Source organism: Rhinoderma darwinii, chromosome 1 (assembly GCF_050947455.1).
Source record: "Rhinoderma darwinii isolate aRhiDar2 chromosome 1, aRhiDar2.hap1, whole genome shotgun sequence".
In the NCBI taxonomy this organism is placed as follows: domain Eukaryota; kingdom Metazoa; phylum Chordata; class Amphibia; order Anura; family Rhinodermatidae; genus Rhinoderma; species Rhinoderma darwinii.
Genome location: NC_134687.1, coordinates 324314157 through 324458335, shown reverse-complemented (window position 1 = coordinate 324458335; position 144179 = coordinate 324314157). Strand labels below are relative to the sequence as shown.

Genomic DNA, 144179 nt, shown 5'->3' with positions numbered 1-144179 from the left:
TCCACCAGGCAAATGCCCTTCCTTCCCCCAAATTCAACCGCTTATAGACAGGGTGACAGATCTTTTCCTTAGCCACATGACATCTTTCAGGCAGGCAGGCAATGTCAGTCCTGGGGCTTCTGACGTCATGTATTCCAACTGTGATGTGGGCGCAATTCAAATTCAGGGCTCTCCAGTTAGATATAGGAAGTGGGACAAGAACAACTTTTCTATAGATCATACCCTTTATCTCTCATCCACAGCCAGGCTATCACTCAGGAGGTGGTTAGTCAGCAAAAATCTAGAAAAGGGAGTCTCATGGACAACATCACCTAAAGTCAACATTACCATTGTGAAGGATGGTTTATTTGCTTATATTCTCTGTATGAAATTACATTGTGAATTATCAAGCAGGAGGCCGAATTACTAAGATCTGTATTATGTGAAAGTGATGATAATGTGTAAATGATTTAGTTTCGTGCAGCAGCCATCTTGTCTGGAGTTCCCATCTTGGTTTTATTGTAGTGAATAGAAAAGTCATTGTTCCTTTAATACAAGTAATGTTGATTTCGTATGTTTTATCTTTGACCTTGGTTCCCATGCGAAGATGGACAGGGAGTGAGATGGGAGTGAGATGGGGGGATGGCAAGTATGCTTGAGGGAAGGTCTCCCCCCATCTCCACGAGGACATTCTGTCCAAAAGAGAGATAAGAAACCTGTAAACATAATGTGTGAAGAATTATAATGATGTATTTTATTGTATGCTTTTTACTGAATAACAAATATTGTTACATTGTCTCTGATTGGTTTACCTCAAGCCGACACCCCTTCTGAATTTCAGTTTAACAGTTTGAGTTTGGTAATAAATCCTTCAGATGAGAATTTTGAACATTTCAGCGTGTCTGTGTGTTTTCTTCTCGTCTCTCGATATATATCGGTGAAATATCCTAATTAGGATTCTGACTAATGGAGTCTGGCCTTGAGAGTCTGTTGGGACTCGTATAAATTTCAGTCTAATATATTTTGAGCGATGGATTTCCACGACAGTAATGGTGCCGATAAAACCCAGGAAGATTGCACGTCTGATAAGCTGTCACTGGAGAGGTCTGGCTTTGCATCTGTGAATTACAAAAAAACCGCGGTAGGTAAGGAGCTTATTCTTACACCATTCACACATGTATTGCGTAAGCCTTGGAATCCAGCTGTCAGAACGTCACTTCTATGGACGAGACTCCTTAGTCAGTGGGTTGAAAGATGGATCCAAAAAGGTATGTTGAAGCTTTTTGTGTGATGAAGGATTACAGGTGTGTACGTGATCTTAAACTGTTGATATGAAAGACATGAGAGAATTTTTGCCAGCAAATACATAGTTAACCAGGAAAAATTGTGAGAAGCCTTTGGAATGCAGTGACGTAGCGCATGGCAGAGAGAAGTCGTAACTCACATGTGAAGTATTTGAAATGCAAAGAGTTGTTTTGGACTGTGAGGAAAAAACAAAACTTCTGCTTGCTGCTTTGTTGTAGCGTTATTTGTTATTTAGTTGTGTAAAATTGTTGAGGATTAATAGTTGTTCTGTTACCCGTTTGTCTGGGATTATAGTTGGGAGGTACTGACTGTTTGTAGGTGAGATAGTTGTGAGTAATATCCTGTAGTACCACAGGGGCTTCAATGGTTAAGTCCTGATAATGTAGAATCCAGTGCAAGGAGAAGCAATTGTGTCTATATTGAATTTGCACTAAATACCATTACCCAGTGCAACAGGGAAAACTTTGAATACTGTATTAGAAAATCATTTATATTTTCCTGGCTCATTGCCAAACAGTGATATTGTGTGTAAGGGTCCATAAACCAGTTGTATGCATTGCCAGACTGGCATAAGGTGGGAATCAGTACAGACTGATTTCTAGCACATGATAATCCGGCATATACACTTTGATGTAAAATAACATCCAAGTAATTAAGTCTGTAGTAGTATAACATCAGACCGCTGGATTGAATACCGTTGTAATATAACATCCTGTATTCATTGAATGACCCTGACACTTATCCCAGGTGCCACCTGTGTTGTAGTAGTAATTACAGTGAAGAACATTGGTATTGGCTCAGACCCATAGCCCGTAAAGAAATTATCACCAACATAGATGACAACCCCCTAAACTACAACCCACAGAGTGAACGGCTGAGCGGGGAGGATAATATATATATGTTACCAAATATAATTTGCATGTGAAACCATTGCAAAGCCCCAGAGGAAAGAGTTTGGGATATATGTTACATCATGGGCTCTATGAACTGAAAGACACCCCCCCCCCGGCAGCAAGTGTTCTGCATAAGTGAAGTGTTACCAACTCCTGCTTGAATCAATGGAGTTTCATGAATGTCGATTGTGTTGAAGAATTTGCTCTTGTAATTGTTGATTGGCAGCATTTTGTCTGTTCTTGATGTTCAATCCAGTGAGGGATCAGAGGATCCTACTGCTAGAATGTCTGGAGGAACGACTTGTGATATCGTATTGGTAAGACAGTCTAGGAGATAGACTGGTCTGAGATATCTGTCGGCAAACGTGGCCTGTTTGCCTGGAGGTGGGGGATTTACCGGAAATCACCCTACTGCTCTCCGACCATGGGGTCAGGAGGAAGTTGGACAAAGATGCTTTGGGGCACTGGTCCCGGCCAACATTAGAATGAGCAAAAGGAGCTGGGGCTTTAATTATAAAGTATGTGAAGGCAAAATAACACACTGAAAAAAATTGTTGAAAAGGCTGGCAGCCGTAAGAAGGATGTTTGCATGTGAGAAAGAACAATTTAAATACAGGTGTAAATTTTCATTGGAAGAGTGAAGAAAACGGAGCAGCCAGGTACATTGCAGTGACTAACGTGGGTCAGAACGGGGGGAGTGTAATGTGTAATGTGATGAGACATCTGTGTGATGTGTGCAATGTAACATGTGTGATGTGATGAGACATCTGTGTGATGTGTGTAATGTAACATGTCTGAAGTTTGAAACTAATGGCCACAATAAAAGCAGAACTATATTGTATGTTTCCTATTTTTAACAGCAGTAATGTCTAAAAATTTTAGTGTTTTGTGTATGGGGTTAAAATCAGTTCTACTTTTTTTTTCATTTTTTTATGGAACGTGTTTTATTTTCGCGCAGCGCAGTAGTCTGTAACTACACCAAGCGAGAAAAATATTACAGCCGGCTGGATCTGTTTGTAGAAAGATAAAAGCTACACTGCAGATTAATGTGTTATAATGTGATAAGATTTATTGTTGGAATGTTTTGATGTTTATTCAAATGTATTAAACTACAGATATTGTGAGACACGGGGTCTTGAACATGTATGTGCCCCCTCTGTTCCCTATTCTTATGTACAGCTTATTGGTTTGCAGTAATTAATATTACCAGATATATTATTTTCTGTGTTATTGAATAACTAATTACAATTGTTTTGTTTTTGTTTTCACACATGAGGCACATGCTATAGTGCTGCCTAAATGTTATTTTTTTAAAAATGTGAGATGTTTTACAGGTAAATGGTTGCAGGTCATTTTAAAGATAAAATTTATTTTTGTCAGGAGAAAGTCATCTTTTTTTGTTCCAGGCTGTTGTGTATTACAGGGGGTTAAACTAGTGCTCCCCCGATAGAGTGCCTAATCTCATTATGTTAATATGTAGTTTTTGTTTTTTGTTCTCCTTTTTACAGGCAATTTTATGACCCCTTCACAGCCAGAGGGAGCTATGCCAAGCACTGCCCTATCCCAGTGGCTGAGAAAGGGTTGAAGATTTCCCAATGGTGAAGGGACTGATCAGGTAGTTTTGTTTTGTGTTTTATTTTGTTTTGAATTAATGAATTTGGTTCTAGGAGATCTACAAAATGTGTATGAGTTTCAAGGAGTAACCCAGATTAAATGTGTATGACAGTAACTTATATTTTGAGGTTTTTCTGTGTAGATGGTTCCAGATCCCCCTCCAGCCAATTTACACAGGAGGTGAGGTGACGTCACTCACAGATGAGTCTTTACAGATTTAGATGGGGAGAAGGCAAAACAAAAAAAAAATTGTTTGAATATTGTTTATTTTATGCCAGATTTCAGTAACATATTTTGTTTGTTTTTGTATTAATCAGGTATTTACAGGACCTGGTGGGTGGGATTTACAAGTGTTCTGGATCATCAGATAAATGTGGAACAATAAAACTCCACCCTTTTGAAATGTTCTATCTATATGTGACATGGGTTTCCAATGTAAATTTGTAATGTAGACATACTTTATCATATACAGCATGTGTAGAACAGGATACGAGGCACCAGGTAAATTACCCAGAAACCACTCTCACCTTCTTGTTCATCTCAAGGAGCGGAGTTGGAGGTGCTCGCTGAGGCTGTAACCTGGCAGAAGGTAAGACGGCCGACATTTACACTGACTCTAGGTACGCTTTTGGCATCGCCCACAATTATGGGCCCATTGGTAGTAGGAACTTTATTGGATCATTGGGTAAGCCAATTGAGAGAGCAAGAGAAAACAGAACTGACAACAAGGGTATATGCAGCCAGGTGTCAGTAAATTGGCTTGTCCCTGGATACAATAATGCCACCACTAGGTTTGTAGCAGCCGGCGTGATGTGCGCATTTCATGACATAGGTAAAACAGCAAAGGTACCTGTGAAAAGTGCAGCCCGGCCAGATTAACAGTCCCAGCGACTGCAGAACATACAACTACCCGAGGTAGAAGTGTATGACGCGGTGCTCGTGTGTGTAGACCTGTTCTCAGGGGGGGCTGAAGCCCAGCCTGTATTTTCCCCACTGCAGACGTTGTGTGTAAGTGACAGGGGAATAGTGTTATCCCAAGTATTGACCTGATGTTTGTACAATACGATATCAGCAGTTCTCCAGATGTTATTCCAAAGTTAGTTTGTTTAATAATTGTATTTAAGAAGTGTTGTGGGAATATTAAATACTGAAGTTAAGTTTTATGTAAAGTTCTGGATCAGCCTTAGCATTGGACTATTAGAGTCATGCGTCAGATAAAAGGTACAGAAGTGGAATATTCCCATTTGAAAATATTTTTAGTTATTTGTTTTTTGTCGTTGTTATTGTGAAAGGAAAATTCTGTGCAGTGTTTGTGTGTGTGTGTGTATATATATATATATAAAGAAGAAAAATGAGTTTGCATGTATCATTTCTAGTTATTGCTCAATGTGAACGTTTGATGTAAAGATGTTATTTGTTAATGTTTTTCTTCAAATTAATTATTTGATTAAGATCAATTAATGTTTATACAATGAAAAAGTTTGTTCTCCACAGGAAGAGTCCAACTGGGAGCGGAAGGCGTGAGAACCAGATTCTAACAGAATGTGGACGGATAAGGGAACGTGAATCGGTAAGACCCAAGGCACTCTTGATGGCTTTTGCATTGATGGTGTATGACCTCACATAGGCCCCAAGACTGCAAGGATCGATTTGGTGAGATCTAATTGGTATGTCCCAGGCTTTACAGCTGTTGCTGCTAAATTCTGTTAGAGCTGTTTGATTTGCCTACAGAACAGTCCTGGCAGACCGGTGCCAACCTTATCATACCCGCCTCCCACAAAGAGAACAGACCTTGAGAGGCCTCCCCATGCAATACAAATTAGAGTAAGGAAAATTGGTTTGCGACATTTGTCAGATAAACATGTTGAATCTGTGTATATTTTTGTGAGCTGGAAATGTTCCAGGCAATCAGATCAGATCAAGGTACAAATCCTGCTGGAAAGCGTGACACCAAGTGCAAATGAAATGTACCCAATAATTACACATCTTCTAGGTGCCCTGTCCATTGGAACAGAGACGTTTTTCTTATATAAAAGGTGTTTGTTTGATTTAGTTTAAGGGCCTGACATTGTTACGTAGATGTTATCACCAGATTAGTAACAATTGACAAGGGTTGGGGTCCCCGAGCAAGTGGCAGTAAACATGAACTAAAAGATTTTTAATACGATGAACTCCATTACTGAGGTGCGGCAGGAGCAGCCGGAGCCAGTACAACGCGTTTGTCATGAACTGACGGCAGTGTCACAATTCCAAGCAGCCGCCCAGACAAGTAAGAAGACAGATGAGCGGAGGGTTTGTGGGGTCACAATAACACCCCACTAATCCGCCTACGTGGGATCTCACACCAGGCTCACAGCATGAGGTGTTGTGTATAGCCCGGTGACGTAAACTAAAAGAGACGGTGTCTGACAGATGAAAAGGACCAAATCAAGTCGTGATGACATCAGCAAAATTCCAAGTAAAGACCAAAGACCTGAGTGAATCCGTCAGCAGTATCAAGTGTTCTAATCAGAAGACAGGAGAAGAAGAGGACGATGATGTACATGACTTGTCGATACACTGGTGGGACCCCATACCCTAACCGGACATTGGTGATGGCATCATATTAGTTGTGGCCCTATTGATATATTGTTTGAGTTTCATAATCATAATATATAATTTCTGTAATTTAATATGAGAAAAAGGGAGGTTTGTGAAGGATGGTTTATTTGCTTATATTCTCTGTATGAAATTACATTGTGAATTATCAAGCAGGAGGCCGAATTACTAAGATCTGTATTATGTGAAAGTGATGATAATGTGTAAATGATTTAGTTTCGTGCAGCAGCCATCTTGTCTGGAGTTCCCATCTTGGTTTTATTGTAGTGAATAGAAAAGTCATTGTTCCTTTAATACAAGTAATGTTGATTTCGTATGTTTTATCTTTGACCTTGGTTCCCATGCGAAGATGGACAGGGAGTGAGATGGGAGTGAGATGGGGGGATGGCAAGTATGCTTGAGGGAAGGTCTCCCCCCATCTCCACGAGGACATTCTGTCCAAAAGAGAGATAAGAAACCTGTAAACATAATGTGTGAAGAATTATAATGATGTATTTTATTGTATGCTTTTTACTGAATAACAAATATTGTTACATTGTCTCTGATTGGTTTACCTCAAGCCGACACCCCTTCTGAATTTCAGTTTAACAGTTTGAGTTTGGTAATAAATCCTTCAGATGAGAATTTTGAACATTTCAGCGTGTCTGTGTGTTTTCTTCTCGTCTCTCGATATATATCGGTGAAATATCCTAATTAGGATTCTGACTAATGGAGTCTGGCCTTGAGAGTCTGTTGGGACTCGTATAAATTTCAGTCTAATATATTTTGAGCGATGGATTTCCACGACACCATGGATGCAAGACCCTGGGGTTGGGAATCCCTCTTCAATTCCTACTTTCTACAAGGAACATGGGATTATCAGAGATCTATGATGTCTTCAAATTTCAAGGAACTATCAGTGAACTTCCAAGCTCTCAAAAATGCAGTGCCACTTTTCTCAGGCCAAAATAACCAGACAATACAACAGCAGTGGCATATTTAAACCATCAGGGAGGCATAAGGTCGGATTCACTGATGACACTGTCAACCAAGATATTTTCCCTAGCGGAACACCATCTGTTGTGCCTTTCAGCAGTTCACCTCAGGGGCAAGGACAATGAAATTGAAGATTTCCTAAGCAGAACCCAGTTAAGTCAGTCAGTGTGGGCCTTAAGTCCAGCCATCATTTAAATTATAGTACTCAGATGGGGAACTCACTCTACAGATCTGTTTGCTACCAGGGAAAATAGAAAGTCAGAAGATTCTTTTCTCTAGACCTCACCCTCCATTATCCTCATCGCCCCTTTCTGGCCCTGGTTCACATAGTTGAGAAAGATGTCATCAGATCAGCCATGGATTTTTCCCAGACAGGCCAGATCTCCTGTTCTAGGGTCCAGTACTTCACCCCCAGATATCCAAACTACATCTAACAGCCCGGAAACTGAGAGGGTGATCTTAAAAAGAGCAGGTTCTCTGAATCTGTTATTTCTACCCTTTTCTAGACTGTAGGAGGCAGGTTACTTCACATACGTATTGGAGGGTTTGGAAGGCTTTCATTAATTTTGCAGTGGGCTAGAACAGGACCCTTTAGCCAAACTAGATGTTTCCTTGATTCTGAACTCTCTCCAAGAAGGGCTGGATAAGAATCTTATACCCAACATATTGAAAGTCCAGATCCACCAATATCGATCACATCTCCTTTGATGAACTTTGATATATCGATATTAGGTGGATCCTGTGTATCAAAGAAACACAGGACCTGCTCTCAGCTAAACTGTCAGTTCAGCTGAACTGATGGATTTGGCTGAGAGGGAATGGTACAGCTTCTATGTTTAGAGGATACAAAGAAGCTGTATCGTAAAAAGTAAAACATTCTTTAACCCCTTCCCGACATTTGTTGAAAGTATACGACATGGAAAGCCAGTGCTTCCCGTAAAATGTGGAATACTTACGACAAATGCATGAGTCAGTGCCATCATCCCCGGATGTCAGCTGTATCTGACAACTGACATCCTGCTGTAACGGCGGGGACCGAAGTTAGCTTCAATCCCCGCCATTAACCCCTTAAATGCAGCCGTCAAAAGCGATCGCTGCTTTTAAGGTGTTTGCAGCTTATCGACACCCCAGCAATGAAATGCCGGGGTGTCAGTGGCTGCAATGGCAAGCGGAGGCCTAATACTGGCCTCCCGGTGTGCCTAGCATGGAAAATTTCCAGGCTTCCATAGCCGCCAGCAAGATGGGGCCAGCTCAGGAGATGAGACGGCGTCATCAGCGGTGGATATCAGCTGTATGTTACAGCTGACATCCAACTGTAATGGCAGGAACCGGAGCTAGCTCCGATCCCTGACATTAACCCCTCAGATGCAGCGATTGGATGCGATCACTGCATCTTTGTGGTTGCTAGCAGATCGCCTGCTGTGCCCTGCAATTGCACGACTGCCGACTGCTATTATGACACCAGGAGACCTAATAATCACCTTCTGTTTGCCATTACGAAAGCCGATTAGCCCCCGCTCGGAGGCGAAGCCTAATCAGCTTGCTGTCAGTGAATGACTGACAGATCTAATACATTGCACTACGTAGGTAGTGCAATGTATTAGAAAAAAAATCTGACAGTTGGACCTTCAAGTCCCCTAGTGGGACTAAAGAAAAGTGTAAAACAAAAGTGGAAAAAAAGTTGTCAAATATATAATAAAAGTTTTAAGTAATAAAAGAAAACACAATCGCCCTTTTTCCCTTATAAAGTCCTTTATTATTGAAAAAAATAAATAAACCATACATATTTGGTATCGCCGTGACCGTAACGGCCCAAACGATAAAAATATTATGTTATTTATTTCACGCGGTGAAGGGTGTAAAAAAAAAACGTAAAAAATAATGCCAGAATTTCTGGTTTTTGGCCACTTTGCCCTACAAAAATGTAAATAAAAAGTGATCAAAAAGTCGCATGTATCCAAAAATGGTGCCTATAAAAACTACAGCTCGTCTCGCAAAAAACAAACCCTCATACAGCTCCGTCAACAAAAAAATTAAAACGTTATGGTTCTCACAACATGGCGACAGAAAAAATACATTATTTTTACAAAAGTAATTTTATTGTGCAAAATGTTGTAAAACATAAAAAAGTGCTATAAATTTGGTATCGCCAGAATTGTACTGACCCGCAGAATAAAGGTAACATGTAATTTATAACGCATGGTGAACGCTGTATAAAAAAAAACTAAAAAAGCTATGCCAGAATTGCTGTTTTTTGGTCACCTTGCCTCCCAAAAAATAGGATAAAAAGTGATCAAAAAGTCGCATATACCCCAAAATGGGACCAATAATAGCTACAGCTCGTCCCGCAAAAAAACAGCCCTCATACCACTACGTCTATGAAAAAATAAAATTAGTTAAGGCTTCTATAAGTCAGGAAATAAAAAATATGCAGTTGTGCAGATCAGAGGGGAACATTTCGTCTGTTTCAAGAGGCTATTTATTGGGGCCCTAAAATTAGGGAACCAGGAAGGGGAGGGCCCAAACACATCTGCTAGAAGCGAGGGTGCCAGTATTATACCAGGACAACGCTTCCGAGCTCAATTCCCCAAACTGCAAAGGTGCGGAGTGTGGACCAAAAATGGGGATAAGTAAAGACATTTATCAGTGCGACACCGGCCTGTGCAGAAAGGATTGCTTCACAGCGTAACACACATCTATGGATTATTTTATTGTTTACCCCATTATTATACCACTTGATATACTCTGCCCAGCTTACATATGCCCCCACATTATAAACGGAAACACCAGCAATACTCAAACAAAACTACTACCAAGCAAAATCTACGCTTCAAAAGCCAAATGGCGCTCCCACCCATCTGAGCCCTACATTGTGCCCAAACAGCAGTTTACTTCCACATATAAGGCACCGCCATACCCTGGAGAACCCTTTTAACAATTTTTGGTGTGTGTGTCTACAGTGGCATAAGCTGGGCACGACATACTTGCCACTGAATTGGCATATCTGGGGAAAAATTGTAATTTTTACTTTGCACCATACACAGCGCATTTATTTATGCAAAAGACCTGTGGGGTGAAAATGCTCACGACACCCCTTAATAAATGCCTTGAGGGGTGTAGTTTCTAAAATGGGGTCACTTCTGGGGGGTTTATTTTATTATTTCCCATCTGAGCCTCTGCAATTGTGAACCAATTCTGTGTAAATCGCCAAATTAGGCCTCAATTTCGCATGGTATTCTCTCACTTCTGAGCCCCGTCAAATGTCCAGGCAAAAGATTAGGGCCCCATGTAGGGTGATTCTAAAACCGGGAAACACAGCATAATAATTAGAGAGCTGTCTTGTTATGGTGGCACAAGCTGGGCACCACATATTGGCATATCTATTGAAAAATCCCATTTTCACTCTGCAACATCGAGTGCTCACTAATTTATGCAAAACACCTGCGGGGTTAACATGCTCACTACACCCCTAGGTGAATATCTTGAGGGGTGTAGTTTCCAAAATGGGGGTCACTTTTGGGGGGTTTCCATTGTTTTGGTCCCACAGGGGTTTTGCAAATGCTACATAGCGACCAGAAACCAATCCAGCAAAATCTGTACTCCGAAAGCCAAATGGCTCTCCTTCCCTTCTGAGCCCTGCCGTGTGCCCAAAAATCAGTTTATAACCACATATGGGGTAATGCCATACTCGGGAGAAATTGCTTAACAAATGTTGGTGTTCTTTTTCTGCTTTATTTTTTAAGAAAATGAAAAATTTTGCGCTAAAGCTACGTCTTATTGGAAAAAAATTTTTTTTTTATTTTCACTGCCCAATGCAAATAAAATCTATGAAACAGCTGTGGGGTCAAAATACTCACTATACCACTAGATTCATTCCTCAAGGGGTTTAGTATCACAAATGGAGTCCCTTTTGGGTAGTTTCCACTGTACTGGTACCTTAGGAGCTTTGCAAAAGTGACATGGTGGCAAGAAACCAATCCGGCAAAATCTGTGCTCCAAAAGCCAAATGCCACTCCTTCTCTTCTGTTCCTTGCCATGTGCCCAAACAGCACTTTATGACCACATATGGGGTATTGCCGTACTCCAGAGGTTGATTTACAAATGCTGGGGTTCTTTTTTTCCTTTATTTGTTGAGAAAATGAAAAATTTTGAGCTCAAGCTACGTCTCATTGAAGAAAAAGGATTGTTTTTATTATCACTGCCCAATTCTAATAAATTCTACGAAACACCTGTGGGGTCAAAATAATCACTACACCCCTAGATGAATTCCTCAAGGGGTGTAGTTTCCTAAATGCAGTAACTTTTTGGGCGTTTTCATTGTTTTGTCCCCTCAGGGGCTCTGCAAATGTGACATGGCCTCCGCAAACCATTCATGCTAAATGTGATCTCCAAAAGCCAAATAGCGCTCTTTCCCTTCTAAGCCCTGCTGTTGGTCCAAACAGCCATTTATTACCACATATGGGGTACTGTTTTACTTGGGAGAAATTGCTTTACAAATTTTGTGGTGCTTTTTCTCCTTTAGTCTTTGTGGAAATTAGAAAAAAAATAGCTAAACCTATATTGTCTTTGAAAGAATGTAGATTTTCATTTTCACTGCCTACTTCCAATAATTTCTGCAAAAAAACTGCGGAGTCAAAATGCTAACTATAACCCTAGATAATCTCCTCAAGGGGTGATTTCCAAAATGGGGCCTGTTGTGGGGGTTTCCACTGTTTCGGTCCCTCAGGGGCTTTGCAAATGTGACATGGCTTCTGAAAACCATTCCTGCTAAATGTGATCTCCAAAAGCCAAATAACTCTCTTTCCCTTCTAAGCCCTGCTGTGGGTCCAAACAGCCAATTGTTACCACATATGGGGTATTGTTTTACTCAGGAGAAATTGCTTCACAAATTTTTGCGGTGCTTTTTCTCCTTTAATCCTTGTGGAAATTAGAAAAAATTAGCTAAACCTACATTTTCTTTGAAAGAATGTACACTACCGTTCAAAAGTTTAGGGTCACTTAGAAATTTCCTTATTTTTGAAAGAAAAGCACAGTTTTTTTCAATGACGATAACATTAAATTAATCAGAAATATACTCTATACATTGTTAATGTGCTAAATGACTATTCTAGCTGCAAACGTCTGGTTTTTAATGCAATATCTACATAGGTGTATAGATGCCCATTTCCAGCAACCATCACTCCGGTGTTCTAAAGGTACATTGTGTTTGCTAACTGTGTTAGAAGGCTAATGGATGATTAGAAAACACTTGAAAACCCTTGTGCAATTATATTAGCACCGCTGTAAACAGTTTTGCTGTTTAGAGGAGCTATAAAACTGACCTTCCTTTGAGCTAGTTGAGAATCTGGAGCATTACATTTGTGGGTTCGATTAAACTCTCAAAATGGCTAGAAAAAGAGAGCTTTCATGTGAAACTCGACAGTCTATTCTTGTTCTTAGAAATGAAGGCTATTCCATGCGAGAAATTGCCAAGAAACTGAAGATTTCCTACAACTTTGTGTACTACTCCTGTAATGATGGGGTAGGGAGACAGACAGGTGAGCCCTAATCTACCCGCCACTCAGTCCCTGCCTACTTGCAACGACCCGCCCTAGGCGACGGGGTACAACTGGGCGACGGTCCGTACACTCAATAGGTGCACGACAGACAAACAGACAAGGGTACAAAGAAGCCGGGGAAATGGGGAAGTTGCCCACGGGAACACCGTGAGCAACAAGCGAGGTGAACGAGCCAGTCAAACCAGGAGATGAGCGAGGTACAAAACGCAGAGCAGAAGAGTGGTCAGTAAAGCCAAGGTCAAACAAGTAGTTCAAGAAGCTGCAGCAGGGCCAGGAAACCAGCAGAGAAGAATCACAAGCAAAGGAGGAACAGGAAAAGCAGGTATAAATAGACAGAGGGCGGGAGCTAGCTCCGTCTGGCCAGGCTGTTATAGGCTCTCCCACTCCTAAGCCTGCCATCCTGAGTGGTGGAAGATGGAGTCAGTCTCACAGACATAGAAGCAGGTGCAGACTGATTACCTATGAGCGTTGACACAGAAGCTGTGTCTGGCAGATCCTTTACAACTCCCTTCAGAGGACAGCACAAACAGGCTCTAACCAGAGTAGAAAGAGAAGTGGGAGGCCCTGCTGCACAACTGAGCAACAAGACAAGTACATTAGAGTCTCTAGTTTGAGAAATAGACGCCTCACAGGTCCTCAACTGGCAGCTTCATTAAATAGTACCCGCAAAACGCCAGTGTCAACGTCTACAGTGAAGAGGCGACTCCGGGATGCTGGCCTTCAGGGCAGAGTGGCAAAGAAAAAGCCATATCTGAGACTGGCTAATAAAAGGAAAAGATTAATATGGGCAAAAGCACACAGACATTGGACAGAGGAAGATTGGAAAAAAGTGTTATGGACAGACGAATCGAAGTTTGATGCATTTGGATCACGCAGAAGAACATTTGTGAGATGCAGAACAACTGAAAAGATGCTGGAAGAGTGCCTGACGCCATCTGTCAAGCATGGTGGAGGTAATGTGATGGTCTGGGGTTGCTTTGGTGCTGGTAAAGTGGGAGATTTGTACAAGGTAAAAGGGATTTTGAATAAGCAAGGCTATCACTCCATTTTGCAACGCCATGCCATACCCTGTGGACAGCGCTTGATTGGAGCCAATTTCATCCTACAACAGGACAATGACCCAAAGCACACCTCTAAATTATGCAAGAACTATTTAGGGAAGAAGCAGGCAGCTGGTATTCTATCTGTAATGGAGTGGCCAGCGCAGTCACCAGATCTCAACCCCATAGAGCTGTTGTGGGAGCAGCTTGACCGAATGGTACGCAAGAAGTGCCCATCAAGCCAAGCATGGGGTGAAATTTCTCCCCTTAACTCAGCAAATTAACAGCTAGAATGCCAAAGGTCTGCAATGCTGTAATTGCTGCAAATGGAGCATTCTTTGACGAAAGCCAAGTTTGAAGGAAAAATTATTATTTCAAATAAAAATCATTATTTCTAACCTTGTCAATGTCTTGACTATATTTTCTAGTCATTTTGCAACTCATTTGATAAATATAAGTGTGAGTTTTCATGGAAAACACAAAATTGTCTGGGTGACCCCAAACTTTTGACAGGTAGTGTAGATTTCCATTTTCACGGCCTACTTCCAATAATTTTTGCAATAAACCTGTAGGGTCAAAATGCTCACTATACCACTAGATAATTTCCTTAAGGGGTGTAGTTTCCCAAATGGTGTAACTTTTGGGGGATTTCCACTGTTTTGGCAGCGCAAGACCCCTTCAAACCCGACATGGTGCCTAAAATATATTGTAATAAAAAGGAGGCCCAAAATCCTCTAGGTACTCCTTTGCTTCTGAGGCCGGTGTTTCAGTCTATAAACACACTAGGGCCACATGTGGGATATTTCCTAAAACTGCAGATCCTGGGCAATAATATTGTGTTGTATTTCTCTGGTAAAACTTTGTGTTACAAAAAAAATGGATTAAAAATTAATTTCTGCAACAATAAAAAATTAAATTTGTAAATTTCACTTCTACTTTGGTTTAATGCCTGTGAAACGTCTAAACGGTTAAGAAACTTTCTAAATGCTGTCTTGAATACTTTGAGGGGTGAAGTTTTTAAAATGGGGAGAGTTTTTGGAGGTTTCTAATATATAAGGCCCTAAAAGCCACTTCACAACTGAACTGGACCCTGTAAAAATAGCCTTTTGAAATTTTCTTGAAAATGTGAGAAATTGCTGCTAAAGTTCTAAGCCTTGTAACGTCCTAGAAAAATAAAAGGATGTTCAAAAAACAATGTCAATCTAATGTAGACATATGGAGGATGTTAATTAGTGACTATTTTGTGTGGTATAACTGCCTGTCTTACAAGCAGATACATTTCAATTTCGAAAAATGCAAATTTTTGCAATTTTTCGCTAAATTTGGGTGTTTTTCACATTTAAATACTGAATGTATCGACCAAATTTTGCCAGTAAAATAAAGTCCAATGTGTCACGAGAAAACAATCTCAGAATCGCTTGGATAGGTGAAAGCATTCCGAAGTTATTACCACATAAAGTGAAACATGTCAGATTTGAAAAATGAGGCTCTGTCAGGAAGGTCAAAAGTGGCTAAAGAGGGAAGGGCTTAATAAAAGTCAATTTTAAAAAGTGCTTAAGATCACAAAAAACATTGATTTAATAAAAAATAATAAAAAAGAAAACAAAGGTAAATATAGCCTTTAAATAAGCATAAGGGTATGTTCACATGGCCTATTTTCAGACATAATTCGGGCGTTTTATGCCTCGAATTACGCCTGAAAAGACGGCTCCATTACGCCTGCAAATATCTGCCCATTGCTTGCAATGGGTTTTACGATGTTCTGTTCAGACGAGGTGTAATTTTACGCGTCGCTGTCAAAAGACGGCACGTAAAAAGACGCCCACGTCAAAGAAGTGCATGTAACTTCTTGGGACGTTTTTGGAGCCGTTTTTCATTGACTCCATTGAAAAACAGCTCCAATTACGTCCGTAAAAGACGCCGCGAAAAACTAGAGTACTTGCAAAAACGTCTGAAATTCAGGAGCTGTTTTTGCCTGAAAACAGCTCTGTAATTTCAGACGTAATTTGCTAAAGCGTGTGAACATACCCTTACCGTTTACATCTCCATGTAGTCTCTGACCTAGCATTTAGTAGGAAGGTCCCGCAGGGTGTGGTCCCACCTTAAAAAACTATTGCACATCTCCAGGGCTGCTGTCATGGTTGAAGGGGTAAAAGATTGATTGCACTTACTGGTAATAGTTTTTTGTTGAACCAATGACAGCACCCCCTAGCTTTTCCCCTTCTCCAATTATGTATTTCTTGTAGAATTATTCTATATCAATGGGAGTAACCTGATCAAGGTATATTTTTTGTAGATACTGTAAAATATTGAAGATGTGGGATATTTTCACTAAGATGGCGCATTAAAAAAAGAAATATAACATTTATTGGAGTACAAGTATGAATCTATATAGCTTAAACTATTTCTCATCCTGAGTTCTTACTTAAAGGGTAACTAAACTTTCAACAAACTTCTGACATGTCATAGTGACATGTCAGAAGATTTGATCGGTGGGGGTCCGAGCACTGAGACCCCCACCCACGATCGCTAAAACGAAGCAGCAGAAGCGCTCGGGTGAGCACTGAGCTGCTTGGTTTCTGATCGGCTTTTCTCTGAAAGCCGATATAATGGTGTATGGACTCAATAGAAAGTCTATGGGCCCGTACACCAACTGCTTGGCTTTAAAAAAAAAGGCGATCATAAACGAAGCGGCTAAGCGCTCACCCGAGCGCTTCTGCCGATTCGTTTTAGCGATCGGTGGGGGTCTCAGTGTTTGGAGTCCCACCGATCAAAACTATGACATGTCAGAAGTTTGTTGAAAGTTTAGTTAGGCCAGGTTCCCACGGGACGGATACGCTGAGTAAAAACCATGCAGCATGTCAGACCTGGAACCCGCAGGACAGTGTGGTGCGATTTTTCGGACTGAAATTCTGCTGCGTAATTAAGCGCACAAACTTACCCCCTCCCTCCTCTGACGTCTGCTCTGGCCTCCCTGGATAACGTGATTGGCTGCAGCGGTCACATGGGCAGCAACGTCATCCCAGGAGCCCGGACTGCACGAAAGAAGGGCGTTCTGGGTAAGTATGATTTTTTTATTTCCTCCGGCGTAGCGTTTTTTGCAATGTAACCGCTGCAATTACGCCGCAAAAGTCGCAATGTTTGGCTTTCTGTTGCGGGTTTTGCATTACCATTAAATTCAATGGGGAAAACCCACAACGTTAAATCAACAAAATCGCAGCATAAATTGACATGCTGCGGAATTAAATTCCGCACCGCAGGTCAAGTGATTAATGTTTATGCTGCGTTTTTTTTCCACAGCGTGGGCATGAGATTTACTAAATCTTACCCACTTTGCGGCTACTGTAAACGCTGCGGAAATTCCGCACACAATTTCATTGTTAAAATTCCGCAGCGTTTACGCTACATGGGAACCCGGCCTTACCCTTTAAGACTGGGTGTTTGGAGAGATGTGTCCTTCTTTATCTCATCAGGCTTCCTGTCCAACGAATAGGATTGGTGTAAGGGTATGTTCGCACGCAGAGTCAAAAACGTCTCAAAATACGGAGCTGTTTTCAGGTGAAAATAGCTGCTGAGTTTCAGACGTTTTTTGTGCCACTTGCGATTTTCGTGGCGTTTTTTACGGCCGTTTTTGGAGCTTTTTTCAATAGAGTCTACACCGCGTTCCAAATTATTATGCAAATATTATTTTTCGCTGATTTTCCTAAATAGTCGATGCAAATGACAGTCAGTATAATCTTCAAGCCATCAACCGTTGGAGTATAATGCGAATTTTATTGAACAATTCTCCTAATGATAACAGATTTTTTTTTAAAAGTAAAAACCTCAAAATGCACGGTTTCAAATTATTATGCACAACAGAGATCAAAACATTTTAAAGGTTGTAAAGAGAACTAAAATAGTAATTTGTTGAATTTGCAGCATCAGGAGGTCATATTTACAGAAATCAAAAGCTCTTTCAATCAAAAAAAACTTAACAGGCCAAGTTACATGTTAACATAGGACCCCTTCTTTGATATCACCTTCACAATTCTTGCATCCATTGAATTTGTGAGTATTTGGACAGTTTCTGCTTGAATATCTTTGCAGGATGTCAGAATAGCCTCCCAGAGCTTCTGTTTTGATGTGAACTGCCTCCCACCCTCATAGATATTTTGCTTGAGGATGCTCAAAAGGTTCTCAATAGGGTTGAGGTCAGGGGAACATGGGGGCCACACCATGAGTTTCTCTCCTTTTATGCCCATAGCAGCCAATGACACAGAGGTATTCTTTGCAGCATGAGATGGTGCATTGTCATACATGAAGATAATTTTGCTATGGAAGGCACGTTTCTTCTTTTTGTACCACGGAAGAAAGTGGTCAGTCATAAACTCGACGTACTTTGCAGAGGTCATTTTCAAACCGTCAGGGACCCTAAAGGGGCCTACCAGCTCTCTCCCCATGATTCCAGCCCAAAACATGACTCCGCCACCTCCTTGTTGACGTCGCAGCCTTGTTGGGACATGGTGGCCATTCACCAACCATCCACTACTCCATCCATCTGGACCATCCAGGGTTGCACGGCACTCATCAGTAAACAACACGGTTTGAAAATGAGTCTTCATGTATTTCTGAGCCCACTGCAACCGTTTCTGCTTGTGAGCATTGTTTAGGGGTGGCCGAATAATAGCTTTATGCACACTTGCAAACCTCTGGAGGATCCTACAACTTGAGGTTCACGGGACTTCCCCAGACAAATTAATAATCCTCTTAATTTGTCTGGCAGAAACCTTCCTTATTATGCCTTTATCTGAACGAACCCGTCTGTGCTCTGAATCAGCCACAAATCTTTTCACAGTATGATGATCACGCCTAAGTTTTCTTGAAATATCCAATGTTTTCATACCTTGTCCAAGGTATTGCACTATTTCACGCTTTTCGGCAGCAGAGAGATCCTTTTTCTTTCCCATATTGCTTGAAACCTGTGGCCTGCTTAATAATGTGGAACGTCCTTCTTAAGTAGTTTTCCTTTGATTGGGCACACCTGGCAAACTAATTATCACAGGTGTCTGAGATTGATTACAATGATCCAAAGAGCCCTCAGGGTATGTGCACACACACTAATTACGTCCGTAATTGACGGACGTATTTCGGCCGCAAGTACCGGACCGAACACAGTGCAGGGAGCCGGGCTCCTAGCATCATACTTATGTACGATGCTAGGAGTCCATGCCTCGCTGCAGGACAACAGTCTCGTACTGAAAACATGATTACAGTACGGGACAGTAGTTCCACGGAAAGGCAGGGACTCCTAGCATCGCACATAAGTATGATGCTAGGAGCCCGGCTCCCTGCACTGTGTTCGGTCCGGTTTCGGTCCGAAATACGTCCGTCAATTACGGACGTAATTAGTGTGTGTGCACATACCCTAAGACACAATACCATCCATGAGTTTAATTGAAAAATGAATAATTAAATGTTTATGACACTTAAATTCAATGTGCATAATAATTTGGAACACGGTGTATGAAAAACAGCTCCAAAAACGTCCCAAGAAGTCTCCTGCACTTCTTTTTCACAGCAGTTTTGTTAAGTGTCCATTTTTCAAAACGGCCGTGTAAAAAGACTGCCCATCGGAACAGAACGCCGTTTTTCCCATTGAAATCAATGGGCAGATGTTTTGAGGCGTTCTGCTTCCGAAACGGCCAAAAATAGGCCGTGTGAACATACCCTAATGGGTTCAGGAAAAATCGATTACTGTCAAGTCAATCAATCTTTTTTTTGTTATTTTATTGAGACATTTGAGAGCACAAGATATTGGCCTACATGTACAACACCTATGTGGTAATGTAAGTATGGTAAGTATGGATGTTTAGCATATTGTGAAAAATTTTGTAGAGTCCATTGTTTTAATAACCTTGTGCCAGCCAAAACTGAATATCTTGTTTGCCCTTTGTAAGTTGTCCAAACAACGCTGTTGATAAATGTGCCACAGTGTCTCCTGCAGATTACTAAGTCACCAGATCTAAATTCTTGCCAGGTGGAGGGTCTGTCTCTATATTGTATAAAATGCTTCTAGTCTGTTTTAAAGAAGATTTTTTTTTAATTAAAATTGAATATATGTATATCATACAATTGGTTCATTAGTAGCTCTTCCTCTAAAGCTTCAAGGATAACTTAGCTTTCACAAAACTTCTGACGTCAGAAGTTTTCATCAGTGAGGGTCCGAGCACTGAGACCCCCCACCGATCACTAAAACTAAGCGTCAGAAGCGCTCGGGTGAGCGCTGAGCAGATTAGTTTTCTCGGAAAGCCACAGACTTTCTATTGAGTCCGTACACCGTTACATTAGTTTTACAAGGAAAGTCGATCAGAAACCAAGCGGCTGAGCGCTCACTCGAGGGGGATTCTGCCGCTTCGTTTTAGTGATCAGTGGGGGTCTCACTGTTCCGACCCCCACAGTTCAAAACTTCTGACATGTCACTATAACATGTATTTTCTTATGTGATCCAAGACACAATAGAACATGGTTCAATACTCAATATACGTACACAAATTCAACCTTGACAGAGTAATATAACCAAGAAAGACAATTATGTGGATATAAAATGTATTTTTTATTAATTATCTATTAAAAAGAAGGCACAACGAAAAATATCTAAAAATAGAAACAACATGAAGCTGGTAAGCATACAATGGTAATGGACTCTACACACAGGGTATATAGCAATGTAAAAGTATCCAGTGTTGAGACCAATATTTTATGTGAATCTAAGTAATGTAGGTAACATACCAAATAGTCAATGGATATATAAATTCTACCAAATAATTTCCTTTGTTAACACAAAGTGATATAGTGACACATTTAGAAAAAGGAAAGTTAATGTGAACAAAGCAGGTGGTGAAAACTATTTATAACAGAGTTACAGGGGCATACCTGGCTGTGAGTCTTAATAACAGTATACCAGCCGCCTCGACGCGCGTTTCTCTAAGTATTCCTCAGGAGGCTTGAAGACAAGGAGAAGGCAGGGAGCTGAATGAATGGAGAAGCAGCCAATAAAAATGTTTACAAAAAACATGTGATAGCCCTCATTACCAGCAACTATCCACACCTGATAGCATCACATGGGGTGTAACCAGGACAACCTGGACAGCGTCCTGAACATAAAAGCTGTGTGACACAGTAAGGCTGGGTTCACACGACCTATTTTCAGGGGTAAACGAGGCGTATTATGCCTCGATTTACGCCTGAAAATACGTCTCCAATACGTCGGCAAACATCTGCCCATTCATTTGAATGGGTTTGCCGACGTACTGTGCCGACGACCTGTATTTTACGCGTCGTCGTTTGACAACTGTCAAATGACGACGCGTAAAATGACTGCCTCGTCAAAGAAGTGCAGGACACTTCTTTGGACGTAATTTGAGCCATTTTTCATTGAATTCAATGAAGAACAGCTCAAAATTACGGTCGTTAAAGACGCCTCGCAAAATGCGAGGACGAGCAATTACGTCTGAAATTACGGAGCTGTTTTCTCCTGAAAACAGCCCCGTAATTTCAGACGTAAATGCAGTTTACGTGTGCACATACCCTAAGGCTGGGTTCACACGACCATGTTACGTCCGTAATGTACGGAACGTATTTCGGCCGGAAGACCCGGACCGAACACACTGCAGGGGGCCGGGCTCCTAGCATCATAGTGATGTACGATGCTAGGAGTCCCTGCCTCGCTGCAGGAAAACTGTCCCGTACTGTAATCATACTGTAACTCACCTAAGACGTTCCCACGAAGAGCTGAACGGTCCCGTCACTTTTCTTCTTACTGCTCCCATTCACAATAACATAGCGGTGGGCGCAGATGACGTAATCACGTGGGCCTTATATGATTACGTCATCTGTGCCACAACGCACTGTTACAATGAATGCGAGCGGCGCCAAGAAGAAGGAAGATGGCAAGTGACGGGACCGTTCAGAGCGCCGTTAGAACGTCTTAGGTGAGTTTATTTTTTTTATATATTTTTAGTTGTTCGCCGGGTGCTGATGCAGCACCGGTGCGGCGGATACACAAATTACATGTAGTGACGGGGGGGGGGGGGGGGGAAGAGAAGTTGTTTGCCGAAACGGGGTGAATGTAGTGTAGTGTAGTGTAGTGTAGGGTTGATGACATTCACGGTAAGTTCGTCTCAATCGCTTGAGACGTACATTCTCCCGATGTTGCTAGAACTACAGCATCTAGCAACATCGGGAGCGCGCACACTGCAGAGCAGAGCGGCTTGATTGACATCGAGCCGCTCACGCCCCTTTTTAGAAAAGATAACCAGCACTTGCTGAGTTATCACGTGTAAAAAAAAGGCACTTAGGAAATGAATTTTTAACAGCAAATGTTTTAAAATTCATTTCCTGCTTAGAATGTCCAAAAAAAAAAATTTGAGTCAACTTGGGACAACCCCTTTAACTATAAAACCAAGTGGATACCCCCTATGGAGTTTTCCAGTCCCTAAAAATTGATGGCCATCAATAACTGATGGGTGGGGTTTCGACTCCCGGGACCCCCGCCGATCATCTGCTTTAAAGAGGGTGCAGTGGTCGTACGAGCGCTGATTCCCCTTAATTTCTTCTTGCTTACTGTCAATGGGTGACACGGATGTAGCTGCGATTTACTGGTATTGCAGACGTCTCCCATTCTCTTCAATCGAAGAAGTCTGCAATACTGTGATTCACAGTATTGCAGACTTCTCCGATTGAAGAGAATGGGAGAAGTCTGCAATACCAGTAAATCGCAGCTACATCCGTGTCGACCATTCACGGTGAGCTAGAAGAAATTAAAGGGAAGCAGCGCTCGTACGATTCGAAACAGCTGATTGGCGGGGGTCCTGGAAGTCGGACCCTGACCCATCAGTTATTGATGGCAAAAAACTACGGCAAAATACGCTTTTTCTGTCTCCCATTAATGTCAATGGGAGGTCAGAGACGTAAACGCCCGAAGATAGGGCATGTCGCTTCCTTTTCCCACGAGACGGTTTTTCCGCTCGCGGTAAAAAAACACCTCCGCTTCCCATTGAAATCAATGGGAGGCATTTTTGGCCGTTTTTTTGGTGCGGTTTCCGCGTCAGAAAATTCAGTGTGAACTGGCCCTTAAGGCCCTGTTCACACACAGTTTAACATGTTTTTTGACGCGGAAAATGCGCCAAAAACGCCTCCTATTGATTTCAATCGGAGGTGAAGGCGTTTTTTTCCCGTGAGCGGTAAAACCGGCTCGCGGGAAAAAGAAGTGACATGCCCTATCTTCGGGTGTTTACATCTCTGACCTCCCATTGACATCAATGGGAGGTAGAGAAAGCGTATTTTGCGGCGTTTTTTCCCCAACAAGAACTGACCTGTTTATTAAACAAAAAAAATGCCCTGCAAAGGTTTATATAGCCTTTAACCCCTTAAGGATGCAGCCTAGTTTGGGCCTTAAGGCTCAGAGCCTATTTTTCAAATCTGACATATTTCACTTTATGTGGTAATAACTTTGAAATGCTTAAACCTATCCAAGCGATTCTGAGATTGTTTTCTCGTGACACATTGAGCGTTATGTTAGTGGTAACATTTGGTCGATTTATTAAGTGTTTATTTGTAAAAAATAGCAAAATTTAGAAAAAATTTGAAAAAGTTGGAATTTTTCTGAATTTAAATGCATCTGCTTGTAAAACAGATCGTAATTCTACACAAAATAGTTACTAGTTCACATTTCCCATATGTCTACTATATGTTGGCATCATTTAATGAACATTATTTTTTTCTAGGACGTTACATGGCTTAGAACATAAGCAGCAATTTCTCATATTTTGAATAAAATTTCAAAAGCCTTTTTTTTTAGGTACCAGTTTAGTTCTGAAGTGGCTTTGAGGGGCTTATATATTAGAAACCCCCATAAAACACCCCATTTTAGAAACTAGACTCCTCAAAGTATTCAAAACAGCATTTAGAAAGTTTATTAACCCTTTAGGTGTTTCAAAGGAATTTACAGAAAAGTAGAGGTGAAATTTACAGAAAATCCTTTTTATTCCATTTTTTTCTGTAAAACAGAAGGATTCACCAGTGAAACGCAACTCAATATGTACTGCCCAGATTCTGCAGTTTTTAGAAATATCCCACATGCGGCCCTAGTGCGGTAATGGACTGAAGCACCGGCCTCCGAATCAAAGGAGCACCTAGAGGATTTTGAGGCCTCCTTTTTATTACGCGCAATGTCTGGTTTGAAGAGGTCTTGTGGTGCCAAAACAGTGGAAACCCCCCAAAAGTGACCCCATTTGGCAAACTAAACCCCTCAAGTAACTTATCAAGTGAGCATTTAGATCGCATAGGTTTTTTGCTGCAATTTGTGGAATTAAGAATCAAATTTTTCCAATAAAAGGTACAAATTTTTAATTTTGACAAGGATTAAAGGAGAAAAAGCGCCCCAACATTTGTAAAGCAATTTCTCCCGATTACGATGATACCCCACATGTGGTCATACAGTGCAGGTTGGACAAATAGCAGGGCTCCATGTAGATTTTGCTGGATTGGTTTCTGGGCGCCATGTCAGATCTTCTGAGGTACCAGTACAGGGGAAACCCCTTAAAAGTGACCCCATTTTGGAAACTAGACCCCTTGAGGAATTCATTGTAGTTTTCATGGGGTGCATTGAACTTTTTGATCAGTTTTTATTCTATTTTTAAGAGGCGAGGTGACTAAAAACAGCAATTCTACTATTGTTTTTTATTCAGTTTTTTTTATAGCGTTCACCGTGCGGTATAAATGACATTGACTTCATTCTGCGAGGCGATACGATTACGGCGATACCATATGTTTATAGTTTTTTTATGTCTTATGGCGCTTGCACAATAAAATACTTTTTATAAAAAATCATTTACTTTTGGAGTTGCCTTATTGTAAGAGCCATAACTTTTTTATTTTTCCATCAAGAAAGCCGTGCGAGGACTTGTTTTTTGCGTAATGAACTGTAGTTTTGATCAGTACTCATTTTTAGTTACATCCAACTTTTGGATCACTTTTTATTCCATTTTTTGGGAGGGGAAGTGACCAAAAAATTGTGATTCTGGTATGGTTTATTATTATTTTCTTTTATGGCGTTCACCGCGCGGGATAAATAACAAAATACTTTTGTAGTTCAGGTTGTTACAGACGCGGCGATACCACTTCTGTATAGTTTATTTGTTTACTTATTTATTTTTTATTAATAATAAAGGACTGAGAAGGGAAAAAGGGTGATTTTTACTTTTATTACTTTTACAACTTTTATTTTCTTATTTTTACACAACTTTTTTTAACTTTTTTTACACTTTTTTACTTTGTCCCACTAGGGGACTTGAGGGCAGGAGGACCTGATCGCTATTCTAATACACTGCACTACATGCTTAGTGCAGTGTATTACAGCTGTCAGCTACTCGCTGACAACAAGCATAGAGAGTCCTGACTTTCTCAGGACCCACTAGGCTTCCGTAGATGGTGTAGACGGACGCCATTATTAGGCGTCCGGTTGCCATAGCCACCATAGCCGGCCGCTATCATGTAGCGGGCCGTAGATGGTGGTTTAACCCCTAAGAAGCCGCCATCGATATTGAATGCGGCTTCTAAAGGGTTACGAGACAGCAGCTGCCACAGCTCCTGTATTTGTTGGGAGGACGGCCGAAACGGCAGTTCCTCCCGTGACGTACTATTCCATCATGGAGCGCGAACGCTATGGTTACCATGACGGAATAGTACGTCAAGGAACGCGAATGGGTTAAGTAATCCCCATGAAATAACATTGCTGGAGCACCTTTTCTCTGTATTGCACTGTGCCTCTGCTAGTCCTCCTGGAAATGTATGAATAAATTGACAACTGGGCATTCCCTTTATTAATGAGTCCCTACACACTGGCACTGCTCATTCAGTGTTGACAGTGTCAAACTATGTAGGGACTATTCATTCATTTCCAGGAGTTCTAAGAAAAGATGATCCAGAATTGTTATCTCATGGGGAATGCAAGCATTTACTAAAACAGACATGTCAGGAGAGCAGGCCAGCACCATTTTCATGTTCCTGCTTTGCCTCTTACCTGTGCTGGCGTTCTTGATAAGAACATTGCTTTTCCTTTACTGAGGTTGACATGGCTTAGAATCCCAACAAGGTTGAGCACATAACGGGTGTCACGTAGCGGGGTGTGGACCCACTGGGCCGTACCGCGTAGCGGGATGGCAGCTGGCCAAACAGGTAAGTACAGAGTTCAATAGTTCAGCGAGGATACCTGAGTTAAGGTAGACAGTAGTGAGGCCGGCACGTTCTGGACCAGGCGGCGGAAAGACGTCAGGTGGGGCGTAGAAAATCAAGCGAGACTGAAGTACAGCACAGCACTAGAACTGGGTAACACGGAAACAGGATACGGGATACAGGAACAAGGTACACTGGGAAACTGGAAGACACTGGGAGACCATTAGCACGACAAACTATGGGTAACAGACAACGCTCTGGCAAAGAGCAAGAAGGCAGAGCCCTTTTTATAGCCCAGGGCATCCTGGGCTAGATTGCAGACTTCCTGCAAAATGCGCGTACTGGCCCTTTAAGACCATACACGCGCGGGCGCATGCGCCCGCTGGAGATAGTCTCGATGTCCAGAAATGAGTGCCGGCACCTCACAGGAAGATGACGCTGCATGCAGGTAAGATGTCCATGGCCACGGTCATCGAGGTTTAAGTCAGAACGACGGACCGTGGCCATAGACGTTACAGTATCCCCCCTCTTACGCACCCTCTTCTTGGGACCAGAACGGGAGAGAAATTTCCTCACGGAGCATCGATGTTCTCTTCTGGCTCCCAAGAGCTCTCTTCTGGGCCGAACCCCCTCCAATCCACTAAATAAAATGTCCTTCCTCCCACCTTCTTGGTAGGCAGAATCTCCTTTACTTCGAAAGTCCCCGATGAGCCGCCAGGCACCACTGCGGAACTAGGAGTCCTGGAGTAGCGGTTCAGGACCACGGGTTTCAGCAGGGAGACGTGGAAGGAGTTAGGAATCCTGAGGGTAGGGGGGAGCCGCAGCTTGGAGGATACCGGGTTGATCTGTAGCAGGATTTCGAAGGGTCCGAGGAACCTAGGGGCAAATTTGCACGACGGCACTTTCAGCCGGATATTCCTAGAAGACAACCAGACTTTAGTCCCTGGAAGGAACTGCAGAGGCGCCCGTCTTCTTGTATCTGCCTTTCTCTTCATGCGGTCCACCGCCAACAGGATAGAAGATCGGGTCTGTTGCCAAATCTGTAGAAAGTCCCTGAATGTCGAGTCGGCTGCAGGAACCTGGGACATAGAAGAAACAGGAAGAGGTATACGAGGATGCTGACCGTAGACGATGAAGAATGGACTGGAAGTGGTCGACTCACTGGTGTGGTTGTTATAAGAGAACTCTGCCCACGGGAGCAACTGCACCCAATCATCATGGCGCCTGGAAACAAAGTGACGTAGATAGTTCTCCATAATCTGGTTAACTCTCTCGACTTGCCCATTGGACTGGGGATGATAGGCCGAAGAATAGTCCAATTTTACACCGAGCAGGCCGCAGAGTGCTCTCCAAAACTTCGAGGTGAACTGGACCCCTCGGTCCGAGACAATATGCAGGGGCAAGCCGTGCAGACGGAAGATGTGTTGTATGAAGAGGTCAGCCAATCACGTAGCAGACGGCAGGCCGGTCAATGGAATGAAATTAGCTATCTTGAAAAATCGATCCACCACCACCCAGATCACACTGCAACTCGCAGAAGGAAGATCCGTGACAAAGTCCATAGCAACATGTTGCCAGGGGCAACGGGCACAGGCCGTGGTTGGAGCAGGCCAGCAGGTCTGGAGTGAGCAACTTTATTTGCTGCGCATACCGTGCATGAGGAGACAAAGTCCATAACGTCTTCAGGTAGCGTGGGCCACCAGAACTGACGGGTGATTAGATCTTGGGTCTTACGAGCACCTACATGACCTGCCAGCTTAGAACTGTGACCCCAGCGAAGAATTCTTCCTCGGTCAGCCAGACGCACAAAAGTCCTTCCCGGAGGAATGTCTCTAACTTGCAGGGGATTCACAGAGAAGATGCAGGATGGGTCATTAATATTCTGTGGAGATTCCATGGCGTCCTCAGTTTCAAAAGATCTAGACAAGGCGTCGGCCCTCACATTCTTGTCGGCAGGTCGGTAGTAGAGTTCGAACCGAAACCGAGCAAAGAACAACGACACCTGGCTTGACGAGGATTCAACCGCTGGGCCGTCTGTAGGTATGTCAAATTCTTGCGATCCGTGAAGATCAGGATAGGATGAACCGCGCCCTCCAGCAGATGTCTCCACTCCTGCAGAGCCAGCTTGATGGCCAGGAACTCCTGATCCCCAATCGAGAAGTTGCGCTCTGCGGAAGAAAACAGCTTAGAATAGTAGGCACATACCACAGCCTTGCCTTTCGATCGTCTCTGGAACAACAGTGCACCAGCACCAACCGAGGAAGCGTCCACCTCTAACGAAAACTGTAGGGATACATCAGGATGGTACAGAATGGAGGCAGACGTGAAGGCTTTTTTTAAGGATTCAAATGCGGCTTCAGCCTCCGGAGTCTACATTTTGGCATTCATACCCTTCTTAGTGAGGGCGGAGACAGGAGCAGTCAAAGACGAGAAGCTGGGGATGAACAGCCGGAAGAAGTTGGCGAATCTTAGGAAGCGTTGTATGGCCCTTAATCCTTGGGGGCATGGCCACTCCAGGACAGCCTTTACCGTCTGGGGGTCCATCTTGAGGCCCTGATCGAAGATAATATAGCCCAGGAAGGATAGAGACTTCTTCTCAAATACACACTTCTCCAGCATGGCATAAAGGCGATTCTCTCTTAGACGGAGCAACACCTGGCGGACATGACTTTGATGAGTTAATGGATCTGGGGAAAAAATCAAAATGTCATCGAGATACACCACAACACAAACATAAAGGAGATCACGAAAAATGTCATTGACAAATTCTTGAAATACTGCGGGGACGTTACACAGGCCGAAGGGCGTAACTAAGTATTCGTAGTGCCCGTCACGAGTATTAAAGGCAGTCTTCCATTCGTCACCTCGACGAATCCGGATCAGATTGTAGGCCCCCCGCAGGTCCAATTTAGAGAAAATTTTCAGCCCCCGTATGCGATCAAACAGTTCAGAAATCAAAGGCATAGGGTACCTGTTCTTCACCGTGATCTGGTTTAGGCCTCGGTAGTCAATGCAAGGTCGTAGCGATCCATCTTTTTTCTTAACTAAGAAAAATCCCGCTCCGGCCGGGGGTGAGGATTTACGAATGAAACCCCTCTCCAGGTTCTCCTTAATGTAGGCCGACATGGACTGGGTCTCTGGCAAGGAGAGAGGGTACACACTACCACGAGGAGGAGACGATTCAGGAACCACAACGATCGGACAATCATATGCCCGGTGTGGCGGCAAGGTCTCAGCCTCCTTTTTGTTGAAGACATCGGAGAACATGGAGAAACAAGAAGGCAACCCTGTCAAAGGCTGAAGAGGGGCAAGTATTTTTCATGACGTTCCTTTCATACTCATTTTCACCTGGGCAGTATAGGGTTCTTAACCCTATGATCTTGGGATATTCTCTGAGCTAGACAGCCTATTTATACATGTTGTACTTAATGTACCTGGATTCAATTATACTTACTGGATTCTGATTGATCGCTGTAATAATGCTCTTTACATCATGAGACTCTGGTGACACAATATGTTTTTTCGTCATGTACACCATGCCATGGTAGCTCATCAATGTGGGATACCCTAATTTACCGGGAATATACAACACACTGTTCCCCCTTTTAGATCTCCTTATTTTTTAACAATTGCAATTTTTGTGTTGTATGTCCCAATAAACTATTTTGTACTTTTTTAATATCTCAGTGGCATCTTGGCTTTTTTGTTCTAATTATGTTTGTCTGAATTAACTGTGCGGAAATTAGGCTGCGGTGAAGAATTTTCCCTCCGCAGCATGCTCATTCCATTACAGAGAAGAAGCAGAATTTCACTGCGGCTTTCAGCCTTTGCAATGCAAAAACTGAAATCTGTGGCAAGTCCGCTATGATATCTGCAACGTCTGAATTACCTGTCAAATATGCAAATGTTGGTGCAGATTCGTTGCGTAATTGCCCCGAATCTCTAGCAACATTTGCAGCGGAAAAATTCCGCCACATCTGAACATGGCCTTAGAGTCACTGGCAGCATTATTTTGTATGCCATTATGTATCGCAGTGCTGAGGGAGTGCTATGGCCATAGTGTGCCCTAACAGCAGCCTGTTTGCTTCTGACATGTCAGAAGTTTGGATTGGTGGGGGTTCGAACACTGAAACCCCCACCAATCAATAAAACGAAGCAGTAGAAGCGCTCGTGTGAGCGCTCAGCCGCTTCGTGTCTGTTCGGCTTTTTCCGGAAATCAATGTATCGGAGTACGGGCTCAATAGAAAGTCTATGAGCCCGTAGTCCAATACATCGGCTCTCCGGAAAAAGCCGAACAGACACGAAGCGGCTGAGCGCTCACATGAGAGCTTCAGCTGCTTCGTTCTACGGATTGGTGGGGGTCTCCGTGCTCAGACCCCCACCAATCCAAACTTCTGACATGTCACTATGACATGTCAGAAGTTTGGCAAACGTTTAGTTACCCTTTAATAAAAGATAATCAATAAATTACACTACCGTTCAAAAGTTTAGGGTCACCCAGACAATTTTGTGTTTTATATGAAAACTCACACTTATATTTATCAAATGAGTTGCAAAATGACTAGAAAATATAGGCAAGACATTAACAAGGTTAGAAATAATGATTTTATTTGAAATAATAATTTTCTCCTTCAAACTTTGCTTTCGTCAAAGAATGCTCCATTTGCAGCAATTACAGCATTGCAGACCTTTGGCATTCTAGCTGTTAATTTGCTGAGGTAATAGGGAGAAATTTCACCCATGCTTCCAGAAGCCCCTCCCACAAGTTGGATTGGCTTGATGGCCACTTCTTGCGTACCATACGGTCAAGCTGCTCCCACAACAGCTCTATGAGGTTGAGATCTGGTGACTGCGCCGGCCACTCCATTACAGATAGAATACCAGCTGCCTGCTTCTTCCCTAAATAGTTCTTGCATAATTTGGAGGTGTGCTTTGGGTCATTGTCCTGTTGTAAGATGAAATTGGCTCCAATCAAGCGCTGTCCACAGGGTATGGCATGGCGTTGCAAAATGGAGTGATAGCCTTCCTTATTCAAAATCCCTTTTACCTTGTACAAATCTCCCACTTTACCAGCACCAAAGCAACCCCAGACCATCACATTACCTCCACCATGCTTGACAGATGGCGTCAGGCACTCTTACAGCATCTTTTCAGTTGTTCTGCGTCTCACAAATGTTCTTCTGTGTGATCCAAACACCTCAAACTTCGATTCGTCTGTCCATAACACTTTTTCCAATCTTCCGCTGTCCAATGTCTGTGTGCTTTTGCCCATATTAATCTTTTCCTTTTATGAGCCAGTCTCAGATATGGCTTTTTCTTTGCCACTCTGCCCTGAAGGCCAGCATCCCGGAGTCGCCTCTTCACTGTAGACGTTGACACTGGCGTTTTGCGGGTACTATTTAATGAAGCTGCCAGTTGAGGACCTGTGAGGCGCCTATTTCTCAAACTAGAGACTCTAATGTACTTGTCTTGTTGCTCAGTTGTGCAGCGGGGCCTCCCACTTCTCTTTCTACTCTGGTTAGAACCTGTTTGTGCTGTCCTCTGAAGGGAGTAGTACACACCATTGTAGGAAATCTTCAGTTTCTTGGCAATTTATCGCCTGGAATAGCCTTCATTTCTAAGAACAAGAATAGACTGTCGAGTTTCACATGAAAGCTCTCTTTTTCTAGCCATTTTGAGAGTTTAATCGAACCCACAAATGTAATGCTCCAGATTCTCAACTAGCTCAAGAAGGTCAGTTTTATAGCTCCTCTAAACAGCAAAACTGTTTACAGCGGTGCTAACATAATTGCACAAGGGTTTTCAAGTGTTTTCTAATCATCCATTAGCCTTCTAACACAGTTAGCAAACACAATGTACCATTAGAACACTGGAGTGATGGTTGCTGGAAATGGGCCTCTATACACCTATGTAGATATTGCATTAAAACTCTGACGTTTGCAGCTAGAATAGTCATTTAGCACATTAACAATGTATAGAGTGTATTTCTGATTAATTTAATGTTAACTTCATTGAAAAAAAACTGTGCTTTTCTTGCAAAAATAAGGAAATTTCTAAGTGACCCTAAACTTTTGAACGGTAGTGTATATGTAACGTAAAATGGTGCTATTAAAAAAAATACTACTTGTCTCGCAAAAACAAGTCCTTATACAGCTATGTCGACAGAAAAATTAAAGTTATAGCTCTTTGAATGTGACGATGGAAAAACTTTAAAAATTGGTTGGACATTAAAGGAAATGTGTCGCTAGAAAATTTTTTTTTTTTTTTTTTAGTTAAACAGTTAGTGTATAAGTGATTAAACATTGTCCTAATTTTTTCACGAGTCAGGAAATATTATAAATTAGATTCTAATTTATAACATTTCCCAGTGATGGTCACTAGATGGAGCAATTCCCAAAATTGCAGCATTGGCATGTGGTAAAGCAACCACATTGCTTTATGCTGCAAAATTTGAGAAAACACACTCGCTCTAGTGAGCTCACAGAATCCCCCCTCCTTTATCCTGGCTAGTGCCAGGAGAAAGGAGGGGATTGAACGGTCAAACCTCCTACAATGTGTGTCGCCATTTTTTGAGCTAACACACAGTGTAGTAGGTTTACATACAGTAGTAAACACACAGTAAAACACGTACATACACAGGCCTAACTTACCAGCTCCTGCCGCCGCCGCTCACTCCGGTCCGTCCTCTCCGTCTGCTCCCTCCGCTCCAAGTGCACTAGTCCGGAAGCCGCGACCGGAAGTAGTAATCTTACTGTCCGGCCGCGGCTTCCGGTCCACAAGAAAATGGCGCCGGACGTCGCTCGGCCGAAGACCTTCAATTTGGACTGTGTGGGAGCGGCGCATGCACCGTTCCCACACAGACGGCGTACAGCATAGTGGATGTAACGGGTCCCGTTTGCATTCACTATGGGACTGTATGTGCCGTATTCCATGTCTGTATGTGTCGTTAATCGACACATACAGAGATGGAAAAAAAAAATGGCAGCCCCCATGGACAAGAAAAAGTGAAAAAATAAAAAAAAGGAAAACACAAACACACAAATAAATATTTTTTTTTAAAATAAAACACTAAAAGCAAATTGATATAAAAAAAAAATTTTTCACGACACTCGTCCTTTAAGGCCTAAAATAGGCTGGTCACTAAGGAGTTAAAGGCTATGTACACCTTTGAACTACATTTTTTTTTAATACAACAATGTATTATGTGATTATAAGCAACTTTTAAATAGTTTTTTATTAAAAATAAAATAATAATAATAATTTTGGAGATAAAGCTTCTATGTATCCTGTGTACATAGAAGCTGTATCTTGCCGTCTTAGCCGAATCCTTCAGGTCAGCAGGACAGACGGCTTGGCTGACAGCTTGTCGGATCCAGATGTTATCGATCACATTTATGTTCATGAACTTAGATGTGGTGGTAGAACTTTTCATTGTACAATGAATAACCTTTATTTGCTGAATCTGCCCTTACTTGCAGCATATTTATAAACAGGACATGCGTCATGTTGAGGAAAATGGTGCATGCTACACCAGCGTAATAGACTGACCAGTATAAGTAAATCTGCCCAGCGTTTCTTTCACTATTCGTTATTGATAATGTAATCAATATAATTGAAAGAAAAATAGACATGAAAAAGTGTGCATGTCATATATCGCAGGAGGATGTTATGAAATCAGGGCACATCACTGAAGGGGGCGCAATTGGCCTCATAGCCCGGGTACCTGGAGCTTGCATTCCCAATAACACACTTGTAGCTACATTAGCCTAGGGCTACACGACGACTTTAGCCGCGACACGGTAATGAACGTCATCGTGGCCGCATTGCGACCCACAGGTTGATGCTAATGGGACAAGACAGTCGCAAATAATCCAGCAGGTTCCGATTTCTTGCGACTGTCGCGTCGCAGCAAGTCATGGGTCACATCGTAGCCACATTGACTTTCATAGTTTACGATGCAGGCAGGGAAACGCAGCGATCTTTGACTGCGCAACCAAAATCGCCGTGTACGCCTAGCCGAATTGAACGGGTAGTATTATTTAGACAACTGTCTAGCGCTTCACGGCAATGGTATGTTTATTTAAAGAGTGAATGATAGTACTATAAGGTACGCCATAAGGGGGGCATGTATAGAAGTTATTGCACGAGACACCATGCAATACTGTCTGTATTTGATCTAAAGTCACAATGTTGGATAGTATATGACTGCAGTCAGCCATGAGTCAGTCAGATTTTGTCATGATTTTCAGTCATTGGTTTTGGCTACTACGAGCAACGCGCTCCCTTCTCCACACAGGTAGAGGCGCAATACGTCACAAATAAATACCCCTTATGAATATATACAAAGTATTCATGTAAATATGTAACTCACTGCCTGAAAATAGACTTATAAATAATAAAGAGCAGCCTGGGATGCTGCGGCTCCACATTGAATCACCTGAGAGAAGCCGCCCACAGCAGCTTTCCGCGAAGTGCACAGGAGCCCGCCAAGTGACGTCACGTGAGTGACAGCGGCAGTGCCCTCAGAAGCCTGGCTCAACATCCCGCAGCTACAGAGTCCTCTGCCTGTACCTCACCCGGGCAGCAGCTTCTCACAAGGCTCTGTCAAGGACAAGTGCAGCCCTGCCTGCTCCCTCTCCTCAGCGCAGATACCGGGTAAGAAAAGTTTCTCTACTTAAAAACCAATGTTGTGTATTGTAAGCTGCATTCCCTGCTCCGTGCCGAGCCAGGACCATATCTGGGCAAAATATTCGTTGTCACCAAAGGGGGGACTGCACGAATTCCCTCTATAAATAGCATAAGACAGTGATCCATAGGGATGGAGACAATGCACACTTGTCCCAGGCTTCTGGGGACATATTTCTGCCCTCATCACTATTCCTAATTCTGTGTTACTGGCCAATACAGTCATTCTAATACCAGCAGCTGGCATTCTGCGCCACACTGGGCACCCGGGTATCAGTAAAGCACAATTGTATGTATTATCTTTGTATTCCTTCATTTACTGCTCAGAAAATACAATAAGGTTACTCCATCAACCTGCCGCAGACAATGGAGCAACTATGGGAATATGGCAAGTGAAAGTGATATATTGGTAATATTGCGCCATTTTTACGTATAGAGACGTAAAGATCTATCATGGGAGCAAAACCATGAAAGGTGATGTTTGGTACAAGGTCCCAGAGCACTGCAGATGATGTCAAAGAAATGATATTGACGGAAATGATGAAGACTACTTTGGCATAGAAATGAATAGGACACATTATTATTTGTATTATCCAATATAGGATGAATTCATGGCTCTACAATTGTTATTATTTATTTATCGGATATAGTTTAATAATACGCTTATTAAACCTTCATCTTTTTCCTATATTTTTCTGTTTCATGTAAATATTTGGGGTTCAAGGCATGCTCTCTAGATGATGTAATTGAATGAAAATTATGCAAAACCATTTAGAGGTTATGGCATTAAAGGGCTTTCCTCCACAGTGCACCTAAATCTCTTTTAGGCTGAGTTCACACGTCGTGGATTTTACGCAGATTTTACACTTTGCAATGCAAAAGGTTGAGATCTGCGTCAAAATCTGCGAAAAATCTGCAACGTATGAACTCAGCCTTAAAGGGAACTTGTCAGCAGTTTTGATGCCTCAGAATTACTGACAGGTTCCCTTTAAATAAGTCACACATGCAAAATAATACAACAACCCAATAGGAAACATTATGTATTTTGTGTATTTTGTTGTTTATGTTACCTATGGTTGCTGTACAGCTGGCTGATATCTATTGTTCCCTGTTATCAGCCTATCCAATAGGTTTGTGGTGTTCCTGTCTGTTGTGTTCTTCAAAGGATTACTGACAGGGAATCCCCAAAAAATCTCTGCCCTTGTGATCACTGCTTTGTCTCACATAATTGTCTTACATACTATTGGATCTCCAACCTTATAGCTGTACTTTTATAAGCTTTCTACTATAGATTTAGTGGACCTTGGACAATCGTTTTAGACATAATTTATAAGGTTAGAAATACATTTCTCCAGCTGTGAATTGTCTGGTTTCGTAAATGACCTTTCAACACTAAATTCACTGAAGGATCTAGTCATTCTTATTGACGCTAGCATGTAGATGCCGCGATGACAAGTATTTTCCATTAATATCACTGCGTTTACTGGCGCACACACAATCTCGGTGCTTTAGTACAGGAAAGTCTTGCTGATATCTGAGAAGCTGGATATAATGATACAATATTTTATGAAATTACTCTATAATGTGATAAGAATGCATCTGCTTCCCTGTTATAAAATAAACAGGGGTTAAATCTCTTTGTCATTTTTGTATTTAAGGTGCTGGTGCTGTACAAAGCCTTAAATATGACCCTTGAAGTTCACAAACGCGGTTCACATACATAACTGATTTAGCTGTCACCAGGACAGATTTCTTAAACAAAAGAAACGCTCAGAAATTGACCCGCGTTGCGTTTTTTTATCCACCGGATATGTCAATTGTATTTTGAGTAATCGCTGCTTTTTTTGTTGCGGGTTTTCCCGATTGAATTCAATGGGGAGGTAAAACCCGCAACAAATAGCAGATGTTGCGATTTTTGCGGCGAAAAAGCTGCAATTCCACCGCAAAAATCGCAACTCAGAAAAAAACAAGGCCTTATTCGACACGGACGTGTGCGTTTTGCGTGCGAAAAAAATGCAGCATTTTGCGCTCGTTGCAGTTCCGTGTGTCATCAGTGAATGGCGCGTGGCTGCGTGATTTTCACGCATATGCCATCCTTATGACAAGCGGTTTTGATGTTTAGAAAAATAAATTAAGTGCTTTTATTTTTTCCTTCATTTCTTTATCTACAGTTGCGCGAATCACGCGCGTCACACACCGAAGTGCTTCCGTGTGCCGTGCGCGATTTTCACGCACCCATTGACTTCAATGGGTGCGTGATGCGCGAAAAATTGCCAAGTATAGGACATGTCGTGAGTTTTACACAGCGTGTCCGCTGCGTGAAAATACCGGACTGTCTGAACGGCCCCATTGACTAACATAGGTCCGTGCGACACGCGTGATTTTCACGCGCGTATCACGGACGTTAAACACGTTCGTGTGAATAAGGCCTTATACATACCCAGAATTCTGTGCGTCTTAGTCCAGGACAGCCTCCTGGGACGACGTTTCATACTATCTGACCGCCGCAGCCAATCACAGGCTACAGCGGTCACATGGGATGAAACATTATCCCAGGGCTGCAAAACGTCAGGACGCCAAGGTAAGTATATCCATTTTTTTTTTCAGTGTAAGATTTCCGCAGCGGACATTCTGGCCGAAAAACTTCACCACAATTTGGTGCGTTTTTTTGGGCTGGAATTCCCTGCGGCCGCCACGTCGGATATGCTGTGTACCTTTAGGGTATGTTCACACGCAGTGGTTTCAGACTTAATTCGGGCATTTTACGCCTCGAATTACGCCTGAAAAAACGCCCCTAATACGCCTACAAACATCTGCCCATTGCTTTCAATGCGGCCATTGAGCGTCGCGGGCATAAAACACTGCAAAATATGCTTTCTCTGCCTCCAATTGATGACAATGGGAGGTCAGAGGCGTAAACGCCCGAAGATAGGGCATGTCCCTTCTTTCTCCCGCGAGACGGTTTTACCGCTCGCGGGAAAAAGACGCCTCCGCCTCCCATTGAAATCAATGGGAGGCATTCTGGGGCCGTTTTTGACGAGTTTTGCAGCACGGTTTCTGCGTAAAAAAACTTGTCAAAAAACTCAGTGTGAACATAGCCTTAATAGGAGCCGGTTAAGAACACAATATACTGTGATACATACGGTAAGTATTGCAGTATATTGTGCAAGTTCATAATGAAAGCCCTTCTCACATTTTTCCCATGTAAAAAAAAAAAAAAGCATAAAAAAAAAGCATAATTGGTATCTTCGTATTTGTAAAAGTCTGAACTATTTTTTTTTTTAAAAAAACAGTTCTTATTAAAGATTTTCATAACTTTGTCAATTCTTCAATACAACAAGGGGGGAAAAGTGGGGGTGGTAAACAGGAAATCAGGTCATACAATTATACAGGCTTGACAGATACAGATGGTTCCAACGCAATATACAGAACACAACAATACAATGGAGTTATCCGCAAGAGAAGTCGTTTCAAACCACGTTAGGGTATGTGCACACACACTAATTACGTCCGTAATTGACGGACGTATTTCGGCCGCAAGTCCCGGACCGAACACAGTGCAGGGAGCCGGGCTCCTAGCATCATACTTATGTACGATGCTAGGAGTCCCTGCCTCTCCGTGGAACTACTGTCCCGTACTGAAAACATGATTACAGTACGGGACAGTTATCCTGCAGAGAGGCAGGGACTCCTAGCATCGTACATAACTATGATGCTAGGAGCCCGGCTCCCTGCACTGTGTTCGGTCCGGGACTTGCGGCCGAAATACGTCCGTCAATTACGGACGTAATTAGTGTGTGTGCACATACCCTTAGTATAACATCATTAAGATTTATGCAAGATATAATTTTAATCAAAAGCAGCTTCAATGAGAGAAAACCAAGATCAGCAATTAGTCAAGCATGTGGTGGTGGGGGGGAGATATTCAGAATCAGGCCGGATTCACACGACCGTGTGCGTTTTGTGCGCGCAAAAAACGCGGCGTTGAGGCAAAAGGCACTTAACAGCTCTGTGTTTTATCACCATATGATGTGCGGCTGTGTGATTTTCGCTCAGCCACTATCATTATGATACTCTGTATGTTCGTAAACTGAAAAGCACGTGGTGCTTTTCTGTTTTCATTCATACTTTTTACTGCTCTTGCGCTAATCACGCGCGTCACAATGAAGTGCTTCCGTGTGCTGCGCGTAATTTTCACGCACCCATTGACTTCAATGGGTGCGTGATGCGCGAAAAACGCACAGATATATGACATGTCGTGAGTTTTACGCAGCGGACACACGCTGCGTGAAAATCACTGACTGTCTGCACGGCCCCATAGGTCCGTGTGAGGCGCGTGAAAATCATGCGCGTTGCACGGACGTATTTTACGTTCGTCTGAATAAGCCCTCAAGATGAGGATGTCCGAGTCATAAGGTACTGAGTAAATTTTGCTCGAATGAGTGAGAAAAAAAAGATTTAATACTTGGGTGTGATCAGCACGACCAAAGTTCTTCACATAATTGGTGAGACTCCTGTGATTGTTTGTTCAAGATACCATGTGGTATATTGAAAACATGTGTTTTTGTTTTATGTGTGGCGGCAATATATCAATAAATGGTTCCCACAAGGCAAATCATATTTTTTTCTAAAAAAGGCTTTAGTTTCAAAACGTTTGCTGTACAAAACACGTACCAACATACAATCAATACAAAACAAAAGACATTCAGAAAGGCATTAGTACCATATAGAAATGTCAATCCGGAGCAGATGCATTGTATGACATTGACAGGATATGCAAAATTATCATCTCCGAAAGCCTGACTGAATCAAACTAACATTCACTCACAGTCATCCTTGTGCTCTAAACCCCCCCCCCCCCATCCGTGCCACTCTCAAGTGACAATTAAACCGCAGTTTCTAGAGTCTCTAACCACCTGGACCAAATTTTCCCAAATTTACCCGGACATTTTCTGCTAAGGTATAGCTTTTTATACATAGGTATATATTTATTCACCTGTTGCTACCAGTGTATTAAACTCAGACTTTCTGTGCTCTTCCCAGCCATAATTATAATCTTCCGGGCACAAAAAAGAACAATGCGAAAGAATATCTTATCATAGTGGTTTTGTGTAACTTCATTCATAATGCCCAAGAGGCACATCTGAGGGTTAAGAAGTCGCGGTAACTCATAATGGGTATGTAGAAATTCCACTACCTCCGACCAAAAGGGGACAACTCTGGGACACATCCATACACAATGTGTAAAGGTACCGACCTCCGACTGGCAGCGAAAACAACTATCCGAAGCCAATGCTCCGATCCTCTGAAGCCTAACTGGCGTGTAATAAATCCTATGCAAAAACCGAGACTGTATTAGAAAGTCCCGTGCACTTACCACCGAATCAAAAAAGGAGGATTCCACCTCCCGCCAGTCCTCCTCTGTCAAGTTGGGGACATCCCCCCCCCTCAATTGCAGATACGCCTTATCAAAGGGTCTAGTACCCAGGGTTGTCATGAGGGTGTACAATTGTGTGAGGACCTTTGAGAGATCTGGTGCACCAAGAAGGTCCTCTAGCCTAGAGAAACCCACCTGAGGTGACATAGAGCCAAATTGGGCACACCAGGCATGCCGTAGTTGGAGATAATGAAAAAAAACTTTCCCTGAAATGTTAACCCCTTCCCTCCGCAGCCATTTTTCGGATTTTCACTTTTGTTTTTCCTCCCCACCTTCCAAAAGCCATAACTCTTTTATTTTTCGATCAATATTGCCGTATGATGGCTTGTTTTTTGCGGGACGAGTTGTAGATTTTCACAGCAGCATTTTTTGAACCATATAATTTAGTGGGAAACGAGAAAAAAAATATATGTGGGGTTGAATAGGAAAAAAACTGTGATTCCTCAACCTTTTGGGTGGTTTTGTTTTTACGGCATTCACCGTACGGTAAAAACGGCATGTTGACTTTATTCTGCGGGTCACTACGATTACAGCGATACCAAATTTATATAGGTTTCTTTGTTTTACTACTTTTACAAGGAAAAAACTGATTGTTAAAAATAAAATTTGAGTTTTGTCGTCACATTCTGAGAGCCATAGCGTTTTTTATTTTTCTGTCAATTTAGCCGTGTGAGGGCTTATCTTTTTAATTTTTTGTGCGAGAAGAAGAGACCAAAAAACAGCAATTCTGATGTTCTTATTTTTTTATTTGTTACGGCGATCACCGTGCGGACTAAATAATGACATATTGTAATAGTTCCGACTTTTACGGACGCGTTTATACCAGTTAGCTTTTTATTTTTTTTACATTGTGCTTGAGGGGGAAAAACATTTTTTTGAGCTTTTCATTTTTTTCTTTTTTTTTTCTTTGTTAAAAAAACTTTATTTTACTGTTTTTTACTTTTTTTACTTGTCCCTCTAGGGGACTTTAACCAGCGTTAGATCGCTTGCACGATATACTGCAATACTAATGTATTGCATTATATCGCGATCCTGACACTCTCCTATGAAGCCCTGCCGGAGGCAGGGCTTCATAGGAGAACAAAGATGGCGGACCTGGGGGACTTCGTCAGGCCCCCAGGCAGCCGTGCCAACCAACGGCTCCCCCCGTTGGGTCGCCCCCCTGTTTTTTGTAATTTAAATGCCGCGTTCGCTATTGAACGCGGCATTTAATGGGTTAAACAAGCGGGAACGCGCTCGTTACCCGGAAATGTCGGCTGTAAAACACATGGAGTGGTCTCAGCCCGTGAGCCCGCTCCATATTCCCCCACCCGGCGTGCGCTGTATGTATACGGCAGATGTCGGGAAGGGGTTAAATTGATCCTTAAGTTCGGAAAAAGATATAAAGCTAGAATCTGCATTGAATACCTGACCCTGCCAGTGCAGTGACTGCATTACTCAGATCTATATCTATCCACCAACGTGCAATCACCAATTGAGAAGCTAGGTAATATATATGAAGTTTTTGTAGTTACAGTTTTAAGGATGGGGGATGTGGCGAGAGCCATTCCTGTAAAATAGCCTTACGCTCGAGATGATAAAAAGCAATTTCTTTGATTTGGGGGAGCACGAAGGAGCGCTAGGATCTAACATACCAAGAACGGTCCAGGTAGGGGCCAGTGGAACAAAGTTAGCAAAATGTGTGATAGCAATGGTTTCAACACGTTTCCAGAACCGCTATATACAAGGACAACTCCAGAAGCAATTGTAAAGACCAGCATTTAATGTTGCACATTTTGTGTATGCTGAGGAGGGGACTCTACCCATAAGGTAGCTCTTCATAGACTAATAGAATTCTCGAGGCTAAATAGAGACTAACCATGATGATTAGGTCTGGAAAGTGTTGCAACCAAGAGTGCGCCCCACTCGGGGGATTGACATAGTCAATAGGTGACCATAGAAAATGATAATACAGTGATGTTTTCCCACAAATGTTTTTTGATATGAGAAGTAAGTTGGTTACAAGATCTTGGGGGGAGTTAGGAGGGATTCGGTTTATAATTGTCCTCACGTAACTAAAGGCCTGCAGAAAAGAGAATAAGGATTGGGAGAAGTGAAATTTGTCCTGGAATTCTGGAAATGTCAATGAGCAGGAGGCATCTGCCGACAAGAAATCGGATAGATACCTCACACACACTCCTCTCCCACTGACCAAATATTATTGCAGGATGTTCATTTTGGAAATCAGGATTGCCCAGTAGTGGCAATAGCAATGCGGCATGTGGGTCTAGGTTGGCCTGTTTATGTATGGTGTGCCATGCCTTAATGGTAGTGTAAAGGAGGGGGTTGAGCGCACCTCCTATGGTAGCATTTCAGTGGGAGCATGTAGGATGTATAAGAGATAGTAGGATTTAGCAAATTGGCCCTCAGGGGAGGGGTCCAAGTAATGTGACGTGTTGTGGGCCCAGTCCGCGATTATTCTAAGGAGGGCCGCGGGCTTGTAGTTGCGTATGTTTAGAAAGTTGAGACCTCTGTCAAATTTGGTCTGTTGCGAGACTCGCATGGCTATTCTGGGGCAGGCATTGTTACAAATAAAATTTCTATACAAGGCATTAATAATACTCTCGTCTCTAGGTTTGAGGTAGATTGTATAAGTATAGCAGTTTGGGTAAAGCTACTGATTTCAGAAGATTGGCTCTACCAGAAAACGAGAGAGTAGAGGACTGCCAGGTATATATCATTTGTTTTAATGTGTGTTTATGTTTTCTTTATACATTTTACATGGGTTTTTCATGATAGTCGTCCCTAAATAGTTGATGTGGCTTCGTGTCCACTTGTGTTCTAGTCCGGTGGCCCAGGAGGGAGGGGAAGGACCTTTTGAGGAGTAGGGCTTCTGATTTATCTAGGTTAATGGTGAAACCTGATTGTGGGCCATATATTTCGATGAGTGACAGGGCGGATTGGAGTGTTTGTCTGAGATTTGATAAAAATAGAAGGACATCATCGGCAAAAGCCAAGATACATATTTCTTGGGAGTGGACCTTAATGCCTTGAATGGTAGTATCAGAGTGTATCATTCGTAATAGAGGCTCTAGGGACAAGTTAAAGACGAGTGGGGAGAGGGGACAACCTTGGCGTGTTCCTCTGTGGAGTTTTATAGGGCTTGTGTTCGTTTATTGTGAAGGTTGAGTGGGCATCCACTTGTATCAATTGTATAAAATTGGTGAAAGTAGATCTAAAATGTCTGAAGCTGAGAGATGTATTAGGAATTGGCCAGGAAACTTTATGGAATTCCTTCTCAGCGTCAACATGTAACATGGTCTGAGGGGCGGAGCGGGATTGAGCCGCCATTGTGGCTGCTATTGCCAAATGGATACCTTCGGAGGAATGGCAGTTTTGTAAGAATCCTAGTTGCGAGGAAGTGAGGATAGAGGGAAGGATTTGCTGCAGCCGATTCGATAGGATTTTGGCGAGTATTTTGTAGTCCTGATTAAGAAGGGATATGGGTCTATAAGATTGATTTAAGGTTAAGTCTTTTGCTGGTTTTGGGATTAGAATTGTTTGGGATTTGTGAAAGTTGGGGACATGCACGTTGTATATGTAAATTGAATTAAATAGGGATGTTAGTGTGAGTATGATGTGAGGTTTGAGCATTTTATAATATTCTCCTGATAAACTGTCTGGGCCTGGCGATTTGTTGTTTGGGAGGTGTCGGGAAAAAGTGTAGAGGAGATGAGAAAATTGTCTATTCTTGAGTGGGAGTTGTGGACCATGGAATAAAATGTGTAATCTCGAGTGTCTGGGTTATTGAGTCTCCAAGGGTTGCAAAGCTGCAGGTGGGTTAACATAGTAGCCAGGATTTTAGAGGTGGGTGTATCAACCGTAGAGAGTTGCGATCTGTCAAGAGAGGTGTCCATCGCTGTATTATAATCTCCCCATATTACCGTGGTCAGCGGTTTCATGAGGGGGAACTGGTATAAGGCCTTATTCAGATGAACGGGAAATACGTCCGTGCAACGCGCGTGATTTTCACGCGCGTTGCACGGACCTATATTAGTCTATGGGGTCGTGCAGACATGTCCGTGATTTTTACTCAGCGTGAGTCCGCTGAAAATAAGTCACGACATGTCCGTTCTTTGGGCGTTTTTCGCGCATCACGCACCCATTGAAGTCAAAGGGTGCGTGAAAACCACGCATGTCACCACGTGCTTTTCTGTTTACAAACATCAAAATGGAGTGTCATAATGATGGCGGCTGCGCGAAAAGCACGCAGCCGCGCATCATATGCTGATGCCCCACGGAGCTGTTAAGTGCCCTTTGCGCAGGCAAAATGCCGCGTTTTTTGCCTGCGCAAAAACGGCACGCTCTTGTGAATCCAGCCTAAGGCCTCATTTACACGAGCGTGTGCGTTTTGCGCGCGCAAAAAACGCTGCGTTTTGCGCGCGCAAAAGGCACTTGGCAGCTCCGTGTGTCATCCGTGTATGATGCGCGGCTGCGTGATTTTCGCGCAGCCGCCATCATAGAGATGAGGCTAGTCGACGTCCGTCACTGTCCAAGGTGCTGAAAGAGTTAACTGATCGGCAGTAACTCTTTCAGCACCCTCGACAGTGAATGCCGAACACAATATACACCAACCTGTGAATAAAAAAAGACTTTCATACTTACCAAGAACTTCCTGCTTCCCCCAGTCCGGGCTCCCGGCCGTTGCCTTGGTGACGCGTCCCTCTCTTGTCATCCGGCCCCACCTCCCAGGATGACGCCGCAGTCCATGAGACCGCTGCAGCCTGTGATTGGCTGCAGCCTGTGCTTGGCCTGTGATTGGCTGCAGCTGTCACTTGGACTTAACTGTCATCCCGGGAGGTCGGACCGGAGTTATCGGTAAGTCAGAACGTCTTTTTTTTTTTACAGGTTCATGGATTTTCGGAGCGGAAGTCACTGTCCATGGTGCTGAACCAGTTTAACGCTTTCAGCACCGTGGACAGTGACTGTCTCCTGACGTCGCGTACCCGAACATTTTTTACCGGTTTCGGTCAAAACGAGTTTGGCCGAACCCGGTGAAGTTCGGTGCGCTCATCTCGAATTTGACACTCCGTTTGGATGTTTGTAAACAGAAAAGCACGTGGTGCTTTTCTGTTTACATTCAGGAGTTTGACAGCTCTTGCGCGAATCACGCAGTTCGCACGGAAGTGCTTCCGTGCGGCATGCGTGGTTTTCACGCACCCATTGACTTCAATGGGTGCGTGAGTGCGCGAAAAACGCACGATTATAGAACATGTCGTGAGTTTTTTTCTGCGCACACGCGCTGAGCGCAATTCACGCATCGTCTAAACTGCCCCATTGACTAATATAGGTGCGTACGACATGCGTGCAAAGCACGCGCGTATATTACGTTCGTGTAAATGAGGCCTAAGTGTGAGAAGAAGTCTGGATTAGGCAGATTCGGAGCGTAATTATTAAGTAGTGAATACCTGTGAGAATTTAATGTGACATCCAAATAATGTAGGTTCACAGTATGTATCGTATATTGTACAACCAACATTTTTGTTAATTAGAATTGCCACTCCCCTGGGTTTAGAGGGATATGAGGCCGATATACAATGTTCGATTTAAGGAGCTCTTAATATACAGGGTGGGCCATTTATATGGATACACCTAAATAAAATGGGAATGGTTGGTGATATTAACTTCCTGTTTGTGGCACATTAGTATATGGGAGGGGGGAAACTTTTCAAGCTGGGTGTTGACCATAGCGGCCATTTTGAAGTTGGCCATTTTGTATCCAACTTTAGTTTTTTCAATGGGAAGAGGGTCATGTGACACATCAAACTTATCGAGAATTTCACAAGAAAAACAATGGTGTGCTTGGTTTTAACGTTACTTTATTCTTTCATGAGTTATTTACAAGTTTCTGACCACTTATAAAATGTGTTCAAAGTGCTGCCCATTGTGTTGGATTTTCAATTCATTCTTCCACTCTTCACACACTGATAGCAACACCGCAGAAGAAATGCTAGCACAGGCTTCCAGTATCCGTAGTTTCAGTTGCTGCACATCTCGTATCTTCACAGCATAGACAATTGCCTTCAGATGACCCCAAAGATAAAAGTCTAAGGGGTCAGATCGGGAGGCATTTCTTCTGCGGTGTTGCTATCAGTGTGTGAAGAGTGGGAGAAGAGGGTTGCATTGACAATCCAACACAATGGGCAGCACTTTTAACACATTTTATAAGTGGTCAGAAACTTGTAAATAACTAATGAAAGAATAAAGTAACGTTAGAACCAAGCACACCATTGTTTTTCTTGTGAAATTCTCGATAAGTTTGATGTGTCACATGACCCTCTTCCCATTGAAAAAACTAAAGTTGGATACAAAATGGCCGACTTCAAAATGGCCGCCATGGTCAACACCCAGCTTGAAAAGTTTCCCCCCTCCCATATACTAATGTGCCACAAACATCAAGTTAATATCACCAACCATTCCCATTTTATTTAGGTGTATCCATATAAATGGCCCACCCTGTACATTGGTCACCCTTTTTCCAGTGCGTCTCCTAGAGGATGACCAGGTGGGGTTTAAAATTTATGTGGATGAGATATGATTTTCTTTAGTTTAATTGGGGTGTTTAACCCTGCTACGGTCCAGGAAATTACCTTTAGGTATGTTTGGGATGTGATTGTGTGTGTGTGTGTGTGTGGTAGGTTGTGGTGGAGCCATTAAGCAATACCTGCTCATGGGTATAAGGCTGAGTTCACACGGTGCAGATACGCTGTGTAATAGCATGCAGCGCATCCGCCCTGTGCGCTGCAGGGAATTCCGGGAGAAAAACCGCACCAAACTGTGGTGCAGTTTTTCGCTGCGGAAAACTGCAGGACTTAGCCTGCCTGGTAGCAGGCCGGCCTCCTAGGATGACGTTTTATCCCAGGAGACTGATGCAGCCTGTGATTGGCTGCAGCGGCGGTCAGCGGCAGTCACATGGGATGAAGCGTCATCCCAGGAGGCCAGCCCTTTGACATCATCCATGCCGGCCTCCTGGGATCATCATCCCTTGTGACCGCTGCTACAGCATGTGATTGGCTGCAGCGGTCACATAGGATGAAACATCATCCCAGGAGGCCATGCTGGAGGGAGGAACACAGACTCCTGTGTAAGTATGAGTTTTGTTTTTTTCCTGAGTTGCGTTTTTTGCGGCGGAATCGCTGCGAACCTGCCACCAAAAACGCAACAACTGCTATTTGTTGCAGTATTTATCTCCCCATTGAATTCAATGGAGAAATCCCACAACAAATAAGCAGCGTTTACATAAATACAATTGACATGCTGCGGAATAAGATTTTGCACCGCAGGTCAATATCTGAGCAAATTTTTCCTCTCAATATTTATGTAGCATGAGAGGTTTATCACAGTCAGCTAACTCCTCCGGTCGCAAAAACTGTAGTGGGGACTCGCACGTCCATCTAAGACAGGGAAAACAATTGGGGAAAGACGGTAACAACATATAACATAAAGTAGTCCGTACAGTGGATTATACAAATGTGTATGTCCCACACTAACCCATTATCCTCCAAAACAAATTTTAGTTAAAATCTCAACAAGATCCAGTGGTCTGAATGCCCAGAGTGAGTAAAATACAATGCCCTTGTATTATTGATAATAGTACTGGTAAGCTCACTGTAGAATTTCTCCACAGTAGGGCCACATAGTACGTACACAGCGGTGCTACCTTGCAGTTCTTGTTAAATTATATAAACTAATCTTTATTATGCTATTTGAGCAAAAAACCAGACAGACAGACAGACAGACCAACATAAATGTTTAAAATTCTCTATGCGAGGAGCGGGTCAGCAATCATTGATAATTGTGTCAGTGAGCACATGTATTTGCCGTCTTTATCCTATAGACCGGCAGGGTCCGGAGAGCGTGGTTTGTACCAATGGACTCCTAACAATTAAATTGTCAGATTGCTACACCCTAGTATCCAGCATGTATTAAAATTGAAGAGAGAGCCCCCCCGACATGTTTCGCTACGAATGTAGCGTCCTCAGGGGTTCATGGACGCTGTGTGTCTGTGAACTGCCAGAAGCTGGGTGGTAACGAAGAGAAGTGGATGATGCTGATTCGTCAGCATCATACACTCCCATTCCTAACGCCCAGCTAGTAAAACAAGTAAAAACGCCCAGATGTACACACACAATACACGCCCAGTTGGACATAACTTTAAACACGCCCAGTTGTACATAAGAAAGGCTCATTTGCATAAATATAAAAATGGTCATAACTTGGCCAAAAATGCTTGTTTTTGAAAAAAAACAAAACGTTACTGTTATCTACATTGCAGCGCCGATCTGCTGCAATAGGAGATAGGGGTTTGAAAATCTGGTGACCGAGCCTCTTTAACTGCTACAACAGTATCTGCTGCATATTAATGTTTCATCGCGAGAATAGCCCGTATAAATGTGCCAGCTGGAACAGTGCACAAATTTAGCAACTACAATGCCCCTGTACTGCACCATGGTCTTGCAGTACTCTCTACTTCTCTAATAGCACCTTATATGACAGATGACCTAGAAATAAACACAAGAAGGGAAAGTATAAGACTATATAACCATTTCTAAAACTGGCAAACTTTGTTATATTCTCACCTACACTGCGGGAGTTTTAAAAAAAAAAAAATAGTTCGATATACTTTTCAGTTTTAGTATTAATGTCTGTGCTTTCATTAAACTTTAATTTTAATAGGATGAAATTAAAAGCAACAATAAGGGCATATGCCCAAATATATATACACTACCGTTCAAAAGTTTAGGGTCACTTAGAAATTTCCTTATTTTTGCAAGAAATGCCCAGTTTTTTTCAATGAATATAACATTAAATCAATCAGAAATACACTATACATTGTTAATGTGCTAAATGACTATTCTAGCTGCAAACGTCTGGTTTTTAATGCAATATCTACATAGGTGTATAGAGGCCCATTTCCAGCAACCATCACTCCAGTGTTCTAATGGTACATTGTGTTTTCTAACTGTGTTAGAAGGCTAATGGATGATTAGAAAACACTTGAAAACCCTTGTGCAATTATGTTAGCACCGCTGTAAACATGTTTGCTGTTTAGAGGAGCTATAAAACTGACCTTCCTTTGAGCTAGTTGAGAATCTGGAGCATTACATTTGTGGGTTCGATTAAACTCTCAAAATGGCTAGAAAAAGAGAGCTTTCATGTGAAACTCGACAGTCCATTCTTGTTCTTAGAAATGAAGGCTATTCCAGGCGAGAAATTGCCAAGAAACTGAAGATTTCCTACAACGGTGTGTACTACTCCCTTCAGAGGACAGCACAAACAGGCTCTAACCAGGGTAGAAAGAGAAGTGGGAGGCCCCGCTGCACAACTGAGCAACAAGACAAGTACATTAGAGTCTCTAGTTTGAGAAATAGACGCCTCACAGGTCCTCAACTGGCAGCTTCATTAAATAGTACCCACAAAACGCCAGTGTCAACGTCTACAGTGAAGAGACGACTCCGGGATGCTGGCCTTCAGGGCAGAGTGGCAAAGAAAAAGCCATATCTGAGACTGGCTAATAAAAGGAAAAGATTAATATGGACTAAAGCACACAGACATTGGACAGAGGAAGATTGGAAAAAAGTGTTATGGACAGACGAATCGAAGTTTGAGGTGTTTGGATCACACAGAAGAACATTTTTGAGACAAAGAACAACTGAAAAGATGCTGGAAGAGTGCCTGACGCCATCTGTCAAGCATGGTGGAGGTAATGTGATGGTCTGGGGTTGCTTTGGTGCTGGTAAAGTGGGAGATTTGTACAAGGTAAAAGGGATTTTGAATAAGGAAGGCTATCACTCCATTTTGCAACGCCATGCCATACCCTGTGGACAGCGCTTGATTGGAGCCAATTTCATCCTACAACAGGACAATGACCCAAAGCACACCTCCAAATTATGCAAGAACTATTTAGGGAAGAAGCAGGCAGCTGGTATTCTATCTGTAATGGAGTGGCCAGTGCAGTCCCCAGATCTCAACCCCATAGAGCTGTTGTGCGAGCAGCTTGACCGTATGGTACGCAAGAAGTGCCCATCAAGCCAATCCAACTTGTGGGAGGGCCTTCTGGAAGCATGGGGTGAAATTTCTCCCGATTACCTCAGCAAATTAACAGCTAGAATGCCAAAGGTCTGCAATGCTGTAATTGCTGCAAATGGAGCATTCGTTGACGAAAGCAAAGTTTGAAGGAGAAAATTATTATTTCAAATAAAAATCATTATTTCTAACCTTGTCAATGTCTTGACTACATTTTCTAGTCATTTTGCAACTCATTTGATAAATATAAGTGTGAGTTTTCATGGAAAACACAAAATTGTCTGGGTGACCCCAAACTTTTGAACGGTAGTATATATATATATATATATATATATATATAATGTGTGTGTATTCTGTGATTCATAGTTCCACATTAAGTTATAAGATTTCACAATTATAAAGTGTCCTCTTTAATACAAAAAACCTGCACAGGTAAAGCTCCTATTGCACGTAGAAGGGCATATGTTTTAAGCCAAAGCAATTGCTTGGGATGCAAATTGCAAATAGTAACATTGTCATATTTTTTTTAATTTTTTTTTCCACCTGTGCTCCAGTCTCTAGCCAACATAAGGTTATATTCCCACAGGCACGATTTTCTGCAGCAGAATCTCCAAAAATCGCAGGTAATCCAGTCACAGAAATCTGCACCAAATAGTGTGTTTTCAATTTGCACATTGCTGCAGAAGTGCTGCCGTTTTCCGCAGCTTTATTTCTTTTACTATGTATTTAGTGTTAAGTATTGATTATAGAAAATTTTATGTGTGCCTGTATATTTTTAGCGTTTTTTTTTTTTGCTGTGTAAACGATGTCCAAACCGCAACAAAACTCATCTAATATAGTCTCCTTCAGGACATTAGTTAGATATTTGCTTTTCCTTATAACATATAATTACCACAAGCCTTATATAGTATTATAATAGCAGAGAGGAGTCATAGAGTTCATTTTTTATATCTTTAGGGATTTTAGAAACTTCTCACGTCATTAATGTACGTATGCTCAAAATATAAAAAAAGGACAGTCATCGCATAACAAGTCATACAGCTCTCGAAATGAAGAAAGAATGTTTACAGATCACATCAATAAAACCTTTACAGTCAAATTCACATATGAGCTAATGTGTTTCAGGCTCAGATTTGATGACAGTTATTGTAAATGCCATAAATATAGTAATGTATATAGTAACGTATAGCAATTTTCAGGGTCCACTGGTAAATAGTTTGTAGAAGTGATTTAAAGCAATGCAATAACTACTAAATTTAGTGATGACTTGTAATGTATGCAGAGTCTCTATGAGTTTTCTTGAAAATACAATTCTAGAAAATTGTTTTCTACAGATAGAGCAGTCATGGTTGTATTGGATTAATTATATTACAGGTTTTATTATAAAAAGGGTGGCTATCTACCATTCAGGAGCCTCAGTTGTGGAAGTGTGGAAGCACATGCCAGGGCAATTTTTTTTAGATGTAATCCCCATCCTAAGGCTGGGTCCCCACGGGTCGGATCGCTGCGGAAAAGTACACAGCGTATCGGACCTAGAATCCGCAGGGAATTCCGCCAGAAAAACCGCACCAAATTGTGGAAAAATGGCTGGAAAAAAAATTAATACATATCCCCCAGGCATGGTTATAGTGACGCGTCCCTCTGTACTCCGTGCAGCCCGGCCTCCTGAGATGACACTGCAGCCCATGTGACGTGGGAGGAAACGTCATCCCAGGAGGCCTGGCTGCATTCAGAACAGAGGAACGTGTCGCTATAACAACGCCTGTGGGTATTGCTTTTTTTATTAATTTTATTTAAAAAAAAAAAACGGTTTATTTTTTTTCATATTCACGATTTTTGCCGAGCAATCGCAGATAAAATTGCAACATATTTGTTGCAGGTTGTACCTCCCTATTGAATTCAAAAGGGAGAACCTGCAACAATAAAGCAACTTTTCCGTAGGATAAATTGACATGTGGCTTTTAAATTCGCACCGCAGGTTAATTTATGAACGTTTGCGCTGCAGATTTTTTCTGCAGCGCATGCATGAGATTTATTCATGTCTCATACACTTTGCTGCTACTGTAAATGCTGCGGAATTTCCACACATAATTGTTGCAGAAATTCCGCAGCGTTTACGCTACGTGGGGACCCAGCCTAACTGTACCCTGGGTACACTAGTAAAACCTCCAATACCTTCCCCAGTCACAAACTCAAGACAATAACTTCTCCAATGGTAGCAAAGTCCCCAATGGTGCCAACTTGCAGATATTCTACGTTGTGCCCATGTAATAGTCAACCCAAATAGTGCCAGGACAGTCATAATATCATAATAAAAACACAGTGCCAGTAGTTACATTTATATAGCAATGGGCAGTGAGTAGCTACTGCCAGAACCACACTGATATATAATAATGCAAAGTCATAGAAGTGCTCAAAGAATACTGACAGAAGTCCTATAGTCATGTGCCCATACAAATGTATTAGCCTTCACGGTTCCTGTACATATATGCCAGGCTTACATATCATAAAAATGGGCCGGCCACAGAAGTGCCATATAATTATTCTAGCTATACCAGTAAAGTTTACCACCCACAACAGTATTCCTTCAGATTTGGCAATCACAGCAGTGCCCATCTATAGTGGCAACCACATTACCCTTATAATTGTGCCTTTATTAGAGTCAGCCACTGTGCACCTATAATAGTTTAAGCCATAGCTCCTACATAATAGAACCAGCCACAGCACCTACATGAAAGAGCCAGACACAATGACAGCCTTATTGCCTTCATATTAGAGCCAGAAACAGTTTCCGCAAAACACAGCTAGCAACAGCAAGCACATAACAGAACCAGCCACAGAGCCCCCATTATAGTGACAGCTACAGAACCATCCACAGGTCCCGCATAAAAGAACCGACTACAGTGCCTCCATGACCGCCACAGTGCCCCAATGAAGTGACAGCCACAGCTCCCACTTGAAAGAGTCCCACTACTCCCATGTAAAAGGACCAATCAGTGTTCCCATAAAAGAGCCAGCCACTACTCCTACATAGCAGAGCCAGACACAGCTCCCACACAGTGGCGGATTATAATATAGGCGTTTCGGGCGGCCGCCGGGGGCCCATCGCAACCCGAAACGCACATCATTTTAAATCGCTTAAGGTCGGACTCACTAATGGCCGTTCACAAGAAGCGCCGCTAATGGCCGTTGAGAGGGAGGGGCGGGTGGACTGCAGCAGAGGGCAGCGCAGTGCTGATGAGGAGGAGGGGGATGGATATCAATTGCTGGATAGGACTAGCAGACGTGCGTCTGCTAGCCGTGGTAGAACACGCCCCTCTGACGCTTCACGTACTGCCAGTGAGGAACAGACGAGAAGGGCGGTGGTCGAGCAACGAGGAGGTTAGTGTTCATGTTCGTCTCCATCTTAATTTACATCTAAGTGACTCCAGAGGACTCCATGAAGGGGGGAATAACCCCCCATCCCATCCCCCATAGAGCTCTCAGGATTTCAGTATTTATTATACAGCAGGGGGGGTTTGAGCGGTGTAACTCACTGCAGAGGACTCTATGGGGGGACAATAATTTCCCTCCATAGACACTCAGCAGTGAGTTACACGCTCAAATCTCCCTGCTGTATAATAAATACTGAAATACTGAGGGCTCTATGGGGGATGGGATGGGGGGTTATTCCCCCCTTCATGGAGTCCTCTGGAGTCACTTAGATGGTTAGAACCCCCCTCCCCCATTCAGTATAATCCCCCCTTCCCATAGAGCCCTCACTAGTTACTAATATATTACAAGGGTAAGTCAAATTGTCTGACTTCTGGGGGCTGTATAGGGGGGTCTGAGCGACGGGCTCTATGGGGGGGGGCTACCCCCCCCCCACAGAGATGTCAGAATCAGACACTCAGACCTCCCTATAGAGCCCCCAGAAGTCAGACAAACTCACCTCCCCTTGCAATATAATCCCCCCATACAGCCCTCAGTTTTCCCATAAGAAAAATGTATGACATATCCACCATCCGTAAGTCCCATAAAACTGAATGATGGTTACGGAAGCAGTGTCTCTCGCCGACTCCCTCTGATCACTAAAACTAAGCGTCGGAAGCACTCGTGTGAGCGCTGAGCCACTTGGTTTCTGTTTCCGGAAAGCTGAGCAGCTTATGTACGGGCTCATAGAAAGTCAATGAGCCCGTACACCGCTACTTTGGCTTTCCGGAAAAAGCCAAACAGAAATGAAGTGGCTCTTTGCTCACATGAGCGCTTCTGCCGCTTAGTCTCCGCACCCGGACCCCCACCCATCAAAAGTTCTGACATGTCACTATGACATGTTAGAAGTTTGTTAAAAATTGACTTACCCTTTAGGCCTCATTTACACGAGCGTGTGCGTTTTGCTCACGCAAAAACTGCGGCGTTTTCCGTGCGCAAAAGGCACTTAACGGCTCCATGTGTCATCAGTGTATGATGCGCGGCTGCGTGATTTTCGCGCAGCCGCCATCATTATGACTAGAGATGAGCGAACTTCTGAAAAGTTCGGTTCGGCTAGTTCGCCGAATTTCACGAAAAAGTTTGTTTCGGACCGAACCTGTAATTTCCGTGCGCCGAGCATGGTACTGTCCAGGGTGCTGATAGAGTTAATGGGCTGCACTAACTCTTTCAACAACCTTGACAGTACATGCTCGGCGCACGGAAAATACAATTTTAATGTAATAAAAAAAAATAAAAAATACGTTCATACTTACATTCCTCCTGTCCGGCCTCCAGCGGTGACGTGTCATCCATGTCGCCGCTGCAGCCAATCACAGACTGTAGTGGCGGTCACGCACGTCAGGATGACGTCAGAAGGCCGGCCTCCAGGGATGACGCTTCATCCCACGTGACGGCCTCTGCAGCCAATCACAGGCTGCAGCGGCCTCTGCAACCAATCACAGGCTGCAGCGGCCTCTGCAGCCAATCACAGGCTCCTCTCCTGAAATACTCTGTGCTGCCTTAAACTCTGTGGACAGGTCAGGATCCTGTTTCTTTTAAATGCTGCTGGGGAACCCGCTCGATCCATTATATAAGGCTGCGCTACAGTGCAGCATTTAAAAAAAAACAGGATCCTGACCTGTCCACAGAGTTTAAGGCAGCACAGAGTATTTCAGGAGATGAGCGTGCAGATTCAGTGCTGCTGTAAACTCTGCTCTTACCATTACGTAGCTCAGTCTGTTACCACTCCTCCACTCCTGTCCTCAATAACACCTTCAAATGATTGGCAAGTCACCACGTAATGGTAAGAGCAGAGTTCACAGCAGCACAGAGTATTTCATGAGAGGAGCGTGCAGATTCTGTGCTGCTGTGAACTCTGTGTGAGGGGGGCCCAAGTTGTATCAACAGCCCAGGGCCCATGGTACACTTAATCCGCCACTGCTCCCACATAACAGAACTAGCCATAGCCTCAGATAAGCACAGCCATTGTACCCACATAAAAGAACAAGCCATAGTGTCTACATTAAAAAAACAGGCATAGCTCCCAGCCACAGTGCCCCAATGACAGAGCCAGACACAGATCCCACATAACAAGCAAACAACAGACCATCTTCCATATTACAAAGCCAAGCACAGATCCCACACAACAGAGCCAAGCAGAGCTCCCGCACAACAGAGACAGACACAGCTCTCACAGAGCAGAGCCAGCCAAAGCAATCACATAAGGCTAGAATCATACATGCAGTTTTTGGCTTAGTTTTTTAGAGCCAAAGCCAGGAGTGAATCCAAAAGCAAGTACAGATATAGGGAAAAGCAGACTGATGCATCTGCTTTCTTTTGTGTCCACTCCTGTGTTTGGCAAAAAAAACTGGGCCAAAAACTGCATCAAAACTGGCCTTATTGATCCGGAAACAGCTCCCACAGAGCAGAGCCAGACACCGCTCCCACGTAGCAGAGCTAGAAACAGCTTCAATATAACAGAGCCATGCACAGTTCCCACATAAAAGAACCAGCCACAGCTCCCACAGAAAAGAACTAGTCAGCTCCCACACAAAAGAACCAGTGATAGCTCCCACTGAAAAGAACCAGCCACAGCTCCCACAGAGAAGAACCAGCCACAGCTCCCACAGAGAAGAACCAGCCACAGCTCCCACAGAGAAGAACCAGCCACAGCTCCCACAGAGAAGAACCAGCCACAGCTTCCACAGAAAAGAACAAGCCTCAGCTTCCACAGAAAAGAAACCGCACTAGCTTCCACAGGAAAGAACCAGCCACAGCTCCCACAGAGGAGAACCGGCCACAGCTCCCACAGAGGAGAACCGGCCACAGCTCCCACAGAGAAGAACCAGCCACAGCTCCCACAGAAAAGAACCGGCTTCCACTGAAAAGAAACAGCAATAGCTCCCACAGGAAAGGACCAGCCACAGCTCCTACAAAGAAGAACCAGCCACAGCTCCTACAAAGAAGAACCAGCCACAGCTCCCACAAAGAAGAACCAGCCACAGCTCCCACAAAGAAGAACCAGCCACAGCTCCCACAAAAAAGAACCAGTCTCAGCTCCTACAGAAAAGAAACAGCAATAGCTTTCACAGAGAGGAACCAACCACAGCTACCGCAGAGTTGAATCAGCTACAGCTCTCACAGAGAATCCACCACAGCTCCCACAGAGAAAAACCAGCAATAGCTCCCACAGAAATAAACCAGCAATAGCTCCCACAGAAAGGAACCAACCATAGTTTCCACAGAATGGAACCAGCTATAGCTCCTACAGAAAAGAACCAGCAATAGCTCCCACTGAGAAAAGCCAGTCACAGCTCTCACAGAGAAGAACTAGCAACAGTTCCCACAAAAAAGAAATAGCATTAGCTCCCAACGAAAATCAACAGCAATGGATCCCACTAAATAAAAAATCGATATAGCTTCCACAGAGAAGAAATAGCAATAGCTCTCACAGAAAATATATCCCACAGATAAGAACCAGCCGCAGCTTCCACATATAAGAACCAGCCACAGCTCTCACAGGGAAGAACAAGCAATAGTTACCACAGAAAAAAAACAGCAATAGCTCTCACAGAAAAGAACTAGCCACAACTCCCACAGAGTAGAACCAGCCACAGCGCTCACAAGGCTGGGTTCACACAGCCTATTTTCAGACGTAAACGAGGCGTATTAAGCCTCGTTTTACGTCTGAAAATAGGGCTACAATACATCGGCAAACATCTGCCCATTAATTTGAATGGGTTTGCCGACGTACTGTTCAGACGACCTGTCATTTACGCGTCGTCGTTTGACAGCTGTCAAACGACGACGCGTAAAATGTCTGCCTCGGCAAAGAAGTGCAGGACACTTCTTTGCAACGTAATTTGAGCCGTTCTTCATTGAAGTCAATGAAGAGCAGCTCAAGATTTACGAGCGTCAAAGACGCCTCGCATAATGCGAGGAGGAGCTTTTAAGTCTGAAACTACGCAGCTGTTTTCTCCTGAAAACAATCTGTCTTTTCAGACGTAAAAGGCACTTCTCGTGTGCACATACCCCAAAGAAGAACCAGTCACAGCTCCCGCAGAAAAGAACCAGCATAGCTCCCACGGAAAATAACCAGCCACAGCTCCCACAGAGTAGATCCAGCCACGGCGCTCACAAAGACGAACCAGTCACCGCTCCCGCAGAAAAGAACCAGCATTGCTCCCACGGAAAATAACCAGCCACAGCTCCCACAGAGTAGAACCAGCCACAGCGCTCACAAAGAAGAACCAGTCACAGCTCCCGCAGATAAGAACCAGCATAGCTCCCTCAGAGAGGAACCAACCATAGCTCCCACAGAAAGGAACCAACCATAGCTCCCACAGAAAGGAACCAGCCATAGCTCCCACAGAAAGGAACCAGCCATAGCTCCCACAGAAAGGAACCAGCCATAGCTCCCACAGAAAGGAACCAGCCATAGCTCCCACAGAAAAGAACCAGCAATAGCTCCCACTGAGAACAGCCACTCACAGCTCTTACAGAGAAGAACTAGCAATAGTTCCCACAGAAAAGAAATAGCATTAGCTCCCACAGAAAATCAACAGCAATAGATCCCACAAAAGAAAAAATGGGTATAGCTCCCACAAAGAAGAACCAGCCATTGCTCCCACTGAAAATAACCAGCCATAGCTCCCACAGAAAGGAACCAGCCATAGCTCCCACAGAAAAGAACATTACATAGTTCCCATGGATGAGAGCCAGCTATAGCTCTCACATTAAAGAACCAGTCAAATTGCCTTCATAATAGAACCAAAAATCTCCCACATAACAGAACCAGCCAAAACATCCATACAACATAGCCAGTTTCGTCATAACAGAGCCAGCCAAAGCTGCCACATAAAAGAGCCAGACCAGCTCACCCATAAAATAGCCAGCCAAAAAGAAAAACCTTCTCCACACTCCATCCCTTATCTGTCCTACAGTGGCACTGGCAGAAAGTTAAACGCAAATGACTTGTCTACCAGGTAGGAGCGTTCTCAAACAGAAACTTTATTTCCTTGCACAGGACAGTCCCACTTTATCGGAGACCCCCTGGGAAGCTGCATAAAATCTTTTATGTTTCAAAGATTTTATTATTTTGTCTCATAATAAAACAAAATGAAAACAATACAAAGAAAATCCAATAAAGAAGCAGCAGACACATTTATGACAAATAACACGTCATAAAATATAAAACCAATCGTTAAATAACCATATTGTCAAGGGAAAAAATTCTTAATAAAAAAAAGAGGGAGGTTAGGGACTGGTTAGTCAAGCAACTTAAATATCTATGTGATCCATGGGGACCAGATTTGATCAAACCTCTCTTTTTTTTACCCTAAAGAATAGAGTTTTTCATTAATTAGAATACACATGAGTTTTCTCTTGATCAAGGAAAAGTCAACCACTGCTTTCTTCCATGATCGAGCAATTGCTATATGGGCCACTGAAAAAATATGGAAAATTAGGTTATCAGAGTGGTGAGTTAATACCACTAAATACTTAAGTAGAGCCTCCCAAGAAGACTTCTGCAGGTCACAGTGAGTGACAGAAATAATGAGTGATACACCAAAATCTACGCACTTTATTGCAAGTTGACCACACATTATACATATAACCTAATTGCCCATAGCTCCTTAAACAAAGAAGAGCGATACTAGAAGCACATTTAGGCACACAAACTGGGACCATATTGCCACGTTTGGTATGTGGACCCACTGGGCCGTACCGCCTTGACGGTATGGCAGCTGGCCAACAGGACACAGGTCACAGTTTATAGTTCGTATAGTGTACCTGTGGTAGCTCAGACAGTAGCAAGACAGGCTCGGCTGGGACTAGGCAGCAGGCAGGCGCCAGGCGTGGCGCAGTAGGACAGGCGTGGTACACAGCACAGCACGACTTTAGCTCAACATGGCACTTGACCAGGATAGCACAGGATACAGGTAGCAGGAACGGGGAACACTGGGAACTGGAAAACACTTAGGAGACCATTTGCATAGACATACCAGGATAACGACAACAAGGCTCAGGCATTGGAGGGAGGGGCACAGCCCTACTTATAGTCCAGGGTACTCTGGGAGCAATCCGCTCAATCTCACACCTGTGTGCGACCTGGCTCCTTGTCTGGACTGAGCTCGCGAGCGCACCCTGGTGGTCACTGTGGAACAGGACGGCCGCATGTGCAGACTTCTTTGGAGAGAAGGGCGTCGACCGGATGGAAGGAGTTTGTGGTCAGCGACCACAGACGTTACACATATACAGTTAGGTCCAGAATTATTTGGACAGTGACACAATCTTCATGATTTGGTCTCTGTATGCCACCACATTGGATTATAACTGAGATGCAATTGAAGTGTAGACTTTCAGGTTTAATTCAAGGGCTTGAACAAAAATATCCTGTAAAAAGTTTAGGAATTGCAACCATTTTCCTTCACAGCCTCCTTATTTGAGGGGCTCAAAAGTAATTGGACAAATTAACATTACTATAAATAAAATTTTGTTTTTTTTTAAATACTTTGTAGAGAATCCTTTGCAGGCAATGACTGCCTGAAGTCTGGAACCCATGGACATCACCAAACGATGGGTTTCCTCCTTTGTGATGCTTTGCCAGGCCTTTACTGCAGCTGTCTTGAATTGTTGCTTGTTTGTGGGTCTTTCTGCTGTAAGTTTTGTCTTAAGCAAGTGAAATGCATGCTCGATCAGGTTAAGATCTGGTGATTGACTTGGCCATTGCAGAATATTCCACTTCTTTGCCTTAAAAAACTCCTGGGTTGCTTTCGCAGTATGTTTTGGGTCATTGTCCATCTGTACTGTGAAGCGACGTCCAATCAACCTTGCTGCATTTGGTTGAATCTGAGCAGAAAGTATATCCCTGAACACTTCAGAAATCATCTGGCTGCTTCAGTCTTCAGTCACATCATCAATAAACACTAGTGACCCAGTGCATTTGGCAGCCATCCATGCCCATGCCATCACACTGCCTCGACCATGTTTTACAGAGGATGTGGTGTGATTTGGATCATGAGCCGTTCCAAGCCTTCTCGATACTTTCTTCCTTCCATCATTCTGGTACAGGTTGATCTTAGTTTCATCTGTCCAAAGAATGCTGTTCCAGAACTGGGCTGGCTTCTTTAGATGTTGCTTGGCAAAGTCTAATCTGGCCTTTCTATTTTTGAGGTTTGCACCTTGTGATGAACCCTCTGTATTTGCTCTCATGATGACTTGGGTAGATGTTGCGAAGGGGTTTTTCTTCACCATGGAAAGGATTCTGCGATCCTCCACCACTATTGTCTTCTGTGGACGTTCACGAGATCACCAGTGCGCTCTTTTTTTTTTTTTTCAAGAATGTACCAAACTGTTGATTTAGCCACTCCTAAAATTTGTGTTATCTCTCTGATGGATTTCTTTTTTTTTTTTCAGCCTAACGATGGTCTGTTTCACTTTCATTGAGAGCTTGTTTGACCTAATGTTGTGGGTTCATAGCAACAGCTTCCAAATGCAAATGAAACGCGTGGAATCAACTCCAGACCTTTTACCTGCTTAATTGATGATGGATTAACGAGGGAATAGCCCATGCAGCCCATTAACCCCTTCCCGCAAAATCACGTACAGTTACGTGATGGGAATTGGTGTTTTAACGCATTCCCACGTAACTGTACGTGAAGGAGATGGAGCTAGCTCAGGACCTGAGCCAGCGCCATCACTGCCGGGTGCCAGCTTTATGTTACAGCTGGCACCCTGATGTAACGGCCAGGACCGGCGGTAGCCTCCGATCCGGCCGATTAACCCCTCAGATGCTGCGATCAATAGAGTTTGCAGCATGTGAGGAGTTTTTAGCCACCGGCACCCCAGCAACGTGATCGCTGGGTTGCCGGTGACTGCAATGGCAACCGGAGGCCTAATACTTACCTCCCGGTCTGCCAGCAACGAAAGCCTCCTATGCCCCGCTCGGTGGCGGGCCCTAAAAGGCTTCCGGTACCATCAGCAGTGGGTGTCTGCTGTATGTTACAGCACACACCTCGCTGTATCGGCAGGAACCGGAGCTAGCTCCGATTGCTGCCATTATCCCCTTCGATGCAGCGATCCAATGCGATCGCTGCATCTTAGCGGTTTGTAGCAAATCGGCAGCCTGCCATACGATAGCAAGGCTGGCGACTGCTACTATGGCAACAGGAGGCCAATTGCCTCCTGTCTGCCATTACGGAAGCCGATTAGGCCCCGTCCGGAGGTGGAGCCTGATCGGCGTGCTTTCAGTAAACAACTGCAATATATTAGAACATCAAACAAACAGTTAGAGCTTCAAGTCCGCTAGTGGGACTAAAGAAAAGTGTAAAAAAAAAGTATAAAAAAAGTAAAAATAAAAGTTGTAAAAAAAAAATGTAAGTTTCAAGTAATAAAATAAAACGCAATCACCCTTTTTCACTTATCAAGTCATTTATTATTGAAAATAATAATAAAGCCATACATACTTGGTATCTCTGCGACCATAACGACCTGATCTATAAAAATATTATGTTATTTATCCCACGCAGTGAACGCCGTAAAAAAATAAATAAAAAATTCTGTCATAATTGCTGTTTTTTTGGTCACTTTGTCTTCCAAAAATTGAAATAAAAAGTGATCAAAAAGTAGCATGTATCCAAAAATGGTACCTATAAAAACTATAACTCGTCTCGCAAAAAACAAGCCCTCATACAGCTCCGTCGATGAAACATATAAAAAGTTATAGCTTTCACAACTTGGCGACAGAAAAAAATACATTCTCTTTACAAAAGTAATTTTATTGTGCAAAAAGTTGTAAAACATAAAAAAGTGCTATAAATTCGGTATCATCGGAATCGTACTGACCCACAGAATAAAGTTAACATGTAATTTATTATACGTGGTGAACACTATATAAAAAGAACTAAAAAAAACTATGCCAGAATTGCTGTTTTTTTGTCACCTTGCCTCCAAAAAAAAGGATAAAAAGTGATCAAAAAGTCGCATGTACCCCAAAATGGTACCAATAATAACTACAGCTCATCCCACAAAAATACAGCCCTCACACCACTACGTCTATCAAAAAATTAAATTAGTTAAGGCTCCAATAAGTCCGAAAATTAAAATATCCAGTTGTGCAGCCCAAGGGCAACATTTCTTCTGTTTCAAGAGACGAATTAGCAAGGCACTAAAATTAGGGAACCAGGAAGGGGAGGGCCCAAACATATCTGCTGGAAGTGAGGGCGCCCGTATTATACGAGGACAACACTTCCCAGTAAAATTCCCCAAACTGCAAATGTGCGGAGTGTGGACCAAAAGGGAGATAAGGAAGGACCTTTATCAGTGCGACACTGGCCTGTGCAGAAAGGATTGTGTCACAGCGTAATACACATCTATGGATTATTTGACAGTTTTTTTTAACTTTATTATTATACCACCTGACTATGCCCCGGATATACTCTGCCCAGCTTACATATGCCCCACATTATAAACGGAAACACCAGTAAGACTCCAAACAAAACTACTACCAAAATCCACGCTCCAAAAGCCAAATGGCACTCCCTCCCCTCTGAACCCTACAGCATGCCCAAACAGCAGTTTACTTCCACATATATGGCATCGCCATACCCGGGAGAACCCTTTTAACAATTTTTGGGGTGTGTGTCTCCAGTGGCACAAGCTGGGCACAACATATTTGCCACTGAAATGGCATATCTAGGGAAAAAATAAAATTTTTACTTTGCACCTTCCGCAGCGCAATTATTTATAGAAAATACCTGTGGGGTGAAAATGCTCACTACACCCCTTAATAAATGCCTTGAGGGGTGTAGTTTCCAAAATGGGGTCACCTGTCAGGGGTTTCTTTTAATATTTCACATCGGAGCCTCTGCAATTTGTGAACCAATACTGTGTAAGTCGCCAAATTAGGCCTCAATTTTACATGGTACTCTTTCACTTCTGAGCCTAGTCGAATGTCCAGGCAAAAGATTAGGGCCACATGTATGGTGTTTCTAAAACCGGCAAACACAGCATAATAATAAGGGAGCTGTGTTGTTGTGGTGGCACAAGCTGGGCATCACATATTGGCATATCTATGGAAAAAATACAATTTTCACTCTGCAACATCGAGTGCACACCAATTTCTGCCAAACACCTGCAGGGTTAATATCCTCACTACACCCCTAGGTGAATACCTTAAAGGGTGTTGTTTCCGAAATGGGGTCACTTCTGGATCCACTGTTTTGGTCCCACAGGGACTTTGCACATGCGACATAGCGCCCAGAAACCAATCCAGCAAAATCTGTACTCAAAAAGCAAATGGTGCTCCTTCCCTTCTGAGCCCTACTCTGTGCCCAAACAGCAGTTTATGATCACTTGTGGGGTATTGCCGTCATCGGGAGAAATTGCTTTACAAGTGTTGGGGTTCTTTTTTTCCTTTATTTGTTGAGAAAATGAAAAACTTTGAGCTAAAGCTACGTCTTATTGAAGAAAAAGGATTTTTTTTATTTTCACTGCCCAATTCTAATAAAAGCTATGAAACACCTGTGGGGTCAAAATGCTCACTACACCCCTAGATAAATTCTTCAAGGGGTGTAGTTTCGTGAATGGAGTCACTTTTGGGGAGTTTCCACTGTACTAGTACCTTAGGGGCTTTGCAAATGCGACATGGTGCAGAGAAACCAATCCAGCAATATCTGTACTCCAAAAGACAAATGGCGCTCCTTCCCTTCTGATCCTTTCTATGTGCCTAAACAACAGTTTATGAACACATATGGGGTATTTCCGTACTCCAGAGAAGTTGCTTTACAAATGTTGGGGTTCTTTTTTTCCTTTATTTGTTGAGAAAATGAAAAATTTTGAGCTAAAGCTATGTCTTATTGGGATTAAAAGGATTTTTTTTATTTTCACTGCCCAATTCTAATAAAATCTATGAAACCCCTGTGGGGTCAAAATGCTCACTACAGCCCTAGATGGATTCTTCAAGGGGTGTAGTTTCCTAAATGGAGTCACTGTTTTGGTCCCTCAGGGGCTTTGCAAATGTGACATGGCCTCCGCAAACCATTCCTGCTAAATTTGAGCTCCAAAATCCAAATGCGCTCTTTCCCTTCTAAGCCCCGCCATGTGTCCAAACAGCCGTTTATGACCACATGTGTGGGATTGTTTTACTCGAGAGAAAATGCTTTACAAATGGTGTGGTGCTTTTTCTCCTTTAGTCCTTGTGGAAATTAGAAAAAATTAGCTAAACCTACATTTTCTTTGAAATAATGTAGATTTTAATTTTCACTGCCTGCTTCCAATAATTTCTGCAATAAACCTGTGAGGTCAAAATGCTCACCATACCCCTAGATAATTTCCTCAAGGGGTGTAGTTTCCAAAATGAGGTCACGTTTGGGGGATTTCCACTGTTTTGGCACGGCAAGAGCCCTTCAAACCTTCAAACTCACATGGTGCCTAAAATATTTTCTAATAAAACGGAGGCTCCAAAATCCTCTTGTGTTCCTTTGCTTCCGAGGCCTGTGCTTCAGCCCGTTAGCACACTAGGACCACATGTGGGATATTTATAAAAACTGCAGAATCTGGGCAATAGATAGTGAGTTTCATTTCTCTGGTAAAACTTTGTGTTACAAAAAAAAAAATAGATTAAAACTGTATTTCTGCAAAAAAAAATGAAATTTGAAAATTTCACCTCTACTTTGCTTTAATTCCTGTGAAACGTCTGAAGGGTTAAGAAACTTTCTAAATGTTGTTTTGAATACTTTAAGGGGTGAAGTTTTTAAAATGGGGTAACTTATTGTTTTTTTTTTAGTATATAAGGCCCTAAAAGCTGAACTGGCCTTGTAATGTCCTAGAAAAATAAAAGGATGTTCAAAAAACGATGCCAATATAAAGTAGACATATGGGGGATGTTAATTAGCAACAATTTTGTGTGGTATTACTATCTGTCTTATAAGCAGATAAATTAAAATTTAGAAAAATGATAATTTTTGCAATTTTTCGCTACATTTTGGTATTTTTCACAACTAAATACTGAATGTATCGAGCTAATTTTGCCAGTAACATAAAGTCCAATGTGTCACGAGAAAACGGTCTCAGAATTGCTTGGATAAGTAAAAGCATTCCGAAGTTATTACCACATAAAGTGAAACTAAAGGATCTGCCAGGTACTACGTCTGTGTATACTCCCGGGATTAATCAGTCGACACCTGAGGCCAGACCTCTTAGACTGACACCGGCTCCCACCAACCAGGGTGGCAGGCTCAGGAGTGGGAGAGCCTAACGCGGCCTGGTCAGTCAGAGTTAGCTCCGCCCCCTGTCCATTTATACCTGCCGTGTTCTCTTCCTCAGTGCTTGTTATTCTTCTTGGATTCCTGGCCCCACTGCTGCCTTGCTCCAGCCTGCTTCTGCCGTGCTTCTGCCTTGCTTCAGTTCCGCTTATCCTGCTTCGCTTTGCCCCTGACTTGCTTCCTGCTCCGTGCTCTCGTTGGTATACTCCACTACATCCTGATCCTGACTGACTCATTCACCGCTCCGTTTCCTCGCGGCGTTCCGTGGGCTACTGCCCCTTCCCTTGCGTGTTCCCTGTTTGTACTCCCTTGCACTTAGACAGCGTAGGGACCGCCGCCAAGTTGTACCCCGTCGCCTAGGGCGGGTCGTTGCAAGTAGGCAGGGACAGGGCGGTGGGTAGATTAGGGCTCACTTGTTCCCTTCACCTCCTTCCTGCCATTACATAATAACAAGCCCATACCTAGTCTACCATTTCTCCTACGCTGACGCTATCATGGACCCCCTTGAGACCCTGACCCAGCAGATGCAGGGCCTCTCCCTACAGGTCCAGGCCCTGGCTCAGAGGGTCAACCAGGGTGACGCTGCCTTAGTAGTACCCCTCACCTCACCTCTAGAACCCGACCTCAAGTTACCTGACCGGTTCTATGGGGACCGTAAGACTTTTCTCTCCTTCCGGGAGAGTTGCAGACTTTATTTCCGCCTAAAACCTCACTCCTCAGGTTCCGAGAACCAGCAGTTGGGTATCTATATCCCGACTCCAGGAAGGGCCCCAAGAGTGGGCCTTCTCCTTGGCTCCTGACGCCCCTGAACTTTCCTCCGTTGATCGTTTTTTCTCTGCCCTCGGACTCCTTTACGACGAGACTGACAGGACTGCCTTAGCCGAGAGTCAGCTGGTGACCTTACGTCAGGGTAGGAGACCTGTTGAGGAATACTGTTCTGATTTTAGAAAGTGGAACGACCCGGCCCTAAGGTGCCAGTTTAGGTTAGGATTATCTGACGCCCTGAAGGATCTGCTGGTTAGCTACCCCTCTTCTGACTCCCTAGACCAGGTTATGGCCCTAGCAGTACGACTTGACCGACGTCTCAGGGAACGTCAGCTTGAACGTTTCAATGTGTTCTCCTCTGACTTCCCTGCGATTCCCCCCGAGGTCCCGTCTCCTCGCTCTTCCACGGAGGACTCGGAGGTACCTATGCAACTCGGGGCCTCCATGTCCCCTCGACAACGTAGAGAGTTTCGCAGGAAGAATGGTGTCTGCTTCTATTGTGGGGACAACAAGCATCTACTGAACACCTGTCCCAGGCGCAAGAATAAACAGCCGGAAAACTTCCGCGCCTAAGTGATCATCGGGGAGGTCACTTGGGCGCACAGGTATTTCCCGTTAATATGAAACGCAATAAAATTTTGCTTCCCTTTCAGGTCTCGTTTGCTGGCCGATCTGCCACTGGCAGTGCCTTCGTGGATTCTGGCTCATCTGCTAATATCATGTCTGTGGAATTTGCTATGTCTCTAAAAATGCCTTTTATTGATTTGCCTTATCCTATCCCGGTAGTGGGTATCGACTCCCCTCCTCTTGCTAATGGTTATTTTACTCAGCATACTCCTGTTTTTGAACTCTTTGTTGGCTCCATGCATTTGGAGCAGTGCTCTGTACTGGTGATGCAGGGATTATCGTCCGATCTGGTATTAGGTCTTCCCTGGTTGCAGCTGCATAATCCCACGTTTGATTGGAATACTGGGGATCTCACCAAATGGGGTAGTGAATGCCTGATGTCATGTCTTTCGGTTAACTCTATTTCTCCCCGGGAGGAGGTAAACACGCTTCCTGAGTTTGTTCAGGACTTCGCTGATGTGTTTTCTAAGGAGGCCTCCGAGGTGTTGCCCCCTCATAGAGATTACGATTGCGCCATCGATTTGGTGCCTGGTGCCAAGCTTCCTAAGGGTAGGATATTTAATCTTTCATGTCCTGAACGTGAAGCTATGAGGGAGTATATCCAAGAATGCCTGGCCAAGGGTTTCATTCGCCCCTCGACTTCTCCTGTAGGTGCTGGCTTCTTCTTCGTGGGGAAGAAGGATGGTGGTCTTAGGCCGTGCGTTGATTATCGGAACCTGAATAAGGTCACCGTAAGGAACCAGTATCCCCTTCCTTTAATTCCGGATCTTTTTAATCAAGTTCAGGGGGCCCAATGGTTTTCTAAGTTCGATCTACGGGGGGCATATAACCTTATCCGCATCAAAGAGGGGGATGAGTGGAAAACTGCGTTCAACACACCCGAAGGTCATTTTGAATACCTGGTCATGCCCTTTGGGTTGTGTAATGCCCCTGCCGTCTTCCAGAATTTTATTAATGAAATTCTGAGAGATTACCTGGGTAATTTTCTTGTAGTGTACCTTGATGACATACTGGTGTTTTCCAAGGACTGGTCCTCCCACGTGGAGCATGTCAGGAAGGTCCTCCGGGAAAATAATCTGTTTGCGAAGACCGAAAAATGTTTGTTTGGGGTACAGGAGATACCATTTTTAGGTCAAATCCTCACTCCTCATGAATTCCGCATGGACCCTGCCAAGGTTCAGGCTGTGGCAGAATGGGTCCAACCTGCCTCCCTGAAGGCGCTACAGTGTTTTTTGGGGTTCGCTAACTATTACAGGAGATTTATTGCCAACTTCTCGGTCGTCGCTAAGCCTCTTACGGACCTTACTCGCAAGGGTGCTGATGTCCTCCATTGGCCCCCTGAGGCCGTCCAGGCTTTTGAGACCCTCAAGAAGTGCTTTATCTTGGCCCCCGTGCTGGTTCAGCCCAACCAAAGGGAGTCATTTATTGTGGAGGTTGACGCATCCGAGGTGGGAGTGGGGGCCGTCTTATCCCAGGGTACCAGCTCCCTCACCCATCTCCGCCCCTGTGCTTACTTCTCTAGGAAGTTTTCGCCCACGGAGAGTAACTATGATATTGGCAACCGTGAACTTTTAGCCATTAAATGGGCTTTTGAAGAGTGGCGTCACTTCCTGGAGGGGGCCAGACACCAGGTAATGGTCCTTACTGACCACAAGAATCTGGTTTTCCTAGAATCTGCCCGGAGGCTTAATCCTAGACAAGCTCGTTGGGCACTATTCTTTACCAGATTTAATTTCTTGGTTACCTATAGGGCTGGGTCCAAAAATATTAAGGCTGATGCACTGTCACGTAGTTTCATGGCCAATCCTCCTTCCGAGAAGGATCCTGCTTGTATTTTACCCCCTGGTATAATTGTTTCTGCCACTGATTATGATTTAGCTTCTGACATCGCGGCTGATCAAGGTTCAGCTCCCGGGAACTTCCCTGGGGACAAACTGTTTGTCCCCCTGCAATACCGGCTAAGGGTACTCAGGGAAAACCATGACTCCGCACTATCTGGTCATCCTGGCATCTTGGGTACCAAACACCTCATTACCAGAAACTATTGGTGGCCTGGGTTGCCTAAAGACGTTAGGGCTTACGTCGCCGCTTGTGAGGTTTGTGCTAGGTCCAAGACCCCTAGGTCCCGACCTGCGGGCTTACTACGTTCCTTGCCCATTCCCCAGAGACCTTGGACCCATATCTCCATGGATTTTATCACCGATCTGCCTCCATCTCAGGGCAAGTCGGTGGTGTGGGTGGTAGTAGACCGCTTCAGCAAGATGTGCCACTTTGTGCCCCTTAAGAAACTACCTAACGCCAAGACGTTCGCTTCTTTGTTTGTTAAACACATTCTGCGTCTCCATGGGGCCCCAGTCAATATAGTTTCTGACAGAGAGGTACAATTTGTTTCCTTATTTTGGAGAGCTTTTTGTAAAAAGTTGGAGATTGATCTGTCCTTCTCCTCCGCCTTCCATCCCGAAACTAATGGCCAAACGGAAAGGACTAACCAATCCCTGGAACAATATTTAAGGTGTTTCATCTCTGACTGTCAATTTGATTGGGTCTCATTCCTTCCCCTCGCCGAATTTTCCCTGAATAACCGGGTCAGTAACTCGTCAGGGGTCTCCCCGTTTTTCTGTAATTTCGGGTTTAACCCAAGGTTCTCCTCCGTTTCTCCTGGTTGTTCCAATAATCCCGAGGTAGAGGACGTTCATCGGGAACTGTGCACAGTCTGGGCCCAGGTTCAGAAGAACCTAGAGGCGTCCCAGAGCGTACAAAAGATTCAGGCTGATAGTAGACGTTCTGCTAACCCCCGGTTTGTCGTCGGGGATCTGGTCTGGTTGTCGTCCAGGAACTTGCGCCTTAAGGTCCCGTCCAGGAAGTTTGCTCCCCGATTTATTGGACCTTATAAGATCATTGAAGTCCTCAACCCGGTATCCTTCCGTCTGGAGCTGCCCCCATCCTTTCGCATACATGACGTCTTCCATGCCTCCCTCCTTAAACGCTGCTCCCCGTCCTGGTCCCCCTCGAGGAAACCTCCTGTTCCCGTTCTCACCCCTGAGGGGGTGGAATTCGAGGTGGCCAAGATTATGGACAGTAGGATGATCCAGGGCTCCCTCCAGTACCTGGTCCATTGGAGAGGATACGGGCCGGAGGAGAGGACTTGGGTACCTGCTCGTGATGTTCACGCTGGGGTATTGATCAGGAGGTTCCACCTTCTCTTCCCCACTAAACCGGGTCCTCTTAGTAAGGGTCCGGTGGCCCCTCATAAAAGGGGGAGTACTGTAAAGGATCTGCCAGGTACTACGTCTGTGTATACTCCCGGGATTAATCAGTCGACACCTGAGGCCAGACCTCTTAGACTGACACCGGCTCCCACCAACCAGGGTGGCAGGCTCAGGAGTGGGAGAGCCTATCGCGGCCTGTTCAGTCGGAGTTAGCTCCGCCCCCTGTCCATTTATACCTGCCGTGTTCTCTTCCTCAGTGCTTGTTATTCTTCTTGGATTCCTGGCCCCACTGCTGCCTTGCTCCAGCCTGCTTCTGCCGTGCTTCTGCCTTGCTTCAGTTCCGCTTATCCTGCTTCGCTTTGCCCCTGGCTTGCTTCCTGCTCCGTGCTCTCGTTGGTATACTCCACTACATCCTGATCCTGACTGACTCATTCACCGCTCCGTTTCCTCGCGGCGTTCCGTGGGCTACTGCCCCTTCCATTGCGTGTTCCCTGTTTGTACTCCCTTGCACTTAGACAGCGTAGGGACCGCCGCCAAGTTGTACCCCGTCGCCTAGGGCGGGTCGTTGCAAGTAGGCAGGGACAGGGCGGTGGGTAGATTAGGGCTCACTTGTTCCCTTCACCTCCTTCCTGCCATTACAGAAACATGTCAGATTTGAAAAATGAGGCTCTGTCGTGAAGGTCAAAAGTGGCCAAAGAGGGAAGGGGTTAAATAGCTTTTGAGATAATTGTCCAATTACCTTTGGTCCCTTGAAAAAGGGCAGCTACATATTAAAAAGAGCTGTAATTCCTAAACCCTTCCTCAAATTAGGATGTGAATACCCTCAAATTAAAGCTGAGTGTCTGCACTTTAAGCCCATATTGATTTATATAACTCTATATTCAATATGTTTTGGTAAACAGCTAAAATGCATAAGATTGTGTCATTGTCGAAATAATTCTGGACCTAACTGTACCACCTAAGAGATGTGTTAATAGAAAGTTTTCACATAGAATTCTATAGTTTCTGCAAATTCAACTAACTCCAAGGTCTCACCTATATCCGATTCCCACTTAACCATATAAGGTAATTTAGATTTTAAGGATTTGATAATATAAGAAAGAGATAGCTACTCTAACTCTGGCACACTCCAAGCAATATGAATTGTTCTGATAAGTGTAAGTTGATGCCTAGTCGATATATATAAAATCACCTATCCTAAAGAGGCTCTTGTTCTTCCAACAAGAAAAAACAGAGCAGGTTGTAAACCCGGTGGGAATTGTGGATTACAGGTAATGGGCACAGTTGGTGTATGAGGAGACTGAAACCCAGATTCAGGCCTCATGCACACGAACGTATTTTTTTCCTTCCGTAAATACGGGTCCTTGGTCACACGTATTCGACCCGTATTGCACCAGTATTTACGGACCCGTGCACGTAAATACGGGTCCGGCGTCACCAGTATTCCAGCCGTATTTACGGGCACGTTTTCGATGCAAAATTGCACTGCACTAATCGGCAGCCCTTCTCTCTATCAGTGCAGGATCGAGAGAAGGGACAGCCCTTTCCGTAGTAAAAGTAAAAGAAATTCATACTTACCCGGCCGTTGTCTTGGTGACGCGTCCCTCTTTCGACATCCAGCCCAACTTCCCTGGATGACGCGGCAGTCCATGTGACCGCTGCAGCCAGTGATTGGCCTGTGATTGGCTGCATCAGTCACATGGGTTGTAATGTCATCCCAGGAGGCCGGACTGGAGGAAGAAGCAGGGAGTTCTGGGTAAGTATGAACGTCTTTTTTTCTTTACAGGTTGATCTATATTGTGATCGGTAGCCACTGTCCAGGATGCTGAAAGAGTTACTGCCGATCGTTTAACTCTTTCAGCACCTTGGACAGTGACTATCCACTGACGTCGCCTAGCAACGCTCCCGTTATTTACGGGTGCACACACGTAGTCACCCGTAATTATGGGAGCCCCATAGACTTCTATGGGCCTGCCCGTGCCGTAATTACGGCCTAAAGTAGGACATGTTCTATATTTTTCAACGGCCCGGGCACCTTCCCGTAAGCATACGGGGAGGTACCCGTGGCCAATAGAAGTCTACGGGCCCGTAATTACGGCCCGTGAATACAGGCGTTTTTACGTTCGTGTGCATGGGTCCTCCCGGCCGTGAAAATGAATATAAACATTTTTGTCCACTAATAAAGGAATAAAGGAGAAAAAGTCGCCCTAAATTTGTAACACAATTTCTCCTGAGTATGACAATACCTCACATGTGGTGGTAATTTAGTTTTTTTAATAGAAATTAATTAACCTTTGCAGGACTGATCCTTTTTTGCTTTTCTATTTTAGTTTTTCACTCCCCGCCTTCCAAACGCCATAACTTTTTTATTTTTCCATGAATTGAGCGGTGTGAGGGCTTATTTTTGGCAGGACGGGCTGTAGTTTTTATTGGTACAATTTTTTGGTACATGCAACTTTTGGATCACTTTTTATTACATTTTATTTAGAGCTTTGGAGACCAAGAACAGTGATTTTGGCGTTTTAAATTCTTTATTTCTTACGGCGTTCATAATGCGCTATAAATGACAATTTTACTTTATTCTGCAGGTCGGTACGATTACGGCGATACCATATGTATATATTTTTTTTTATGTTTTGCAGCGTTTGCACAATAAAATCATTTCTTTATAAAATAATTTATTTTCTGTGTCACCATATTCTGAGAGCCGTAACGTTTTTATTTTTCAGTCCAAAAAGCGGTGTAAGGGCTTTTTTTTTTTGCGGGACAGGTTGTAGTTTTTATTGGTACTATTTTCCGGTACATGCGACTTTTGATCACTTTTTATTCTATATTTTGGGAGGGGTGGAGACCAAAAAATAGTGATTCTGGCATTGTTTTTTTTTTTGTTTTTTTTGCGGCATTCACCGTGTGGTAAAAATAACATTATAGTTTTATAGATTGGGTCGTTACGAACGCGGTGATACCAAATATGTGTACTGTTTTTTAATGTTTTAATTTTTTCCCTATAATAAAAGACTTATAGGGAAAAAAAATCTTTTCTTTTTACACTTTTGTGAAAAATTTTTATTAACTTTTATTAACTTTTTTCTTTACTTTTTACACTTTCTTTTTTGACCTGCAGCTCTGATCGCTGCTAGAATACATTACACTACCTAGGTAGTGTAATGTATTCCAACTGTCAGTGTGACGTCACAGTCACTCTGACAGTTAGGGTATGTGCACACGAGAACTGTCTTTTACGTTTGAAAAGACAGACTGTTTTCAGGAGAAAACAGCTGCGTCGTTTCAGACGTAAAAGCTCCTCCTCGCATTATGCGAGGCGTCTTTGACACCCGTAATCTTGAGCTGTTCTTCGTTGACTTCAATGAAAAACGGCTCAAATTACGTTTCAAAGAAGTGTCCTGCACTTCTTTGACGTGGCAGTCATTTTATGCGTCGTCGTTTGACAGCTGTCAAACAACCACGTGTAAATTACTGGTCGTCGGCACAGTACGTCGGCAAACCCATTCAAATGAATGGGCAGATGTTTGCCGACGTATTGTAGCCGTATTTTCAGGCGTAAATCGAGGCATAATACGCCTCGTTTACGCCTGAAATTAGGTCGTGTGAACCCAGCCTCAGTCTACAGAGGCTGGTCCTCATAGGCTTCCGTACATGGCAGACCCGGAGGCCGTTGTCTGGCCCCCGGGTGCCATCACAAGCATCAGCAGCCCCCACAATTGCATGGGTGCTGCTGATGTGCTACAAACCCCCTACATGCGGAGATCACAATCGAGCCCCGCATGTAACGGGTTAATTGACGAAATCAGCGGCAATGAGCCGCTGATCGGCAACAATGGAGTGTCAGCTGTCAGGGACAGCTAACCTCCCAGTTCCCGATGCACACTGTCATCGACAGTGTGCATCGCGAACGGCAGTGACCTCCTGTCACTCTTGACAGGAAGTCTATCAGGAGGCTGGTCCTGATAGGCTTCCGTACATGGCAGACTCGGAGGCCATTACTTGGCCTCCGATCGCCATGCTAGCCATCTGCAAACCTCACGATTTCATTGTGATGTCTGCCGATGTGCTAGAAACCCCTAAATGCGGTGATTGCAATCGATTACCGCAATTAAGGGGTTAATTGCCGAAATCAGCGGAAATAAGCCGCTGATCGCCATACAGTGGAGTGTCAGCTGTCAGGGACAGCTGGCCTCCCGGTTCCTGGTGCACACTGTCACCAACAGTGGGCACCGGGAACCACGCAGTAACTGTACGTCTCCGTGCGCTAAGACACTGGCCACATAGACGTACAGTTGTGTCGTGGTGCGCCTAGTGGTTAAAATAAATGAGTAAAAGTTATATTTTATTAAACTCTAGTCCTACTCCAGTGATTCAATTGTTATTCTAAGTAGAGTTCAGAAATTTACCTTTGGTGGAAGGCTTTAAACACACCACTTTATTTACACCTTTCTATCTTAGCCAGCTTTAACTTTTTCAGAAATTTGTGCTAAGGTAGCTCTTCCGTGGGATCAGACCAGATGCTCCTCAAGTGCATTAGTGAGCCTTTGGCGTCCATTACCCTGTTGCTGGGTCACCGGTTGTCCTACTTTGGACCACTTTTGATAGGTACTAGCCACTGCATACCGGGAACAGCCCACAAGACCTGCCATTTTATAGATGCTCTGACACAATCATTAAAGCCCTGCTCACACTGAGTTTTTTTGCAGGCAGAAAAATCAGCCTCAAAATTCCGTCAGGAATTTTAAGGCAGATTTCTACCTGCCTGCACGCTGTTTGTCTAGTTTTTCTCTGCGTTTTTCGACCGCAGCCATTGAGCACCGTCAGCAAAAGATGGCGCGAAAAAAACGCTTTCTCGCCTTCTTGACATCAATGGGAGGTCAAAGACGGAAACGCCCAAAGAAAGGGCATGCCGCTTCTTTTTTCCGCTCGCGGGAAAAAAACGCATCCACCTCCCATTGAAATCAATGGGAGGCGATTTCGGCCATTTTTTGACGCGGTTTCTGTGGCAAAAAAAACTCAGTGTGAACAGGGCATTAGCCATCACAGTAAGTCCGTTATCCATTTTTCTTGCTTCCAACACATCAACATCAAAAGCTGACTGGTCACTTTCTTCCTAATATATCCCACTCCTTGACTTGTAACGAGATAATCAATGTTATTCACTTCACCTGTCATTGGTTTTAATGTTATGACTGAATGGTGTAAATTACTTGGAAACACAGATCCACCAGCTGTTCTTTTCTGTTAACTTAAAATGTCTTATCTATCTTTAGTTATGTCTTTTACTGGAAAAGCAAGGATATAACTAACATGGGTACAATCATATCTTCCACAAGGGTTACTACCAGCAAAAGTTCATACAGTACTTGAAGCATTTCTGCCATTTTTTCTGTTAAAAACTAGATTTTAGTACATACTGTAACATCCATGGCCACGGACCGTCGGGATTACTCACCCCTTGACCGCAGCCATGGTCTGATGAGCGCTGTCCCGCATCTCCTCCCCAGGAGACGCCAGCGCTCACTTCTGCTCCACTCTGCTGTGTCCCGTATTGTGCACGCTAGCTCGCGTCTAGCCTTAAAGGCCACAGTGCGCGCACATGTAAAACATCAGCAATTAGCCCATGATCACCCTGGACTATAAGAGGGGCCCTGCCCCTTTGCTCATTGCCTGAGCGTTGTTAGTATTCCCATGTGTGTCCTTGCAAATGGTCCCTTAGTGTTTAACTGTATCCCGTACTGTTATTGTTCCCGAGCCTGTGAGTGATTGGAGTTGTGTCCTGCTGTCACCCGCCACATCTGGCGCAACCTGCTGTCATCCGCCACGTCTGGCGCAACCTACTGCACCTACTGTCATCCGCCACGTCTGGCGCAACCTACTGTCATCCACCACATCTGGCGCAACCTGCTGCACCCACCTCCATCCGTGCTAAAGCCTCTGCTACTATATCTGGACTATTCAGGTACCCTTGTGCGGGACTTTGTATTGATTGGGTGCTCTGTTGTTTGGCCAGCTGCCTCCCCGCTACGGCGGTGCGGCCTAGTGTGTCCACATGCCCACAGGCCGTGACATAAATAAAATCTAAAGGATCTGCCAGACACAGCTTCTGTGTCGATGCCCGTGGGTAATCAGTCTGTACCTGCTCCTAAGTCTGAGAGAGTGACACGATCTTCTACCAGTCAGGCTGGGAGGCTGAGGAGTGGGAGAGCCTATCACAGCCTGGCCAGACGGAGCTAGCTCCCGCCCTCTGTCTATTTATACCTGCATTTCCTGCTCCTCCTTTGCCTGTGATTCTTTTCTGTTTCGTGGCTCTGCTGCTCCTGCTATGATTATTGACCTTGCTTTATTTTTGACCCTGGCTTTACTGACTACGCTCCTGCTCTGCGATTTGTACCTCGTGCACTCCTGGTTTGACTCTGCTCGTTCACTACTCTTGTTGCTCACTGTGTTGCCGTGGGCAACTGACCCATTTCCCTTAGCTTCTGTGTACCCTTGTCTGTTTGTCTGTCGTGCACTTATTGAGAGTAGGGACCGTCGCCCAGTTGTACGCCGTCGCCTAGGACGGGCCGTTGCAAGTAGGCAGGGACTGAGTGGTGGGTAGATTAGGGCTCACCTGTCTGTCTCCCTACCCCGTCATTACATAAAATTTTTAAAAGTGTAAAATACAGGTAGTCTATAAGCATCCTAGGGCTATTAGAAATAGCAGCATGATCAAGCTGACTTAACCCCTTGGCACCGCAGCCATTTTTCAGCTTTTAATTTTCATGCCTTGGTTAATATCTATTCATGTTGCCGGTCTTTGGTGCTATTTCATTATTGATATTTGACTTCACAGTGCCAACTTATACCTTCACAAATTAGTGGAGTTATGAAGGTTCTGTTTACGCAACATTCATTATCAGCAGGTCATTCTATATTAGTATAGGGAATGGAAGAGGAAATTCAAGGGATAACTGGGTGCTATCAGAAGAGAACTCCATTGACTCCACAGACCACATAGGACTAGTGAGAAAGATATTTTATTGGAAAAGCAACACGTTACAGTACGGCCTAGTACCTTAGGCTGGGTTCTCCTGTTGTGGTTGAAATGCGTTTTTGCAGTCAACCAAGGCAAAATCATACAATTTTTCTGCAATTTTTGAAAAAATGCATTTAAACTGCGACTGGAGAACCCAGTCTTACTCAGGTTTACAGCATTAACAGCTGCCAGAGAGACAATGAACATTTTAGCTGTATTATCTCATAATTTTCATTAATAATTTGCTGTGATCTACCTGAGCATTGCAAGACCGTTAATGTACATTGTCATGGGGAAACCTTTATGAAGCTTGGGGGATTACAGTTATCAAATGTGTTATCTGGACTTGTATTTTTAGAATCATGCACTCACTTTTCTTTAGTCCAGCTACTATTACAAAGCCTGAGAATTAGTGTAAAGGTTAAAAGTCATTTCATGAAACTGAAGAGACAGGGTAAATTGATGTTGCATTAAGCACTTTCTAAACATTTTGTTACATCCAACTTTAAGTAGGTTTTCCAAGCATATAAAAAAGTGGCGTATTAACAGACCACATGATTTTAGCACATCCCCTGGCTCTGTGCATACATCTACGCATACACTGTGGGCTCTATAGGTGATCTGTGCTTGCATAGATGCAGGTCCAAAGTCACAGGACATTTGTGATTCAGTAAAATGATCAATGATAAACGGCTCATTTAGGAAAAGCAGTCAATCTCTCAAAGTGAGCCGGGGATTTCATAACTTGAACTATATATCCACAAGCTCAACATCTCCTGCTCTATCTTATGATACCCTCAGATGGGGTATAGGGATCTGACAGAGCTGCTTTAAATCTGCTAATAAAGCATACTTTTATTTTCGCAGAAGAACAATTTAATGACTTTTTGCAGCACTGTAATCGATTTCTGACATCTGAGAAAGCAAAGCCCACACTATGTTCTTCTGAATATAGGAGTGCATTGTTTGCTGGCTCAGGCATACCGTACCTTAGGTAGAAAAGTAAATATATATGGAAGTTTTGTCCTTACACAGTCTTCTTGTGTTCTCCTGAGTTTACTAGAAACATAATAATTTCATTGACCTGAGTTTTTAAACAGTACAACATTTTTATAACCCAGTCTATGAAATGTAAAAAGCTAGCCATACACATAAGATTAATATCTGCTGATGTCAGCAAGTTTGGCTGACAATTGTATCCAAGGAGCGTCAAAGTCTCCGACGTCTGCGACATACTGTACCTTTCAAGCATTCTGGCCGAACGTAATGCCCCAATAAGCCAAAGGCAAGGTTTTTTTTAGAAGGCTTTTAAGAAAATAGCAGCTATGAGATGCTTTTCTTTACTTACATCAGCAGCTGCTGAATTGCGCGCTCTATGGAAATTGATGTGCCTCTCGGCCTGATTGGTAAAACTTAGGACTTAATACTTACAGGTCCATCTTGAAAACCAACGTTCAAAAAGTAAAGAAAATGCTACCCAGAAAAGACTTGGAGAAATATCGGGATGTGGATGAGGATGAGATCTTAGACAAGCTAACAGAGGAGGAAATAAGAGCTCTTGAAGGAGAACTAGAAGAATTAGATCCAGATGTAAGTATCACTATATTGATTTGTGTCTGCTAAATATTGTTTTGCTAAAACATTTCTGCAAAAATTGTTTGATTTTATTTTGGGACATAAACTGCCACATCTCACTCAATACATCATCATTGTACGGCAAGCCACAAATTTTTGGACGGTCATTACTGTCAATTTTTATTGATACTGCCAGTAAGACCCCTGCTTGTGTTATTGGATTCCTTCCCATTTCAATAAATGGCGAAAGGGATCAAGAACATATTCCAGAGATTTATCAACATGTGAAGAGATGTGATGTTTGTTATTCTATCACATTAAGGCCTCATGCACACGAACGTATTTTTTTCCTCTTGTAAATACGGGTCCTTTGTCACACGTATTCGACTCGTATTCCACCAGTGTTTACGGACCCGTGCCCGTAAATATGGGTCCGGTGTCCCCAGTATTCCACCCGTATTTACAGACCCGTTGTCTCTGCACTAATTGGCAGCCCCTTCTCTCTATCAGTGCTGGAAAGAGAGAAGGGGCAGCCCTTACGGGCAGAGTTTCCGCAGCGATTGAAAGTAAAAGAAGTTCATACGTACCCCGGCCGTTGCCTTGGTGACGCGTCCCTCTTTTGACATCCAGTCCGACCTCCCTGGATGACGCGGCAGTCTATGTGACCGCTACAGCCTGTGATTGGCTGCAGCGGTCACAAGGGTTGAAAAGTCATCCCGGGAGGCCGGATTGGAGGAAGAAGCAGGTAAGTTAACTTTTAGGGTATGTTCACACGCAGTGACCAAAAACGTCTGAAAATACGGAGCTGTTTTCAGGCGAAAACAGCTCCTGATCTTCAGACGTTTTTGTAGTAACTTGCGTTTTTCGCAGCGTATTTTACGGACGTTTTTGGATATGTTTTTCAATGGAGTCAATGAAAAACGCCTCCAAAAACGTCCCAAGAAGTGACATGCACTTCTTTTTCGCGGAGCGTCTTTTTACGCGCCGTATTTTGACAGCGACGCGTAAAATTAAGGCTCGTGGGAACAGAACACCGTAAAACCCATTGAAAGCAGTGGGCAGATGTTTGTAGGCGTATTAGGCGTGTTTTTTCAGGCGTAATTCGAGGTGTAAAATGCCAGAATTACGTCTGAAAACACTGCGTGTGAACATACCCTTAATACTATTAACTCTCAGCAGTAGTCACTGTCTCGGGTGCTGAAAGAGTTACTGCCGATCAGTTAACTCAGCACCCTGGACAGTGACTATCCCCTGACGTCGCATAGCAACGCTCCCGTAATTACGGGTGCACACACGTAGCCACCTGTAATTACAGGAGCCCCATAGACTTCTATGGGCCTACCCGTGCCGTAGTTACGGCCTGAAATAGGACATGTTCCATATTTTTCAACGGCACGGGCACCTTCCCGTAAACATACGGGAAGGTACCCATTGGCAATAGAAGTCTATGGGCCCGTAATTACAGGCCGTAATTACGGCTCGCAATTACGGGCGTTTTTACGTTCGTTTGCATTAGGCCGAACCAATTGTTTTCCCTGGTCTAGTATGGGTTATTGTACGATATGCAGCACTGTACGTAAAAGTTGGGGGAGGTGTTAGGCAGCTAATGCCTGGTTTACATGCACAGATTTTAGCCCCTTTTCTGACCAATCACACTAATATAAATATAATTTCTTCATCTGATTGAAAGCTGTCTCATTTGTGATAAAGTTTTTTTCTGATTTACCAATTTTTTCTTTATTTGGCCTTTAGCGATATGTGTTAATAACTTGCTCAGACCAACTGCACAGATAAAGATATTGGTCAGAAATCTGTTTGTGCAAAGCTGGCCATAGACATGAAATAACTCAATTGTTTGGCTGATAAGTAAGGTCATGCGAAAGATCGCTCCAACAAACGCTGTATCAGATCTATCATGAAGTTAAAAAAAATGGTTGCAGGTTACTTGTCGACATCACATTCCCCCATGTAAACAGGTGGGTTCAAAGCCAACCTATTTGCTTAATTTCGCTTGATGGCAGAGGTCACCATAACACATAGAGAGTTATAGGACTATTTCTTGAAACCTATTCTTTAAGAGAAAGAAAATAAAACATTCTTACTGCACCACTATTACTATGTGTCAGCGTACCCTACATTTAAGTGATAGTTCCTTACATTGTGTGGGCACACAGACACACAATGTTATAAATTTCTATCGCATTTTCTGAAATGTCCATTTATTTTAATGATTTCAGTACAGGAGAAAATGGCACGGTTTCTTTCTTTTTAGAATGAGTTATTGCCTGTTGGCTTAAGACAAAGGAACCAGACAAACAAAACACCAACGGGACCCTTCCAGCGAGAAGCCCTGCTGGGCCATTTAGAAAAGCAGGCTAATGAAATGAAAGACAGAGAAGATTTGGTGCCTTATACTGGAGAAAAAAGAGGTATGTTGCTGTGTCCACTGGCAGCCTTGACAGCTATGTGAAGATGAAATATAACCCAGCTCTTATATTAAAAGTGATTGTATAGACACTGCTAGGCTTTTTACAAGGCAGCACGTTTGTTCAAGGAGTAACTTTACCATGCTTTCTGTCCTATGATCAAGCAAGGTCATGACAGCTAAAAGTCGCATATGTTGTGAGCGGGGAACTAGCCTTCGCTGCAGCTGTTTAATTTTTGCAAGATTAACAAGTTAATAAGATAGTGAAGGTTTTTATTTAAACTTTGAAGGAGTTAAATTCATCCCTGTTCACCGCAGGTTATATTTGGCCCTAGTGAATAGTTGTTAGTAACAAAACAGTCCTGTCCCTTTGTTTCCTTGTCTGGCAATCACTCAAGCTTTCATAACGCCTCCTTAGGGACAAGCCAAAAATAGACACCATGTAACATTCCAGTCTTTTTGCTATGCATATATGTCCTGGTCACTATCTCTTATCCTTAGGATCCCACAGTTCGAATATGATATGTGACTCTTACCTTACTTTTGCATGCTCTTCAAATGTTTCCAAAATGTCTTCAAAGTGTTTGAATATTTGTATGCCTTAAATTATAGCGATTTAAAGATTCTTTTCCTAAATAAGTTTTCATCTAAAATGGGGGCATAACCCATAACACACAACTTAAAAGGATTATCGAGGCTTTAAAAGTAAAAAAAAAAAGGCCAACTGCATATGCTATAACGTAATGAAAAATGCCAATACTCACCTTATTAATCCTCCATCGCTCCAGCATCACCAGTTCAGATTGTAGGGCTCATAGCCATAAATATTTAAGTGGGTGCACGCACAAATACACATGAGCGTAAACATTTATACACTTGCTAGACACAGCTATCGCCCTCATGAAAAAAAACACATAAATAACAAAGCCATACTATACTACACCTAAACAATGGCGCCAAACTGTACACGAAAATCGTATCGCCAGATTGTGGAGACGGATAATTTGTTGCCTTAAACATACAGATTATCAGTATGAATAAGGGTCAAGTTTAACATCTTGTAAACATATGTCCCCATTTTTGAGTTATAATTAATGTAACATATTATGTATTCTTGTAAGTGTTCAGTTCAATAATATTCCTTACTTATTTAGTGTTCTTTTTTTTAATGAAATTTTACTTATTAACAATCCCCTTAGACTTATTAACAAGTCTAAGGGGATTGTCTATCTTTAAATGAGTCAAAAGGCTGGGGCTTCATTGAGGACGTTGACCACTTCACTGTTGATCATCAGTGTAGATACAGTAAATTGAACATCTTTTTTGCATTAAAACCAAGCACGTACGATGCGTAGTAAGGACCAGTATGTAGACCAAAATAGAAAGACTTTTAAATCTGACTGGAATTGCTCTATATGTAATTACGCTATATAAAAATTAAGCAAAGAGCCAATCTACCATTTTGCCTCTCTATACATATGGGGGGAATTTATTTAGACTGTGGTTTCATACACCTGTCATAATATAAAGAAAGTTGGAGTAAAATGCTCCTTATTTATTAAGCGTACGCCCCATAATAAATTAGGCGCATGTCTAGCCGTCCATGTACCCAAAAATACTGGCATTCAGTGTTTAATCAATTCCCTCCATAGATTTCAAGTGGCCTACTAACAATACCCATACATTTATGATTATGATGAAAAAATAGGCATCATATAATAAAATCTAAAATAACATACGATAGGTGGATGATTTGGGCCAAGAATTTATTTTAATTAGTTTAGAAATCCAGATTTGCACATATCTGTGTTCTTATATAGGAGAATTTTTCAGAATGGTCACATTAGTTTCTAATAAAAAAAGAATTATCAGAAAAGTGGTGTGGTTTTTATTACTACTATTATTATTATTATTATTATTATTATTATTATTATTATTATATTCTGATTTTTAGGAAAACCTTGGATTCCCAAGATTAAGGCAGTAGATCCTATTTTAGAAAGTGTCACTCTTGAGCCAGAACTGGAGGAAGCTTTGGCCAATGCCTCCGATGCCGAGCTGTGTGACATTGCAGGTGAGTCTGATCAGTGAAGAAAGCCACGACTCTGAAAACTGTTTAATCTATTTTAATTATTTTAGGGTCTGTGTAAATAATAATTCTTGCCTATGAACAGGAAAGTGAAAGCTTCAGAATAATATAGAAAAACAATAAAAATGACGCAGTATAATCCGCCATCTGAACTACAGTAGCACTTACACGGATGACCGGTGGTTTGAAAATTTGCTGCCAAGGATAATTCTTGCTGCCAGCGTTAAGAGTTGTAATGATAATTGGCCAGTGTAAGCAGGTATTTAGATAACAGGTTACTTGAAGAATAGCACAGTTATTGTACAAGATGGTCATGTGTCTCTACAGTTATACTTCGTACATGTACTATTACTCTTAGATAGGGGAGAGTTATTGGTGTTATATATGGTGACAATATTGGCGTATTTATTAGCTGCCTCTGGATCCATTTATTATACAATATAAAGATCCACGACACACCAACTTTTAAAAGTATGTTTGAGCCATGTTTCTTTATATTATTGTTTATTAAATGGACTTACCCAGTCTATTCCTCCGTATATCACCAGAGTCAGTGCCAACCATTTTGCATACCAATACATCTAAAACCAGGGAATATTTTTTGCACCATCTCTCTGTTATAGCTCTTCTTTTCACACACTGTTAACTGCTAAGTGTGTTTCCGGTCCACTAATAGCTTCGCTTTCTTATGTACTAATCAACTTGTAATGTCGGGGTAGGGAGACAGACAAGTGAGCCCTAATCTACCCGCCACTCAGTCCCTGCCTACTTGCAATGACCCGTCCTAGGCGATGGGGTACAACTGGGCGACGGTCCCTACACTCAATAGGTGCACGACAGACAAACAGACAAGGGTACAAGAAGACCGGGAAATAGGAAAGTTGCCCACGGGGACACTGTGAGCAACAAGCGAAGTGAATGAGCCGAGTCAAACCAGGAGATGAGCGAGGTACAAAAACGCAGAGCAGAAGAGTGGTCAGTAAAGCCAAGGTCAAACACAAGCAGAGGATAAGTAGTTCAGAAGCTGCAGCAGGGCCAGGAAAGGATGCCTGGATGGCCAGATAGTGCAGAGTCATGATTTTCCCTAAGTACCCTTAGCCGGAATTGCAGGGGAACAAACAGCTTGTTCTCAGGAAATGATTATACCTGGAGGCAAAATACAAGCAGGATCTTCCTCCGAAGGAGGGCTGGCCATGAAGCTACGCGACAGTGCATCGGCCTTAATATTTTTAGACCCAGCCCTATAGGTGACCAAAAAGTTGAATCTGGTAAAAAATAACGCCCATCGAGCTTGTCTCGGGTTTAGCCTCCGGGCAGATTCTAGGAAAACCAGATTCTTGTGGTCGGTAAGGACCGTTACCTGGTGCCTAGCCCCCTCCAGGAAGTGGCGCCACTCTTCAAATGCTCATTTAATGGCTAAGAGTTTGCGGTTGCCAATATCATAGTTGCTCTCAGTGGGCGAAAACTTCCTGGAGAAGTAGGCACAGGGGCGGAGATGGGTGAGGGACCTGGTACCCTGGGACAAGACAGCCCCACTCCCACCTCAGACGCGTCAACCTCCACTATAAATGGCTCCATTTGGTTGGGCTGAACTAGCACTGGGGCTGAGATAAAGCACTTCTTAAGGACCTCAAAAGCCTGGACAGCCTCAGGAGGCCAGTGGAGGAGATCAGCACCTTTGCAAGTGAGATCCGTAAGAGGCTTAGCGATGACCGAGAAGTTAGCAATAAATCTCCTGTAATAATTAGCGAACCCCAGGAAGCACTGTAACGCCTTCAGGGAGGCAGGTTGGACCCATTCCGCCACAGCCTGGACCTTGGCGGGGTCCATGCGGAATTCATGAGGAGTGAGGATTTGACCCAAAAACGGTATCTCCTGCACCCCAAACACACATTTTTCGGTCTTAGCAAACAGTTTGTTTTCCCGAAGGGCCTGGAGCACCTTCCTGACATGCTCAATGTGTGAGGACCAATCCTTGGAAAACACAAGTATGTCATCAAGGTACACTACAAGAAATACCCCCAGGTAGTCTCTTAAAAACTCATTTATGAAATTCTGGAAGACCGCGGGAGCATTACACAACCCAAAGGGCATGACAAGGTATTCGAAATGACCTTCGGGCGTGTTAAACGCAGTCTTCCACTCATCCCCCTCTTTGATGCGGATAAGGTTATAAGCCCCCCGTAGATCAAACTTAGAGAACCATTGGGCCCCCTGAACCTGATTGAAGAGATCAGGAATCAAAGGAAGGGGATACTGGTTCCTTACAGTGACCTTATTCACGTTTCGGTAGTCCATGCATGGCCTAAGACCACCATCCTTCTTCCCTACGAAGAAGAAGCCAGCACCTACCGGAGAAGTAGAGGGGCGAATGTAACCCTTGGCCAGGCATTCCTGGATATATTCTCTCATGGCTTCACGTTCGGGACAAGAGAGATTAAATATCCTACCCTTAGGGAGCTTAGCTCCAGGTACCAAATCAATTGCGCAATCGTATTCTCTATGAGGTGGTAACACTTCGGAGGTCTCTTTAGAGAAAACATCAGCGAAGTCCTGAAAAAACTCATGTAGAGTGTTCACCTCCTCAGGGAGAGAAATAGAATTAACAGAAAAACATGACGTCAAGCATTCATTACCCCATTTGGCAAGATCCCCAGTATTCCAGTCAAACATGGGATTATGCAACTGCAACCAGGGAAGGCCTAAAACCAAATCGGACGATAATCCCTGCATCACCAGTACAGAACACTGCTCCAAATGCATGGAGCCAACAAGGAGTTCAAAAACAGAGGTATGCTGTGTAAAATAACCATTAGCAAGAGGAGTGGAGTTGATACCCACTACCGGGACAGGTTTAGGCAAATCAATCAAAGGCATAGCTAGAGACATAGCAAATTCCACAGACATAATATTAGCAGAAGACCCTGAATCCACGAAGGCACTGCCGGTAGCAGACCTACCACCAAAAGAGACCTGAAAGGGAAGCAAGATTTTATTACGTTTCATATTTACGGGAAATACCTGTGCGCCCAAGTGACCTCACCGATGGTCACTTAGGCGCGGAAGTTCCTCCGGCTGCTTATTCTTACGCCTAGGACAGTTGTCCACTTGATGCTTGTCATCCCCACAGTAGAAGCAGAGACCATTCTTCCTGCGGAACTCTCTACGTTCTTGGGGGGACACGGAAGCCCCGAGTTGCATAGGTACCTCCGAGTCTTCCGTGGAAGAACGAAGCAACGGAACCTCGGGAGGCATCATGGGGGAGTCAGAGGAGAAAACACAAATACGTTCAAGTCGTCGTTCCCTGAGACGTCGGTCAAGTCGTACCGCTAAAGCCATAACCTGATCTAGGGAGTCAGAAGAGGGATAGCTAACTAGCAGATCTTTCAGGGCGTTCGACAGACCCAATCTAAACTGGCACCTTAATCAGGGTCATTCCACCGAGAAGCTACGCACCACTTCCTAAAGTCAGAACAATACTCCTCAACAGGTTTCTTACCCTGACGTAAGGTCACCAGCTAACTCTCGGCAAAGGCAGTCTTGTCAGTCTCGTCATAAATGAGCCCGAGAGCAGAAAAGAAAAGATCAACGGAGGAAAGTTCAGGGACGTCAGGAGCCAAGGAGAAGGCCCATTCTTGGGGCCCGTCCTGGAGCCAGGACATAATTATACCCACCCGCTGGCTCTCAGAACCAGAGGAGTGGGGCTTTAAGCGAAAATAGAGCCTACAACTCTCCCGAAAGGAGAAAAAAGTCTTCCGGTCCCATGAGAACCGGTCAGGCAAATTGAGGTGGGGTTCAAGAGGTGAGGTGAGGGGCACTACCATGGTAGCATCAGGCTGGTTGACCCTCTGAGCCAGGGCCTGGACCTGTAGGGAGAGGCCCTGCATTTGCTGAACCAGGGTCTCAAGGGGGTCCATAGTAGTGTCAGGGACCAGGGTAGACTAGGTATATGGGCTTGTGATTATGTAATGTCGGGGTAGGGAGACAGACAAGTGAGCCCTAATCTACCCGCCACTCAGTCCCTGCCTACTTGCAATGACCCGTCCTAGGCGACGGGGTACAACTGGGCAACGGTCCCTACACTCAATAGGTGCACGACAGACAAACAGACAAGGGTACAAGAAGACGGGGAAATGGGAAAGTTGCCCACGGGGACACCGTGAGCAACAAGCGAAGTGAACGAGCCGAGTCAAACCAGGAGATGAGCGAGGTACAAAAACGCAGAGCAGAAGAGTGGTCAGTAAAGCCAAGGTCAAACACAAGCAGAGGATAAGTAGTTCAGAAGCTGCAGCAGGGCCAGGAAACCAGCAGAGAAGAATCACAAGCAAAGGAGGAACAGGAAAGGCAGGTATAAATAGACAGAGGGCGGGAGCTAGCTCCGTCTGGCCAGGCTGCGATAGGCTCTCCCTAAGCCTGCCATCCTGAGTGGTGGAAGATGGAGTCAGTCTCACAGACATAGAAGCAGGTGCAGACTGATTACCTATGGGCGTCGACACAGAAGTTGTGTCTGGCAGATCCTTTACACAACTAATACCGACAAATAGTGGCATGAAAAAGTGAATTGAGGTAACATCATCAACAGAGAGAACTGACTTGTTGGTGAAAGGCTCTATGTAGCTTGCTTTCAGACCTGGAGTAGGGTTAGAGTGTGATTGCCATAATCTAAATAGACCTTTAGTGTGATACTCCAGTTTAACTGCATTAGCAGAAATGTTACTATTATCTCATTGTAGAACATTGTGACCTGAGTTTATCTAGATGTGCTATATCTCACAGAGCCAGATATCTCATAAGTAATGGGTTTTCTTTTGGGGTTCAGTAACTGTCACCTTGTGTAACTGTGTAAGTATGTATGTGTTATGCCCGCGGCCGCTGACCACCGGCATCCCCCTCTTACCGGCAGCCGCGACCGCATGACTGTGCATCCTCGCCGGCGTCCCCCCTCCCAGGATCGCTGGCGCTCTTTGATCTCTACTTTCTTGATCTCACAGCACTCTGTGTTTCAAGGGTGCGTGAGTAGGCTTCTACACCAACGTATAAAAAATGGGAATTCAGCACTTCAAGGTATTATGCAATAAGTGATATTTTATTTCACATATAGCGAAAAATAGTAATCCAAAAATAGGTTCAACGTTTCGGTCCATACATTCGACCTTCTGCAGACACGGATTACGTCCGGGGATATGGATATGCCGCGCTTGCGACCTGGGTCGCTGTTAGGTAATGGCGCTTTGGTCTCTGCCTCCTCTCCTCTGCCCGTAGGGTGCGTGCCCATGCTCATGCCAGTTCTTAAAGGGCTAGCGCGCACCAATAGAAAAGTCCCCAGCCTATCTCTGCACACCCCGGTCCTTATAAATGACCCTGCCCCTTTCTCCAGTTCCTGAGCAAAGTTGGACAAACCCAGTGTTCTCCTGCAAAAGTTATGTATCCTGGATCATCAGTCTGTTACCTGTTGGTATCCCGTGCCCTCTGGGTGCTTCCATCAGTCCGGCACCAGCGTGCTTCCAGCTATCCGGCACCAGCGTGCTTCTAGTAATCCGGCATCAGCCTGCTTCCAGTAATCTGGTTTCGGTCTACTACTACCAAGGTACCATTTGCCAGTCTCTGCCTATATACTCTGCCAGGACCACCTCAAGAGGTAGCAACCTGGCAGTTTCCCCGCAGCGAAGACAAGATCCCTGTAGAGGGGTTAAAGGGTGAAGACCAGGGAGGCTGCTTAGACAACGCCCTTAGAGATGGTCCTATGCCAATCCGGCGGAGTAGCCCAGTGGGTTCACAAACCTGCTAATTGTTACACTATGGAACTATACCATGGTGTTTTGATTGAAATTTCACTAGTCGCGAATATAGTATTTCATAGAATAAGAGCAGATATGGACTACCTCTTATCAACATTTAGGGGAAATTAGTGAAAAAGACTATTACATGGTCATGCTTAATAGGAGTTGAAAAAGCTAGCTCAGAGCATCCATTTTATACTTCTGTTCTTCAATCCGTGGTGCCATTAGAACGTGCTGCACTCACTGTTTCAGCTTCTTATATGCCTTTATAGTTAAAGCACCATTGTCACATGACTTTCGGCAGCACGGTGGGTCAATGATTAGCATTGTTGCCTTTCAACCCTGGAATCCTAGGTATAAATCTGAAAATATATACATGCAGCTTGTAGGTCGTCCCTGGCAAGACTTTGAAGTGCTGGTTTCAGCTGATTACACACCATATTATCGAAACAGGAAATCCTGAAAAACTTTGTACAGATGACAGATTTTCATGCTGGCTGTCCTGAGAAAGCAAACCAGGAAATTTACATATGTATGACTAAGTTGTAGTTGGGAGTGTCTGCATCTTAGGGTGCATTTACAAAGGATGTGTCACGGCGCGGGGTGTGGACCCACTGGGCCGTACCGCGTAGCGGGGTAGCAGCTGGCCAACAAGGTACAAAACAATGTCTATAGTTCTGAACGGGTACCTGAGGCAATGTAGACAGTGGCAGGAACACGACTTGGCTTTCACAGCATGTGACGCCGATGCAGCGGGAAGACACGGCTTGGCTTTCACAGCAGGTGATGCAGCGGGAAGACACGACTTGGCTTTCACAGCAGGTGACGATAGCACGGGATACAGGGTACAGGCAGCAGGAACGGGTAACACTGGGAACTGGAAAACACTGGGAGACCTTTAGCAAGACAAACTAGGGTATGCAATAACGCTCAGGCAAAGAACCAGTGGGCAGAGCCCCTTTTTATAGTCCAGCAGACATTTGGGCTGATAATTGATTTTTGACAGCTGGACGCGTACTGGCCCTTTAAGGCCGTGCATGCGCGGGCGCGCGCGCCCTGCGGGAAACAGCACGAGGACCCGGAAGAGAGTGCCGGCGTCTGCCAGGAGGAGGAGGACGTCTAGCAGAGAGATATCCATGGCTGGGATCGTCAGGGGGTGAGATAGAACGGCGACCCCCGGCCATGGACGTAACAGGATGGAAAGGTGTGGCCAAACCTACTAAACCGCTTGGACATTAACAAGCATTTAAAAAGTGTGCCAATTTGCGGTTAAATAGCATGTAGGCTGAGTATTTGGTCGCACCTCAGCCAAACAGCAGTCAATACATTGAATCGTGTTATGAAATCCTTGGAAAGTGAACACAACGCTAGGATATTTAAAAATGTATCATACCTGTTAAAATACTTGGCTAACCCGCATCTGGTGTTATATAATTTTTACTGCATAAGGGTGTATTCCCCCACGGAGGGATGGTGGGAAAGAATGGGAGAATGGCTGCAAAACTACATGTAAATATATGCGCTTTTGTTGCAGTTTTAGGGTAAAGACACATGAGTCACAGTTGTTACTTTAAAATGTATTGATTTCTGCTGGTGTTAAATTTGTTTGTTCAAAGTAAAGAGCGAAATAGTGGCTACTCTGATCTTCTTATATATAATTTTCTTGTTATCTCATGTCAAATATTTTCCACAAATTTTCCCTGCTAGTAATAGTTTTTCAAAGCTAAGCTAGTCATATACGTAAAGATTTTCCCCTGATTTGTTGCGTTTTTCTGCCTTTTTTTCTTTTTTCAAAATACCCCCATGGAAAGGGGAAAACATTTCCCTTGGATAGTGTTTGGTGAGAAATATTGTGCCTTTGTTTTCCTCCACATATACTATTCTTGGAGGATAGTAATGTAAAGGCTACAATTGTATATTTTACCACTTGTAACCTAATGGAGCAGATTTCTATTCTTTGGAAAAAAATATATTTTCAGTTCAATAGGTGTAACAATTATTGTTACGTTCAGATTTTTGAACTTAGCCTTAACATTTGGACTTAACCTTAGTGATGACCTTTGGCCAGTTTTAAAATTTTTGGTTTTCTTTACATATAACATACAATTTGCATATACAAATATACATACAAATATAAGAAACACCTATACATGGTATAGGTTAATTCTACATTAAAAGATAAAATGTGCCTCATTATATGTGGGATAATGTATATTACTGCTTACTCTATATGATATAATGACAATATAAAATCAAAAGAGATATCATTTAGGCTCTATTCGTACTGGTGTCACACATGTTTACATTATCCATGATGAATATGACAAATACTTTATGATCTGTAAAGATTTGTTATAGTCCATTAGGATCAGTTCTCCCCCCATTGACCTATATTTGGCCCATGTTTTTTTCATTTTTTTTACAAGATAGAAAACTGCAGCAAGCTAAACTATATTTGCCATCAAAAAGCAAAAAATCCTGACTGAAAGAAAAAAATGAAAAGTATAAATAGAGCCTAATATAAGTTGTTGGACATTTTGATTACTTCAAATTCTCTGAACTTTCTGTGTTTTGTGTCATAATGGTATTCAAGAGAACTCTAACAAGTAAATGAGCAGTTAGTAGTTTGTGAGCCAATTTTATTTAATTTATTCTCACATTTTCCATTTCACTTTTTAACAACCTCCATCCCTTGGAAGTCTCAGTGGGGATTGTAAGACAATACTTATAGTACAGCATGTTTATTTTCTATGTTGTTGTGTGCTTTTCCAAAAATAAGATCACAGTCTTCTTAGTGTCTTTTGTTGCTATGTTGGGACAATATTAGCCGAGCAGAATTTGTGTACTGGAGCGCTATGCTGTCCATATTATATTATATCTGCCGTTGTTAATAAGCTTCATTACAGTCCAACCCCTCCTGCTAACTAATAAGGGTCTATTCACACTGCATGTTTGCAGTGTATGTCGGAGGTATACGTCAGGAGGATTTCCAGACAGTTATCTCTGAAGGAAGCCTCAAACGGTTCCACTGTATAGGCAAATATTGGCATCCCTCGCTCATAGGCGCTGATGTTGAAAAAAAATATACCATGCGGTATATGTTTTTTGTGGGGAGGCCTCTGTATGGAATAGAACAGCAGTCTATGCTGTTTCATACAGTTCAAAAAAGGTATTCTGATGTACGATTGTCACGGTACCAGAATTTGGACTTCGATACTTTGTGTAGTATTGCGATTTTCGATGCCAAAACGATACTTCGCCAACAGTAATAAAAATTAAAAAAAATAAGTTCTTCCATTTTCTGATGTGAGGCACATGGCGTGATGAATTTTGAATGTGCCTCACATAGTGATTAACCCCATCATGTTTCTCAGCCATAATGGTCAACATTGGGTTAATGTGTGAGGTACATGATGGGGTTAATTACTACTATTTTTCAACTATTATTCAACTTATTTATTAATGATATAGAGGATGGGATTAATAGCACTATTTCTATTTGTGCAGATGACACCAAGCTATGTAGTAATGTTCAGTCTATGGAAGATGTTCTTGAATTGCAAGTAGATTTAAACAAACTAAGTGTTTGGGCATCCAGTTGGCAAATGAAGTTTAATGTAGATAAATGTAAAATTATGCATCTGCGTACCAACAACCTGCATGCATCATATGTCCTAGGGGGAGCTACACTTGTTGAGAAGGATCTGGGTGTACTTGTAAATCATAAATGAAATAACCGCATGCAATGTCAATCAGCTGCTTCAAAGGCCAGCAAGATATTGTCGTGTATTAAAAAAGGCACGGACTCGCGGGACAGGGATGTAATATTACCACTTTACAAAGCATTAGTGAGGCCTCATCTAGAATATGAAGTTCAGTTCTGGGCTCCAGTTCATAGAAAGGATGCCCATGAGTTAGAAAAACTACAAAGAAGAGCAACGAAGCTAATAAGGGGCATGGAGAATCTAAGTTATGAGGAAAGATTAAACCTATTTAGCCTTGAAAAAAGACGACTAAGGGGGGGACATAATTAACTTATATTAATATATTAATGGCACATACAAAAAATATGGTGAAATCCTGTTCCATGTAAAACCCCCTCAAAAAAACAAGCGGGCACTCCCTCCGTCTGGAGAAAAAAAGGTTCAACCTGCAGAGGCGACAAGCCTTCTTTACTGTGAGAACGGTGAATCTATGGAATAGCCTACCGCAGGAGCTGGTCACAGCAGGGACAGTAGATGGCTTTAAAAAAGGTTTGAAGAAAGGGGTGGTTGGATCCAGCGTTGGTGGAGATAAAAGGAATCTTTTTCCAAGTTTTAATTATTCTTATTAAAAAATAGAGTATTCAATAGCGTATATATAGTCTTTGCAATGAAAAAAAGGTGTAAAGGTAGGTAGCCTACGCGTTTCAGACGGTGTCTCCGTCCTTATTCATGGCTTAGGATAAGCCATGAATAAGGACGGAGACACCGTCTGAAACGCGTAGGCTACCTACCTTTACACCTTTTTTTCATTGCAAAGACTATATATACGCTATTGAATACTCTATTTTTTAATAAGAATAATTAAAACTTGGAAAAAGATTCCTTTTATCTCCACCAACGCTGGATCCAACCACCCCTTTCTTCAAAGCAATTTTTTCGTGTGCCACCACGAGGATCCGAGCATCAGGATTACCCACCATAAATCAAACAACTTTTACAAGGTGAGCTGGAGAAATTCTCCCTATATTACTTGCTTTAAAAAAGGCTTAGATAATTTCCTAGAACAAAAAAGTATTAGCTCCTATGTGTAGAAATTTTTCCCCTCCCTTTCCCATCCCTTGGTTGAACTTGATGGACATGTGTCTTTTTTACACCTCGTGCCTTACATTAATAAGTGAAAGAGAGTAGTTTTTATTTTATTTTTTTATAGCGTACACATCATAAATGACGCAAAAAATTTGTTGTGCAGGTTATTACGGCAGCGCCAATACCGAATGTGTATATTTTATGTATTGAGGCTTATTTTAACTCCTTTAGGACACTGCCTATTTTGGCCTTGTGGACACATATGATTTTTTCAAATCTGACATGTGTCGCTTTATGTGGTAATAACTTTGGAATGCCTTAACCTATCGAAGTGATTTTGAGATTGTTTTCTTATGACATATTGTACTTTATGTTAAAGAAAGAATTTGGTCGATAAATTTAATATTTATTTGTGAAAAACTTGTCAAAACCCACTGTCAAAGACATGAACAGTCTAGAATTTTTAGGCTAGGTTAATTTTACCAGTGAGAGATAGATTATATAAAAAAACAAAACAGAAAATCACATTGTCAAAATTCTATATATTTATTTGCATTGTGCACAGAGAAATAAGTATTTGATCCCTTTGGCAAACAAGACTTAATACTTGGTAGCAAAACCCTTGTTGACAAGCACAGCAGTCAGACGTTTTTTGTAGTTGATGATGAGGTTTGCACACATTTTAGATGGAATTTTGGCCCACTCCTCTTTGCAGATCATCTGTAAATCATTAAGATTTCGAGGCTGTCGCTTGGCAACTCGGATCTTCAGCTCCCTCCATAAGTTTTCGATGGGATTAAGGTCTGGAGACTGGCTAGGCAACGGATAAGAAATCTCGCGAGATTACGAGGTAAACGAGATTTCGTATCCGTTGCTGTAAATCTCACAGAAAAGATTCAGAAGTGTCAGGATTCTGAGTACACATGACGTCCAGGCTGGATTTCATGTGTATTCATTATCAGGACACTGTAGTAATGTTAGGGCTTGTGTATGTAGCTGCACATAGTGATATAACTATATCGCTAGTGCAGTGTAAATGAATGGAGAGGAGTGCATGATGCCGATTGGTCAGCGTCATGCACTCCTCTGTACAACGCCCACTTGGTCGAAAGTAAAAGTACGCCCACTTGGGCATTAAGAAAGCTCATTAGCATAAACTAAAATCGCTCCTAACGTTGTCAAAAAAGGTCGTTTTTTTAAATAAAAAGCATTACTGTCACCTACATTACAGCGCCCATCTCCTTATGTAGGAGATAGGGCACTTATAATGTGGTGACAGAGTCTCTTTAAGGTGAACAAAAAACAGCGATTTTGGCATTTTAAATTCTTAATTTCTTACATCGTTTACGTGCACAATAAGCACAATAAATTACAGTTTACTTTATTCTGCGGGTCGATACGATTACGGCGATACCATATGTATATAGTTTTTTTATGTTTTGCAGTGTTTGCACAATAAAATTACTTTTCTATAAAATAATTCCTTTTCTGTGTCACCATATTCTAAGAATCATAACTTTTTTATTTTTTAGTCAAAAAAGCTGCGGGAGGTCTTATTTTTTGCGGGACGGGTGTTAGTTTTTATTATTTTGGGGTATATGAGACTTTTTGATCACTTTTTATTCTATATCTTGGGAGTGGTGGTAACCAAAAAATAGCAATAGATTGGGTTGTTACGAACGCGGTGATACCAAATATGTGTACATTTTTTAGTGTAATGTATTCCAACTGTCAGTGTGACGTCACAGTTACTCTGACAGTAAGTCTACGAGGACCAGCCAGAGGCTGGTCCTCATAGGCTTCCATACATGGAGGACCCGGAGGCCGTTGTCTGTCCTCCGGATGCGATCACAAGCATCAGCAATCCCCACGATTGCATGGGGGCTGCCGATGTGCTACAAACCCCCTAAATGCGGCGATCGCAATCGATCGTCGCATTTAAGGGGTTAATTGCCGAAATCAGAGGCAAAGGACCGCTGGCCGGCAAGAGTGGAGTGTCAGCTGTTGGGGACAGCTGACCTCCCGGTTCACGGTGCACTTTGTCGCCGACAGTGTGCACCGGAAACAACTTCTTTAACTATATGTCCTCGTGCGGGAAGTAACCTCCCGCGACGATGTATATTTACTGACTTGTGCGGATAGGGGTTAATGTTTGATGTAAAAAATGTGTGTGTTTTTTTTAATTTAACATTACTTTATGTTTTTACTTTTTTATTTTTAAACTTTAATGTACTGGCATATATCTATATGCCAGTACATTAGCCTGTGTACGGATAGTATACAGGCAGTTGTTAGGACATACCTAAGTATGCCCTAACAGGAACTATGGTAAGACAGCCCTGGGGTCCTTCAATGATATATGGTATGTCCCTCAATCGCGTCATTGTGATTCCCTGTGACGCGATCCAAGGGGCATTCCCCCTTCTCATTTTCCCCTTGAATGCTGCGGTCAGCTTTGATCGCAGGATTCAGGGGAATAACTGCGAAGATGAGAGGTTTCAATCATCTCCGCCGTTAGAACGGGGCTGCGGATGTGTAATGCATCAGCATGAGGTGATGCGGCTGGCGCTGCACTAATGAACGGCGGCGCAAGCACTGAAGACAGAACATTGGGTTGTTTTGCAGTGAGCCCGCCTTGTTCTGTCTTCAGTGCCTCCGCTCATTAGTGCAGCGCTGGTCGCATCACCACATGCTGACCGCGCGCACACTTGTCAGGACTCTGGAGCTTAGCAATGGCAGCAGCCCCGCTCTGACTACATTCATGTGTTACAATGCTAATCTGTGTGGCCGCACAGCATAGTATCGGAATACATGAAATAACGGTATCAAACCGTTTGAGGGTGCATGGCATAGAAACAGCTTAGTGTATGCACCAGGGGCTTTTCCAGCGCATACACTAAGCAGATAATGTTTATGCTAGACATGGTTCTTGTATCAGTAATGTGTAGGGAAGAAGATGACATTCTAATGTACATTTAAGAAAATTGCTACATGAATGTGATTACTGACATTGCCTTTTCAAACATATCCATTCATGACATAACAGGTAGTTATGGATCTCAGGTTTCTGGTGTCTGCTGGTTCTGATGTAAATTTAGTTTTTTATTGTGAACCATCTCTTGTGCATATCTTTTCGAATTATAAAGTTTGTAAAATGCTCACCTGTAAAATTCTTCTCCTTTCTCCTATCTTCAACTTTTATGGAAAATTCAACTCATACCAAATATTGTCTATATACTGTAAAATGTAGATTTCTGCACATGTATTTTTCCATATAATTACTGATCAAACATACGGATGTGTTTTCCCTTCTACTTCTGCTTGAATTTTGTTAATGACCCCAATTTCCCATGAAACAATTTCAATACAATATCATGACATGCTAGAAAAACCCTTGACAGGCTGCAATTCACATCACAACCACTGGGTGACCACACATAGCCATATAACTCCGTTTTGTTTGTTTTTTTCAAAGCTGGTCATCTCGCACCACACATCTCAGGATATGTTCAGATGAAAGGAAAGGTGACCTTGAAAAATGTAAACGCAAGTTGGACCATTGGAAAATTTCCATCGGTTGGAGCTAATTATTTTAGCAGCAAACACATAAGGGTATGTTCACACGGCCTATTTACGGACGTAATTCGGGCGTTTTTGCCCCGAATTACGCCCGAAAATAGCGCCTCAATAGCGCTGACAAACATCTGCCCATTGAAAGCAATGGGCAGACGTTTGTCTGTTCACACGAGGCGTATATTTACGCGCCGCTGTCAAATGACGGCGCGTAAATAGACGCCCGCGTCAAAGAAGTGACCTGTCACTTCTTTGGCCGTAGTTGGAGCCGCTATTCATTGACTCCAATGAATAGCAGCGCTAATTACGGCCGTAATTGACGCGGCGTTCAAGCGCCTGCACATGCCGGTACGGCTGAAATTACGGGGATGTTTTCAGGCTGAAACATCCCCGTAATTTCAGCCGTTACGGACCCCCGCCGTGTGAACATACCCTAATGATAATCTTTAATGGTCTTCTTTTCTGGTCTTGTTATTAAAGGGGTTTACAGCCACTAAAAATTACATTCCTCTTAACTCATGATCAAAAAGTAAATCTCTTCATAATTTACCTCTAGTTCCAAAATCCCTGGCTTCTCAGAGATCTATTCAGAGTTAGGAAGATCCAGAAGTTGTGTACTTTCTTTTATTCTTCTTGCATGTCTACACAGCTTTGCTGCACTACTCCCCCTACCTTCTGTATATACATGTCAAAGATCATGTGACGAAAGGGCTTTGCGAGGAGGACGCAGAGTCGTGGGCATGAAGCCAGTACTGTAATGCACAGAGATTGGCAGGCTAGTACTCGTATCGTGGATTCCTGGTAAACTAACATACTGCATTCTGAGGAAATACTTCCAATGTTTATGCATATTTACTTGTAAATGTTAACTATGAATGAGTTTGTATATATAATTTAATATTACTTGTTTCTCCCTTTTAGCTATCCTAGGAATGCACACTTTGATGAGTAACCAGCAGTATTATGAAGCCCTTGCAAGCAGCAATATAGTCAACAAAGAAGGTCTAAACAGTAAGTTTGCTTCAGTGCTTTAGAGGGTCTGAGAGTTCCTTGCTATAGTTTGTCAACGTTGTACACAGAGTTTCATGCCACTGTACATATTTTTTTCTCCTAGGCAGGCAGCTATCTCCACTGCACAAATGTATATGCAAGATGTTATAGGCTCCCTACCACAAACCAGGAACTGCTGCCCCTGATCAAGCACCCATTAGTTACACTCTTTCCAGGGCAACCACTTCTCTGCATGTTTCTGCAAATGGAAGCTACTGCTTGCCTGGAAAGAGATCAATATGCTTAAAGGCTATGAACACCTCTGCACTGATTTTTTAAAATATTTTATTTCCCGCCTAAATGCAAAATTTATCAACTTTTCTTAATAGTCTTTACTACCCTTTTGCTGCTGCTGCAGACTCTGTGTACCTTCTGTACATAGCAGGCTGTGCTGCTTTTTCCAACATAGATTCGACAGCACACTGCTCCTGGCTGTGTCTGCTCTCTGCTCTCCCCCTTCCTTCTCTCAGTATTAGAGAGGGGGGAATCATACAGGTTATCATTGCAAGGAGAAAGGAGAGCACCCACAGCTGACTGTGCATAGAGACTCCTCAGCATCAGTATCTGTCCGTACAAGAGCGAAGAGATCCTTTATGGGCTGTAGAAGGGGCAGGCGAGAAAGCCGTACAAGAATGATGCTGTGCTGATGCATGAGAGCTAGTAAAAACAGCAGCATCCTGGACACAGTTGGATCACATCCAACATGCATTACTGGGAGGGACTCAACCGCATGAGCCATGTCTAGGTGCAGGTTACAAACTAAATATCAGTGGGTCTTAAAATAAATGAATGAAGATTGCAGCCTGAAGCTTTTATCAACTTTTTTCTTTAACTCAAGGTAACCACTTACATATGTAAATGTAATTTTCCATGTCAAAGGTTGCATAGGCTTTATACATAAATAAATTGCCAGTTTACACTGATTAATATTATTGTAATAAGGTTCTGAGCTTAACAGAGTTTGTTTCTATAATGCACAGATTTATTAACTCTGTTATATAGGCCCAAACATTGATGATATATCTAATGAGCTGCAAAACAGATACCAACTCAAACACCCATTTGAGCTTCCAGGAGAGGCCACTTTCAGCCTGATTTGCCATGAGTAGTCCATGTGGCTGCATATTCCAAGAGAGGTCTCTGTTTACTTATTTCATGTGCCCTCCTTCTACCAGCAGCCCAAACAGAAGTTCGGACACTCTTTAAAAATAACGAAATAATGGATCTACTTTTAGATTTATTTTGTTCATACCTCCGGGTCTGGAATTATAAAAACATAATATAAGTAATATTATTGCGTAACTTTTCTGCCTTTTATACAGGCGTGATTAAACCAACACAGTATAAACCAGTTCCTGATGAAGAACCTAATGCAACAGATATGGATGAAACATTGGAACGAATAAAAATCAATGACCCTGACCTAGAAGAAGTTAATCTAAACAATATAAGGGTATGTAGATATGGAGGTAAAATATACTTTATCTAAGGCTTCGTTTACATCTGCGTTGGGACTCCGTTCATGGGTTCCGTCTGAGCTTTCCATCAGGGAAACCCATGAACAGAATTCTAACTGAAACAAACGTTGCATCACCATTGAAATGTCGTTTTGACTGAATTTATAATTACCCGTAGTCATGCCGATGCGTCCCTCTGACGTCCTTCAGCCTGGCCTGCTGGGCTGACGTTCCACTCCATGTGACTGTTGCAGCCAATCACAGGCTGCAGCGGTCACATGGGATTAAACGTCATCCCAGGAGGCCGGGCTGCAGGACGTCCGAGAGATGCGTCACACGTTTTTAACCTGTATTTAACCTGTATTTAAGGACCCGTGCCCGTAAATACGGGTCCGTTGTCATCCCTATTCCACCCGTATTTATGGACCCGTAAAAAAAGGGGGCTGGAAATGATCACTCAGATGCCATTTTCTCTGCTTCTCTTTATTCAAAAATTGAAATCCCCTGACGTCGCCTAGCAATGCTCCCGCAATTACGGGTGCACGCACGTAGCCACCCGTAATTACGGGAGCCCCATAGACTTTTATGGGCCTGCCCGTGCCATAATTACGGCCTGAAATAGGACATGTTCTATATTTTTCAACGACTTGGGCACCTTCCCGTACGCAAATGGGAAGGTACCCATGGCCAATAGAAGTCTATGGGCCCGTAATTATGGGCAGTAATTACGGGCGTTTTTACGGTCGTGTGCATGGGGCCTAAACGAATACATTTCCTCCATTAAAAAGAACATCTGAGTGCTCTTCCTAATGGAACTAAAGTACGTTAATAGATTTAATTAAAATATTATGCAGTCTCTGTGGAATGGAGAAGCTGAGACCAGTGAGACTTACTGTAAAACATTATTTTTCATTTTTAACCTATTCATTCCTTAAAGAGAACCTGCCAGGTTGTTTTAGCCCCCTAAACCTTCACCATGTCGTAATACCAGACCTGACAATATTTCCAAAAATGCCCCTATATGTTTTTTCAGATGCAGCAAAATCTAAAAACAATATCAACTTTTAAAATTGCACATGTTGTATGCAATTTTCTGTTAATGAGTCATGGGTGCGGTGCCACTATCCTGAAGCTTCAAGCAATCAGGTGTCCAAACCCCCCCTTTCCAGGCTTGATTGACATCCATGGACATGCACTGTGCAGCGATGAAGCCAGGGGGAGTACAAGGCAATGGCACATCCACAAGAGTTGGAGGAGACTGGTAGTGACGTAAATCGGCCAGGGGGATGTTAATCAAGCCTGGAAAGGCAGGTTTGGAGACTGGACTGCGTGACTCTTCAGTATATCGGCATTGCCCTATGACTCTTCAGCGGTAATTAGCATACAGCTCGCAAAGTTTTAAAAGTTGATTTTATAGATTTTGTTGCATCCAGGGGGCATGTTGGAAACATTGTCAGGAGATGTCTTACGTCATGGTGGTGGTTTAACAACTAAATTAAACCTTCACATATATATTGTGTGTGCTTCTTTTTTTTTTTTTTTTTATGAAAACCTTTGTTATATCCCCAAAGATCATGATTTTGTCACATGCATGCAGCATATATGGTCAGAGCTTATTCATCAAGATGTTTCTGATATACAGGGAGAAGTTTCACTGACATATAGTTTTGTTGAAGGGGTACTGGATAATTCCAAAAAGATTTTCTAACATGATAACATTATTTTAAAAACTAGGAGCTGGCGTAGATTTCAGCTATAATTTAAGTTATAATAAATTTGTCGGGCTTCTGTGGCCATGCTCCTTTTGTGAAGCCACGCCTTTTCCCACAAAAGTGTCGAGGGCATCGTAGAAAGGCCAAAAGTCGCAAACTGCACAATTTTTGTCTATTTTGCAACATTTCTAGGCCAGGACACTGTCGAAGATAGGTTGATAAATTCCTTCCAGCAGAATTGTGAATGCAGCTCTGGACTATAATAAAAGTCGTAACTCACAATCAATGCAAGATAAGTAATGTATTAACAGAGTTGCTGAACGTCTTTTTATAAATGGCTTTTTAAGAGTATGTTCACACAGAGTGGATACGCTGCATAGAAGTACACTGCGTATTCACCCTGGACGCCGTAGGGAATTCCGGCTGAAAAACCATACTAAATTGTGGTGCAGTTTTTTGGCCGGAATGTCTGCTGCGGAAAATAGCAGGTAAAAAAAGCTTATACTTACCCGTAGCCATGGCGACGCGTCCCTCTGACGTCCTGCAGGCCGGCCTCCTGGGGTGACGTTTCATCCCATGTGACCACTGCAGCCTGTGATTGGTTGCAGCAGTCACATGGGATGAAACATCCTCCCTGGAGGCCGGGCTGGACGCAGGAGCAGAAAGATCTGGGTAATTATGAGGGTTTTTTTTCTTTTTCCTAGTTGCGATCTTTGCTGCTGAATCGCAGCTTTTCTGCCGCAATAATCAAAACATCTGCTATTTGTTGCCGATTTTACCTCCCCATTCATTTCAATGGGGAAAACCCGCAATAGAAACCCAGTGATTCCGCAACATAAATTGACATGCTGCGGATTAAATAAACGCACAGCAGGTCAATTTATGAACGTTTTTTTCTGCGGGTTTTTTACGAAGCGTGTGGATGAAATTTGTTAAAATCTTATCCACTCTGCTAATACTGTATTACGCTGCAGATTTTCCACAACGAAATCCGTTGTGGAAAATCTGCTGTATATACGCTACGTGTGAACCCGACCTAGTGCTTATACTTATTAGCATTTATTTGTATATCTTGTATAACCATGTGGCTGCAATGGTCATCATTCATTTCTTCTCACCTGTATTCCATTTCTAGAACATTCCTATACTTACATTAAAAGATTATGCTGAAGCAATGAAAAATAATACCCATGTAAAGAAGTTCAGCATTGTCGGAACAAGGAGCAATGATCCTGTTGCATTCGTAAGTAAGGGAAATGAGCTGCCATTATAGTAAAGTCTTTCTTTTATAGATTTGCATGTGTTTGTCCCCATTATAACAGACTGCCACATGCTATGTCTCCTATATAGTATGCTTACTAGATATTTTAACTTTAAACTCTTGGCTGCTGCAGCCATTTAAAAAATTTTAATTTTAGATTTTTCCTCTCTGTCTTCCAAAAGCCATAACTTTTTTATATATTTCTTCGACATAGCTGTATGAGGGCTTGTCTTTTACGGGACGAGTTGTAGTTTTTATTGGCACCATTTAATGTACCATATAATGTACTAGGAAACAAAATAAAATATATTTGTGGGGTGTAATGGGAAAAAAACTGTTGTTGCGGCATCCATCGTGCTGTAAAAACGACATGTTAACTTTATTCTGCGGGTCATTACGATACAGCAATACAAAATGTATATTGTTTTTTTTTCACAATGTACTACTTTTGCAAAGAAAAACTATACTGTTAGCCAAAACTTTTTTATTTTTCTGTCGATGGGGTGGTGTGAGGGCTTGTTTTTTGCAGGGCGAACTGTAGTTTTTATTGGGTACATACAACTTTTGGATCACTTTTTATTCCAGTTTATTGGGGGAAGCAAGGTGACCAAACAATAACGATTGTAGTGTGAATTTTTTTTGTTTCCTACGGCGTTCACTCGGCAGGTTAAATAATGGGATATTTTAGTAGTTCAGACTTTTTCGGACGCGGCGGAATTATGTTAACTTTTCTTATTGCTTACGTACATTTTTTTGTGAAAAATGGCAATTTTTTCTTTTTTATTAACTTTTAGTTATTTCCATTTTTTTATATTTTTTTACTTTTTATTAAACATTTTTTTAGTCCCCTAGAAGACTATTATGCGATCGTTAGAATGCTCATGCGGTACACTGCAATACTTATGTATTGCAGTGTATTAGCTTTATCTGTGCTCTCTGGCAAGACTTAATAGTAGTACACTGTTGGCAGACTTGGAGACCCTCAATAGGCCTATGGCAGCCAATGGCACCCCAAAATTTTGCCGTGGAGGAAGACAAGCATCTGAGGGGTAAAACAGCTGATTGAAGTGACGAGAAAAGCGAGTGGGGTGTAGCAGGGTGTGGTCTCTGCTGACTGACAAATTTACTATCATTTATGCCAGGAATTGGTGTAAATTATAGCACAAATCTACGCTGACTTATAGCATGCATAGATTTCATTTCTGGCGTGCGGACAGGCAAAGATTCACCAAGATTCAAGAGGCTTACTCCAACCTATTTTGGTTTTAGACTGGTGTATGAAATTTTCCCCATAGACTTTCTGGGGGTCTGCAGCCACCACTAGAGGGAGTTAGGTACCTTACTGCATACTGTCATACATTGAACAGAATAATAACACAGTATACAGTAGCTCCGAAGTTCCCTCTAGTGGCAGCTGAAAGCAGCCAGCTTGTTCTGTTTTAAATCTTTTTCTGTTCATTAAAGATCTGTATCTAAAAAATAAAGCTCTGACCACTATAAAGATATTTAAAGAATTTAATCAGCACACAATTTTGAACCAATTTAGATGAAAAAAATGAAATGGTGTTCAAGGCAGTAAGGTAGTTTTTGCTTACTAACTGGTTCTGACTAATAGGAAAAAAACAACTACAATTTTCTCTCTATTTTGCCCTACAAAAGCACATGCAACTTACAGACCAAATAAGTAATATAGGGAAGGGAAAGAGAAAAAGATGTGGTCTAAACTAAATTATAAAATAAAAAACTTTATTGGATATGCATTAATTCAATATTAAAAGTCCATTGGTGCAAACCTGTATGTGCGAGTGACCCCCAAACTCACATACCGTGGCCTGATTGAAAATTAGATGTTGTATAAGAGATGCCACTAGATAGAATGTCAAGTGATTGCACTACCGCTATTGAGCACTAGGTGGCACGTGTCACTGCACTATAATTGAGAAAATTTTTTTTCCGATGGGACAATGGAATCAGTGATGATTTGGACCGATAGGTCAACTAGTGAAGCTAGCCCGTGCTGGAAAGATGTACCGATACCATCGGGCAGCTGAGGGGACCGATATGGCCCACCACAAGTTTAATTGAATAATGAGAATATTGGCCACATACACACACAAAGATGTGCTGCGTTATAAATCGGCAGCCATCTAGACTAGAATGAGGTGTGTGTAATGTAGATGATTTCACTGTAAAGAATGTAGGGTGATTCCACTGTATTCCATTGTGATGTACACGTTGTTGGGTTGTGAATCAAGAAATGGTTTGATAATATAAATTGCAACAATTGTGGTGGCTCAAAGTAATTGAGTTGGAATCCAATTCACAACTGTAGCAATATATAAGCTGAAGGAATTATAGGCTGCGCTGATGTGACAGCCAGCAGCTATAGAAGGTTTAGAAACTGTATTAATTCGAGCTGCGCTGTTAAAACAGCGAACAGCTAATAGGGCTCAGAATTGACCTTACATTGAGTGGGTGACCAGATGTGATCTGGCCACTTGCACATTCAGCGTTCTTATTGCGTTTATATTGAACAATGTATGAGTGCAGGAAGACCTAAGCGCCGCTATCTGCCTAGGAAGCAGCGAATTGAAAGGCAGCTGTGAGGTGTGCCGCTGTCACTGTTGGATGTCAACCCAAATGCGGTAATGAGCAACCGTTCACTGGGTTTTGTCTTATACTGGAGCGGTCAGAATAAGTCCGCCCAGTAAACTCAGTGTATGAACCGAGCTGATTAGTGGAACAGTGAGGGTTCGATAGTCTAAACCCCACAGACTCACTACACCTCGTCTGTGGTCAGACTCGAGGATAGTGAATTGTAACCTCGGGGAAACCACAGACCAAATAGTATTATAAGCAATAGATAGTGTATATGTTAGAAATACCTACAATAAGGCCTAATTCACACGAGCATATATTTCACGTCCGTGTTACGCTCGTGAAAATAACGCACGTCACATGGACCTATGCAAGTCAATGGGGCCATTCAGACATTCAGTGTTTTCCACGCAGTCATGCGTGCGTGAAAATCACTGACAGCACACAGACGCACATCCGTGTACTGTGCGTGATTCACGCAACAGTTGCTGAAGAAATGATTTGGAAAAAGAAAAACACCTCCTTCAGTTTAGTTTACTGACGTGAAACGCGTGACATACTGATGACATACGCGCGTAAAAACGCAGTCACGCACCATACACTGATGTCACACGGAACTGCAACGCAGAAAAAACGCTGCGTTTTTTATGCGCGCAAGACGGACACGTTCGTGTGAATAAGGCCTTAATATGAGGAAATAAAATACTCATTGTAAGGGCTTATTCAGAAGAACGGGATATACGTCCGTGCAACGCGCGTGATTTTCATGCGCGTCGCGCGGACCTATATTAGTCTATGGGGCAGTGCAGACAGTTGCGTGATTTTTACGCAGCGTGAGTCCGCTGCGAAAAAGTCACGACATGTCCGTTCTTTGGGCGTATTTCACACATCACGCACCCATTGAAGTCAATGGGTGCATGAAAATCACGCGCACCACACGGAAGCATTTCCGTGGGACGAGCGTGATTTGCGCAACAGCTGTCAAACTATGAATGTAAACAGAAAAGCACCACGTGCTTTTCTGTTTACAAACATCCAAACGGAGTGTCATAATGATGGCAGCTGACACACGAAGCTGTTAAGTGCCTTTTGCGCACGCAAAACGCTGCGTGTTTTGCGTGCGCAAAACGCACACGCTCGTGTGAATCCGGCCTTAGAGTAATGTCCCAGGTAGCGTCGTCCGCATGCAGCCAAAGCTCTGCTCATTTGCGTAGTCTAATGTCCGCATGATTTTGCTAAGTATTAGCGGTAAAATCTTCCGGCCATTCACCACCACATGTGGGCGTGTTTTCAGCCACATGGGTGCATCACTACTACCCTAAGGGCTTGTCCACACGTAGCGGAAATGCTCCGTATTTTCCGTCCGGAATTGTGGACGGAATTACTCGGCAGAATACAGTACCCGTAAAGTTGGTGAGTTTTAACAAATCTCATCCACTCCTGCGTAAAATTTCCGAGCAGAAATTCACCTGCGGTGCGTATTTTTCGTGCCGCAGCATGTCAATTCCTGCTGCGGAACGTGGACTAAATTGCTGCGTTTTTCAGAGGAGATATCACCATCGCCCAGCATTGGAAAAAGCGCAGAAAAATCTGCGCCATTTCCTGCAGTAAAAAGCGCATGAAATGGTGCGTTTTTTTTCGTAGCGGAATGTCTGTTAGTTTTAACGGAATTGCTGCAGAATTTTTTTTGCTGAAATTCCGTTACGTGTGGACAAGCCCTAAGACTAGTCTTAATTAACATTTAAGCAGATATTATATTATATACTAGTTCAACATGTAAATATTGTGACTGTGTAACTGGAGGCAGCTATGAGTACTGTATGTTGATCCAGAGCTGCTTTCTCTGTTCAAGGCTTTGGCAGATATGCTGAAGGTTAATACTGCACTAAAGACCTTAAATGTGGAGTCTAATTTCATCAGCGGAACAGGAATCGTAGGGCTTGTTGAATCTCTCCAGCAAAACACATCATTGGTTGAGTTGAAGATTGACAATCAGGTATAATGAGAATTGTTCATATCTGTGTTTGACAATCACTTGTTAATAACGGGCGTAGCTAAATGCTCATGGGTCCCAGTGCAAAAGTTCTTCTTGGGCCCCTCCTTCCAACTTCTCATGGCCGACGGCCCAGAGCTTTCAGCTGAATCGCTGGGTCTCCTAAGTGACCCAACGATGCAGCACTAGCAGCCAGGGGTGTCACTAAGGTCTTAAAACGTCAGGGGAAATAGCCTCACTACATATGTCCCCCCAAAAATGTATGTATGTGTATATAGGAGACAGCATATCTATAGCACTACGACCCTATAGCTATGGATAGGATTAGATACAGTGGCTTAGCAGACAGTATCACACATGATAGGATTAGATATAGGGCCCAGCTCACTGACATTGCAGCTCCAGCGCTGGACCAAGAAAAGGAAAGTATAAGAATTGCTTTGCTTTTTTATGTGTTACAAAAAAAAATAGGTTGTGTTTTTTTACAGGTTCGGATGTTGGACTACTTTGGATTCGAAGACTACTTCCATGACAGCGCTTTTTTTATTCTCAATAAAATGGTTAATGAGGGTTGTGGTTTTTTTTTATTTTTATTTCAATAAAATATTTTTTCGATGTATTTTTTTTAAACTTTATTACTACCGCTTTAGTAATGGCCACAGGCTAATTGACAGTGTCCATTACCAAGGCTGGGCTTAATGTTAGCCGGTGAAAAGGTTAACACTAACACCCCATTATTACCCTGCTACCTACTGCCACCAGGGATACCGGGAAGAGCCAGGTGTGATCCAGTACCTGACCATCTTTAGTGATGGTCAGGCACTGAGGCAGCCTTAGGCCGGTATTATTAGGCTACGAAAGGCCAGAAACAGTGGCCTTCCCACCCTGGTAATGTTAGCCTGCTGCTCTGCTGCTGCTATGTTGTATCTGGCTAGTTGTGAAAACTGGGGGAACCCCACATCGTTTTTTCCAATTATTATTTTTATTTTTAAATGATGTGGGGTCCCCCTTAGTTTTCATAACCAGCCAGATACAACATCACAGCAGCAGGCTAGCATTAGCAGGGTGGAAAGGCCCACTGTTTTTGGGCTTTCCCAGCCTTATAATACCAGCCTGCAGTCGCAAACCTGGCACCCCTGGTGGCGGTGGGTATCAGGGTTACACTCGGGGTTAGTGCTAGCCTCTGCATCGGCTAACACTCAGCCCCACGTTAGTAATTTTTCAATCATCCAGAGGCCATTACTAAGGCGGTAGTAATAAAGTTAAAAAAAAGACAAATACACAGAAAAAATATTTTCATGAAATAAAAAAAACACACAACACTTGTTAACCGTTTTATTGAGAATAACAAAAGCCGTCATCGAAGTAGTCCTCTAATCCAACGTAGTCCAACGACCAAACCTGTAAAAAAACACAAACACAAAAAAAACTATTAGTGACACATGTGGTAGACTTAGATACAGGACCCATGTGTGATACTGTCTGTTGAACTCTGTATCTAAGCCTACCATGTGGTAGGCTTAAATACAGGGCCCATCAGACATGATCACACATTGGCCATGTATCTAAGCTTACCATTCAGTCATGGTAAGATGCTTAGATACAGGGCCCCAGCAGACAGTAATCTTATACAGTATAAGATTACTGTCTGCTGGGGCCCTGTATCTAAGCCTACCATGTGCTTGGCTTAGCCTGTCTGCTGGGCCATGTATCTAACACCATCTAAGCCTACCACATGGTAGGCTTAAAGGGGTTGTCCAGTCCCTAAAAATTGATGGCCTATTCTCAGGATAGGCCATCAATAGCTGATGGGTCGGGGTCCGACTGCCGGGCCCCTGGCCAATCATGTACTGCTTCCCCTTCATTATGATTACTTGCTCACACTGAATCGCCGACACGCCGATTCACAGTGTGAGCAAGTGATCGGAATGAAAGGGAAGCAGTGCTCATGCGAGCACTGCACCCCCTACAAAACAGTTGATTGGCGGGGGCCCTGGCAGTCCAACCCATCAGCTATTGATGGCCTATCCTGAGGATAGGCCATACTTTTTTAGGGACTGGACAACCCGGGCCCCAGCAGACAGTAAGGGTATGTTCACACGCAGTGCTTTCAGACCTAATTCGGGCGTTTTACGCCTCGAATTACGCCTGAAAAAACGCTCCTAATACGCCTACAAACATTTCCCCATTGCTTTCAATGGGAATTACAATGTTGCGTTCCCACGAGCCTTTATTTTACGCGTCGCTGTCAAAATACGGCGCGTAAAATGTAGAACACTTCTTGGGACGTTTTTGGAGGCGTTTTTCATTGACTCCATTGAAAAAAGCTCCAAAAACGGCAGTAAAAAACGCAGCAAAAAACAAAGCAAAAATCGCGAGTGGCTTAAAAAACGTCTGAAAATCAGGAGCTGTTTTCCCTTGAAAACAGCACCGTATTTTCAGACGTTTTTGGTCACTACGTGTTAACATACCCTAATAGTATACGTACCCTCCTCTTCGGCTCCGGCCGCAGCGGAGGTCCTGACTCCATCCAGCGTCGGGATGTTGTGCGTGGCACACAGCATCGTGGCGCACAGCGTTATAACGTCATGACGCGAAGAGACGGCAGGACCTCCCCTGCGCTCAAGGACAAGGAGGGTAACTATACTGTCAGCTACTTTAGTAATAGGGGCACGTGTAGTTTATTACATAGGCCCCATTTACTATAGTAACTTTTTATAGATGTGGGGCCGTTAAACTGGCTTCGGGGCCTGGTCGCAATTGCGACCGCTGCGACCCCTATAGTTACGCCACTGGTTAATATCCTCCTGTGATAAGCTCTTTAAAACTCGTTGAAGGCTTTGGTAAATATGAATAGCATGTTTGGTACCTTTTAGGCCATGTCCACACAATTATTTCCACACAGATTTTGGCATTGTAACCGCACTTATTTCTGAACTCTGCATAAAAACCGACCACAAATGGTGTACCATTTATTTGAATGGGGAACTGCTGTGTTGGCCATACGTCGCAAAATTTTCCACACACCGAAACCGACTCACAGAAAAAAAGAGGTGACGTGTCACTTCTTGACACTGTTAAAACGCGTGGGTTATCCAAACGGCTAAATTGCGTGGGGATCCATGGTAGATAAAACTGCGAATCTATGCCAGAAATCCGAGGCTCAGCCTTGGATTTCGATTGTGGATTCTCTTGCAAATCCACGTTGGATTTTTTAACTTGAAAGAATAAGTCGTCCAAACATCCCCTTAGAAAAGATAATTAGATTTTGAGTTAAATGGCAATTTAAAACCTGTAATTTTACAACCATTTCTTAAATTGGTAGAAGCATATAATAGCTGTGAGAGGATTGTGCGCACACAGCTTTTTTACTGAATGCCTTTTTTCTGTCATTTTTAGTGAACCTTGTTCTTTTTTTTGCTGTATGGCTCAATGGTTAAGCACTGCTGCCTTGTGTGGTCGCAACGGTACCACTACGCCTTGATTTCTGTAGGTTCCAAATTAGAAGAAGGTATATACCAGCTGGAGAATCGATGACGATGAGACCAAGTTCTCAAAATGAAAGATTCCCATTTATTATCATATAAAGCGTATATTTATAGGACACATAGAACAAAGAGCATAATCAGCAAAAGGGAGAATCCCTCCCTCTGACCTTGCGCGCCATCCCTGAATTTTTCTTGCATAAACTGTTTTACTGCCAAAAAGAAATAACTAAGTAATCTGCAGAGCATCTGCAGATTATTACAAGGCAAACTAAATGACAAAAATGAATATCATACTGTGCAGTGTATACTGAAACAAAATACAAAACATGGAATTTGGAAATTATTCCTTCACACTTGCAGCACTTCAGTCCTAAGTTTCAATCTGACCAAGGGAATTAAATTGATGATCTTCCTGGTTGCCAAAAAATAGTGACAACGCAAATATAATTTCTTTTAGGCCCCTGGTTGTTACAGGGGACTCGCACAGACTGTAGTTAAGAAACAGTTGAATTTTAAATTGCAAAATGTTCTACATTATAAGGGCTTATTTAGACAAACGTGATATACGTCCGTGTAATGTGCTTGATTTTCACGCGCCTCGCATGGACCTATGTTAGTCTGTGAGGCATGCAGACTGTCCGTGAGTTTCACGCAGTGTGTGTCCGCGCGCAAAACGCACACGCTCGTGTAAATCCGGCCTAAGGCTATGTTCACACGGTGTATTTTGCCGAGTTTTTTGACGCGGAAACCGCGTCGCAAAACTTGGCAAAAACGGCCCGAGAACGCCTCCCATTGATTTCAATGGGAGGCGTCGGCGTCTTTTTCCTGCCAGCAGTAAAACTGCCTCGCGGGAAAAAGAAGCGACATGCCCTATCTTCGGGCGCTTCCGCCTCTGACCTCCCATTGACTTCAATGGGAGGCAGGAGAAAGCGTATTTCTCGCTGTTTTATGCCCGCGGCGCTCAATGGCCGCGGACGAAAAACGGCGCGAAAAACGGCGTGCAGGGAGAGGAATATGTGCCTCAAAGTTCCAAACTGAATTTTGAGGCAGATATTCCTCCCCCAAAATACTCCGTGTGAACATAGCCTAAGACTGAAGCTTCTTTTTTAAGTAGAGAAAAACTCTGCTGAACAATTCTTTACAAATTTGGGCTAAATTTAAATTATAAAATATATAAAAATTATTATAAAAATAGGAATTATAGAAATTACTGAATATTAAGAATATCACTGATTTCCCATACAGTACTTATTTATTATTTGAACACATTTTTCTAGAGTCAACCGCTTGGTAATAAAGTGGAAATGGAAATTGCAAGTATGTTAGAAAAAAATGCAACACTCCTCAAATTTGGTTATCACTTCACTCAGCAAGGACCGAGGTTGCGAGCATCTAACGCCATGATGAATAATAATGATCTTGGTAAGATGAAGATGGCCACATGCAAAACATTGTATTACTGGATAATATATTGGACACAATTAACACATTTGACATCTGTTAGGCTCCATGCACACGACCAATTTCGTCCTTAATTATGGTCCGTAATTACGAACCCATTCATTTCTATGGCCAACGGACACCTTCCCATATATTTATGGGAAGGTGTCCGTGCCATAGAAACCTTCCGTAAAAATAGGACATGTCCTATTTTTTATTTTACGGACCTTGCTCCCATACTTTATAATGGGAGCACGGTCCGCAAATGCGGATGACTGTCCGCAGCCGTCCACACCCATAACCACGGACCGTGATTACAAGCATGGTTGTGTGCATGGGGCCTTAAGCTTTACTAATACTGTTTAAGTTATTTGTCTTCCTCTGAAATATAGACGTGTTGTTTCTTTGGAGGTCTTGAAGCCAAATCTTCTTAGGGTATATTCACACGGTGTGGTCAAATTGCGGTTTATTGCAAAATGCTATGGTTTCGCCACAATTTATGAAAGCTGCAGCATTTTTCCACGAATTTGTGGCTATAAACCGCGATTCTACCACACTGTGTGAAAATACCCGTATAGTAATCATTCGTTTTTCAGGGTTTAAACAAAATATAGTTAAGCCTATGTTCACATCTGCGTCCGGAGCCTCTGTCGCAAATTCCGTCATGCAGCTCTATTTTTCCTGTCAGAACGACGGACATCTCGGCGGAACCTTACGGACTCTATCATAAGTCAATGAGGTCCGTCGTGCAATGGACCCGGTACTGCGTAATGGCTTCCATTATAAACGAAAGCCTCGACGCAGATGTGAACAGAGCCTAAGAAAATGCTAATCTTTACTGGGGCACAAATATAATATAATTAACTACTAATAGTAATAATAATATAATTGAAAAGAAAACGTCACCACTTTTTCAGATGAAATAGGGCCCCTTCTTTTTTTTTTTTATTGCTCTTTAAGAAAAAGGTGAGAGATCAAATATTGTTTGCTTCTCCAAAATCCTGGGCAAAGAAGAGTAAGTCCCAGTCTACAGGTCACATGCCAATATAAATACTGTGTATATATATTTATTAGCATAAATTGCAATATAAGATTTTGGGGCTCTAATCTCTCCTTTATAGTAATTGAGAAAATAAAACGGAGCAACCCTCTAACATTGTGAAAAGGACCCTCACACACTACTGTGCTTATTTTACAAGGGTAGAAGCAGCTCTTCCTACCCCAGTATAGCATGTGGGAATGCTGGGATATGGGTACAGTCATGGCCAGGAGCTAAGCAGTGAGAGGGTATTAAGTGGTGAATCCCAGCCCGTCACTGTCTTAGAGGCCCTGTAATTTATTTTTTATGAAAGCAGTGAGTGAGACATGTGGCACTGAGATTCTGTTTACATACAGATTTCTTATTGCATCCAGTCTGACCACCTGCGTACGTGACTAAATTCCTTCTGCTGGATCTACTTCTGATTTTGGCAAAAGATACAGGGATGTAAAATGGACTGCAAATATAGACACATAAATTAATCCCTGTGCGGTCATTGCTCTTATTAGAAAAGTTAAATAATATACATGTTCTCTGAAGTCTAAACATTCCAGACCGCTCTCATTTTGGCAACAGTTTCCACTGGTGAAAATGCCAGAGTTTTTCCCAACATGTACAAGTACTATATATGGGAGTAAAAGTTCTGAATACGAAAACGTAGCACAAACGTTGCTAAATAAATTAAATGTTGCATCTGCCCAATCTCTCGACAAATTAAAGGCTATGCTTTACTGGATATGTCTTACAGACCTGGTTTACGTCTTTCTCATTTTCTTTGATAGACGAAAATTGTATACTTTCACTTTCTATAAATAAAGAATTGTTAAAAAAAAATTAAAGGCTATGTATACCTTTGAAATCGTGTTTTTATATTATATATATATATATATATATATATATATATATATATATATATATATATATATATAATGTGTGTGTGTGTATCAGTGTGTTCTGTGCAACTTTCTAAATACTTTCTATTAAAAATTATTTTTTACTTTTTGAGATACAGCTGCTTTGTATTCTGTATACAGAGCAGCTGTGTCTAGCGCTCAGAACTGAATCTGTCAGGTCAGCGCCACTGACAAGTTCAGTGACAGCGGTTCGGATTTACCTGCTATCGATCACATCTAAATTATGAACTTAGATTTGATCGGTAACCGCTCAATCCTGTGTGTCAGAGACATGCAGGACCCGCTGACACTGAACCCATCAGTGCCGCTTACCTGATGGATTTCAGGTTTCAGAGCACGATACAGCTGCTCTGTTGTCTGTATACAGTATACAAAGCAGCTGTATCTCAAAAAGCAAAAATAATTTTTAATAAAATGTAATTACAAAAGTTGCACAAAACACACTAATACACGTTTTTATTGATAAAAAAAACAAACCCTTTAAACCAAACCTAAACTGAAAACTGTTGGCTGGGAGGGAAACAGGTAGACATGCACTAAATAGAATGGGTTTTTTTTCTACTAGAATAAACATTATCTTAAGCTTCTATTAGACCCTTAGTAACGATGGTATTACAGTCCTGGCCAAAAGTTTTGAGACTGACACAAAATTTGGTTTTCGCAAAGTTTGCTGCTTCTCTCCACTTCTCTCCAAAAGAAACATCAAGGACAGACTGACATTCTGCAGGAAGTACAGCGATTGGACTGCAGAGGACTGGGGTAAAGTTATTTTCTCTCATGAAGCCCCCTTCAGACTGTTTGGGATATCTGGAAGAATGATTGTCCAGATAAGAAAAAGTGAGCGCTACCATGAGTCCTGTGTCTTGACAACAGTAAAGCATCCTGAGACCATTCATGATTGGGTTTGCTTTTCATCCAAGGGAGTGGGCTCACTCACAACTTGGCCTAAGAACACTTCCATGAATAAAGAATTGTATCTAAACATCCTCCAAGAGCAATTATATTATATTTGTGCCCCAGTAAAGATCCTCCAAAAGTGGATGGTCAAACAAAAACACAGAAATGGTGATGAACTCCAAACAATGATTAACCCCATCCCGACATTTGCCGTGCTTCCCGCATTTTGCCGTATCCATACGACAAATGGTGGACACCGGCTGTAATGGCGGGGACTGTAATTACCTTCGATCCCCGCAATTAACCCCTTAAATGCAGCGCTCAAACGCGATTTATGCATTTAAGCTGTTTGCAGCTCATCGGAACCCCAGCAATGAAATTGCTAGGGTTCCAGTGGCTGCAATGGCAACCGGAGGCCTAATACTGGCCTACCGGTCTGCCTAGCAAGGCTGAAAGGCTTCTGTAGCCGACGGCAAGATGTCATCAGCGGTGGATGTCAGCGGTTGCTAGAAGATCGCCAGCCCTGCCATTCAATAAGGGCTGCCGATGCTGCCATGGCAACAGGAGAGCTAACAATGGCCTCCTGCTCTGCCATTACGGAAGCCGATTAGGCCCCGCCAGGAGGCGAAGCCTAATCGGCTTGATGTCAGTGAATGACTGACAGATCTAATACATTGCACTACATAGGTAGTTCAATGTATTAGAAAAAAAAAAATCTGACAGTTGGACCTTTAGGGCGGGTTCACACATGGCGGAATTTCACTTAAATTCCGCTGCGGACACTCCGCAGCGTTAATCCGCAGCGGAGCCGTTTCTCCATTGACTTTCACTTTAATTTAGCAGTGTTCGTTTACACGATGCGTACAATTCCGCTGCGGAGCATAGGCTGCGGAGCGGAATTTGGTGTCCGCAGCATGCTCTGTCTGTTGCGGAGCAGTGGCGGACTCATGGCGGAATTTCTCCATTGACTTCAATGGAGATTCAAAGTTCCGCAATGAAGTCCGCAGCTGTCATGCACATGTCATGTGTGCTGCGGATGCGTCTTGCTTTTTTAACTTGACATTTCTTCATTCTGGCTGGACCTATGTATTTCTAGGTCTACAGCCAGACTGAGGAAGTCAATGGGGCTCCCGTAATGACGGGAGCGTTGCTAGGAGACGTCTGTAAATAGTCACTGTCCAGGGTGCTGAAAGAGTTAAGCGATCGGCAGTAACTGTTTCTGCACCCGGGACAGTGACTACCGATCTCAATATACATGTATCTGTAAAAAAATATATAAGTTCATACTTACCGAGAACTCCCTGCGTCTGTCTCCAGTCCGGCCTCCCAGGATGACGATTCAGTGTAAGTGACGGCTGCAGCCAATCACAGGCCAAGCACAGGCTGCAGCGGTCACATGGACTGGCGCGTCATCCAGGGAGGTCGGGCTGGATGCCGAAAGAGGGACGCGTCACCAAGACAACGGCCGGTAAGTATGAAAGTCGTTTACTTTCACTAGGGAAAGTGCTGTCCCTTCTCTCTATCCTGCACTGATAGGGAGAAGGGAAGCACTTTTCCCGCAGTCCGCAGCAGCTAGTCCGCATCAATGTACTGCACATTTTGTGCAGATCCGCAGCAGAATCTGCAACGCAGATTCTGTGCGGCATGGATGCGGACAGTTGCGGAGGAATTCCGCCATGTGTGGTCATGCCCTTAAGTCCCCTAGTGGGACTTGAAAAAAAGTGTAAAAAAAAAAGTTTTAAAACATATAATAAAAGTTTCAAATAAAACACAATCACCCTGTTCCCTTATCAAGTGGTTTATTATTGAAAAAAAAATAATAAACCATATATATTTGGTATCGCCGCGTCCGTAAATCGCCTGAACTATAAAAATATTATTTTAATTTATTCCACGCGGTGATCGGCGTGAAAAAAAAACCTTGAAAAACGATACCAGAATTTCTGTTTTTTGGTCACTTTGCCCTACAAATATTGGAATAAAAAGTGATCAAAAAGTCACATGTATCCAAAAATGGTACCTATAAATACTATAGCTTGTCTCGCAAAAAACAAGTCCCCATACAGCTCTGTCGACTAAAAAATTAAAACTTTATGGTTCTCACAACTTGGTGACAGAAAAAATACATTATTTTTACAAAAGTAATTTTATTGTGCAAAAAGTTGTAAAACATAAAAAACTGCTATAAATTAGGTATCGCCGGAATCGTACTGACCCACAGAATAAAGTTAACATGTAGTTTATAACGCATGGTGAAAGCTGCATAAAAAAACGATGCCAGAATTGCCATTTTTTGGTCCCTTGTCTCCCAAAAATAGGATACAATGTGATCAAAAAGTCGCATGTACCCCAAAATGGTACCAATAATAACTACAGCTCGTCCCGCAAAAAAACAGCCCTCATACCACTACATCTATGAAAAAATAAAATTAGTTAGACTCAGGGCACTTATAATGTAGTGACAATCTCCTACATAAGGAGATGGGCGCTATAATGTAGGTGACAGCAGTGCTTTTTATTTAGAAAATCGATCTATTTTTACCACGTTAGGAGCGATTTTAGCTTTATGCTAGTTACTTTCTTAATGCCCAACTGTGTGTGTTTTTACTTTAGACCAAGTGGGCATTGTGGAGAGAAGTGTATGACGCTGACCAATCAGCGTCATGCACTTCTCCCCATTCATTTAGTCAGCGCATAGTAACCCTGCGTTAATCACTATGTGCTGTCTTATACTGACACATTAAAGGTTACTGAAGTGTTTAGACAGTGAATAGACATTCCTTCCAGCCAGGACGGGATGTCTGTTCACGATCCCGATACTTCGGTAACGTTTGTATGGTACTTACAGCAGAGCAAGCGTAATCTCGCAAGATCACGCTGTAAATGACAGGTTACAGGGAGATTACGCTTTGCTTTGCTGTAAGTACCAGAGAAACGTTAACGAAGTGCTGGGATTGTGAATAGACATCCCATCCTGGCTGGAAGGAATGTCTATTCACTGTCTAAACATTTCGGTAACGTTAATATGTCAGTATAAAACAGTACATAGTGAATAACGCAGGGTCAATATGCGCTGACTAAATGAATAGGAAGAAGTGCATGACGCTGATTGGTCAGCGTCATACACTTCTCTCCACAATGCCCACTTGGTCTAAAGTAAAAATACGCCCAGTTGGGCATTTAAGAAAGTAATTAGCATAAAGCTAAAATCGCTCCTAACGTGGTAAAGATAGATTGTTTTTTTCAATAAAAAGCACTGCTGTCACCTACATTATAGCGCCCATCTCCTTATGTAGGAGATAGGGTACTTATAATGTGGTAACAGAGTCTCTTTAAGGCTTCCATAAGTCAGGAAATAAAAAATATGCAGTTGTGCCGGCCCGAGGGGAACATATCTTCTGTTTCAAGAGGCGAATTATCAAGGCCCTAAAATTAGGGAACCAGGAAGGGGAGGGCCCAAACATATCTGCTGGAAGCGAGGGTGCCCGTATTATACCAGGACAACACATCCCAGCAAAATTCCCCAAACTGCAAAGGTGCGGAGTGTGGACCAAAAGGGGGATAATGAAGGACATTTATAAGTACAACACCAGCCTGTGCAGAAAGGATTGCTTCACAGCGTAACACACATCTATGGATTATTTTATTGTTTTTTTTTAACCCAATTATTAGACCACCTGACTATGCCCCTGATGTACTCTGCCTGGCTTACATGTGCCCCCACATTATAAACGGAAACACCAGCAATATTCAAACAAATCTACTACCAAGCAAATCCATGCTCCAAAAGCCAAATGGTGCTCCTACCCCTCTGAACCCTACAGCGTGCCCAAACAGAAGTTTACTTCCACATATATGGCATCCCCATACCCGGGAGAACCCTTTTAATAATTTTTGGGGTGTATGTCTCCAGCGTGATAAGCTGGGCACTACATATTTGCCACTGAAGTAGCATATCTTTATTGAAAAATTTAAATCTTTACTTTGCACCATCCGCAGCGCAATCATTTATGGAAAAGACTTGTGGGGTGAAGATGCTCACTACACCTCTTAATAAATGCTTTGACGTGTGCAGTTTCCAAAATGAGATCACTTCTCTGTTTTTTTTTTAAATATTTCACATCAGAGCTCTGCAATTGTGAACCAATACTTTGTAAATCGCCAAATTAGGCCTCAATTTTACATGGTGCTCTTTTACTCCTGAGCCCTGTCAAATGTCCAGGCAAAAGATTAGGGCCACATGTAGGGTGTTTCTAAAACCAGGAAACACAGCATAATAATTAGAGAGCTGTCTTGTTATGGTGGCACAAGCTGGTCACCACATATTGGCATATCTATGGGAAAAATCCAATTTTCACTCTGCAACATTGAGTGCACACTAATTTCTGCAAAACACCTGGGGGGTTAACATTCTCACTACACCCCTAGGTGAATACCTTGAGGGTGTAGTTTCCAAAATGTGGTCACTTCTGGGGGCTTTCCACTTCTTTGGTCTTACAGGGGCTTTGCAAATGCGACATAGCGCCCAGAAACCAATCCAGTAAAATCAGCACTCCAAAAGCTAAATGGCACTCCTTCCCTTAGATTTGAATTTTTACGGCCTAATTCCAATAATTCCTGCAAAAAACCTGTTAAAATGCTCACAATACCTCTAGATAATTTCCTCAATGGGTGTAGTTTCCAAAATGGGGTCACTTGTGGGGGGGTTTCCGCTGTTTTGTCCCCTCAGGGGCTTTGCAAATGCGACATGGCCTCCGCAAACCATTCCTGCTAAATTTGAGCACCAAAAGCCAAATAGCGCTCTTTCCCTTCTGCGCCCTGCCGTGTGTCCAAACAGCCGTTTATGACCACATGTGGGGTATTGTTTTACTCGGGAGAAATTGCTTTACAAATATTGTGGTGCTTTTTTCCCTTTAGTTCTTGTGGAAATGAAAAAAAATTAGCTAAACCTACATTTTCTTTGAAAAAACTTAGATTTTAATTTCTACGGCCTACTTCCAATAATTTCTGCAATGAACCTGTGGGGTCAAAATGCTCACTATACCCCTAGATAATTTCCTTGAGGTGTGTAGCTTCCCTAATGGGGTCACTTGTGGGGGATTTCCACTGTTTTGGCACCGCAAGAGCCCTTCAAACCTGACATTTTGCCTAAAATATATTCTAATAAAAAGAAGGCCCCAAAATCCTCTAGGTGGTCTTTTGCTTCTGATGCCGGTGCTTCAGTCTATTACCACACTAGGGCCACATGTGGGATATTTCCTAAATCTGCATAACCTGGGCAATAAATATTGAGTTGCGGGTTTTCTAATATATAAGGCCCTCAAAGCCACTTCACAACTGAACTGGCCCCTGTAAAAATAGCCTTTTGAAATTTTCTTGAAAATGTGAGAAATTGCTGCTAAAGTTCTAAGCCTTGTAACGTCCTAGAAAAATTAAAGGATGTTCAAAATACGATGAAAACATAAAGTAGACATATGGGGATGTTAATTAGCAACAATGTTGTGTGGTATAACTGCCTGTCTTATAAGCAGATACATTTAAATTTAGAAAAATGCAAATCTTTGCAATTTTTCGCAAAATTTTGGTGTTTTTCACAATTAAATACTGAATGTATCGAGCAAATTTTGCCAGTAACATAAAGTCCAATGTGTCACGAGAAAACAGTCTCAATCGCTTGGATAGGTAAAAGCATTCCAAAGTTATTACCACATAAATTGAAACATGTCAGATTTTAAAAATGAGGCTCCGTCAGGAAGGTCAAAAGTGGCCTAAAGAGGGAAGAGGTTAAGCAAGAATGAGTTGCCATCAGTCAGGATTTGGCCCAGAAGCGGATTTCCATCATTCCAGGTAGAATTGCAGAAGTCTTGAAAAAGAAGGGTCGACACTGTTTATATTGTTTCTTTGCATAAACTTGATGTATTTGTCTATGAAAGTTTAAAAACTTGAAATGCTTATAATTGTACTTCAGTCTACCATAGAAACATTTGACTAAAAGATCTAAAAACACTGAAACAACAAACTTTGTAAAAACCAAAATTTGTGTCAGTCTCAAAACTTTTGGCCAGGACTGTAGATACTTAAACACACTCCGCACTGTAATAGTGTGTATAATAGACTAAGGAATCTGATAAGTTTAGAACATTTGATTTGTTTTCCTTTTATCATGTATTTATATATTACAAATAGGTCAGTGTGATCTGCTTCTTGTTTGCAGCTCGTATACATAGATCTGATGGGCCGTGGCATAAATTTTCAGCTCTGGACCTGGAGGATGTATAAGTATAGATGTAATCTCTATACATTTCTCTTGGCAAACCTTTATTGTCTATGCTACAGGCAGTGCTCTGTTCTGCCACCCTCTGGCTCTTCACAGCGTTACTGTTACCTTGCCTTCTTCATTTCACCACAATGCCTTTTCTTCTACTCAAAACATTTGACATTTTTCTTTATTTCATTTTTACATTATTCTCAGTACTTCACTTTGTATTGTTTACATACTTAATTATATCTTGTGTCTATAGATCCTATGATAAATTGTAGCTGCTCCTTACATAGGTATTAAAACATGCTGCTAGTTATAGCTAAACTCGACAGTGACAGGGAACAAGAAATAGATCTTAGAAATAAATAGATGAATCTGATATAGCGAAACTATAAAGATTATTAAATAGATCTAACAAGTGCATAATTACTTCAGCCGTTATTGAGTAGTTTTCATTCTTTTGCACACAAACTGAAGACTATGGCGACCTGAGCGACTAGCATTTTTTAGGAGTACAGGGACATAATACTAAATCAGTAGGGCTGCATGCAGGGTAGGGGGAAGCTGAGCGAATAGGTATTTCTTAAGCTTATACAACTTTGCTTTAACAAGAAAGAGCAGAATATAATGTGAAATATGTCAATAGAATTAGTGTAATAGATATGTTTTCTTCCACAGTGAGGAAGAGAAGGCTGGCCGATCTGGATGGCCCAATTTTTCCAAAATGCCGAAGCGGGGTGTAAAATGAAGGTGAAGAGAGCACCACACAGCAGGACCTTTTCAATGAGAGTTTGTGCCAGGGTGCAGAATCCTTATACCATAGTGAAAGCCCAATACCTGTGTAACATACCTCAGTACTTCACAGTGCCAGACATTATGCACCCAAATAGTGCAACATGATGTCATGAAGGAGCAGAAACACCCAACAACCATATCTTCTGGTGATTCTTAATTGCAGACCAACCTGATATTGTGACTTGCTCTTGGGGTTTCTTGCATATTTGGGATCAACAATTGGTTATTCACATATTTACAGCTGCATAAGCAGCATTGCATATGGTTTACCAGTGACTAACTTCCAGTGATCAGACAAATAACAAAATAGAAAACCACTAATAGGATGGGTTCTCACATCGCAGTTTAAATGCGAATCACAGCAAATCTGCACCATTTTGCCACGGTTTTACGAAAATCGCCGCAAAATGGCGCAGTTTAGCCACAGTTCTCTGCAAAAAAAACACATTTAAACCATGACGTGAGGACCCAGCATTATAATAAACAGCCTGTATTCACCTTGATCAAATGACAACAAATAACATGCTTTTCTGATTGATGATTCAGGGACAAAGTTTAAGGGTATGTTCACACGAGGGCGTCCGTAACGGCTGAAATTACGGGGATGTTTCAGCCTGAAAACATCCCCGTAATTTCAGCCGTACCGGCATGTGCAGGCGCTTGAACGCCGCGTCAATTACGGCCGTAATTAGCGCTGCTATTCATTGGAGACAATGAATAGCGGCTCCAATTACGGCCAAAGAAGTGACAGGTCACTTCTTCTACGCGGGCGTCTATTTACGCGCCGTCATTTGACAGCGGCGCGTAAATATACGCCTCGTGTGAACAGACAAACGTCTGCCCATTGCTTTAAATGGGCAGATGTTTGTCAGCGCTATTGAGGCGCTATTTTCGGGCGTAATTCGGGGCAAAAACGCCCGATTTACGTCCGTAAATAGGCCGTGTGAACATACCCTAACTGAACGCATTTGCAGATTGTGCCAGCTGTAAAAATCTGATTTACACCTACTGTAATTTAGTCATGAACTACTATATCTTTTCATAATAATAGCGCCCAACATAAACTTCCCACATACCTCATCTTTAAAAGAGTCCAAATTGATCCCTGATTATACTACATAAAAGAATGTATTTTTGCATAGCATATACATTTTTGCAAGTTCTATAAAAATATGTACGTGCACACACACATAGGTAAAATCATCAGTATGATTGTTATTATTTTATCAATGACCATTAGACCTATAGTGGTCGTGTAACAATCACAGCTTGATAAGATAACATTACATTCTTATTTATACATATAATCATATGAAATAAATTGCACACAATATTCACTTCAAGTTAAAGGCAGACTTCTAAGATGTTGTTGTGTTATCTAAAGCGTTTGGTGTCTGTCCTGTGCCTGTCAGGGTATGTTCACACACAAGCTCAAAAACGTCTGAAAATACGAAGCTATTTTCAAGGTAAAACAGCTCCTGATTTTTAGAAGTTTTTTAAGCCACTCGCGATTTTCACAGCGTTTTTCGAATCGTTTTTTACAGCCATTTTCAATCGAGGCTATGAAAAACGGCTCCAAAGACGGCCCAAGAAGTGACCGGCACTTCTTTTTCGTAGGCGTTTTTTTACGCGCCCGTTTTTCAAAACAGCTGCGTAAAAAATGGCCCATCGGAACAGAACGCTGTTTTTCCCATTGCAATCAATGGGCAGATGTTTGGAGGCGTACTGCTTCGGATTTTTCGGACGTTTTTCAGGCGTTTATGGCCCGTAAAACGTTCGAAAATAGGCCGTGTGAACATACCCTTAGAAGATGATTCTGAGCTCTAAAAAACAGTAGGGACTTGTTTACACCTAGCGGAAATGCTGCGTATTTTCTGTCCAGAATTGCAGTAAATGCAAAGTGGGTAGAATTAACAAATCTCATCCGCACACTGCGTAAAAATTCCGACCATAAATTGACCTGCGGTGCGTATTTTTTGTACCGCAGCATGTCAATTTCTGCTGCGGAACGTAGACTGAATTGCTGCATTTTTCAGAGGAGATGTCACCATCTACCAGCATTGAGAAAAACGCTGTAAATTCCGCACTATTTTCTGCAGTAAAAAATGCCGAAAATGGTGCGTTTTTTCCGCAGCGGAATGTCTGCTACTTTCAACGGAATTCTGCAGCAATTCCATTACGTGTGGACAAGCCCTAAGGCTTCCTTTAGATCTGCGTTCGGTATGTCCGTTGCTCTGCTCCATCATAGAGTCTGATCCGTTGAAGTCAGGACACCATCAGCGTCTGACGGAATCCATTAACTTTAATGGGTTCCATCAGGGTTTCCACCATGGTGTCCGTCGCTTTACTGGACAAATTAGCACAGCATACTGCATTGTTCTGCCTGGCATTTTTGACTGGATCTGTGAAAGAGGCCCCTGACGGAGCCTCCATCGCAGAGCTAAACGAAGCTTATATCATTTAAGGTGTACTATAGGATTAAATAAGTTGTCTCATCATGATAGCACCATTCCCTTTGCACTTTTAGGGCATGTGAGTGTCATAGAAGAGGCTCCTCTACTTTTGACACCCCCACACACACTTTATTAGCAAGAGTAGACAGCCACTGTAAAGACCAGCTCCCTCTCTGGAGAACTGGATATAACCATGTATTATATAGCTGCCAGCGCATTTGAATGAGCGCCTTAGGTTAAATTTACATGAATTTCAGATTTTCAGTGCCGATTTCACAATGAATCATGGAATAATTGCAAAATTGGCAGCGTAAATAGTCCACAGGCTTAAAATCCGTTGAGATAACATCTGGGGTCTCAACTGCCAAACCCATAGCGATCAGCTGAATGCCAGCGGGTCTTCATTTAGAAAAGGGGATGTAATTGGACAACCCCCTTAAGACTTGCAGATACTGAGGCTACCACACATCAATACACCGCAAGGCGGCAACAACTTCAAACAGCAGTGAGAGCATTAATGTCTACACATATATCATCACGGTTGTTAATGAAACCTCAGCAGTGCTAGTCCTGTTATCATATATATTATTCGTGGTTACAACTTGTTGAGGTTTTTCTTTATGTGCCTTTAAATTTATCGTTATATTATTTCCTGAACTAAATCGGATTTTCAAGCAATATTGTATTTAATAAGTGTTTCATCCAAGAATGAAGAATATCATTGCTGAGCAATGTCTTACTACTGCTATGTATTTTCATCTGATGTGAAGCTTCTCTTTGCGAACAGTGTTCTAATTCGACTGCTGTTTTTAATGTACTAAAATAGTAGTAGATAAAAGCCCAAGAGTAGATACAGTGTTTGATACCAAATTTTTACTTGCCACAAGATTGCTGATGAATACCATTATTATTTATTGGTGAAGTTCAGTTTGTGGATGTGAAGAGCCTCACCCAGGGCCGTCATCAGGAATTTCTGGGCCCCATGCAGCCAAGATGTCTGGGCCCCCCTCCATTACCAGGGGTGGAGAACGGAAAGTGTGGCGCTCATGTTTGTACGTTATATGCGTTAACCGATTTTGGTGCTTATGTCAATTACAGTGAAGGAAACCATGGAGCAGGCAGTGACCGATAAATGCTCTGGATTTAGTTCAATTTAGCCAAAACGTATCCCACCGTATGGCATACAGTGGGATACGGGGAATGGAACTTTCCCAGGGCTGGAGTCCCCGGGCAGATCTTCTACTAGCGCTCTGCCCAGGGACTCTGGGGCTGTTCCTTATGTCCATATATGTTAGGCTTCGTTCACATCTGCGTCGGGACTCCGTTCATGGGTTCCGTCTGACTTTTCCGACTGGTTTCCATTCATGGGTTCCCCTAACTGAAACAAACAGAAACCATAGCTTTCCATTTGCATTACCATTGATTTCAATGGTAACGCATCAGTTGCAAATGGTTTCCGTTTGTCTCCGTTCTATAAAGGTTTCCGTTGTTTTGACAGAATCAATAGCGCAGTTGACCTCAAACGCTATATGTGAATATACCCTCCGCCGCACAAAAACTATAACTGAACTTTTCCCTCGCATAACATCTACAGCAAAGCCCCCCTACCCTACACAAATGAACTACAAGGGTCTCTTCACACGTCGAGGTCAAATCATGGTTATAAAGCAATTTTACAAAAATTGTTGCAAAAAACGTGTCATTTGCCATGGTTTTGCGAATATCTCTGCAAAAAAAACGCAATATGACTGTAACTTGTGAATATATGCTAAATAAGTTCCAACACACATGGCATTTACAGTCAAATCCCCCCTCCCCCACAAAAATTATTTAAAGGCTACAGCCGCTACACCTTTGAAAACTTTTTTTTAAATAAAAAATATCAGTGTGTTTTGTGCAACTTTGCAATTAAATTTTATTCAAAATAATTGTAACTTTTTGAGATACAACTGCATTATATATACAGAGCAGCTGAAACCTGTATCCTGCAGGTGAGCGGGACTGACAGGTTCTCTGACACGCAGAATCGAGCTGTTAGGCCGGGTTACCGCGAGTCGGATACACACATTGTGGTGCCGTTTTTCGGACGGAAATTCCTCTGCGCAACAAAGCGCTCATACTTACCCCCACCTCCGACGTCCGCTCCGGCCTCCCTGGATGACGTTGCAAGCCATGTGACGCTGAAGCCTGTGATTGGCTGCAGCGGTCACATGGGATGCAACGTCATCCCAGGGGGCCAGACTGCAGGAAGAAGGACATGATTTAAATTCCGCACCGCAGGTCAATTTATTAACATTTATGCTACGGGTTTTTTCCGCAGCGTGGGCATGAGATTTACAAAATCTCATCCTCTTTGCTGCTATTGTAAATGCTGTGGAATTTCCGCACAGAATTCCGTTGCGAAAATTCCGCAGCGTTTAGCTACGTGGGAACCCAGCCTTACCGATCACATCTAAGTGATGAACAAAGATGTGATCGATAAGAGCTTGATCCGACCACGGTCACTGAACATGACAGATGCAGGTCTCAGAACTAGATACAGCTGCTCTGTATACAGGATATAAAGCAGCTGTATCTCAAATAGTAAACATTATTTTTAACAAAATGTAATTGCACAGTTGCACCAAACACACTGATACACATTTTTATTTTAAAAAAAGTTTTCAAAGGTTTACATAGCCTTTAAACAGAATCCCCTGATATGTCGGACTGCGTGTCGGACGCATTTCCCGGACCAAACACAGTGCAGGGAGCTGGGCCCCTAGCATCATAGTTATATACAATGCCAGGAGTCCCTGCCTCGCTGTGGGAAAACTGTCCTGTACTGTAATCATGTACTGCAGGGACACTTGGCCTCGTACATAACTATGATGCTAGGAGCCTGGCTCCCTGCACTGTGTTCGGTTCGGGACATGCGGACATGGTCGTGTGAATTAGGCCTTCGGGTCAGTTCACACGTAGCGTAAATACTGCAGTTTTTCCGCAACGGAATTTGTTGCACAAAATCCGCAGCAAATACAGTAGCAGCAGAGTGGGTGAGCTAGAACAAATGTCATCCACACGCTGCGTAAATACTGAGCGGTAAAAACGCTCAGAAATTGACTTTTGAAATTGAAGAAATTGCATTTTATTCCGCAGCATGTCAATTGTATTTTTCGGAATCGCTGCTTATTTGTTGCTACACAGGAGTCTGGGTTTCTTGCTCCCTCCAGCGCGGCCTCCTGGGATGACGTTTCATCCCATGTGACTGCTAGCAGGCCAGCTAAATGCTGCAGTTTCCGCAGCGGACATTCCGTGTAAAAAACTGCACCACAGTTTGGTGTGGATTTTCAGCCTGAATTCCCTGCGGCGCACAGGGCGGATATGCTGCGTGCTTTTACGCAGCGTATCTGCCCCGTGTGAACTCAGCCTAACAGTTAGGTTCCCCCTCCCCAAGAAGAATTAATAATGAATCCCTTCCCCCACACATAGCATTCACAGCCAAGTCCCACCATCCCCCCACATATAGCATTTGACACAAAATCCCCTCCCCCACATATAGCATTCACAGCCAAGTCCCACCCTCCCCCACAAAAACGTTTTACACAAAATCCCCTCCCCCACATATAGCATTTACAGTTAGGTCCCCCTCCCTCACAAAAACGTTTTACACAAAATTCCCTCCCCCACATATAGCATTTACAGTTAAGTCCCCCCTCCCTCACAAAAATGATTTGTAAAGAATCCCCCACACATAACACTACAGTTTCCTCTTACCTGTCCTGGAGGAATCTTCCTCAGCAGTTACAAGTTGCAGGCAGAAGGGGGGGGGGCTGCGTGGCACTGCTCCTCTCCAGCTCTTCCTTCTTCCTCCATGTTTTGTGGGCGGCAACCACCACACATGACACAGAGCTTCTGTTTCCTGCTTATGCAGCATCTTCCTCTCAGGGCCCCAGCCTAAGTTACTTCAGAGTAAAGAACGGCCCGTTACGTGGCCGGGTCCGTTCCTTTCTCCAAGTAACTAACGCTGGGGCCCTCAATTAAATGTTTAAAGTAGCAGACGGGCACCTTCTTTTCATCCTTGTTGCCAGGCCCCTGACTGGAGTACCAGCAGTACTGCCCTGATGGTGGCCATGTCCTTACACCTTAACAGTTCACCAGGCAACATATGGTTAAAGGGGTTATCCCACGGGGGAAAAAAAATTGAAACTTACTTAACCTTTAAAAATAAGTTCATTTATAATATGAATTAGTTAAAAATTATTTATGACTTTCTTAATGTCTTACATTGGTGTCCGTGGTAGCGCCCCCTGGAGTTTCCTCTTGATTCTTTTTCCACCTTCCGAATCAGGTTTTGTTGGACTTGCATGTGCAGTACAATCCCCCACTCGCACATTGACCTTGATATGAAGCTACCTGTGTACTCTATTCGATAGCGTTTCTGCACTTGTCAGTGGAAAATTGGTGCACAGGGAATACTTGTCAGAGCAGGCTGTGGATGAAGACAGCACTGCCGAGTGGGAATGGAGGGGGAGCGAAGGGCTTTCAGGGAACCTCACGCAAAGGGGAGTAACGTGGGGTGCGCTGCTGCCCACACAAAGACATTGCTCTGAAGAAAGAATAGCAATAGTGAATAAATTGTCCATAATGACTAACAAAAATAGTTGGAATTGGCGATTTTAGGAAAAATAAAGTTGTGTCAAAGATTACTAATTATCTGCAAAGGTATTTATTTTTAGGGAGTTTGGTGAGATAATCCCTTTAAGCCATGCAAGGTCTGGGTTTGTTACGATTAGGCCTCGTTTACATGAGCGTGATATACGTCCGCGCGACGCGCGTGCTTTTCACGCGTGTCATACAGACCTATGTAAGTCTATGGGGGCATGCAGACAGTCCATGAGTTTTGCTCAGCGTGAGTCCGCTGAAAAAAACTCACGACATGTCCTATATTTGTGCGCTGTTCGCTCATCACGCACCCATTGAAGTCAATGGGTGCGTGAAAATCACGCAGGTCACACGGAGGCACTTCCATGCGAACAGCGTGATTCGCGCAACAGCTGTCAAACTCTGAATGTAAACAGAAAAGCACCACGTGCTTTTCTGTTTACAAACATCCAAATGGAGTGTCATAATGATGGCGGCTGCGCGATAATCTCGCAGCCGCGCATCATACGCTGATGACACACGGAGCTGTTAAGTGCCTTTTGCGCACGCAAAACGCCGCATTTTTTGCGTGCGCAAAATGCACACGCTCGTTTAAATGAGGCTTTAGAAACATATCCACAGTGTGAGTCCGGCCAGAAGCTCTTCATGTGCATAGACTTCTACGATGGATTGAGAACCACCTGTAGTTGGTATGCTATTGTGTCACTTTTGAGTCCCCAGGTCACTTGGATACTGTACAATGTACGTTAGTGAGGATCATGCACCATTTTAATTTCCTTCACTAGTTCCTTGTGAAGTGTTTTAGGCTGTGTTTACACAGAGTTTTTTGCAGGAGGAAAATTCCTCCTGCAAGAACTGCTCCAGACGTTTTTTGCACAGTGGTTTGACAAAAACTCGTCAAAACACTCGTCGAGGTGTTTTTTTCCTGTTTCTAACTGATTGAAATGGGGTTTTGGAGGCGGAAACCGCCTCAAGATAGGTCATGTCGCTTCTTTTTACCGCAACGCGGTTTTTCCGCTCACGGTAAAAAAAACTCATCCGCCTCCAATTGAAATCAATGGGAGGCATTTTCGGGCAGTTTTTGATGAGTTTTGCGGAGCGGTTTCCGCACCAAAAAACTAGTCAAAAAACTCAGTGTGAACAGGGCCTTAGTACTGGGGATACTGGTTGAGTCCATGTTATGCCCTTCTCCACAAACAAACACTTGTAAGGGAAAGCTTTAAAATAAAAAACATAAAATACGCCTAGAAACACATTATAGCACCACATAAAAAGCAAGTGATATTTATCAAAACTGGGGCAAATGAAAAGTTAGGGAGTTGCCCAGAGAAACCAATTAGCTCCCAGTTCTTGTTTTTCAGAGGCCTTTCTAAGGGTATGTTCACACGAGGTCATTACGTCCGTAATTGACGGACGTATTTCGGCCGCAAGTCCCGGACCGAACACAGTGCAGGGAGCCGGGCTCCTAGCATCATAGTTATGTACGACGCTAGGAGTCCCTGCCTCGCTGCAGGACAACTGTCCCGTACTGAAAACATGATTACAGTACGGGACAGTTGTCCGGCTGCGAGGCAGGGACTCCTAGCGTCGTACATAAGTATGATGCTAGGAGCCTGGCTCCCTGAACTGTGTTCGGTCCGGTACTTGCGGCCGAAATACGTCCGTCAATTACAGACGTAATGACCTCGTGTGAACATACCCTAAATAAAAAGAGACCAATACTCCATTTTTCCTTTGCAACGGTTTTCATAAATCTCTCCCATGTATCACAGTCTTTTAACATTCAAAGAAACCATATATGTCTTTGCTATATGTAAAAACAAATATGTTGTGTGCTGTGTTTGAGTGTTTAACTATATACATGTACCAAAGCCTCAATATACTTTGATTATACAATAAATTGTATGCCTGTGTCTTTGTCCTCTTTTACATTACTTATTAGATAGCAATGACAAATGCATTTTGATTAACAAGAAGGCAACGCATATTCTATAGTTATGACAGACTTTGGACAATCCCTACTTGTTCGAAGGGTCCCTTGACAAAAAGCTGATTACAAAGTGTCCTTTGACTGGGCGCATCAGCGATCAGCTGTAATCTGTGGAGAAACCTTTGCAGTAAGTGTTCAATTTCTCTGCAGTGCCACTAAAGGGGAATTTAAGCATTAGACAGTGCCATTGAAATCAAAGGGATGTCTGTACAATGCAGGAGAGGACAGGTCCTCCAGAGCGAGAGACTTTTTTTTGTAAGTGCTCTTCACTCTGGCCAAGAGATGAGGATCCTGAACAGTGAAAACCCTCTATATTATATTAACTCAGAATCAAAAATAAGCTATTTGAAAATTGGTTTTCTAAACTAGACAACCCCTTTAAAACAAAATTCGTTAAATCAGTAAATGGAGTTCCATTGTGTGCAGACTGTATTTGATAAAATATTACTGTTTTTAATATAATCAGTGTTACATTTCTGCTACTCTGAGCAGCTTTGACCAGGGATATAATGGTTTCACCCAAAGCCATATTTTAAGTTATTGGAAGGATTGTAAAATATTGCTGGTGCACACCTTCCTCTGGTAAAAGACACTTCTCTGCTTCCAGAAGGGGGAACATTGGAGATTGTCCTTCATTTCAGGATAAAAGGGTTATTGGTCTCTTTGGTAAGCCGCAATTCCACAGAAGAGCAAATATATAGGATCCTAGGAGAAGTTCAAATACAATACTTGAGATCCGGGGATGAAATTCCACACCGTGTAGGATAATATGGTGAGTTATCGCCCAACAAAAAAGGGGCAAGATTACCATGCAGCTTTACGCAGGACTGAACCTTGGAGAGAGGAGCATATTGACGATTGGCTGTTCAACTCATTGACACTTTACTCAATCTCTTCAACTAGAGTTTGTTGTGCATCTTGCTAATGGTGAGAGCAGTTTGGAGGATGAGCTTGAGATTGGATCTGGCCTTTTTTAGACAACTGTATGCCACTCAGAGCAGCCAAGGATATCTCCATTCGCCCCTCAGAAGGTATCCCAGCGGGTTAGACAACAAGTCCGCCTGGGCAAGAGTTTGGTGGCAGGCATCCTAGGCAAGCAGGCAGCAGAATTCAAAAAGATAGTCAAGGAAGGTCAGACGTCAAGTTCCACTGGCGTAGCTATAGGGGTCGCAGCGGTCGCAAATTGCGACCGGGCCCCGAAACCAGGGGGCCCACGGCTCCCCGCACCACATCAATAAAAAGTTACTATAGTAACTCGGGCCGCGGGCCCCTGTTACTATAGTAACAGACTGTACTTACCTTCCTGGTTCCGGATCGCAGCGGAGGTCCTGACGTCAAGCGCTGTGCGCAGCGCATGACGTCACAGCGCTATACGCCGCGCACAGCATTGAGACGACAGAACTACCGCCACGGCTGAAGAGAAAGGTAAGATTAGCCCTGACTGGCGGGGTCCGACTCCCGGGACCCGCCAATCAGCTGTTTTGGTCGCTTCATTCCGGTCACACTGTGAATCGGTGTCGGCGATTCACAGTGTGAGCGAGTAGTGAAATGAAGGGGAAGCAGCTCTCTTACGAGTGCTGCGGCCCCTTCAAAACAGCTGATTTGCGGGTCCCGGGAGACACATCAGCTATTGATGGCCTATCCTGTGGATAGGTCATCAATGTTTAGGGACTGCACAACCCCTAAGCCTACGATGTAGCAGGCTTAGGGGGCCCATGAGACAGGATCACAGATTGTGTGGTGCTGTCTGCTGGGCCCTGTATCTAAGCCAATCACATGGTAGGCTTAGATACATGGCCCATGCGTGATCCTGTCTGCTGGGCCCTGTATATAAGCCAATCACATGGTAGGCTTAGATACATGGCCCATGTGTGATTTTGTCTGCTGGGCCCTGTATATAAGCCTACCACACTGTAGGTTTAGATGCAGGGCCCCAGCACACAGTAATCTTATACTGTATAAGATTACTGTCTGCTGGACCCTGTATCTAAGCCTACGTTGTGGTAGGCTTAGATACAGGGTCCCACAGATCGTATCACACATGGGCCCTGTATCTAAGCCTAACACATGTGTTACTAATCGTTTTTCTTGTGTGTTTTCTTACAGGTTCGGTCGTTGGACTACGTCGGATTCCAGGACTACTTCGATGACGGCTTTTTTTTTTATTATCAATAAAATGGTTAATCAGGGTTGTGTGTTTTTTTTATTTATTTCAATAAAATATTTTTTCTATGTCTTTGTGGTTTTTTTTAAACTATATTACTACCGCTTTAGTAATGGCCGCCGGCTGATTGACAGCATCCATTGCTAAGGCGGGGCTTAGTGTTAGCCGCTGCAGAGGCTAACACTAACCCCCTTTATTACTCCGGTACCCACCGCCACCAGGGGTGCTGGGAAGAGCCGGGTACGATCCAGTACCTGACCATCTGTAGTGATGGTCGGCCACTGGGGTGGCCGCAGGCTGGTATTATCAGGAGGGGAAAGGCCAGATACAGTGGCCCTTCCCACCCTGGTAATGCTAGGCTGCTGCTGCTTTATTGTATCTGGCTGGTTATGGAAAAATGGGGGGACCCCACGTCATTTAAAAAAATAAAAAATAATTAGAAAGAACGATGTGGGGTCCCCCCCAATTTTCATAACTAGCCAGATACAACACAGCAGCGGCAGGCAGCATTACCAGGGTGGTGGGGATACTGTTTTTGGCCTTCCCCAGCCTAATACTACCAGCCTGCGGCCTGCCCGTCACTACAGATGGTCGGGTACTGGTTCGTACCCGGCTCTTCCCCTGGTGGCGGTGGGTACCGGGGTAATAATGGGGGTTAGTGTTGGCCTCTGCACCTGCTAACATTAAGCCCCGCCTTAGTAATGGAGGTTGTCAATCAGCCAGCAGCCATTACTAAGGCGGTGATAATAAAGTTTAAAAAGATACAAGCACATAGAAAAAATATTTTATTGAAATAAAAAACACAACCCTCATTAACCATTTTATTGAGAATAAAAAAAACGCCGTCATTGAAGTCCTCGAATCCGAAGTCCAACAACCGAACCTGTAAAAAAAACACACAAACACACAAAAATAATCAGTAACACATAAAGAAGCAAAATTATTATTCTTACCTTTCCTGGGTCCAGCGCTGGAGCCGCAATGTCAGCGAGCTGAGTCCTGTATCTAATCCGATCATATGTGATACTGTCTGCTGGGCCCTATATCTAATCCAATCATGTGTGATACTGTCTGCTGAGCCACTGTATCTAATCCTATCATGTGTGATACTGTCTGCTGAGCCACTGCATCTAATCCTATCATGTGTGATACTGTCTGTAGGGCCCTATCTCTAATCCTATCATGTGTGATACTGTCTGCTGAGCCGCTGTATCTAATCCTATCATGTGTGATACTGCCTTCCGAGCCACTGTATCTAATCCGATCATGTGTGATACTGTCTGCTCAGCCACTGTATCTAATCCTATCATATGTGATACTGTCTGCTGAGCCACTGTATCTAATCCTATCATGTGGGATACTGCCTTCTGAGCCACTGTATCTAATCCTATCATGTGTGATACTGTCTGCTGAGTCATTGTATCTAATCCTATCATGTGTGATACTGTCTGCTTAGCCACTGTATCTAATCCTATCATGTGTGATACTGTCTGCTGAGCTATGTATCTAATCCTATCATGTGTGATACTGTCTGCTGAGCCACTGTATCTAATCCTATCCATAGTTTATAGGGTCGTAGTGCTATAGATATGCTATGCTGTCTCCTATACGCAAATTTTTTTTTGGGCGGACACATATGTATTGGGGCTATTTCCGCTGACATTTTAAGCCCTGAGGGTATGTTCACATGGCAGCGTCTGTTACGGCTGAAATTACAGTGCTGTTTTCAGGAGAAAACAGCACCGTAATTTCAGCCGTAATGGCATGTGCAGGCGTCTTTCGCTGCGTCCATTACGGACGTAATTGGAGCTGTTTTTCCATGGAGTCCATGGAAAACGGCTCCATTTACGTCTGAAGAAGTGACAGGCACTTCTTTGACGCGGGCGTCTTTTGACAGCGGCGCGTAAAAAAAATGACCGTCGGCACAGAACATCGTAAGACCCATTCAAATGAATGGGCAGATGTTTTCCAACGCTTTTGAGCCGGATTTTCGGACGTAATTCAATGCTAAAACGCCCGAATTACGTCCGTAAATAGGGTGTGTGAACCCAGCCTTAGTGACGCCCCCGGCTGCTAGTGCTGCATTGTTGTGTCACTTAGGAGACCCGGCGATGCAGCTGAAAGCTGCGGACCGTCGGCCATGAGGAGTTTGCGGGGGGGGGCCCCAATAAGAACTTTTGCATCGGGGCCCATGAGCCTTTAGCTACGCCCCTATCAAGTTCCTATCAGTTCTAAAAGACCAGTCAAGTAATAAGAGCAGGATATACAGGGGTTCAAGGCAATTAAGAGCTGTAGCTTGCAATGGCTCATATTCAGTGCTAGCCTCGGTCACCGGAGCCATGAAAGTCATCACTGAATTAGCACCATGTGAAAAGGTGTGAAGGCCCCATGTGAAAAAAAAGATCTGTGTTTGGTTGGCCACAGAGCAGAGTAATCTGAAGTAGAACCTTGTGATTATGTTCACACAGGGGGGATACGCTGCGTAAAAGTACACATTGTATCCACCCTGGAGCCCGCAGGGAATTCCGGATGGAAAACTGCACAAAATTGGAAATATTGGTTAAAAAAAAAGAGCCTATACTTACCCATAGTCATGGCGATGCGTCCCACTGATGTCCTGAAGCCAGGTATCCTGGGATGACTTTTCTTCCCACGTGACCGCTGCAGCCTGTGATTTCCTGCAGAAGTGACATAGGATGAAGCGTCATCCCTGGAGGCCAAGCTGGACGCAGAAGCAGAGAGATCTGGGTAAGTATAATCTTTTTTTTTTGAGGGGGCATCGCAGCTTTTTTGCTGGGGAAATTCAGCAACAGAAAACCAGAAATTCCACAGCATAAATTGACAGATTTTTTACACAGCGTGAGTGGAATTTGTTCAAATCTCATCCACTCTGCTGCTGTAGTACGCTGCGGACTTTCCGCAATTAAATATGTTTTGGAGAACCCACAGTATTTATGCTACGTGGCTCATACCCTTTATGCCCTGTGTAAACAGGGCAAAGATCAGTCATTGAACGAGGAAACACTCATTCATCGACTGTTCCAGGGCCGGAATTGGGACATAAAATTAGTCCTGGCATTTTAAAGCACACCTGCTGTCCATTAAATATGTTTGCGTGGTTGCGGGCCCACCATTCAGCTTTACAAAAGCATTGTTTATTAAATACTGCCTTCCTGTTGTACTACTCAAATATTTAATAAATTAGTAAATCCCAAATAGCTAAATAATAGCAGCATGTAATGGCCTGAATGCATACACCGGCCACAACTCTCATATAGGAACAGTGTCTGCTTACCCATAAGAAAATGTTTTAGCAGCACAGAAGATTGGGGACGATACCCGGAAATGGACTCTCCCGAATAGGAGTTTAATTTCTAGTAATAAATAAAATATTACAGAAATATTAAAAATGTATGTGCAAAAAAATAATACATCATACACCACCAAGATATATTATGTGTCCCTATTTATTTATTAACAATAAGGTAGATAATAATGAGATATTAACTTAATTATTAAGGTGGATGAAATTAATATTTTAGTAGTCCTTACTGCCCATATTCATCATATTCTTTATAATACCACTATATACTATACACATTAAAAATACAGTCATATGTAGACATGAATAATGGTATCATATAGACCAGGGGTCTCAAACTCGGCCGGGTAAATGGGGCGCACATAGAAAAAATGTGAAGTTGACGGGCCGCATTACTTTCAAATTTGATACAATACAAAATTATTGTTAATCAATTAGTTAATTGAACTACTATAACAATACTACATTACTATAACTATACTACATTACTATAATAATACTACATTACTATAATAATGGGGGCGTGGCCTAGCGGTGAATGTGAGAGGACGTGTGTGACCGGAGCTCCTGCTGTACTCATCCTATAAGGTCCATATATCCCGTAAAATTCGGGGAAAATAGCTTCCCCAGGGTCTTACCAGAGTCTGGAGGTGGAGGAGCACGAGTACCCGGCCATAATGACGCGCTCCAAGAAGCAGAAGTCGCCGCCAGCGAGTCCCGGGTCCCGCGCTCAAGATGGCGCCGAGGAGAAGGAAGGCCGCAATAGAGGCCTCCGGCAGGAAGTTGTGGAAAAGCTGGAGAGGTTCGCCCGCACGCCGAGAGCAGGGGGGGCGGCTGCACAGCAGCGAAAGTCGGCTGGAGAGCAGGCAGCTGGAGGCCCATCTTATGGATCCAGGTACTCTCCTTTGGCGGGGGACATGAGAAGTGAGGAGGAGGAGGAGGAGATGAGCGGCGCCATGCAGGATCAGCCAGGTGCTGGAGGGAAAAGTGGAGTGAGGAAGGAGGAACCCTCCCTAAAGGACATTTTGGCAGCGGTGAAGCAAAATTCTATGGTCCTTAATACCTTAGCAAGCCAGATGGGTGGATTGAAGGAGGACATTTTGCTGCTCAGGAATGATTTGCAGAAAGTTGCGGAACGCACCACTGCCGTGGAAGGGAGAGTCTCAGACATGGAGGATGCGATTCCTCACATAAAGCAGGATGTGCAGGCACACTCGCAGGCAGTGGCGACATTGCTGGCTAAGACAGACGATATGGAAAATCGGCTGAGACGGAATAACGTTCGCCTTGTGGGGGTTCCGGAAAGAGTGGAGGGAACGAATCCGGATGACTTCTTTGAAAAGTGGCTGATGGACACATTTGGCAGAGAGGAATTGACCCCTTTATTTGCGGTGGAGAGAGCGCACAGGGTGCCGACCAGACCTGGCCCTCCGGGAAGGCCGCCGAGACCGGTGCTGATAAAGATTCTACATTATAAAGATAGAGACAAGATCCTGAGGAAAGCTAGAGAACGTCAAGACATCTCCTTTAATGGGGTGAAAGTGTCCTTCTTCCCGGATTTCTCTATGGAAGTACAACGGAAAAGATCACAGTTTTTGGATATAAAGAGACGCCTAAGGGCGTTACAAGTGCAATATTCCATGATGTATCCTGCCCGTCTGAGAGTGGTGGCGCTGGGCACAACATTACTATAATAATACTTTGCTATAATAATACTACATTACTATAACAACACTACATTACTATAATAATAATACATTACTATAACAATACTACATTACTATAATACTACATTACTATAACAATACTACATTACTATAATAATACTACATTACTATAATACTACATTACTATAACAATACTACATTACTATAATAATACTACATTGCTATAACAATACTACATTACATTACTATATTAATACTACATTACTATAACAATACTACATTACATTACTATAATAATACTACATTACTATAATAATACTACATTACTATAATAATACTACATTACTATAACACTACATTACTATAAAAATACTACATTACTATAATACTACATTACTATAATAATACTACATTACTATAATAATACTACATTACTATAACACTACATTACTATAAAAATACTACATTACTATAATACTACATTACTATAATAATACTACATTACTATAATAATACTACATTACTATAATACTACATTACTATAATAATACTACATTACTATAACACTACATTACTATAAAAATACTACATTACTATAATAATACTACATTGCTATAACAATACTACATTACATTACTATATTAATACTACATTACTATAACAATACTACATTACATTACTATAATAATACTTCATTACTATAACACTACATTACTATAATAATACTACATTACTATAATACTACATTACTATAAGAATACTACATTACATTGCTATAATAATACTACATTACTATAGTAATACCGCTAGGTTTAAACTTAACGAAAATTTGCGAGTTTAATCCACGTGCTTATTTTAACAATCCAGTTTTCCAGTTTAAATGTCGCTAAATGCTGTCTGGCTGCTCAGTTGGCAGCGTTTGGCAGACACAAGAATAGGAAGATTGGGCAGCCCTTTTTTTTTATCGTGTCACAGTGCCCTCTGTAGAGAATGCCACAGTGCCCTTTGTAGATAATGCCACAGTACCCTCTGTAGATAATGCCACACACCCACCCGTAGATAATGCCACAGTGCCCTCTGTCAATAATGCCACAGTGCCCTCTGTAGAAAATAGGGATGTCACGATACCAGAATTTGGACTTCGATACCGATACTTCGTTTAGTATTGCGATTTCAATACCAATTCGATACTTTGCCAACAGTAAAAAAAAAAAAAAAAAGCTCTTCCATTTTCTGATGTGAGGCGCGTGGTGTGATGATGAATTTAACCTCCACGTGCCTCACATTAGTAGTAATTAACCCCATCATGTTTCTCAGTCATAATGGGTTAATGTGTGAGGTACAAGATGAGGTTAATTACTATTAATGTGAGGCACATGGGGGTTAAATTCATCACACTTTGTGCCTCACAATAAGTGATAGAAAGCAGTTTTTATTTTATTTATTTACAGCGTACACATCATAAATGATGCAAAAAAATAGTTGTGCAGGTTATTACGGCCGCGCCAATACTGAATATGTGTATACTTTATGTATTGAGTCTTATTTTAATGTTTATTTTAAAAAAGGTGTTTGTGTATTTTTGATTATTTAACATTACTTTGTTTTTACTTTATTTTTTAAACTTTAATGTACTGGCATATATCTACGGTATATACAGGTAGTACACAGGCATATATCTATATGACAGTACTTTAGCCTGTGCACTGATAGTACACAGGCAGTTGTTAGGATATACCTAAGTATGCCCTAACAACAGGAAATATGGTAGGACAGCCCTGGGGTCCTTCAATGGACCCTGGGCTGTCTACCCATATATGGTATGTAACTCAATCGCGTCACAGGAATTCCCTGTGACGCGATCCAAGGGTCATCCCCCCTTCTCATTTTCCCCTGAATGCTGCAGTCCGCTGTGATCGCAGCATTCACGGGAATTAGGGTATGTTCACATGCAGTGGTTTCAGATGTAATTCGGGCATTTTACGCCTCGAATTACGCCTGAAAAAACGCCCCTAATACGCCTACGAACATCTGCCCATTGCTTTCAATGGGAATTACGATGTTCTGTTTCCATGAGCCTTTATTTTACGCGTCGATGTCAAAATACGGCGTGTAAAATGACGGCTCGTCAAAAGAAGTGCAGGACACTTCTTGGGACGTTTTTGGAGGCGTTTTTCATTGACTCCAGTGAAAAACAGCTCCAAAAACGGCCATAAAAAACGCTGCGAAAAACGCGAGTTGTTAAAAAAACCTCTGAAAAGCAGGAGCTGTTTTCACCTGAAAACAACTCTGTATTTTAAGACATATTTTGCGTTTGCGTGTGAACATACCCTTCTGCCTCTTCTGGCACATACACGACACCTTTTCTGGGGGCAATTTTTTTTCTCTGTGGGCGTCACTTCACCAGGAAAGTGCTGCCGTGGAACTATCTTAGGGAAATCACTACTTGCAGAGTGTCGCATTGGGTACGTGGACCCACTGGACTGTACCGCCTTGACGGTATGGAAGCTGGCCAACAGGACACAGGTCACAGTCTATAGTTCGTATAGGTGTACCTGTGGTAGCTCAGACAGTAGCAAGACAGGCTCGGCTGGGACTAGGCAGCAGGCAGGCGCCAGGCGTGGCGTAGCTGGACAGGCGTGGTAAACTCCTGGAAGACCGCGGGAGCATTACACAGGCCAAAGGGCATTACCAGATATTCATAGTGTCTGTCATGGGTGTTAAATGCAGTCTTCCATTCGTCACCCCAGCGAATCTGGATTAGGTTGTAGTTTAGAAAAAATCTTGGCACCACGTATGCGATCAAACAGTTCAGAGATTAATGGCAACGGATACCTATTTTTTTGCGTGATCTGGTTGAGACCCCGGTAGTCGATGCAAGGATGCAGAGAACCAACCTTTTTCTTGACGAAGAAGAACCTGGCTTCTGCTGAGGAGGAAGACTTCCGTATGAAGCCCCTCTCCAAGTTCTCCATAACATAGACGGACATGGAAAGATTCTCTGGCAAGGAGAGAGGATATACCCTACCACGGGGAAGGGATACACCAGGAACCAGGTCGATAGGACAGTCTTTCGCCCGGTGTGGGGACAGCGTCTCTGCCTCTTTCTTGCTGAAGACATTTTTTTGCCGGACACTATGGTCACGGGAATGGATAATTTAGACGAAAGTCCCTCTTTACCCAAGGTTGTCTCTCCCACCATCCCTAGGCTCTGGGGCTTTTGAGGACACAGATGCACAAGATGGCCTCAGAGGCCGCAATATAGACAGAGTCCCGAGGTGCATCTGCGTTTTCTCTCCTGGGTAGGCAGCTTAAACTAGTCCGTCCTCACAGATTCCTTAGGAGGATCAGCATCTGGGGACAGCAGTGGTCGCTGCAAGGTAGGAACCAGGCTAGGGAGTCCTCCCGACGAGCTTCTTGGAGCCGTTCTCGGATCCTTATATCAATCCGGGCAGCCAGAAGGATGAGGTCATCCAGGGTAGATGGTGGATCCCGGGCGGCAAGCTCGTCCTTAATCTTAGGAGACAGTCCCTGCCAGAATGAGCCACCAGGGCCTCATTGTTCCACAACAGTTCTCAAGCCAGGGTGCGGAAGTGGATGGAGTACTCACCCACGGAGGTGTCTCCCTGGCGTAGGCTCAGCAAAGAAGCGGCTGCAGACGAGACTCATCCAGGCTCCTCAAACACCATGTGAAATGTCCATAGGAACACCTGAAAGTCACAGGTCTCTGGTCCTTGTCTCTCCCAGATAGGGTTCGCCATGCAAGGGCCCTGCCAGTGAGGAGAGAGACGATGAAGGCGACCCTTGCGCCATCAGACGAAAATGCCCTTGCATACAGGCTAAAGTAGATCTGGTACTGGTTCAAAAATCCACGACAGGTCCTTGTGTCTCCATCATAGCGGTCAGGAAGTGGCAAAGAAAAGCGGGAATCAGCACTGCCAGGAGGTGTAGTCGGAGGATCAGTACTGCCAGGGGGTGTAGTAGGAGGATCGGCAGCTTGCACCTCCAGCCGACGTGCAATAATGTTCAAGGTCTGGAGGAGTAGGTCCTGTTGAGACTGGAGGTCTAGCATATCCGTCCGCATCTCATCGTCATCATGGTCTTGGATTGACCAGCGGGGTCCATGGCCTGAGCCTACTGGTATATGGACCCACTGGGCCGTACCGCCTTGACGGTATGGAAGCTGGCCAACAGGAAACAGGTCACAGTCTATAGTTCGTATAGTGTACCTGTGGTAGCTCAGACAGTAGCAAGACAGGCTCAGCTGGGACTAGGCAGCAGCCAGGCGTGGCGTAGCAGGAGAGGTGTGGTACACAACACACCTCAACACGGCACTTGACCAGGATAGCACGGGATACAGGTAGCAGGAATGGGAAACACTGGGAACTGGAAAACACTTAGGAGACCATTTGCTTAGACAGACTAGGGTAACGACAACAAGGCTAAGGCAAGGGAGGAAGGGGCTGGACCCCTCTTATAGTCCAGGTCTCATAGGCTAATTCTGCTCTAATTTCAGGTTCGTGTGCGCACCCTACGGGACCCGGCCTGGAGAAGCAGAAGTGAGCGTTGGCGTTGGCGTCTCCTGAGGAGGAGATGGGGACCAGCGCTCACAGTTCCATGGCTGCGGGCGTCAGGAGGTGAGTGAGCCTGACGGCCCGCAGCCAAGGGCATGACACAGAGGTAGAACTTTCTCTTACCTCTGCCACATTACCAAAAATAAGGGATTTTATTACCTTCTCCTGGTTTTCCATGTATGTCCCCTCATGACCAGTGCTCCTGTAGATGACAAAAGGAGTTGTACAGTACATTGCCATTTTGATGACGTACACCTCCAGTTTTTTGTACCAAATTTTCGATTTCTGCATGGCATTGTACGGCTTGAGCATCTGGTCAGATAAGTCCACTCCCCCCATTAATTTTATTATACCCCTTGAATGCAGAAAGGCTGTGACGTGGTGGAGGATCTTGCACCACGCACAGGGACAAGGGAGAAGGTGGCATCATGTATGGATGTTAGCATTAGGACATCCTTCTTGTCCCTGAATTTTAAAAAGAGGACCCCTTCGCTATGGAGCGCCCTGCTCTCCCCAAGCTG

The 144179-nt window shown here is 43.1% G+C and overlaps 1 protein-coding gene across 1 annotated transcript; it reads left to right on the top strand.

Moving 5' to 3' along the window:
• The first annotated feature begins 34751 nt into the window (after positions 1-34751).
• Positions 34752-122810, top strand: TMOD1 (tropomodulin 1). The gene is made up of 11 exons (XM_075851544.1): positions 34752-34833; positions 79140-79296; positions 81554-81710; positions 83661-83780; positions 98860-98949; positions 100311-100441; positions 103293-103400; positions 107869-108012; positions 112775-112919; positions 122002-122074; positions 122728-122810. The coding sequence occupies exons 2-10, from the start codon at positions 79177-79179 to the stop codon at positions 122064-122066; spliced, it is 1080 nt and encodes a 359-aa protein (XP_075707659.1). The 5' UTR covers positions 34752-34833; positions 79140-79176; the 3' UTR covers positions 122067-122074; positions 122728-122810.
• Positions 122811-144179: the final 21369 nt, after the last annotated feature.

What these genes read in the sequence shown, in the direction of transcription:
- TMOD1 (XM_075851544.1), top strand. Translation starts at nt 79,177, where the DNA reads ATGCTACCCAGAAAAGACTTGGAGAAATATCGGGATGTGGATGAGGAT. An exon ending in CAACAAAGAAGGTCTAAACA is followed by an intron (nt 98,950 to 100,310) that starts GTAAGTTTGCTT and finishes CCTTTTATACAG; the next exon opens with GCGTGATTAAACCAACACAG. An exon ending in AGTTGAAGATTGACAATCAG is followed by an intron (nt 108,013 to 112,774) that starts GTATAATGAGAA and finishes ACATTTTTCTAG; the next exon opens with AGTCAACCGCTTGGTAATAA.